The 144,179-nt window shown below is 42.9% G+C and overlaps 1 long non-coding RNA gene across 2 annotated transcripts; it reads right to left on the bottom strand.

The window, feature by feature from the left end:
- Positions 1–42,016: 42,016 nt before the first annotated feature.
- Positions 42,017–97,404, bottom strand: LOC120408365. Of its 2 annotated transcripts, none has more exons than XR_005600642.1 (5): positions 97,327–97,404; positions 81,289–81,317; positions 70,158–70,288; positions 45,691–45,741; positions 42,017–42,169 (listed from the first exon to the last, which is right to left on the bottom strand). It is a non-coding gene; the product is annotated as an uncharacterized LOC120408365 (long non-coding RNA). The 2 variants fall into 2 exon arrangements; XR_005600641.1 differs by lacking the exons at positions 42,017–42,169; positions 45,691–45,741 and adding exons at positions 63,656–63,716; positions 65,264–65,484.
- Positions 97,405–144,179: the final 46,775 nt, after the last annotated feature.

The raw sequence follows: 144,179 nt of genomic DNA on the forward strand, positions 1-144,179 counted from the left end.
AGGTTTTGGTTTTGTGCCTCATGGCTGACACCTCCTGAAGTTTCACAGCATGAGGGGGATTATCTCAGTGCCAAGTCCCTCCAGGGCCAATGCAGGTGGAGGAAGGCCCAGGGCTCCCTATTTCTCTCAGCTCTCTTTGGAGTGGCTAGTACCCGAGGGGTTAATAAAAGGGAGCAGACCCTATGCTCAGGAGTTCACCTGAAGAACAGCTCTGTGTAAGCTTGGAAGTTTGTCTCTCTCACCAACAGAAGCTGGTCCAATACAAGGTATTACAGTAACCTCACTCACCTTGTCTCTAATATCCTGGGACCAACACAGCTACAATAACACTTAATTCACAGAAACATCTTAGCTGCACTCAGAGGATGGAAGACAAGGGATGACCTCCTGGTGTGGGAAAACAAGTTGCAAAAGGCTTCGGGGAAGATGTCCATATGATAAAATGATTGGAACTGCAGCAGATGGAGCTGCTGGTGCAAACAGAGCAGAGGACAATGCATACTAATTCTCACCATGGCTTCGTATTTTAGGTGAACCAACAAGGCAGTTCTTTTCAGCAGGCCAACACAAGTAAGGCCCAGGTCTGGTAGGCTTTGTACAGACCAGGACCTAGAGACAATGCAAATATTATTATGAATGACATCTGTCATATTCACATAGCAGTTTTCATTCCAGGATTTCACAGTGATTTAAAAATCACTTTATTGAGCTTTGGAGAACACTAGTGTGGTAGATATGTGGTATTATGGTATAGTCCATATTACAGAGTGATAAACCGAGGCAGAAAGAGATTAAGTGTCACAAGGGGAGCAACTGGCAAATGCGGGATTTAAAGTTAGGAGTACGGATTTCCCCATCCTCTGTTCTAATCACTAGACAGCCCACCTTCCAACCCTCATCCCATACAGCTAAATCAAGAACTACTTTTGATCTATCAGTAATACAGAGGGTCCCCGGTATACGTCGGGGTTGTGTTCTTGAAAAGGGCCATGGATACTGAAACGATGTATACTGGGGACCCACTGGTACAACAGTGGCGTCCCCAGGAGGGGACACTTGGATGTGCCCCGGTGGGTGGGCTATGATGTGGGGGGGGGCAGAGGGCTAGTAACGGTCGTAGTTATTATTTAACATTTACATTGTGTAGTGCCTAAGCCACGTTAAGATCCATTGTGCTAGGAGCTGTACAAACACATAATAAGTGACAGTCCTTTCCCCAAAGATCTTATAATCTTCAAGTGTGTCTACATGGTGAGGTAATGCACACTACAGGTTGTGATTTCCAAAGTTCATTGATGTGTGCTGCACAGTCAGTGGCACGCATAAACCCAACTGTGCAAAGTAAAAAGTTCCCTAGTGCACTTTAATGTTGTGCACAGTACTACTTTAAATGGCACTAAGGAACTTTTAGCATGGACCAGCAGGATCTACATGGATCAATTAAAGTGCAACATGTTAGGGCACTTTAGAAACCACATCCCCATAGTGTGCATTACCCTACCATGTAGACATACTCTAAATTGTATGGAATATATTCAGTGTACACCTGTTGCAATTAAATAGCCAGCCTCTAGTCACCACTCACTTAGTGACTCAGTTTTCCCATCTGTAAACTGGAATAAATGATACTGACCTCCTTTGTACAGCATTGTGACCTACTGATAAAAATGCTGTATAAGAGCTAAGTATTATTATCATCAAAGATTATCACACTGTGGTATCTGAGATTTTGCCATATAATAACTGTTGATAAACATTTTTAATGGCAGTATTTTAAAAAAACGTGCATTAGTTTAGTGGGGTAAGCACTGCAAATCCAGAATTATTTTGATGTACACATTGCTACAGGAGCCAAATTCTCTGCCAACATAACTTCATTCAGCAGAGAATTTAGCCCAAAGTACAGAAAATCTGCTAAATCATGATGTCCTGTTGGATAGTCTTTTATCCCAATTAAACTTCTGACTTAACAGAAGATGAAATTATTTTTATAGCGTTGCTGGGGAGCTGCAGAGATCCTGTCACATCACGGTAGATTGTAGAGGAAGCACTATCTGCTCTTGGGCCTGGTCTACACTGGGGGGGGGGGGGTGTCGAACTAAGGTACGCAAGTTCACGTGAACTCGAACTACCTTAGTTCGAAGTACTCACCCGTCCAGACGCCGCGGGATCGAAGTCCGCGGCTCCCCCATCGACTCCGCCACTGCCGTTCGCAGTGGTGGAGTTTCGGAGTCGACGGGAGCACGTTCGGAGTTCGATATATCACGTCTAGATTAGACGCGATATATCGAACTCCGAGAAGTCGAACGCTAGCCGCCGACCCGGACGGTAAGTATAGACGTACCCTTGGATAAGGACTCAACCTGCTGCCTAAGGGCCAGCTGTAAGAGACCCAGAACAGCAGTATACGAGTATGCGACATGGAAGGAGCAAACTGACAGTCACATGAAGCAATAGCAAAGCATTCCATCACTTACATATACTTTCCTCAGGTATCTAAGGTAAAGAAGAACTGACAAGTGTTGTCCTACAAGCATACAGAACCAGGAAGAGACTGAGACATGAAGATCTAAGTACCAGTAAATCACCTGAAGGCATCATCACAATTAAGCATAATTACTGTCCCCAGTAGGCAGCAGTTATTACCATTAAGTGTCACTGGGCTTAAAATAGAGATGGCAAAACTGGGGATGGCTTTGTTTTTGCAAACCTCTTTTGGTCAGGTTTTGTTTTGGATCTGAATCCAGATCCCATTTTATCTAGATCCCAAGACTATGGAGAATGATTTGGTTGAAATAAATATTCCATTTTGGGTTTCATGGGAAACCCATGAAAAAAGTTTACACCAATTAAGGCTCGGTATTTAAGCATTAATCAGTGAGATTACTCACATGCTTAAAGTTAAGCACGTGATTCAGTACCTTGGTATATGTGGACTTTTATGGTTTATGCTGTAATCAAATAGTTACTAAAACTGCCTCGTTGCACTTTATTTATGGTTACATAGAAATATACCACATGTTCAGTAAAACTGGGGAAATCACCTGGCCTGGATTTCTTTAATAGACTCAGTTGTCTAGTCACCCTGCCAAAACAACATAGCCAAAGGAATGTTAATGTCTCTGACCTAACTATTTTCATGGTTGCAACACGTTACTACTGAAATAATTCCAATGATATTTTCAAAGGAGTGGGGTGGTGCTATTTCAAAATCTCCCTGACCATATTCCTACCTTCAGTCATACCTCTGGGAAAACTGCAGTGCTAACTTCTGGAACCCCACCCCAGAGTACTTACACCTAGATATAATAATAATAATTAAAGTATAAAAATGGCTTTTCAACACTGACACATGATGCATTACAAGCTATGCAAGTTTCTTTTATTTCTTAATAATGGAAGTCTCCTAGCCTGTGTAATAGGTTAAAAGGAGCCTGGGACCAGGTGATAGCAAACACTGGAAATGCTGGTTGCTCGCCTTCGGTACTAATGTGTACTCAGATCAGGTGGCATTCGTGCAACATAAAAGCAAAATACTAAGTCATCTCGGGAATGTTGAAAGATTTACGAGGGGGTGTAATTTGCTATGCTAATTCTCTAGGATCTCTTCTGCTGCTGCAAAGGTATCATCTATTTCAGTGGTTTTCAACCCTTTTTTGTTTGTGGACCCCTAACAAATTTCAAATGGAGGTGCAGACCCCTTTGGAAATCTTAGACATAATCTGTGGCCCTCCAGGGGTCCCTAGACCAGAGATTGAAAACCATTGATTGACCTGAAGCATAGAGAAGCCAGGAGAATAAATGGATCTACCTCCCAGATCACTGACTGGTTTGCAGCTGGAATTTATTTATTTATTTATGTGTTTGGTGAACGGAAGCCAGTTTAACTTTGAAACCAGCCTAACAGAGGTTCCTATTAAGGTGTCTTCCATAAATGGTCTATAAAGGGTTAATAAATGACCCCAAATTGTTATAAGGATGTTACAGACATGAGCAGTATGTGCTAGAGATGATTTAAACACACCAGGAACAGGTGTTATGGAGGGTTATAAGCTATGGTTATAAACAAACTGTTGACATGTGGGACTCTATGACAATTGAATACCTGTTTATTAAAACATCTATTAACCATTTATTAGCCCTTTATAAAAACTGTTTATAAATGGAGACCATATAATATGTCACCAAAGTGGGATAAATATAGCAAGGTCTGCACCAGGGAAGAAAGGTTGCACTTTCTTCACCAACTGTAGATGAAAAAAGTCAGTTGGAGACTCCTGTAGGACACCTTAGGACATTGCAAAACAAATGGGGAATGCAGGTGCTCAGAGCCTGTTAGCATTTGGCACCATATTTGAAAAGGGTAAGGATAAAACCAATAAGCTGTGGACACAACTTCTTCTAATAACACTGCACAGTTTATAATTTATTATGGAAGCGCTACTGATGACTTGCAAGGCTGTGTGCATTATTTCAATGCTTATTCCCTTTATTTTTTAACTGGGAATGCTATAATTGGGCAGGCAGTTTCAACTAAAATGTCATCCAGCGTTTTAGCATATATACTTGTTTATGACACACAGAAAATGTCTTGTTGACTTCTTCTCAATACTCAAATGAAGAAATATTTACCAAACAGCATAATAGAGGTTTGATTGAGAGGCTAAACCACCCTATTAGTTCTGAGAGGTGGTGGTGAGGAGAGATTAAGCCCACTCAAGCAGACATTTGATGATCTCCAAGGTTACTGACAGTTTTCTAAAAAGTTCCTTACAAATTACCTTTCAGATTTATTACCGTCCAAGTAAATAATGCAAGGTGGGGTTTTGGTTTTTAACGTGAGTGCATTTACCAAAATAGATTCTTATCCAAGGGAGAAAAATTATTTCAACTTATCAGATAAATATGAACTCAACACCAAAATGCATACACTGTAATGTATAAGCACTGGGTGATATTCTTCCCTGTGCAGAGCATTACACAAGGCCATGCACCACTTAAGTCCTCAAAACGGATCTTAAGTGAGACTTGAGTTGTGCAAGTGCCTTGACTTTTGCCCTCTTAACTTGGGGGTGTTTCAGCCTTTAAGAATGCTGAAATATGCATGCAGAGATTTTTAAATATTTGCCTTACTTATATGAGTCTGTTTTTTATGCTGTTGCTCAAAAATAATGTTTAGACAATGGTATGATCACTGTTACACAATAAAAGCCGACAAACGCCAGGAAACTCAAAGGCTGCGAACCAGTCTGTAAACATCAGGGGCCTGAGTTAAGGAAAGTCTGTCTGAACTTTGACTTTTTGTCAGTTCCTGTGTGTGTGTGTTCGCCCTTCAATAAAGCATAGGTGGTTGTGACATGCAGCTTTTGTCTGGGAATAGATTCCCTCCCCAGCAACTGTTTGTCTGTCTTTCCTGTGCCACCATCTGCCACTACACCCATTGTTATGGACATGGTGACTCTGAAACCCTAAAGTTGCACGACTGAGGGTATGTCTACACTACGGGATTATTCCGAATTTGCATAAACCGGTTTTGTAAAACAGAATTTATAAAATCGGGTGGAGCGCGGCCATACTAAGCACATTAAATCGGTGGTGTGCGTCCATGGTCCGTGGCTAGCGTCGATTTCTGGAGCGTTGCACTGTGGGTAGCTATTCCCTAGCTATCCCATAGTTCCCGCAGCCTCCCCCGCCCCTTGGAACTTCCGGGTTGAGATCCCAGTGCCTGATGGGGCAAAAATCATTGTCGCGGGTGGTTCTGGGTAAATGTCGTCAGTCACTCCTTCGTCTGGGAAAGCAACGGCAGACAAGCATTTCGTGCCTTTTTCCCCTGGATTGCCCTGGCAGATGCCATAGCATGGCAATCATGGAGCTTGTTTTGCCGTTTGTGACTCTCACCGTATGTGTACTAGATGCCGCTCACAGAGGCAATTCAGCAGCGCTACACAGAAGCATGCTTTTGCATGACAGCAGAGATGGTTACTAGCCATATTGCACCATCCAAACCCTTCCATAAATTGGAACTGAGGATGATCATGGCTACCAGTCCTTTTGTACCATTTGCTGCTAGTGCCCCTGGCCGATCAGCCAGGGGCGCAAAAGCCAAGATTGGTTACTAGCCATATTGCACCTTCCATCGTTTTGTACCATTAGCTGCTGTCATAAGTGCCCCTGGCCGATCAGCCAGGGGCGCAAAAGCAAAAATTGGGAATGACTCCCTGAGTCAATCCCTCCTTTTTGGTATCTAAAAATAGAATCAGTGCTGCCTAATATAGGCAAGTGTACTAGAGAACCACCGTATCATAGAACCAGAGAGCACAGCTGCTCTGTGCAGGGCCAGCAGAAATTATGATCTGTATGCTATTCACAGGGGGTGCTCCTGTAACAACCCCACCTGTTGATTCCGTTCTTCCCCCAGCCTTTCTTGGCTACCATAGCATTGTCCCCCCACTTGTGTGATGAATTAATAAAGAATGCAGGAATAAGACACACTGACTTGTTAGTGAGAAATGAGTGGAAGGCAGCCTCCAGCTGCTATGATAGTCCAGACAGGACATTAAGCAGTGTGTAGGAGAGAAGCCCAGCATCCCACTGCTAGTCCAGGGGCAACTGAATCTTTTCTTTACACATGAAGGGTGGGGGCTGATGGAGCTCAGCCCCCTGTTGCTATGATGAGGATGGTTACCAGCCATATTGCACCATCCATCCACCAGAAAAAATTAGGGCCAATAGGCTGATGACGAGGACGGTTACCAGTCCTTTTGTCCCATCAGCTGAGGCTGATGATGAGGATGGATTTCCATCTTTTTGTACCATCAGCCGCCCATGGCGGGGGGGGGGGAGCAAGGATGTTAGTGTTGAGTGCTGCACTATCGCGTCTATCTGCAGCATTCAGTAAAGATAGGGTGACATGTAAAAGAGTCAGAGGATTGTTTTACCTTTCGCTTCTGGGGGTGGGTGGGGGGTGGGTGGGTGACAGGGGCGGCTCTAGAGCCCAGCGGGGCAAGCACCCGCCTGGGGCGGCCCTTTCCCAGGGGGCGGCAGGCTGGGCCGGTGGACCTGCCGCAGTCATGCCTGCGGGAGGTCCACCGGAGCCCCGGGACGACCGGACCTGCCGCAGGCATGACTGCGGACGGTTCGCTGGTCCCGCGGCTCAGCTGAACCTCCCGCAGGCATGACTGCGGCAGCTCAACCGGAGCCGCCGGATCAGCGAACCGTCCGCAGCTGCGGGAGGTCCTGCTGAGCCGCGCGACCAGCGGACCCTCCGCAGTCATGCCCGCGGCAGGTCCGCTGCTCCCGCGGCTCGGGGGCGCCTCCCGGGCATGATTGCTTGGGGCGGCCAAATTTGTAGAGCCGCCCCTGGTGGGTGAGTAGATTGCCAAGCTATGCCCTGACCCGCGGACACTGTGTTTGACCCTAGAAGCATTTGGAGCTCAGCCAAGAATGCAAATACTTTTCGGAGGCTGCAGGAACTGTGGGATAGCTTCAGTCCTCCAGTCCATGAGCATCCATTTGATTCTTTGGCTTTCCGTTACGCTTGTCACGCTGCAGTGCGCTGAGTCCCTGCTATGGCGTCTGTCTGGAGATTTTTAAAAAAGGATTCTGAATTTCATCTTCTGTAACGGAGCGCTGATAGAACGGATTTGCCTGCCCTTACAGCGATCACATCCGCATGGTCCATGCGGGAGCTCTTTTTTTATTTTGATTTCGGACTGCATCGCCACCCGTGCTGATCGGAGCTCCACGCTGGGCAAACAGGAAATATTCAAAAGTTCGTGGGGCTTTACCTGACCACTGCATCCGAGTTCAGATTGCGGTCCAGAGCGGTCACTGGTGCACTGTGGGATAGCTCCCGGAGGCCAATACCGTCGATCAGCGTCCACACTAACCCTAATCCGATATGTTAATACCGATACTAGCGTTACTCCTCTCGTTAGGGAGGAGTACAGAAACCGGTTTAAAGAGCCATTAAAATCGATATAAGGTGCCTCCTAGTGTGGACGGTTTTGGCGTTAAATCGGTTTTACGCTCCTAAAACCGATTTAAACGCCTAGTGTAGACCAGGCTTGACAGGAGCTGCTGCTTTTGGGAGCACTGAATTAGGCATTGATTATGTCAAGGGCTACATACCTCCTGCAAGACACTGAGCACCCTCAATTCCCAGGGGACTTGAGGGTCTCAGCCCCTTGTAGGGTCAGGTCTTCAAAGTAATAGGAGAGAAGCAGGAAGGATTGGGCTTTTAATCAACTGCCCCATTCCTCTAAATCTACAGCAATTACTCCATAAATAAGGTAAAAAGGAAGGGAAAAGAGGAACAGGAAAAGGAAGATAATGACAGCAGACAACAAAGTGATACCAGATACTTGCTTTCTCTCTTGAACTAAAGACTATAATGCAACCCTGAGGGGTTTTAAAAATTCAGTAGCAAAAGAATAGTTGTATTATTTACCTGGATGCAAATTATGCTCACCTGCTTACAAACTGTTGTCATTTGTGTTTATGTGATTCAGAGTTCCTGGTTAATGATTCTAATTAGTATCAAGAGCAAAACAATTTCCTGTCTCCATGGTTATTATTTACATATCTGAATGTAAGGAAGGAATGTTTCATGTAGGTGCATGCACAGCAACTTCAGCATGCGTAATGCCTGGGAACTAACAAACCTTAAGCTTCATGTTGGATTAAACTAAGTGGTTCTTCCAGGCTGAGATAATGACATAGTTGTTTATAAATATAGGGTGACCAGACAGCAAATGTGAAAAATCAGCACAGGGGGTGGGGGATAATAGGAGCCTATATAAGAAAAAGACCCAGAAATTGGGACTTTCCCTATAAAATTGGGACATCTGGTCACCCTATATAAATAGAACAATGGATTCATATAAGAAAAATGTTTGGTGTTTTCTACTTAATTGTTCTCAGTCAGCTATTCTTGCAGTTAGTAACAGGCACACTTGCAAAAATCTTGTCCAGACCAGCATTAAACTAACCTGTTGTGATAGCTTTTGATGGAGAACAGATAAATACAACTAAACTGGTATATTTACTTGGAATCATTCTGTCTTGTTTCTTTCTTTGCCTTCCTTTTGATTTTGTGGGTGAATTTTCTGATCGTGGGAGACAGACTACAGAGCACTGGCTGGAGTGAGGCACAGCCTAGGCACGTACTATGCAAATTGCTCAACACAGTTCTAACAATGCAGCTAATTCCGAGCCTGCCACACCCGTGTGATTCCGATCCCGGTTGTCCTTTGAACAGAGACTTCAAAATTGTGTGGTGGTTTTGCAATCTGACTGCTGGCCAAAAAGACACCAGCATGAGATTAGACTCTTGACTTTGTCTGAAGCATGATTTGGTCTCAGACCTCCACAGATGCACTAAGATACTATGCAATCCCGCTCTTCATGCTGGTTGTTTCTTTGGACAGGGGATGAGGGCAGAAGACAGGAGCTTAATTAAGCTTTTTAGGTTGGAAAGGAGATCTAAGTTTTCCATGTGGGTGTGAGTCTCTGGATGATTCTGACTTGGGAATGGGATATGTAGCTTTCACTTCTAGATCACTGGCTCATATTGAACTGAGTCAGCTGTGATTAGAAGATGATACAGTGAGAAGGCTGATGGAAAATGGGTTGAAGTTGTCAGTAGATTTGGCCTATCACTACTTAGAAAGTATGATTAAAAATAAAACACATGTGACCACTGGCAGCCATTGTGGAGCTGCACTGATGTTAGGCCAACAGTGGGAGAACTCCTTAGAATTCTCAATATATATTTATATAGAAGGATAAAAGCACAGTGTTTAGTATAAGTTTTTGGTAAGCAAAGACAAGAAGGAATGATAGAGACACCACTGTGGAAAATTATATTTCATATACAGAGAGCAACACAATATACAAAAATCAAGAACTGTTTCAGTGCCAATTGTTTTGTTTGTCAGGAAAGGTCTGGGCAGCTTAAAAAAGCTCTTTAGATCCTGCACTTGGATAAACACAGGAAGATTCTTGCATCCCCCAGTACTGAAGCTTTAGAATGGAAACCTCCTCTCAACTTTAATTACTATAAAATGTTTCCTGCCAAACTAGAACAATATTTTAAAACATTCTTCCTGGCTTTGAATTCTAGAACACACCAATCTGAAAAGTGTTCTAGGTTCTGTTCTACTCCCATCCTATGTGCCATAACATTTATTATCCTGTCAAGCACCCATGGAAATTAGGCACATTATTTAGATCTCGTTTAGATTTTCATGGTTGTTGTAAAGAAAGAAATAGTCTGCAGGCAAAAGGGATAAAGGAGAAAGTCCCCTCCCACTTCCACACTTACCATGACTCATGAGGCTACTATATTTTAATATGTTTCATTTTCTAGCTTCTATTTGACTATAAGACTAGTGACATCAATTATTTCATAAAACATTTCAAAGCCTAATTTCTATCAATTAACTGAACCACACAAAAAACACCTTAATTAAATTATAGGTTGATGAATATTATTACTAACTACTTCAGTGTTGCTTCATGTACCTCGTAGCAAAATGCACTGCCAGTCCTGCCCCATATACCAAGCACATCACTCTTGAACTGGCAACACCCCACTTCAAAGACTGTAGCCACTTTTCACTGCACCAGAAGCCAGCAGAGAAAGGGTTAATATTCCACATGATGCTTTGGTTTTGTAGGCCTTTCCAAGTATTTGGTAACCATGCTGTGGGATGACTGGTAGAGATGGAACTTTTGCTGCATCTACTGCTGCAATATTATTATTTCTCTGAGACTTTTTATCTTTGGTTTGTGACATATTCACCACCTAAATTGCACTGCTGGGGTCTCCTACATCTTATTGATGACAAACATAAGGGAAAATTCAAAAAGGATCAAATCCAAAATGATACAATTCGATTTAAAACAAATTTCCAACTAAGAACTCATGTTGGGCAAAGGGAAAGAGGCAGGTTGCATGCAGTCATTTTCCAGACTTGCCCTCTAACCCCAGAATAATAAGCATGACTAAATGCAGATGATCTATTATTCAAAGGTGGAGAAGGAAAGGGGCTAGTCTGCCCAACAAATATCTCCTTTGAAGAGATACTGGAAGCATGGTAGCTGCACAACTGAATCTCCAACAGCAGGGAGAAACTGACACTGTGAGAGTTAGGGAGGAGCTTTGGGATCTCACCTCTGTGGGCGTTACACCTCAAAAAAGCTTTTATTTTGAAGGAACACTGGTGCTTGGCTTGCTTTAGCGCTCTCTTTTCTGCTGCCAGCGAGAGTCAGAGAGGCTGGAACTAATACTGCAATGGCTTAGAGTGTGTGCAGCCTCACTGGGACAAATTCTGCTTAGCCTGCTCCTTTCCTGGATTTGTCCCAGTCAAGCTAATATCCTGATGGCCTCTGAACTTCACTATCTGTGGCTGCTCTGCAATAATAATAATAAAAAAGGAAGTCACTTGAAAACGTACAGCTCCCTGTGCTTCTAATCAATGCCTCCCAGCTGTGTGTTGACTAAGGCTAGGCTGCAGTCCAACAACTGCGGGGTGACCATCACTGGTTTGAAGGTCTTCAATGAATTGCCAGAAAAGAGGCATATATATATATATATATATATATATATATATATATATATATATATATATATATATATATATATATATATATAATTTACATGTGATTCTAAGCTTATTTGTGGAGTTTTTGGTGTTTTAACCCAGCTGTTGGAAGTATTTTCTGCTACTTACCTAATTCATGGCATCGTTACGAGGATTAATTAAAAGGGACACTTAGATTTGGTGTTAACATCTAAACTCCGCCGTTGCTTGGTCCCAAGCCCAAGATGTGAAAGGAGGAGGGTTGTGCGTTGGGTTGGCAACCCACCACGTAAAAAAAACAAACAAGTGCCACAGAAACGTCAATCAAATCTCCAGAAATTCACAAAATCATGGGTAGCCAGCCAGAGATGCCAAATATGACAAACAGGGATCAAAGCCGAAAGTAAGTCCCTGTTTCGATGGAGTCTCTGGTTAAACCCAAAAAACAAATAAAGATAGCGGTATGGAATGTTCGAACAATGTATGAAACAGGGAGAACAGCATTAGTAACAAAGGGAATGAGAAAATATGGTATTAACATCCTTGGGATCAGTGAGATGAGGTGGACGGACACTGGTATGTTAACACTGGACTCTGGTGAGACAATTTTTTATTCAGGACGCACAGATGGATATCACCATGAAGGGGTGGGCATCCTTGTCGACAAACAGACGAGAAAGAGTTTGTTAGGATGGAGTCCTGTTACCTCCAGAATAATAAGAGCGAGATTCTTCTCCAGATATGCGAAGACCACCATCATCCAATGTTATGCACCTACTGAACAAGTCGAGGAAGAGGAAAAAGACTTGTTCTATATCAGACTTCAGGAAGAGATACTTAAGACCCCATGCCACGACATCCTGATTTTGATGGGCGACTTCAACGCTAAAGTCGGTTCCAATAACGACGGGTATGAAGCATGTATGGGGCGGGAAGGAGTTGGAGAGAGAAATGATAATGGTCAACGATTTGTAGATTTATGTCTTGAGAATGGACTGGTGATAGGTGGAACAATTTTCCAACACAAGACAATACACAAGTTGATGTGGATATCACCGGATGGGAAAACCAGGAACCAAATTGATCACATTGCGATCAATCGAAAGTGGAGAGGGTCATTGTTGGACACCAGAGTATCAAGAAGTGCAGATGTAGGTGGCGATCATCACCTTGTATTGAGTAAGTTTCAGATAAAACTGAGAAAGATGAAGAAAGTTTATGGGCAACAAATTTTCGACTCAAGGAAGTTGAAAGAACCGTCGGTAAAGGCACAGTTCATACTGGAGCTCTCGAAAAAGTTTCAACTTCTAAATGATTTGTGAACTGGTAATATAAACACTATTTGTGACAACGCTGAGAAGGTATATGCGGAGGCCAGCAAGACAGTGCTTGGCTATAAGAGAAGAGAGCGGAAAGTATGGATTTCAGATCATACATACAAACTCATTGAGGAGAGGAAGATAGCAAAATTACGTATGCTGACTGGAAGTGGTGAACAACAGAAAGCTGCGAATGAAGAATACAGGGAGAAAAACAAGGCTGTGAAGAGAAGTGTTCGAAAAGATAAAAGGGATTATATTACCAGTCTGTCAAGAGAGGCATAGTCAGCAGCCGTGCAGGGCGACACAAGAACTGTGTATAGAATCACGAGGACTTTGACAGGAGGGTTCAGCAATAGGTCAACAGCGGTTAGAGGAAAGGATGGGAGAATATTGATAGAAGAGAAAGAACAAATTAATTGATGGGCAGAGCATTTTAGAGAGACTCTAAATAGACCAAATCCTGAAGAGGTAGTTGAAATAGAGGAAACGAGTTTTCAGATGGAGGTAGAACAAGGGCCTATCACAGAGCGAGAGATAGAAGAGGCCATTAGACAGACAAAAGAAAATAGGGCACCAGGTGAAGATAGAATAACCGCAGAAATGCTAAACGCCGACCTGAATATGAGTGCCGGGATTCTAGAGGAGCTATTCAACAAGGCATGGGAAGAAGAGAAAGTACCTGAAGCATGGAAGAAAGGTATCATTGTGAAATTACCAAAGAAGGGTGATTTGTCTTTGTGGGATAATTGGAGAGGTATAAACCTGTTATCAGTGCTCGGGAAGATTTTCTGCAGAGTCCTGTTACAGAGAATAAGACAAGCAGTAGAAGAGATCCTGAGGGAAGAACAACCAGGATTTAGGAGTGGGAGAGGATGCGTTGATCAGATATTTGTATTACGTATGATAATGGAATAATCCCTTGAATGGAACTCGCCACTGTTCATTAACTACCTTGATTTCGAGAAGGCATTTGATAGCGTCCACCATCCATCTCTCTGGAATATCCTAAAAACATATGGATTCCCTCCGAAAGTTATTAACATCCTCAAAGATATGTATGCCGATAATAAGTGTTGTGTTCGCCATGAAGGACAGCGGAGCGAGTGGTTCCATGTGAGAACGGGAGTTAGACAAGGATGTGTTATTTCGCCCATCCTATTTCTTGTGGTTATAGACTGGGTGATGCGGAAAGCCACCGAAGATAGGCCAAGAGGGATCGCATGGGGACCCTCTGGTCATATTGAAGATTGTGACTTTGCGGATGACATCGCCCTGATTTCAAGCTCTCAGATGGACCTCCAAGAGAAGACTGATAGAGTAGGTAGAGCAGCAAGGTGCGTGGGACTTAATATCCATGCCGGTAAGAGCAAAACAATGAAAGTAAAAACAGCCAGCTCGACGACGACAGTAGTATGTGACGTAGAATTGGAGGAGGTGAACGATTTTAAATATCTTGGTAGTTACATATTGGCTGATGGTAATATTCAGAAGGAGATATCTACCAGAATCGGTCTTGCAGCAACTGCATTCTATAGACTTCAGAACATTTGGAGGTCGGCCATCTTGCAAATGAAAACCAAGGTAGAGATCTACAGGTCGAACGTCCGCTCTGTGTTGCTTTATGCAGCGGAAACATGGAGGACCAACAAGAAGATAGAAAGTCGGCTTCGGGGTTTTGAAGGAAGGTGTCTTAGGCGAATTCTTAACATACACTGGCCGCAGCATATCACCAATGTTGAAGTGAGCCGATTAACGGGCATTAACAACATAGTGGATGAAGCCAAACAACGAAGATGGAGATGGTTGGGGCATGTGTTGAGAATGGGTGCTGATAGACACCCTCATATTGCCCTACGATGGACACCACAAGGAAGAAGGAGGAGAGGTAGACCATTGGGGACGTGGTGAAGGACCATTGAAGAGGAAATGAAAGGCATGGGAATGAAGTGGGATGAAATTTGCTGCCTCGCTCAAGAACGAAATGAATGGAGGAGAATGGTTGACGCCTTATGCTCCACTGGGAGTGAATAAGAGGAAGAAGTTAACATCTAAACTCTCACCGTACAAACCCCAACCTCAATATAAATATTTCCAGGAATGCATTTCTAAAGCTTCATACGTATATGCAAACATTCCTCCTGTACCATTTGCAACCTCAGACACAATCAGCATTGTACTAGTAGAGCAGCTCTCAAACAGTGACCCTCAGACCTTTCGTGGCCCTCAGTTCACGTGTGGGTTCACAAACAACTGGGCTGGGCAACTGGTGTGGCTCTTCCCCCTTCTTTCATGCTGCTAAAGTGTATGAAGAGAAGCTAAAAATATAAATACGTTCCTAATGTTATCTTTTCCATGTAAGCAATATCTGTGGTTTGCACAGGGATATTAGGTGATTGTGAACAGAAGATGCACAGAAGATAAATCTTTCTATTATGATATGGGACAAACTAGGAGGGGCATGCACAAGGAGGGGCAAGCAGAGGTACGCCCCCAGTCAGTGGGGGCACTGAATAACTATAGGGCAGGGAGAGCGAGATCCTCCAGCCCTTGGGCCATGGAGGGAGATCCAGATCCTTCGGCTGCTGGGGAAAGCCAGCTCCACTGCCCCCGGGGCTGAGGTGGGGAGAATCAATTCCTCCAGCTGCAGAGGGCACAGAAAGTGCCCCTCCAAAAGTGGCAAATTTGTATTCCTGTGCACACACCTGCACTGTAAACTTCTATGATCACTGTACTAGTGCATGAAAACTAGAGTTAAAGGCCAGGGACTCCCCAGCAATGGAAAGAGCAACTCTGATCTAAAGCCAGCTCCCTTTGTGAATGGGAATTCTCCAGTGGCATAGATCCCTCTGACCACCAGTGCTGGGGGAAAGGGAATGATGCTTGGGGGCCATGGGCAGCTGGTGTAGATTAAAGCCTCCTTCAGGCAGTTCTAATCTGTGTCTGGGAGGGCCCAGAGCACCACTCTAGCCCTAGGACTGGGGAAGCACAAAGGTGGCTTACGGCAATCTCTGAAACCCTCCCCCATGCCATGTTGCACAAGAATCCCTTGCTTGCAACTCAAGATCCAGTCATCATTATCCAAGCTGGGTGAAATGCAAAAAGTAAACAAACAGCATCAATTGTGAAAAGTAAATTACTTTCTTACAATATTCCTTTTCAAATTAATAATCTAAGATGTTATACCAGTAACAGGTAGAAAATTTGTTTCATTTAAAATAGTTATGGTTTATCTTTAATAGATTAAAGCCCTTTGAAGATTAAGGGTGCTATATAACTGAGGAGTAGTACTATTGCAGATAATCATTGTATAGTAAGGTCTTTATCACCTTTGACTCAGAGCTAAAGGGCATAGTCTCATTTCTTGTATGTGAATTCCGGCCCTCTTATATGATCACCTTTCTGCTATAGGAGGATGTTTCTAATTACAAGGGCAAAAATGAAATTTGAAACTGTTAAATACTTAATATCTTTTACCACTTAACAGCCAAATGGCATTATTTTCAAACCCAAATTTCAATCCAGTTCAACCTCTCACGATTGAACTATGAAATCCTTAAAAAAAAGTGTTTATAAGAAGTTGGTCTGGCCCTGGCAAGCATTTATTGAGCTCATAATGCAGTTTTGCTTTTCTTTCTTGAATAACAGATATGCAGCACAATCAGTTATTATCTATTCTAAAGTAAACATCTCCTACAAAAGGTGATTGATGTGACTGTATCACTGTATATCATAAACCTTCAGAGACAAATCCCGTGTATCTGATAATAAGGTTGTGACGAAAATAACTATTGCATTTCTGACATTCTGAGAGCGTCCAGCATATTTGATCAAGTCAGTTTCACGCACCCTCTTTAATGGCCCTCTCTCTAAGTCATCCTTAAGAACACAAGTCTCCACATACCAAAAGAAAGAGAACTGAAAAGTACTGCATTATGTTTGCCTTTGATCCTAAAGGATTCTCTATGTTCCACTCCAATGCTGGGATCAGATATTTCTTCTGTAGTGGGAACACAATGTCTGCTTTCCTTAATTATCCTCAGAATAGTACTTCAATCAAAGCAGACAGGGGCACGCACACACATAAGGAAGCAAGCTCTGGACATATGATCCATATGAACTAAATGAGAAGAGAAATGTTTGTTTCCTTATACTATTCCCCATACCAGTGTGGACCCCAGGAAGGGGACACAGAAGTCAGAGCACAGTTGAATCCCATCTGAAACCATGTGAGTAGTGTCACTCCAATGTGGGCCCACGTTCCAGGTTATTAATAGTGGGGGGGTTGAGAATCTACCACGAACCTGTCCAAAATTGGGCCATAATTGGATTTGGTAACAAAACTGTGCACATTCTATATGGTTGCATGTATCACAAAAGTTTTGCATTTCTGCACATGCATCCTGAGAGCTGGAATATAAACTCAGGTTTATGTAGGTGAAATATTAGTGCCACCTAGCCCCCCAGTGGTCACATTCATGAAGGGGACACTGAAATGAATTGGACTTATGAAATAAGTGGCACCTAATCCTGACTTCAAATTAATTGTTTGATTAAAATATAAATATAATTAATTTAGTGAATGATGTTTGTCCTCCAGAAAGCTCAGTTGGTGGATGTTCTAGATTGAAAAGAATCATTCCATAAATGAATTATATAGTTATAGTTTAGGGTAGAGGAGACAGAAGAGTTTGGTTTCTTTGTTTTAAAACTGGAATTATTATCAGCCTTGTATTAAGACCCAACTCTGCAAGCAATTACAACCAATAACAGTGCTTACTACAAGTGAAGCAGTCTTTAATGCACTGGATTACCTCAGTGAGAAGCAGTAAGTGGGCACTAGTAAGTGCTTTCAGGGTTGGTTCTTTAGACTGGGGTCTCCAAGAAAGCCTAAGAGTCATGGCTGCTTAACTTCAGTGGGACTGGGGTTCTGACTCAGGCATCTTTGAAAATGGTGGCCTTTGTTAACTGTATTTAGGTTACCACCTTTCCTTCTTAAAATATTCTTCTTAGAAGTAAGAAGTGGCATGCAGGCGAGTGCACAAGAAGAAAATATTTTCATATGCAGTGGCTACAAGATCAATTTCCTTAATGGAGATGGTGCACATTGAGACTGGTTTTTTTTCTGTTATTATTATTTATTTTAACTGTACTAAATGGCACCCCAGAGGAATACTGTATGGTTCTGTAGTATAAAGAATTGTACTAATCTCTAAATGTAATGCTGTTCATTTGGCACCAATTCAACTTTGACTGAGGTTTGTGAAAATATCTTTCCATGATTTACATTTAACAGAGTTCATCCTTGATCTACCAAGGTATACATGCTCTTATTGAAAATATAAATGGTACCTACATCTTTTAGAAACGTCAATGACTGTATTCTTTGCCTAATTAAAAATCATAATTGTGAACCTCCATTGTATGCACGTGTTCCCTCTCCACTCTGAATTCTGGGGTACAGATGTGGGGACCTGCATGAAAGACCCCCTAAGCTTATTTCTACCAGCTTAGGTTAAAAATTCCCCAAAGCACAAATCCTTTCCTTGTAGTTGGATGGTATTGCTGCCACCACCAAGTGATTTAGACAAAAATTCAGGGAAAAGGGCTACTTGGAGTCCCTGTTTCCCCCAAATATTCCCCCAAGCCTCTTCATCCCCTTTCCTGGGGAGGCTTGAGAATAATACACTAACCAATTGGATACAATGTGAGCACAAACCAAACCCCTTGGTTTTTAGGACACTGAAAATCAATCAGGTCCTTAAAAAGAAGAATCATATTTTTTTTTAAAAAAAGTAAAAGAATCACACCTGCAAAATCAGGATGGAAAGTAACTTTACACGGTAAATAAAAAGATTTAAAACACAGAGGATTCCCTTCTGACTCTGCTTTCCACTTACAAAACAGGAATGAAATTACCTCTTAGCATAGGGAAAATTCAGAAGCTAAAACAAAAGATAATCTAACACATTTCCTTGCCTTACTTACAATTTTTGTAATCTTAGATGCTCATTTTAGGTATGTTTCCAGGAGATGTTTTTCCTGCCTGGACCCTCTCTCCGTTCAGAGAGGGAACAAACAAAGAGAGCACAAACAACACCTCCCCCCCCCAGATTTGAAAGTATCTTGTTTCCCCATTGGTCCTTCTGGTCAAGTGCCAACTAGGTTAACTGAACTGATTAACCCCTTACAGGTAAGGCAATTCAGTACAGCTGCCCTGTGTATATTTATGACAGCACGTAAACTACCTTCAAGGCATACTGGTGCTTTTCAGTTTGTTCAGTTGGGTTTTTTTTGGTTTTTGTTTTTGTTTAATTTATATATGAATACAATGGAAAAATACAAGAACTAAGAAGTGAATGATAGCACTCCAATTATAAGAGAACACAACACTGCAAACAGTGTATAGGGTGAGAAGCAGGGCTCATAAAATTCATGTGATGGAAATCAATTCTATCTTTTAAGCAGAAAATCCGGTACAAGGTAACAAATTCTATCATTTATCTTCAGGTTTTATATAATGCCCATTATTAAGTGCTTATCAAGTGTCTTGCCAGCAAGCAATAAGGATTACCCTCAACAGGAGGTAAAAAATAAATTAATCCAAAGCCACATGACCAAAGAAACCGTTGGCAAGGTTGGTGAACTAAGACAGCATAAAGTCATGGAAAGGGAAGGGAGGAGGACCTAGGAGGAGCAGGTTGTTACTTTGGTGAGTGTCTTGGAAGGTGGCAAAAGCCAGACAGGAGGGGATCAACTATGAGGATGGAAGAGAGGAATTGGAGTAAGGATAAGTTTTAAGAGTTTAAAAAAATCTGGCTGAGGAGCTCACTGGATCATTAATGATGATTTTCAATACGTTTTAGGACATTGGGGTAGTTGTAGAACACTGGAAGAAAGCAAATGTTGTGCCAGTGTTTAAAAAGGGGAGATAAGATGACCCAGGTAATTATACGCCTGTCAGTCTGACATAGACCCCAAGCAAGATAACGGAGCAGCTGATACAGGACTTGAGTAATAAAGAATTAATGAAAACAATATAATTAATGCCAATCAATATGGGTTTATAGAAAATAGATCCTACCAAAATAATGATTATTATGAGTTTACAAGTTTGGTTGATAAAGGTAATACTGTTGATGTAATATACTTGAACTTTCGTAAAGCATTTGATTTGGTACTGCATAATATTTTGATTAAAAAACTAGAATGAGATAAAATTAACACAGCACATATTAAATGGATTAAAATAAAACTCAAAATGTAATTGTAAATGAGGAATCATCAAGCAAGTGTTTTTCTAGTGGGATTTTTTCTTTGTCCTGTGCAATTTAACATTAGCAATGACTTAGAAGTCATCACTGATAAAGTCTGCATATTACACAAAAATTAGGGGACTGGTAAATAAGAAAGAGGACAAGACACTGATTCAGAGCGATCTAGTTAGCTTGGTAAACTGGCTGCAAATAAGAAATATGCATTTAATATGGCTAAATGTAAATGTATACATCTGTGAACAAAGACTGTAGGGGGGACTCGATCCTGTGAAGCAGTGACTCCGAAAAAGATATGAGGTGGGCGGTGGAGTGGATGATCAGCTAAACATAAGCTCCCAGTGCAATGTTGTGGCCAGAAGACTAAGGTGATCCTTGGATGCCTAAACAGGGAAATCTCAAATAGGAGTAGAGAGGTTATTTTACCTGTGTATTTGGCACTGGTGCGATCGCTGCTGGAAACTGTGTCCAGTTCTTGTGTCCACAATTCAAGTAGTATGTTGATTAAATTGGAGAGACGTCACGAGAATGATTAAAGGATGATTAAAGAAAACATGCCTTACAGTGACAAAGTTGAGGAGCTCAATCTATTTAGCTTAACAAAGGGAAGGTTAAGGGGTGACTAGATTAAAGTCTAGAAGTACCTACATGGGGAACAAATACTTGATAATGGGCCCTTCAGTCAAGTGGAGAAAGATGCAACAAGAGCCAATGGCTAGAAATTGAAGCTAGACAAATTCAGACTGAAAATAAGGCAGACATTTTTAAAAGTGAGAGTAATTAGCCATTGAAACAATTTACCAAGGGTCATGGTGGATTCTCTGTCACTGGAAGTTTTAAAATCAAGATTAGTTGTTTTTCTAAAAGTTGTGCTCTAGGAATTATTTTGGGGAAGTTCTATGGTATGTGTTACACATGAGGCCAGACCAGACGATCACAATGGTCCGTTTTAGCCTTGGAATCTATGAATCTACAGCAAATGAAAAATAAGATTATATAAAGAATGAAGAGTCAGTTACTCCAGTTTGAACCAAGATGCTTTCTCACCAAGAGGTTTACTTTGAACGAGGTCAGAGCTGGCATAAACTCTTAGGCATAAGCAGACTAAGGAATTGCTTAGGGTCCTGAGCAGCTCAAGGGGGCCCCCTATTAATTATTAGTATGTGCTGTGGGGGGGCAAAATATTCTTATTTAGTGCCCCCAATGGGTGAGCACCACTGAATGAACTGCTGAAATTACACTGCCAAAGATGGCAATGCATGCTCTGAAGCACACTAGGTCACTCAAGCTTTAATATAAATTTATAACATACACAGTGAGGAAGGACAGAAAATACAGAACAAAAAATTCTAGTTCACATGCAGCCTATTCTATTTTATATCGATCTCTGACCCCAACTATCTAGTGCTTCACAGAATGCACTCTCATAATCGGCACATCATGCTAAGGTTGTAAAATGAGGAATGTGCGGGTTTTGCACTTCACTGGAGACACTTTGTTAGATGCTACGTGTCTGAGCCACATTCACCCTGCGTGAAACTCATCCCTGTGCAGAAAGCCAGCGCAAACCCTCTGCACCATATTAAGTCCCAATTAAGCACTTCAAGATTTAAGAGGGACTTAAGCAATGCATAGGCCTTTTGCTTGCCTTCTGCACATGGTCAGTTTTCACCCCTGGTAACTACTAAACCAAAAGATTCTTGGCTTGGCACTTCAGCGATCATTTCCCTCAAGCACTTCTGTGTTACTAGAGATAGGCCTGTATCTGCCCCACCACAATCTGAACTGCGGGGAAGTTTGAATCTGGATATAGATCTGGAATTGCAGCTTGAAAGTACTTATGCAGAGCACTTGCAATTGTAATTGAAACGGTAATGTTTCATTGGCTTTCTAGATTGGCAGCACTGGACTGGCATGTATCAGTATGGCCTACCTGTACTTTCTAGTACCACACCCTTCTTACCACTGAGTTTTCTCTCTCCTCCCATTGCACAGGCTACACATGGTCATCCGTGCTAGACTGCTCCACCATAGGGGCAAGCTTCCTCAGGGTGGTGGGTGGGCAGCTACCCCATCAACTCACATGGCTGCTCACCTCCTCCTGAACATGAAGCTGTGGCTGCATGAGTGACAGAGGCATTTAGAGAACAGTTCCTCCATGTGAAGAGCTTTCAGGTATTAAGGAAAGAGAAGACAGAGATAGACAAGGAAGGGACAAGGGTTGCTCGTGAGAGTTGGGATTAGATTGAGGTGTGCTGGAGATGGACAAAGAAACCAGGAACTGTGTATGGTGTAAAGGGGAAAGAGGAGGCTGAAGCAGTAAAAGATGAGGCAGCCATGACCCCCCAGGGAGAAAGAGGTGGCCAAAAGAAGGGGAGGAAAAATTAGTCAGACGATAGAAGAAGGAACAAAGCAATGAGGATGAGAGGAGGGACAAGAGAGAACTGGAGATAGTAGTGGAACCAGGGAAGCATGCATGTCAAAGGGAGAAGAGTTACTTTTATAAAGAATAAAGAACCACAAGGGAGAAGAGATGGATACGAGCAGTGCACTAGAACAGGAACATAGAGGGAAACCACGTGAAAATGGGATGGAAAGAAAAGAATGAAGAAAAGGAAAGAAGAGGAGAAAAGGCAAAAGGGAAGCAGTTTATCTTTCTTTAGTCACATTTCTACAATTAATTGCATCGCCCTGGCTCTAAAAGGGACTGTAAGGAAGGGGGCATTCTAGTTGCCTTTTGGGTTAGGATGAGTTTGAGACTTTCCAAGCTGATTGTGGTCCTGGGGAGCATCAGTCATTTTTCCATTCAGAGTACTGCAGCCCTGCTCCTCCCCAGGACTAATACAGCAAAGCATCTGAATGGTTGGGAGGCTGAGCCATAGGAGCACTGTGTTAAATATAAAAAGGTAAGACTAAATCACACAATGCCAGCAAACTGAGAAAGAGCAGATGTAGATTGAGAGTTTCAAAAGAGACTGAGGCAATTAGGTGCCCAGCTCCCATTCTAATTCATTAGGATTTGGACAACTAACTCCCTTAGGAAAGCCAAACCACAAAGTATAAAGCACCATTTGTTGTTACAATCACCAAGAAGGTGAAAAAAACTGATAGCCAAATTACATATTTTCCTTTGCTATTATTGGCGCAAACGTTGCTGTTTGACAAAACATTGCTGAGTGACTAGATTATCCACTAGCACTTCTAGCTGAAACCTGGATCGATTTAAATCTTAGGGTCATAACCAGAATTCCGGTAATATACAGATATGACGGTTTGTAATCAGTAATCTTTACTTTCCCTTTGAAGGTACCTCACCCATCAGGTTATACTGAGCAAAGTAGTTTTCCTTCTGATAACTTCAGAGAGGAAAGAGAAGTTGTTATTCAGTGTAAAGTCTAACTAGCCGGTGCTTTGTATTCTACTGAGCACTCATCTCTTGAAACACAAAGCTGTAGGAGCTCATGGGAAGAAAAATGAGAGCCTCAGCTGATCTTTTCAAACATTTCCAAGAAAAATAATTAGCTTAATCTCTGCTGCATTAATGGCACTTTTCCTAAATCTTTAAAATGTTCAAGAGGAAATGCTCTGAAAGCTTTAGCTTCGCTTTCACAAAATCTGAAAAGTAAGCTAGCCATAATCAGTACATGTCCAAATAGTATGTATCAGATTCAAGTCTGCCACTTTCTTTGGAGCAAGAGTCCCTGTATTGATGCTAGGGACAGGCGAACCAGTTCAGATAAAATGTGAATCAGCCAAAATCTTCTCACCACTTTTAAACTGATCTGTTCCAGGTGCTAAAGTGCAAAGAACTGTGCTCTGAACAAAATTGTCTTTGATATTTCCCTGGTCCTACTATAAATTAGAAGTAGTAGAGATCTCATGAGAAAATCTGTTCCTGTGTGATTCCGAGCACAAGTCTGCTTCTATCCAGATATGGATAGCTTGCAGCAAGTTCCACTGCCAACAAAAGCCATCACCCCTGATTTCACATATGTTCTGCAAAATGCAGCAGGCACGTGTTATAATCACTGCAGTAGGCACTAAACATCATTGTGAGTCAACATTTAGCTTTCAAAGCACACTGCATCACCACTTGCTAAGTGTCTAGCTGAATCAGGGTCTGTCTACATTGCAATTAAAAACCCACTGCTGGACCATGCCAACTGATTCAGGATCACAGGGCTCAGGCTGAGGATTCTAGGACCCTGCGAGGTGGAAGGCTCCGGAGCATAGGCTGCACTACAATTAAACAGCCCTGCAGCCCGAGCCCAAGTCAGCTGGCATAGGCCAGCCATGAGTGTCTAACTGCAGTGTACACGTATCCTCAATGTCTCTCAGATTTGTGTAATTAAGGTTTGATTTAATTAACTGTGGTAAAAAGTGAGTATGGAAAGTATGGGCCTAGAAATCCAGTGGGGATAGGGACACCCTTAATGTCAATACTATTCAGTAGAGAGATTCCCCCTTTGTTCACTCCTGAAAAACCTAGAATTTGTGACAACTCTTTCATCATATGTATTGCTTGGCCCCCTTGTGTGCACATTCTGGAATCAGCCACATGATCCACTAAGATCAACACCACTACTAAGCAGCGTCTCTTGTTAGATAGGCTTGGGAGGAGGAGATAGAATGGACACAGAGGCCCAGCAAGATAAAGAGAGGCCCAGCCCAGGTTTCCTGGCCCCAAACACATGTCCACCTGAGCAGTAGGTATCTGGAGTAGCCAGCCTCCACAGGGCAATCACCACAGGTGCCACTGAGGACACCATTGAAAGACAATGAGGTTTCATATGTGCAATTCAAGAACTCATTGGCTTTGCAGAACCCACAATAGTTTTGCAAGGCTGATAGTCAATGAGCACATCTTTTTGTCAGCTGAGCACATTAGAAATGGAAATCAGGGAAAGATGATAAGCAAGGAACCCCTCAAGGCCATTTTTAGACTTGCCTTTAAGATTAAAGCATTAGGGACTATCCATTAATAACTCAGACTTCAGCAGAATTAGCAGAAAGGCCCTTTCAACAGATTCCATCAATCTACAGTTTTCTACGAGAAATGGTAGGAATGTGTTTGGGATGGGGTGGGGAGGGGAGGGGTTTGAGCCCTGCAATCAAACATGTAAAGCCATATTATACCCTCAGTCTCCATGCACACCTCCTTTTCATGTCAATGGGAGTCCTGCTCTGCTCAAGGGCAAAGGATTCAATAGATAGAGTCCTGGATGATTGTAGTTGGAGAATCAAAGACAATGGCCTTCACCTTCTTCTCCAGGCAAAGCCAGATGGACCAACAAAAATTTTCTCTCATTCTCCTACTCTTAAGTTTTTGACCCTTCTGTACTGAACAATCTTGCCAAGAAAGCTATATGCCTCAAGCATGGAAGCTGCCTCAATGATTCATTCAGACTTAACGTGGATTTCTGTGTATTGAGTGACATAATAAATTATTTTAGGGGTGCCACTTTAGCTTAATTTAAATGCTCTATTAGGGCTAGTACACGGGTTTTCAGTCTGAAGCCACAAATTCTCTTTCTCTCTAACCCTCTCTTTATGGTTAGATAGAAAGGTAGTCCTAAACTTTTTGTTGTAACATGGAACATGATATGGAAAAGGTCAAGAACCTCCAAGCCAGCAGAAGCCAGGATGAGCTTCAGCAAGACACCAGTCAAAATACATGCTAAATCAAAGCTGGGAGAGATTGTATAACTAGGGTGAAAAGTGTACAAGATTAGTAGGAAAAATATGAGAACCAGTCTAGATATAATGAGGAGGCCGGTGGCACCTTGAAGACTAACAGATTTATTTGGGCATAAGCTTTTGTGGGTAGATGTTCCTCGTTGTTTTTGTGGATACAGACTAACTTGGCTACCCCTCTGAGTCTAGATATAATCTGGGTTAATTTGAAGATTGTGAAGTTACTCTCTCTTTCACAGCTTCCGAACTTGCGTATTTCTGCAGCAAGAGGAAAAAATAACCCAGATAAACAGCTATTTTGAATGAGGCACTTCCCTCAATGAAAGCAAATGCACAACAATGGAGCTCTCTACTATGGATATGGGTAAATGGAAGGATAATGAGTTTTTAAGTCAATTTATAAAATAGTCACAATGCACTAACTCAGAGAGGTAATTTTATGAGCCAGTCTCATGTTTATTAGAGGCTCATTCACAATTCAGAAATCAATTAAGTGCTTTGAGGCCACAGCAGCAATGAAAATCCCACATATATTTGACACTGTAAATCTGAGCTTTGACCTGAAATCAATTGCCTCCGTCCACATTTTATTTCTACACATTCTGGATTCCCATCTAACTGTTGGTATAGCGTACATCTGAATAAGACTCAAGTTTTTTGCTGTGAAACAAACAGTATTAATTGTACATCATAACAAATTAATTCTGAGCCTTGAGAGGTAGTGTGTGTGTTTCAGATATGTTAGAAATGGGTCCACATTGCAAAGTTAAACACTGGATATGAATATGTAATATACTGGGGACATATGCATGAATTTATATATATTATTTACATATGTTTTGTTTATATTGGAAAGTAAGCATGCATGAATGTGTGCATGTGTGTGTGTTTAGAAGTATTTCTTGTTTTGAATCAAATGAGAAGAAGAAATGTTAAATGGCTCAGGAGCATTTACTCCTGATGACAAATGTTTCCAATTCTCAGTTTATGATGATATTTACAAGGCTACAGTGTAGTACATATTTCTGATCTCAATTACAGGAATGGAATGTTTATGATACCATATCTTTCTTTCTTTAATTAAAAAACAGGCAACTCATATACAATAAAAATAAAGAGAGTTAGCTTTCTTCCTTTTCTTTTTAAATAAAGCAGGAATTTCTAAAACCCTTGCTTGAGTTACTTCAATCCAAAAAATGGTTGAAGTCTGGTACACAGGATATTTGCTCACCACTACCAGCTAGAAATACTGCTACACTCATTGGTATGCAATGTGAGACTACAAAACCAGTATTTCCTTAAACCACAGAGAGAAGATTTTAAGCAAATACTGTAAACAAAGAGGAAGTTTCTAAAACTTGAAGTTAATAGTTTCTTTTTCTGATAAATTAAATGCAAGACGTTTGTATCAGTATATCTGGAATGAAACTGGAACGTGCCTAATCATATCAAATGATCAGATATGCAGGGCATTCACTTCGCTAGAGGCCATTGTCGGCAGCCCAATCTAGGCTACTCAGCCTAAAACCAGAAGGAAACTTTGATCTGCATGGTAGCTGTTTACTTTTAGCGGCAGATAGCATTACAAAGTTCTGACGCAGCTTGCACTACTGTGAACTGGAAGTGAAGTGAGTGACAACACATTTTCCAGATACAGCAGTTTTGCAGGTTTGGAACCTTTTGATTAACCCATGCTGCTTTACTAGCTGAAATCTAATTCCAGTACATACAAACAGTGTCAAGAGCGCTGAAGTTTTGCTTTGCCCAGGATAAATGACCTCATCTGAAATATTCAGATACTGCATGGAGCCCTTGAGGTCCAATTTTTTACAGACAGACAAGTAAATTGTGCCCACAAAATTTGCACATTCACTTTTTATGCCCCCAAAACAGCCTTTGAACAGGCTATGTGGGTAACTTGGCATATTGCTGCTCAGTTGGGCAGTAATGCAGGATTCGCAGATAGAATTTAGACACTCACCTTTGAAAATTTTATCCAAAGTTTTGCTAATGCCTTTCCTAGAGATGGGTCAGAAAAGAAATAATTTTGCTATAACCCAAGTACTAAATACCAGACTCTTGTGGGAATTAATTGGAGCCACCAATTCCACACAGAAGGGCATGTGTCCTTCACCTCCTGAATGCAATGGAGGCACTGTGGTTCTTGCACAGCAGACAAGACAAGATACAGAGATGTCTTGTGTGCCACACCACCAGGATCTGCAGGAACTTCCACCAACCCAATGGATCCACGATCACATGGATACACTGCAGTAGTCTTGACAAATGGTCTCTAAAGTGCCACATGAATGCTACAACCTATCAACGTGTCAACTGAAAAGTTTGACCAAAAAATACAAAAGTGAAAATTTGGAGAAAACCATGGATTTTAAGAGTTGGGGGGGAATTATCTTAAAAAAAACCAATATCCAAAGAGAAAGAGTTCCCCTTTTGGAGAAATGACTATTTCCATTTTTCCCTCTATCTGCACGTACACAGGAAACAATTCCTGTTTCTAGCCTTAATGTCTAAAAGTTATGATAGCAACGGCAATTAATGAAGCGGTCATGTACCAAAAATAACCTACTTGTCCCAAGGTCAGAAGGAAACAGTAAACTGTTTTTTCGGCAGGGGTATTTGGCTAAGTGATATGAAGATATAAATTTATTCCCTTGTTGGGAAGGATATTGAGACGGTTGGATACAGAAATTGCTCTGACTTCCTGCATTCCCTATTGGTCTGGTTTTAGATCTCTATGCATAATATAGAGACAGCACTGGTATATTTGGTAAACCATATCCTTTAGATGAATAACAGAGATCCAAGTTGAATGTATTAGACCTATGACAGACTTTGATTCACCTGATCACAGTATATTGCTGATAACCCTGCAGAATTTGGCAAATTTAGGTAGGACAGGTATTCAATGGTTCCATTTCTGAGGTCTCAGAGGATATTGTTCGGTAGCTTCTTATTGGTGCACGGAGTCCTCCGATGTAGGGAACACAGGGATCCATTCTGTTACTTCTATGCAACAAGAATAAGGCTACTAGGGGAGATTTAAAAAGCTAAGTAGGTAGGGCAAAATTCTTTCCCCACTGAATTCAATGGCAAAGTTCCCACTGATTTCAGTGGGGTCAGAATTTCACCCATATAGGCTGCCTAAGAGACAAGAAAGGGAGGGAACATGGCACCAGTCTAGCTGAAATGGAAACACCCAGGAAAGAGAGAAATGAGGGTGGCGCACCCAGAGTATAACTGGGAGAGTGGGATAAAAATACAAAAAGGGAAAGTTTAGTTCAAATATCAGGAAAGATTTAATGATGGTGCATTGTGCACTCACAAAGGTAATGATGGACCCTCGATCACTTGGGACATTAGAAACTAGATTGGCCAACATACTAGAAAATGTACTGTTGTGAGCAATGCTGCATTGGGAGGGGTATGGACTGGATGATCAATAGGCATTTTCCACCTCTAACTTTAGGTACTTATCATAACCACACCTGCAACTCAAGAGCCATCAATCGCTAATGAGAATGTCAACAAGCTAATTGTGACTAACTGTGGAACCATTGAGGCTACAGAGGGAAAACTGCTGGTCAACTACACCACATCTTTGACAAGGCAGCAATATAAATGTTGTCACAAGAAGGAGCATTCCCTGTTGTTTAAAGCACTGGGTTGGCTACTGGAGGACATGGGTTCTGCTCCTGGTATTACTTGTGGCTCCCTATCTGACCATGGACAAGTCACTTAACTTTTCTTTGCCTGTGCTTGACCATCTGTAAAATGAGTATAATGCTCCTAATGGGGCTGTGAAGTTTAACAGATTAAATTGCTAAAGTCCTTTGAGATTTCCAGGTGGACGTTGCCACAAATGCAAAATACACCTTTACCTCGATATAACGCTGTCCTCCGGAGCCAAAAAATCTTACTGCGTTATAGGTGAAACCGCGTTATATCAAACTTGCTTTGATCCACCAGAGTGCACAGCCCCATCCCCCCGGAGTACTGATTTACCATGTTATATCCGAATTCGTGTTATATCGGGTTGCCTTATATCGGGGTAGAGGTGTATTATCAACTATTATTATTATGCCCCAGCAGTCCCACTGGTGGGATGAGCAATGGGGGTTAGCCTGTGCAACGTTTGCATGTGATATATGGGACCCAATTTGCTACTTGCTTTAAGCCAGCCCTGAAGCCTTTGGGATGTTCATCTCACACTTTCAAAGGATCCATACAATAGAGAAAGCAGGTTGGAAGATTTCCATATGTAGTCTATGAATTGTTTCTAATTTCTTTGTTTGTTCATTTCTTTGCTTACCATTTCCATCACCATTCTTTGGTGTTTTAAGCACAGTAATCAGGTAAGGTGAATGTTAATATTTGAAAGTGTCAGCACAAAAAGACCTTATCCTTAAATGACTGATTTTATTTTCATTTAATTTCAGTGGGAAAAATGCTTCTAGCCTGTTTAATAATTTGACAATACTTTAACTGGTTGAATTAGATGCAATGAAGCAGGTACTTTGAATTAATTAAATATATCAGTTGATCCTTAAAAACTAGTTATTGCACTGAGCTTTAGCTTTGTAAGAGCTGACAGGACAAAAAAGTCAGATGCAAAAGGAAACTTCACCTATCATATTGATGATTCTTATTAATGTAATTCTACACACTTGGTTTACTGATCTCATTTTATCCTTGCAGACGACATGGCAATGTCATTATAATAAAATATTGTTCCTGGACATTTTCTAAGAGCTTCATTTTTAGAAAAAGATATTATAGAGATTTTATCTTAAGGACAGGAATGAGTAGGGTACCATCTTTGCAATTTTCCATTACATTTTACTAGCATTGCATCGTATTAGCCGAATAAAAATGTTTTCATGAATATAGGGTAGCTCTTAATCCTGTTTTATTTGCACTGTATTGTAGTCAGCTGATATGATAGAGTGGTAATGTAGAAAATGAAAAAAGTTTGTCATATTTTCTTGGGAGCCTCGTTGTTTTGAGTCATTTTAAACAGAGTCATTTGGACAAAGCTCCCCAAAATATACTATTTGGGCAGGGGGGAATCTTGCATTGACAGAGAGATCAGGAAGACCTAGTATGTCTTTTCCATTTCTATTTTTTCTGATTCTATTGAAATCTTTTTTTTTTTTTAAAGACAAATGCCTAAAGAAAATTTACAAGGAGTGTATATACTTTTTGCTTCCTTACAGAAAAGCATGGGTAGTTTGAGGGGCACATTGGTATAGCGCCATCAAAATCAATAGCATTAAAGCAATTTATGCCATCTTTGAATCTATGAATTCCTTCCATCCACATTTAATTTGTTATACTGGTTCTAACAATTAAAGATGTCCATGGGACGAAGGCTTCAGCAGGTATGTATATTTCAGTATATTAGTAATCAGACACTGCTGTGGTTGGTTACAATATCTTAGGGCATGGCTGCACTTGCAGATGTAGAGTGCTTTGAGTTAAACCAGCCTTCGTAGAGCACAGTAGGGAAAGTGCTGCAATCTGTCCACACTGACACCTACCAGCACACTGGCATGGCCACATTAGCAGCTCTTGCAATGGCCACAGAGAGCAGTGCATTTTGGTAGCTATCCCAGCATGCAAGTGGCTGCAACATGCTTTTCAAATGGTGGGAGTGGGTTGGAGTGTGACAGGGAGTATGTTGTGTGTATGTGGGGGGAGAGAGAGTCGGTTCTGGGGGGGGGGAAGCTGAAAGCATGTCAGCATGCTGTCTTTTAAGTTCAGAAAGCAGCAGACTCCCCTCCCCCCAGCCTCTCTCTCTCTCTCACACACACACACACAGCATTCCACCGTAATGGTTGCTTGTTCTCGAAGCAGATAAGCAGCCAGCTGTCAAACGGAGCTGTCAAAGGACACATCCAAAACAATGACAAGAGTGGCCACTTGACTTAAGGGGATTATGGGACGTTTCCAGAGGCTGATCAGAGCACAGTAATGCAACACCTCATTCACACTGACGCTGGGGTGCTCCAGCGGGGGCGCATCAAACGTTATTCCACTTGCCGAGGTGGAGTACCAGGAGCGCTCTAGCCGTGGAGTCAGAGTGCTCTGTGTGCCTTGCCAGTGTGGACAGGGAATGAGCTAGGGCGCCTGGGGCTCCTTTAATGCACTGTAACTCGCAAGTGTAGCCAAGCCCTTAGGTCAGAAATGGGCCCAATCTGTGAAGTCCAGTTCTGAATCTTGGCAATTTTGGAAGAAGATTGGATCGTGGTTATGTTTCTGGCCCATCTCTCTCTCCATGACAGTCAGGTATAATCTTTACACAGAAACACAATTAATTTTCAAAAGATTTTTTAGAACTACCTATCACTGTTTCACTGTCTCCACAATTGAGATTTGTCTTTATGTTCTCTCAGTGGAAACAGTTCTTGTAACACTACTAATACATCAGCAAAAGGGAGCTCATGCTAGAAAGCAAGGCCCAAGTCTTGTAATAAGATTTACAAAGGCCTTGTGTCCTGAGCAAGCTGAATTGAACTCAGTGGGAGCTGCATTTCCATTATTATTAAACATTTCTATTATACTTGCACCAAGAGGCATTCTCAAAGTTGTAATCCAGACTTTCAAGATGGTAGCATTCTATATAATTACTATGAATTCACTTTAATCATTTAGAAATACACTTTAAAAGGAGTTTTTAATGATGTACTCATCTCTGTAATTTGATGTAGTAACTGAAGTCCTGTATGTTACAGGTTTCCCTTTGAAGATCTAGTCTTCTATCAATATATGTCCTGAGGGAAGTGGGGGGCGGGATGTTTGTATGTATAACTCCTGTTAATACTAATTCTATCAGTGTACATAAATCTTCATTTATCAACAGGATCATAATGAGCAATGGTGTATTTGAAATAGTCATTCAACTGAGTGAAAAATAAAGTACAATAAATTTGCTACTGCATCACTCAAAATACTTGCTGAGTATGTGGCATCTGGAAAACACCCATCTATTAAATGAAGACACTGCAATAGAGCAAAACATTTGTGGGACCTTGAGCGTTTAAAGGTTTAACTCTGCCAAAGTCACATTAAATGGGATAATGTGTATCCCAGGATTTTTCTTTCAGAAGCTTAAGACGTCAAAGCTTACTAAGGCATATATGAGAAAAAGCATGTAAAATATGTATTGTATCTTATTTGTATGCAACTATAAACCTGAATTTAGGAATAGTGGGTCCAAATGTTTAGTTTCAAGTTTTTACACTGAGCATTCTAGTAGTGGGTGGTATGTTTTGTTACTAAAGTACAATTAAATGTTGCACTTTTAACTAATTAAAATGGCAATAAATCAAACATACCCATTGCTCTTTGAACTGCACAGTAATAAGCGTGTATGCAAGGATGAGCTTTCAGATTAAGGGAAAACAAAAATAAAGCTACACTCTTTAGTATAATAATATGTCCATTCAGGTGACAGTGCTGTGCTCGTAAGAAACAGACTAGCAGCAGGTGGTTTTAGATGAGATACAGAAGGAAACAAGCTACCATACATAATCGTAGTGCAGTCAGTTGAGCCGGACAAAATTAAACTTTGGAAGAATCCCACCATTTGAGGTTACATTTGTCTGTAGACTCCGAGGGCTGATTCAGTATGTATAGTTATACCAGAGCTGGGTTATACCTTCCTAAATTTCACTTTGAGTTTAGGATTCCAACAACCCTAAAATTACAAAATGAAACTCAGTTGAAACTCACCAGCTTTCATGTCCAAACCATTGAGTCTGTTATTCTGATGCAGTCATTCCAGTCTGGCTCTAGGTTTGCTCAAAGTGTCTGTGAACCTTAAGCTTTTCAGCAAACACAATCTGAGTTTAGCATTGTAACAATACTTCAAACCAAGATGGGTTCACGTGGTTTTGGATTTCATATGGTTCTAGACTCCACAGGTGCTTGTGAACCAATTACTACATTTTTTTCCAGGGGAAAGAACTTAACACACAATGAGGCTACATTGCTTCCTTATTTATACCTGTGCAACCCTTTTGACATCAGTGAGAGTAGAATCTGGCAATCACTGATTTTAACTAGAAATTGTAATTTCAATTTTTTCATTATGCCAAGTAACAGAGGAAAGCCCCTAAAATAGCATTGCAGTTTCCAGAGGACATGAATTCAGTAAATAATTCAGATGGTTGAAAAAATGTCATTTATTTTTATGAAAAATGCCTTTTCAACAAAATGAAATTTTCACGAGAGAAGTTCCATTTATTGAATTGTTCCAAGTTTTCATCAAATACCTGAAAACCAATTCTTTGCCATTTTAACAACCAAAAAGACAAAACCAAAACATTTTCATTTTCATCAGTGGGGGTAGGGGAGGGGAACCCTCCATGAATAGCTCTAGTAAATAAAGATGTATGTAGCTATTAGATACAAAACGAAGAACAGGGAACCATGGGCCACATTCATGATGGGTAACTTGGTCCTCACCTATTCAGGGACTGGGTGAAGGAATTTGATGTCCCTCCTTCAGTAGCTTCTATGGGCCATTTCAGGACATAGGATTGCCAGGGCTCAGATCTGCCCCAGCCATGTTCCCTTCCTTCCTCCAGCCTGACCCCATTCTGTCCCATCCCATTCTGCAATGCCTCCTTAGGGTGCAGGTGTTGCTATGGGAGCTACATAAAGGCTACTGAGCAGGTTTAATGCCAAGTGGGGACCTCTGTTGCACTGGGGATATTCTCTGGGGGAGGAGTGCATATCTGCCCTATGACCCCACTGCACCAGCCTAGCTTCTGCAAATTGGCTTCAGGGCAATACTGAACTGGGCTCTATGGCATCTAATCCATCCTAGAACAACAGGAATGAAGTGAGTTCACCCCATGTCCTTTTCTACAGTAGCTAACATATTCCAGAATGCTCCTCAGCAAGTAACCTCTGAACAGTCATAAGAAAGAGAGGAGAGACTGACTTTCTCTCTGCATTCTCAGATTCACCATAGGATGCCATATTGGAGCCCAAAGTCATAAGGCAAATCCTGAGTTTTCCCATGTTTCCAGGGCTCAGGAACCACTAGAAAATATCAGGTGGCGACACTCCCCTTGGCAGTGTAAACACAAGCAATTTCCAAATGTATTTTGCAATGCAAATGTTTGCTGATTTCCATACATTACATCCTGTAGTGCTGAAAAAGGCACAAACATTTAAATAATAATGTTTATTTTTCCCTCCTCTCTGTCATAGTCCTGAACTTCACAGTGCTGGTTGGATGAATTAAATGTGTTTTTTGAATAGCTCTACAATTATCTGATAAGCAGCCACATGTAAGTATGCACAAAACAAATTGAACCAGTGGAATATTATTATAAAAGTGGCTGAATTTATTTGCTTCCTTCTTTATATTTAGCACATTTAAGGAGGAGGCAAAAATGCTACAAGAAACAGACTCATAAAAAAGAGGAGCAAAAAACCTCCTAGTGAGGGAACACTGATGCAGCCTGCAATTTTAACTCTAGGAGTCTCCCGCAATGCAGCCAATGGCCTTTCCAGCAATCGACCTCAGCTGGAAGTGAACATGTAATTTTGAATAATATGACAATAACCATAGCACCTCATTCATCTTCAGTGCTTTCCATTCAAGTTTTTTTTTAAAAGCAAATATTAGTCAGACAAGGCTTCACATATTCCCCTGCCTTACAGGGGTTATCGTCCTAATTTTCAAAAAAGGGAAACCAAGGCACCAACAGGTTAAATGGCCTGTCTCAAGTTGCACAGTAACTCTATGGCAGCTCCAAGACTGGAATCTGCAGCTCCTGACACCAGTGCTTAATTTGTGCCAGGGCTGAGCACCAGCACCTCTAGGCTTGGCAGTTCATAGCCCTGGCACCTCTAGGCTTGCTGCATCAGTTATTAATGTAAAAAAATTGCTTGAGCCCTGGCACCTGTTTCATGACAAATTAAGCACTGCCTGACACCCAGTCCAGGGTGTCTGTATATGGGTAGAAGTGTGTGTGTGCATGCTGGTGGGGAGTGGGAGAGAGGATGGATAGAAAAGAATGGCACCATGAGAGCCTGACATGGGGGGAAGGAAGAGTATGGCTGTGTTCCTGCAAGTGGGGAGGGTGCAAATGCACCAGTATGAAGGGATGAGAGCCTGGCAGAAGCCTCTACATGTGTGCACAAGTGAGAGCGTGACAGAAAAAGTGGCTGTGGAGAGGAGAAGACTGTGGCAGGGCAAGTGCCTCTGTGGGATGTATGGGAATGGCAGAGTGCGCATCCAAGTAGGAGGGTAAGGAAGGAGACACTAAGGAGGAGAGATAGCAAACACTGTGGAAGGAGAGAGAGAGAGAGAGAGAGAGAGGCGCAAAGGAAATGTTAAGCATAAAAATGGAGGGAGAGAGGACATGGGGGAAGAAGCAGGGAGGAACTGGGATCATGGGGATTAGGGGGAAGAGAGAATATAACCCAGGAGAAGGGGCTGAAAGGCAAGGAGGGTGGAAAGAAATCCAGGGTTAATGCTACAGAGAAATCAGACTGAAAGAAAGACGGCTAACTAAAGGAGGGGGAGATGCACAGATGTGTCATGGTAGAAGGGAAAACAGAAGACTGGAGTGAAGGAAAAGAAAGGACCAAAGAGAATAAAAACAGGGAAGCAGATGTTACTAAATTACAGACATCTAGTGCCAACATACTCAGAATTAACATATGCCTGGATTTATATGAATACACAAGATCCTAGAAAACTGGAAGGGGCCTACTCTGTGGGCTGCTAGAAGGTATTCCAGAAGCTGCTTTCCCCTCTATGTCCAGGCCTGTTCGGCCACCCTTACTCCCTGTAAACTGTCCCACCCTCGCTCCCTACCAGCCTCAGTCCTGCTGCTATTCCCCACTGCTTAGTAAAAACCTGCAGCGCTGAGTTCCAGACCCCGCTATTTATCTGATGGGCGCCCTAATCCTTAAATCCCATTTTGTGTTTAGAAGGGAGATACATGGATTATAAGACCTTCATAAATCTCTCTCTTTCTCTGAGTTTCCAAGCAGCAAAGCACTGGAAAAATAAAGCCTAAAAGGTGGAGGAAAAGGGACATTTTTCTTGCTCTTCTCTGCAAAGAAGATGATATGCTCTTTGGCACAGGGACTTTTTTCTTTTTTGTTATGTGTTTACAGTGTTTTGCACAAACCCTAAACCCCAACTGAGGCCTCTAGGTTGTTTCTTCAATACAAATAATCACTAATAAATTATAGTTATTAGGTATTTCATTTTTACAAAAGAGTGACTGTTCTCCCAACAGAGCTATGCAGAATTTCTGAGGTTTGTGTGATGAAAGCAGGAAAATTGCTTGAAATGTTCTTTGCTTCATCAACTTCTTTTGGAGTAGGACATTTTAAATTCTTATATCATTTGGGGAAAAATTTCATTCTCTCTATGGTAATAAGTTGCCAACTGTGTCACCTGTGCAAAGCACTTGGTGTGTGGTGATTTCAGTGGAGACAATGACAAGATGTGTCACACTCTCTGCAGAATTGCTAGACACAGGGCTTGTCTACATTATGCAGCTTTTAGAGACAAGGCTATGTCAACACAGCCTTGTCACTAAAAGTCAGCGTGTGTGGATGCTCTCTGTCAGTATTCTGTTGGCACTTTTGCCGACAAAATACTTCTAGCCCCGCGAGTGGTGTTAGCTTTGTTGGCTGGAAAGCACGCCTGCCAACAAAGCCGTTTTCATGCGGCCACTTGTGTCGACAAAACTTTTTTTTTTCGCGGGGGACTTTAAGTACCTGTGAAAGACAAGTTTTGTCAACAATGTCGCAGTGTAGACAAGCCCCGAGGATCTGACAATGCAATGCTCTCTCAACCCCTTTCTCCTACATGCCAATAATACAGATAGAATTCTAAAAGCATACAGCTGTTAAATGAGGACCCAGTCTTTTAGAGACCAAGGTTTCTGACATCTTCCTATCCCACCATAGAGAAACTGCATCTTGAAGTCTTTAAACCATGATTTGAGGACTTCAATGGCTCAGACACAGGTTTGATACAGGAGTGGGTGGGTGAGATTCTGTGGCCTGCGTTGTGCAGTAGGTCAGACTAGATGATCATAACGGTCCCTTCTAACCTTAAAGTCTATGATTCTATGAACTGCTGATCTATGCAATCTACCACCAAGAATAAATCCCAGGTTTGCACCCCTAGGGATATGCTGAGTGCTCTTGCCTCCTCCATTAAATGCCTCCTGGCCTGGCTGATTCTGCTCTTGTTGACTAATATGTTGGAACTCTTGGAAAAAATCAGTCTGAGCTTACTGCTTCGGATCTAGTCGTCTCCTTACTCACAGGTGTCCAATATGACACTATCTGAAGCACAGAAGAAGAGTCTATTCTAAGGGCAATTTAGCAAGTACCTGGTTAACAGCATGAGTTTAATACAGTATAATTCCAGTTATCTGAATTCCCTTTATCTGAAAATCCTACTAATCCAAATCCACAGTGCATCCTCCATGTAGCCCTATTAGTTAATAGCATTTCTGTTGATCCAAAAGCCCAGTTATCCAAAAGTTTCAGATGTCCACCAGGCCATTTGGATAGCTGGAATTATTCTGTAATTTTAAAAAATCTCTGCTGTTCGATGTAAAGAGGTTTTTGTTTTTTGGTTCTTCTTTGGGGGGAGCGGGGGCTTTTCTTGTGGATCTGTGTTTAGTATGTTTGGTTTTAGTAAGGGAGCTGGGCAGATTTCTCCCAGGAGACTTGAAAGGCCTTTCTGTGTGACATGTGATATTTCAGAGAGATTAAGCAGTCACTTGAAATCACATTTCTCCTTATGGCATGTAATGAATTGGATCTGCTGATTCAGTCCCAGAAGATTGCTGCATTCAGCTACTCTCTTCTCCTGCATTTCAAGAGATGCCAGCGGCAAGAGCAGAATGCTATATCTTGCTGATGAATGTTTCCAAAGGGAAAACATTAGTACAGCAGTTTCAGATTCCTGGGACTTGATATGGGAAGGAAAGCGCACTGTAATCAGTGGTCTTGCAACGTTGTACTTAGCAGGCACTCAAAGGCTTAAGCCTGGACGTGGTACACACTGTTAACATAGCGACACTAGGGCTAAAAACAACTTTAAGAGCAAGTATAGAAGAGGCAAAACCATTCAAAACAGTTTTCAATACCATTTCAGAAGACTTGCTTCCAGCAGGTCTCAAACACACTTTCTGAAGTGGTTTTGTCTAGTCTATGGTAGCACTGAAATCATTTTGGACACTGATGCTGCTTCACTTGATGTTACTAATTTGTACCTCATTTTCTAGGTCACAACAGAAGCACTTTTACTGAACAATTTGAGTGATTTTACACATTACTGGATTTTTAATGCAAGTGATTGAAGGCAGAGTCTCAAGGATAAAGCAGGATTAGACTCAATTAAGTATCACTTGGGATTGCTATTTGTAAACAGAGCAAGTATAATAGTTCCGTTTAGTCTCAGACTCCAGGCTTTAACAATTGTTTCAGTTTCTGGAAGAACACAATTGTAACCTTTCCAGAGGAAAGATGCAATGTTCCCATATTGCTGTCATCATAATCTTCATCCTCATCATATTAATGGCAGTTGCATGGGTAAGGCACTGCAAATGGAGATAAGAATATAGCCCTGGAGCTATATGACAACATCTGTATTGTTTTCTTCTAATAACTATAGCATGTGCTCTTTTTAAAAATCAGCCGTAAATTGAAATGTTTTAATTAACCTCATTTTATCTACATCTCCATCTCAAAACTCAAGCCTTGGCATTCAGGTTGGAGACTCAGGTAGTAATATTATAAAGGTGACTCCCCAAGACTTTTCTTGTACATACATGAAGTCTCTCTCTCTCTTTTGGGGGGAGGAGGGGAGAGAGGAATCTGGACCTTAAAAAAAATACCCAAAAAGCTATAGCACAGGCTTAAAGTATTTTGGGATTTGACACAATTAGAGTGATGGCAAGCATATTTTTATGCTGAGGCACTATATAAGTTCTCAGACACTCATAACTTTTGCCTGATTCTGTTCTGCTTTGAGTCCTTTTTGCTGTTCCACAGTTTGATAGTGACCAAACCCCTTATCCTGAAACTCTGCCTTGTCTGGTGGGAGAGAGCGCAAGAAGCCTCTTCCTCACAAAAGGCATAGGCGCTGACTCCGTGAGTGCTCTGCGGCTGGAGCACCCATGGAAAACAAATAGCGGGTGCTCAGCACACACCAGCCACAGTTGTTCGTTTGCCCCATCAGCTGACGGGAGGCACAGTTTGGTGAGCTGAGCTGTTTGGTGGCTCAGGGAGAGCTTAGGGGAGGTGGAGAGAAGTAGATTGGGGCCTCATGGAAGGAGTAGAGTGGGGGTGGGAAGAGGTGGAGCAAGGGCAGGGCCTCAGGAGAAGTGGCAGAGCAAGGGCGGGGCCTCAGGAGAAGTTGCAGAGTGGGAGTGGGGCCATAGGGCAGAGCAGGTGTGGAGCACCCCCAGGGAAAAGGAAAAGTAGGCGCCTGTGGTTGTGGGCATGGCGTTTCCTGGAGCAGTAGGCTGGTGGCTCATCTAATGTGCTCCATAGAGTCCCTTGAGTAGTAGATGCTAAGAGAACCAGGCACAGACAGCCCCATTTTTGAAGCAGCTGTAAGGAGGTCAGAGGTCCTCTCCTTCCTCTACATAACCCACTTTAGCAACGGCAGAAAGATTTGTCTTTATTGAATATATAAAATTGCTTTTTAAAGTTGCACCTTATGTTTCCAGCATCTGCTTGCCAGGGCCAGCTCTAGGCACCAGCTAAGGAAGCAGGTGCCTAGGGCGGCAAATCTGAAGGGGCGGCACTCCGTCCATTCTTGGGGCAGCACTCCGACCTTTTTTGTTTTCCCCCCTTCTTCGGCAGAACTTCAGCAGCAGCTTTTTCTTTTTTTCTTCCTCGGTGGCAGTTCGGCGGCAGCTTCTTCTTTTTCTCCTTCGGTGGCAGTTCAGCGTCAGCTTTTTCTTTTCTTCTTCTTCGGCGGCAGTTTGGTGGAAGCTTTTTCTTTTTTTTTTCCTTCTTCGGCGGCACTGCTGCGGCCGCTTTTTTTTTTCTCCTTTGCTATGCCACTTGGGGCGGCAAAAAAGGTAGAGCCAGCCCTGCTGCTTGCCCACTCCAGCTTCACATCAGGGTAACTCAATGAAGATATGCCAGTTATAAACCAGGGTAATCCCACTGAGTTATAATGACATACAGTTGGAGTAACAGGGTGATGAAGCAGGCCTTCGGGGTTTAGGGCACAACTTTAGGCCTGAGCTAAATTACATTGTGCCATTCTGTGTGTAGGGTAACCAGATAGCAAGGGTGAAAAATCGGGAGATAATAGGCACCTTATAAGACAAAGCCTCAAATATTGAGACTGTCCATATAAAAATTGGGACATTTGGTCACCCTAGCTATGTATCATGTTAGACTAGATAGTATCATAGGCCAACCCAAAACCTGATGTGAAACCAGACTTGCTAGAAACTACTGTAAAATCTTCTCAGTGATTTGCACAACTCTGCTTAGCAATACAAAAACTCTTTACTTTTCTCCTCCATTCTTCAGGTCCCTTTCTGTCTCTTTCCTCCTAACAGCCACATTTTCAAAGGAAGGAAGCATTTGTTGCTCCCACAGTGCCCACATTTGTGCTCATAAATTGGACAATTGCGCACAGACGTGTGCTTTGCTGCCGGGTTTCTAGTATTTTTAAAGTGATTCTCTAAAGTGAAGAGGGTTTTGAAAAATGTTATCAGTACTAAATGATGAGTCAGTAGTAGATAAATTACATTCAGACCCACATTATGTGATCAACAGTCCTAAAACCTTTCTGACCCTAATCTTCGTCCTCCAGGCTTCATGTTTACTCTGGCTATCAGCCTCTGGACAGCGTTTGTGTGGTTTGAAAATGTACAACAGTTGAAATTATTATGCTTCAGGTTGCAGCATGAATGCGTATCGGCTGCTGGCGTTTGACTGCACATGCTCAGAGTGGTCTTTGGTTAAATGGTTATAATGAATTATGTCTCTCACATTGGATAGGTGACTGAGACAAAAGAAGTGAAAGATTATAGTAATATTGTAATGCTGCTTTGAAGCCCAGGGAGAGTTTTCCTTCTTTAGTTCTGGGTTGGACATGCAGGAGGAAGCATACCAGAAATAACAGGAGCTTTATTTAGCGCAAGGGGCGAGGGACACATTGACATATCTGGACTTCGTCAGATTTCATTTCCTTCTTCTTTCATATGGAAACGGTCATTTTGAATCCCGTCTTAGACCAGAGATTTCCAGCTCCCTTGTGCAAAAACAAAATAAGAATTGTTTTCATCATATTATTTTAGCGATTAAAGCACAGATTCTTTTAAAAAAATAATGATATTGATGATGCCAAGTTAAATTTGAGAGACAGACAGGAAAGACTGGTGTACTACTAGGAATCAAACTATCAGTTTTTAGGGTCAAGGATTCTATTGTAGTTTTGGATCTGATATAAACTGCACACCAAATCATGCCACCCCAAAGCTCTGCATACCCTTGACATACTTTACAAACACAAGAACTTAGGAGACATAAATGAACGAAAAAAAATCAAAAAAATCAAAGCAGCAGCACTTATTCCTATTACACATTGGCTGGACACAAGTCATGTGACCAATGCAGCTTAAAACCCCCACAACACCTTTCCATGGAAGTCTCACATTCACCCTTTCACCAATGCCCACATTTCAAAAGGCTGACTTTGCAAAATAACTGGAAGATCAACAAATTCAACCTATTTTGAACCTTGGAAGGCCAAACATTCCAAAGAAAAGGGACTCATAGGGAATGCTCTGCCAGCAGTTCCCTCACTTATCTGGAGGGCGAGTTAGATTAAGGGCCTCTGCCAATCACTGCAGTGGCAGTATGACACAGGGAAAAAGGCTGTCTTTATACTTGTATATAAAGTGCCCTGCATCTGTCTATCTAGGGTGCTTAAATGGCCCTGTAAACAGGCCAACTCACCCCTGCGGCGCCTCCTGCTGGTGACTCCTGAGAATTAGCTCCGTTCCAGCTCTGGAGCACCCTCTGCAGGCTGGTGATCTGCCTGTCCTCTGGCCCCGAGTCCCTCCCTGGACCCTGGTGCCCTTTTACCTGGGGTGCTGCACCCCCAGCAGTAACCCCTTTCTCTCAGGGTTTCCCCTCTCAGGGAACCCCCACCTCTATCCCCACCTTGCCTCAGTGTACGGCTACTGCCAGTCATTGTCTAGCCCCACACCCTGGGGCAGACTGCAGTATCAGCCTACTCATCACTGGCAAGGTTGGGTTTGGACCTGCTGCCTTGGCCTACCCCTGGGCTGCTGTCTGCAACCCCCCGTACCTATTAGCCCAGCGCTAGGCCACAGCCTGGGGCTTTCCAGGCTAGAGCTCCCCAGCTCTCCTCTACCTTTCCCCAGCCCTGCTTCACCCAGGTACCTTATGTCCAGCTCCCTGCAGCCAGGCCCATCTCCCTCTACAACCAGAGAGAGACTGTTTGGGCTTCTGGCTCACAGCCTCTTATAGGGGCCAGCTGGGCCTGATTGGAGCATGACCCCAGCTGAGCCTACTTTCCCCAATCAGCCCAGGCTTCTTGCCCCAGTCTAAAGGCTGCTTTCTCCAGCCACAGCCCCTTCTCAGGGCGGTTTTTAACCCCTTCAGGGCAGGAGCAGAGGTCCACCCTGCTACAGGCCCCAATCACCATAGTATCGGATCACCTCACAAGCTTTAATTACTACATTCCTGTGAGGAAGGGAAGTACTGTTATCCCCACCATACACATGGAGAGCCAAAGTGCAGAGAGGCTAAGTGATTGCCCAAAGTCACACAAGAAGTCTGTGGCAGAGAAGGAAATTGAACATGGCTCCAGGACAGTGCCCTAAGCAGTGGGCAAATTCTTCTCAAAATAGATATTACACAGCTAGGTAACAACAACAGAAAGGCAGATGGCAAGTACTGTGTGGTACACTATATAGCGCTTTTATCCAAGGAAACATTTCCTTTTTGTCCTTTATCACATGTCTTTGGCCTGCACCACTGACCGCTCTGACAGCATTCTCAAACTCGGATGCACTGGGCAGGGTAGGAAAAAAAACCCCGGAACTTTTGTCCTGAGAATCGAAAAAGCCCCAGCATATTTCTAAGGCTATGACTGCTAAAGGCCACAGCAGGGACTCCGTGAACATGCCGCTTCTATGCTGAAGCAACTATTGCAGAGAATGACGCCCTGGAAGAGCTCTGGTGAGTGTACCTTTGCAAAGCAAACAGTTTTTTTTTAGCGCCTTTTCCGGGATTTGAGAGAATCCTCCAGGGACATCTCGATGAAGCGCTCCTGTAGGTACTCCAGAAGCCTTTGCAGAAGGTTTCTGGGCAAGGCATGCCTTGTTCTGCCCACCGTGGTTTACCATGCTGCACCATGCCATGTCAAGTTCAAGAAGCATCCGCTTTTATCTTGTTTCTGTATCCCTCAGCAAAAGTGATATCGCAGATAATAACCTGGTAAAATCAGGTGGGGAGGGGAAGGTTTTTGATAGCAGGGAGCTAGCGTGGTATTAGCATGCGTGGCTTACCATGGCCGCATGCAAGCTGAATCTGATGCCTGGGACCTGTGTCTGTGAGATCTGTACCCAGAAAATCACATGTGCTATGTAAGGTGAATAGTGCTTTTCACTGTGAGAAAGTAACCATTGCATCCCAAAGGCTAGCACAGATAAGGCGGAGAAAAAGAGCTCATCTGAATGAGTGGAAGGGCGTGGTTTCAAATTACAGGGAGAGGCCAGTGTGAACGTGAGGAGGAGGGGATGAACGTGAGGACAGGGAGAGGAACGAGAGATGAGAGGGCGGCAGGAAGGAAGGCGGCAAAAAAAAAAAGCGGGCGGTGGAGATCAGAAGGAGGCGGGATGGGCGGATGCAACTGGGGGTGATCATCAAACATCACAGAGATTGTGGAGAATACAGCAAGCAGCAATAACATAGGGACATTGGTTTTTGAGGCCCAGGATAACGACAGGCATTTCAACATCCCCAACTGTTAGTTTCGGTCTTTTTGCCCCATCAGGCACTGATCTCAACTTTGTCACACATGCTGATAAGCAGGTGAGGAGAGAGAAGGAAACACTGAACACAAAGGGAATAAGGGAAAAGTAACAGACTAGTTCATTCTTTGTGTTGTCTGTTAGCAGTCATTGGGGTCATGCAAAATATCTGCAAAGAAATTTGAAACCCCTGAATTAGATTTCACATTGTGTTTTGAACTACTGTAAATGATTTGGTTTTACACTGTGAAATTGTGCAGGGAGTTTCTTTAAAAGGGGATCTTGTGAATTCCCACCTCAAACAATGCAAAAATATTGCAATTTTGCCTGGCTTCATAGCGCAATTGTGAAAATGTAAAAAAATGGGACATTTTTGGGCTGTGAAAGCCTAGAAAGAACTCTGGAATACTTTTTGCAAAATGTAGTGAAACAATTGTCACCATTTTCTAACAACTAGTGTTGATAATGGATGAGATCTCTCAGGCCTTTATATGCCAGATAAAAGGGGTCACAACAATGTAAAGAGGCTCTAAAAATCACAGCATTAATCCATGGAGGATATTCCGCAACACAGGGACTAAGGAGGCAGACACAAGCTGTCTTCTGAGGACCGCCTCACAAGCCCTGCCATAGGGGACATGACAGGACTTGTATGTGTTGCAAAAAACACAGATCAGACTTAGCAGAAACAATACAAAGAAGGAATTGTTCAGACTAGAATAGATGGCATAGAGAAAATTATGTTCTTAGCCTCTTTAGTGCTGCCTACCAGGCATCCAGGACAGGTATTCCTCTGGAGATGTTGAATGCTGACCTCGGTCTGATGATACAAACACGCATATACTTAAATTTACTAATGGGAGCAATTTCATTTGACTACTTACATGTGTAAAGTTAAGAACATGCATAAGTGTTTACAACATCAAGGCCCTTACTTAACAAATATGATATTAGAATAGACGCGTGCACTGACAGACTTACCAAAATCTTCCTCTTTCTGATAAACAAAAACAAACACTCAAAGCTTTCACTCCATCTTTCTGCTTGGGCCACCTTAACTTATTCTTCCTTTCAGCCCTGCCAAGAGTTGAGTGAAAGCCTCAACCAAGATTCTCCTTATTTGGTAGCTTTTAGTTTACAATGTCAATTTCATGTTGGTTTGGTTTTAATTTACTTTTAATAAAAAAGAGTAAAGTAAAAAACAAAACACAAAAATGCAAAACAATCTGCATTTTGCCATGGTTGTTTCAAAACAATGCTTTCGCTGGGTCACAGCTCCCCATGCCTGAATTCACGTCAATGAATCCTCAGCGCAGAAAAGCAGAAACTGAATCTAAATGTCTGAGTGCATTAGCAAAATATGAAGATTTCCACAAATTAAGCAGTAAAATAAAGCTGTGCCCAAACCAGAACACTGTATCCAAATGCCTTCACATTATAGGAAAGTTTAGAGTCCTGATCCAAAGTCTGCAGCCTGGACTTTCGTCTACTGCCCATACTAAGACACAACAGATCAGGAGTGTTGCTTAATGCACAGTGCATGTGCTGGGTGGGGAGCAAAGGGATAAATTAAGTAGTTTGCCCAGGAATTGCTTTATTCAGTGCTAACATACATCTTGAAATGCTCAGCTATGATTAGAAAAATTAACTGTAACAATGGGGGGGGAATTTTCTGCGTTTCAGGTGATTGTTAGGTGTTCTGTTGCCATATAAAAGCTTATGGGATTTTTTTAAAAAATAGATTTCTCATCTTGACAAAAGCTTTTTCCACACTCTAAGGCACCAGTTCAGTGAGCTGAACTTTAAGCAGAAGTAGTGTTACTGAAGTCAGACTGCTCATGGGCTGAAAGTTAGGCCTCTGCTTAAAATATCTTAACCTCAATTCAGTGTTAAGTAACAACAGGGTTCTCATCACCTAAAATTCTATTAATATTACATTAAGACTTTTAAATTTCTATAATCTGTACAGATTTTACCTTGACTTCCTGATAGCGTCCCTTTATCTGACCAAAAGCATAAATCAGAAGATTGAAAATTAAAGGGGAAATAGGGATAACACATTGCTAAGAATTAATCTCTGATTTTGCACGAAAAGGGGCCATCCCAGCTAGCACACCCTAATGGAAATGGCATCCAAATTGGACATTGCCCCATTCCAGACAGACAGAGCTGAACTACCCTCAAATCTAGAGCAATGTGGACAGAGCAGCGATAGCTCATTCTGCAACTAAAATTCCTAAGTGAAACATGGTGACAATGCTGAATTGAAGAAACATGCATCAACAGTTTGAAAATGGCAGTGGGCAGGAGGAAATATCAGAAGAATGATGGATTACAGCAGCAGGATAGGTTGGGCATCACAAGTTGGAGTGTGTGAAAGAGTATTTTTCACACAACTCACAGTCAACCTCTGGAATGCCTTGCCAGAGGATGTTCTGAAGGCCAAGACTAACAGGATTCAAAAAAGAACTAGATAAATTCATGGAGGATAGGTCCATCAATGGCTATTAGCCAGAATGGGCAGGGAATTTTCTGTTTGCCAGAAGCTGGGAATGGGCAACAGGGGATTGATCACTTGATGATTACCTGTTCTGTTCATTCCCTCTGAGGCACCTGCATTGGCCACTGTCGGAAGACAGGATACTGGGCTAGATGGACCTTTGGTCTGACCCAGTATGGCCGTTCTTAAGTTCTTAATACTTAACAGGGAGAAAAACAAAAATTGACATCCTCAAGAGCAGAATAGACGGCATGGATCTGGAGATAGATCTGTTTCTATGTTGCTAGGAGCCCTGCATGGGAAAGAGGAAGTTGTTACCAGACAGTCATATAACGGGAAGCTGCAACACCTACTGCTGTGACTGTATCCACTGCACAAGAATACAAAATCCTTGGCTATCCTGCACCTGTTTAGATTGCAGAGGAGATGGGTTGTTGAAAAAGACACCTCTCAAGCAAATCCTTATGTAATTCTTGTTCTTCACACACCAGGCATATTTTTAAAATGGTGCATAGGGGTTTTAGCTGCATGACTCGCTAAGATCAGTACAAGTCACTGAGCTAAACCCATTCTCAAAACCAGGACTGGCTCCAGGCACCAGCGAAGGAAGCAGGTGTCTGGGGTGGCCAATAGACAGGGGCAGCACTCCGTCTGTTATTGGGGCGGCACATCCAGGTCTGCGGTGGCAATTCGGTGGGAGGTCCTTCGGGCGGCACTTCCTTTGCAACTTGAGCACTCTGCCTCAGTCTTCAGCGGCAATTCGGCAGCAGCTCGATCGGGTTTTTCTTTTTCCTCTTTTTTTTCCCCTGCTGCTTGGGGCGGCAAAAAAGCTGGAGCCGTCCCTGCTCAAAACTTTAGAAGTGCATCCATATGTTTGCTCTCAGTCAATGCAGCGTAACACCACAGCCTGATCCAAATTGAATCAGCCTCTCATTGAAGTCAGTGGGGCTGCACAGGTGTCGTGGAGAAAAGATGTTGGGACTAAGTCTCAATTTTTTACTTTCTAAACATAGCCTTGCTTTGTTACTAAAGCATGGCAAAGAGTCCTGGCGGTTTAGGGAGCAGAATTCATTTAAATCAGCGTCTTTCAATGTAAAGGAGTGACATGAGCAATTCTGCATGGGGGGTCCAAGAGCAACCCTGGGTGCAGGGAACCTGAAGTCACTGAGTCTGCCACATGCAGCAGCAGTTGGCAGAGAAGGGAACTGTGCTCTTGGAGCACCCTGGAACATAGGAAGGAGGAGTTTGAGTTCAGTGAATGTTGTGGACAGTAGAACCCCAACCTGAGCTTTTTGTTGTTCCCCAACCCAGGCAAGATTTAACACTCACTGAAATCAATGGGTTTTTTTTCCAGTTATGTCAATGAGCTTTGGATTAGCTCAAGACTTCCAGTAGGACTTAAAAATAAGGGGTGGAAATGCTGGCCTCATTGGAGTTTTGCCATTGACTTCAATTTGCTTCATTAGGGCCAGGATTTCACCCAAGGTCTTTTCATAGATCCCAAGGCCAGCAGGGACCTCTGTGATCATTCAGTCTGATCTCCAGTATAATACAGGCCATAGAACTTTCCCCAAAATAATTCCTTCCGAACTAGAACATCTCTTAAAAAAAAATCCAACCTTGATTTTAAAAATGGCCAGCGATGAAGACTCCACCATGACCCTTAGTAAAATTGGTCCAATGGTTAACTACGCTCACTTAAAATTTACTCCTTATTTCTAGTCTGAATGTATCTAATTTCCATCTACTGGATCTTGTTATATCTTTGTTGGCTAGATTAAAAAGCCCATTATCAAGCATTTATTCCCCTAGTAGGTACTTACAGATTGTAATCAAGTCATCCTTTCATCTTCTCCTTATTAAGATAAATAGATTGAGCTCTTTGAGTCTATCACCACAAGGCATGTATTCTAATCCTTTAGATCATTCTCCTGGCTCTTTTCTGAACCCTTTCCAATTTATCAACATCCTTCTTGGATTGTGGACAACTGAACAGCACACAGTATTCCAGCAGTAGTTGCACCACTGCCAGATACAGATGCAGGCCCGCTGACCGGGGGTGGGGGAAGGGGATAATTGCCCAGGGGCCTGGGTGATTTAAAAGGGCCTGAGAGCCTGCCACCGCCGCACCCAGGCAGGCCGCAGGGCTCAGAGACAATACCGGGTGGGGGTCAGACACCCATTCTCCCAAGACGCCTGCTCAGGGTACTCAACCCAGCAGCCGGCCCTGGGTGGGGAGAGGAAGGGGGCAGGGCCAGAGCTGGTAGGGAAGAGGGGGCCAGAGCCTCTCCTCTTCTGGCCACACTACCCGGTGCAGCGCAAAGGCTGCCCTGGGGGCAGGGCTCAGCTTCTCTAGGGACAGTGGCCGAGTGAGCAGGAGCCTTCCCCGGCATGCTCAGAGTCAGCTCCTGTCCCCAGAAGCTGAGCCTGGGCAAGGCAGAGAGCAGCAAAGGCAGCTGGGCGGGCATGTGGAAGCCCTGGCTGTGACAGAAGGGCGTGCCCAGAAGTGCAGGCAGCAGCCCTCTGGGTACCAGCAGCACAGCTGGCAGCATCTCACTGGGCACCAGCCAGCGCAGGAGGAGCACCGCCCAAATGTCAGGCGGACTGCATCCACGCAGGCTGGGGGCCCATTGACTATTCTGCCCTGGGGCACAGAATTGCTGTTGGTGGGCCTGTACAGAGGTAAAATAGCCGCTCTACTCCTACTTAAGATTCCCCTGTTTAGGCATCCAAGGGTCACATTAACCCTTTTGGCAACATTGTCACAGTGTTAACACATGTTCAGCTGATTATCCACCATGACACCCCAAATCTTTTTCAGAGCCGCTGCTTTCCAGGTTAGAGTCCCCCATCCTCTAAGCATGGCCTACATTTTGTTCCTAGAGGTATACACTTACATTCAGCCATATTACAACACACAGTGTTTGCTTGCACCCAGCTTACTAAGTGATTCAGATCACACTGTATCAATGACCTGTTCTCTTCATTATTTACCATTCCCTATTTAATCTTCTCTTTCAGGTCAAATAGCATAGGACCAAGAATCAGCCCCTGTGAGAAACCCACTAGAAACACATTGCTTGATGAGAATTCCCTGTTTACAGTTACATTTTGAGACCTATCAGCTAGTCAGTTTTTAAATCGATATAACTTGTGTCATATCACTTTTGTATCATTCTAGTTTTTTAATCAAAATGGCATGCAGTAGCAAGTCAAATGCCTTACAGAAGTCTAAGTATCTCATTGTAATCTTGTAATCTCATTAAGAAACATATCAAGTTAATTTGACAGGACCTATTCTCCATAAACCCATGTTAACTGGCAATTACCCTCCTTTAATTCTTTATTAATTAAGTGCCTTATCAGCTATTCCATTATCTTGCCTGGGAGCAATATCAGACCGACAGGTCTATAATTACCCAAATTATGCCGTTTCCCCTTTTAAAATATTGGCACATTAGCTTTCTTCCAATCTTTAACTTTGGTGAGAGTTGAGTCATACTGATGCCGCAAAATTCCAGCAACACTATGAGCAAATTTTGAAAAAAATTATATATACAACACAAAATCCCTTTGCTTAAGTGAAGATTGGTTTGATACCATTAGTTCTCAATGCCAGTGTCACTTTAGAAATCACGGGGCATGTGATCAAGCCAGAGTTTTATTAAGGGTTATAATACCAATACCACATTATAGAGTTACAGTATACTGTATACTATATAGATATAGTATATAGTTATAGTATAGAATAAGTATTGTTTGAGAGAGAGGCGATTAAACTAATTTTTGCCAGATTGTACCTAGTTCCACTAGAGCAATTAAAAACACTCATTACATCTTACCTGACAAAACAGATATTGAGATAGCTCAGATCTATGCAGGGTTGAATAAGTTGTACAATATTAGCCCATCAGATACTTTCCTGAAACATATCACACTAGAAACATGCTGATCCAGTGATTTCTGGATAAGCAAGTTCTATACTGCTCATGAGGTTCAAAACACAAATGAATTCACCAATCAGAACTCAGGTTCTCTGACTAGAAAAGAACAGTCTGAATTATAGATAGGCTATGCTGGAAATATACACACAGACTAAATGGTGAGTAGTCTTATAAATTGTTGCTAATCCTTGCAGGTAAAGGAGGAGAATACTCATTGGGTAGACTTTGCATGACTTTCTGTTAGCAGAATACATGATACCTCCCCTGTTATCTCATTGTCAAGGGACTAGAGGCTTTTAAGAACATAAGACAGCCATACTGGGTCAGACCAATGGTCCATCTAACCCAGTATCATGCCTTCTGACAGTAGCCAATGCCAGGTGCTTCAGAGAGAATGAACAGTACAGGCAGTCATCGAGTGATCCATCCCATGTCGTCCACTCCCAGCTTCTGGCAATCAGAGGTGAGGGACAACCAGAACATGTGGTAGAATAGCCATTCACAGACCTATCTTCCATGAACTTATCTTATTCTTTTTTGAATCCCGTTATAATTTTGGCCATCACAACATTCCCTGGAAATGAGTTCCACAGGTTGACCATGCAATGTGTGAAGAAGTACTGCCTTATGTTTGTTTTAAAACCTGCTGCCTATTCATTTCATTGGGTGACCTCTGCTTCTTGTGTTATGTGAAGGAGTAAATAACACTTCCTTATTCATTTTCTCCATACCAGTGACAATTTTATAGACATCAATCATATCCTTTCTTAATCATCTCTTTTCTACTGAAGAGTCCCAGTTTTTTTAATCTCTCCTCAGATGGAAGCTGTTCAATATCCTTAATCACTTTTTGTTGCCTCTCTCTGTACCTTTTCCAATTCTAATATATCTTTTTTGAGATGAGGTGACTAGAACTGCATGCAGTGTTCAAGGTGTGGGCATACCACATTTTGGGAAATGAGGATGCAAGGAGTGGTGAGGAAGACAAGCACCAATTACTGGATTAAAAAATAAACTAAAGAAGTTTATGTATAACACTTATGTCTACATGATTGTTCATAATTGACATTGCTCTCTAAAGCCTCATATAGAAAACACTATCTAAAAACCTTGCAATTACAAATTTGATTTTGTTAAAGAATGAACTGCCCCAAACCGCTGCCATTTTTCATGGTAGATCCGATTTGCACAAGCTTCCCTTCCTCCATCAAAACACCTTTCCAGCCCCAAGAAGCCTCCTCCTCTCCACTCAATCTTGGCAACCTCTAACAAGCCTCTTGTGACCTTCAACTGACCTTATCCCCTCCATCTCTATGGCCTCACAACAGTGCGCCAGCCCGAACTCTCAGGGATTCCAGGCTCCCTACTCATCTGGGAACCATGGCTGAGACAGGAACCTTGGAACTTGGGCTGTAATCTGTAAAAAACCATGTTTGTAAAATCCCATCAGTACACTGGGATTCTATTTTCCATTGAATTCTACATATGCTATACTATATTCAGCACTGACAAAAGGATGAATATTTATAATTCAGTGAAACATTTCAAAACTGGCCACCTAAATTACACCCACCAAAGGTGGCCGTGTCTGTACCTTTGTCTGTAAAATTAATACTTCCATACACAAAATATTTAAAACATGTAATTATTGGGTTTATTCATGCAAATGTTGATTTTGCTGGCAGTTAATGGGGACACAAATTTTGCTGGCTATTAGAGGGGCAATTCTGGAAAAGCGGTCTCAAAATCTCCAGTTAAGAACCATTGTTTTAATCAATTCTCAAAGCAACAAGAGGGAGACACATTAAATTACTATGTCTCTGCTCAGAGCTCTTGGCAGTGAGGGTTTATTTTATTTTGGTTTGATTGGGTTTTGTTGCTTTTTTGTTTTGTTTTGGTGGTAACTGGGTTTTGTTGTTTTTGTAAGACTCAACGTGTGCTTTTTTGGGAAAGACATCAAATTACATTTGCCAACCGATACTGTATAAAATAATAGTTTCTTAATAAACTTTTAACTTAACTGTGTACATTTGAGGCTGAAACTCTGTCCATCATTAGTCCCACTGTATCTAGGTATTTGAGATCTCAGAACAGTTCTGTAGTAGCTTTCTTGCTGTATATGCTGGAATGCATATAGCAGTCATAACAGCATAGACTAAAGACAAGGTGGGCGAGGTAACATCTTTTATGGGACCAACTTCTGTTGGGGAAAGAGGAAAGCTTTCCAGCTTGCACAGAGGTCTTCTTCAGGTCTGGGCCTCCCTTCCCCCAGCAAAGACAATCTACTTTAATCCAGAATAGTCTGCTCCTTAACACCATTTGAATTTATTTCTGTTAGAATACAACATAGAACAACTACACCAGATGCCACTGCAGCTGCTTAAAATTTGCTCCTATAGTCTATAACCACCATTCTATGTAAGAGTCTCCTAGCCAAAGCTACTACAGTGTGGTGCATGAACATCCATAAAGTCCAATAGAGTAACATATGTAGTATTATAATATAAACAATTCCCTTAGATCCAAATAACTGTGGAGACAGGGTCCTTTGCATTGTATGTAGCATCAGATGTACCTCAATGAAGACTCAGGTTCAAATAACAGCCATATAATGGCATGGAAATAGCAGTGTACAGGGGCTCCAAAGTAACAGAATACAAACTTGCTAAAGCCATTGTTCTGACATGTTCAGGCAACATTATTAGCATCACTTCACGAAAAGATAAAAACAGGATGAGCTGCAAAGTCAGTTGTCAGCTTCCTTTCATCAGTTTGAAGCTCCAGCTTCCTACACCAGAAAGTGACAACAGTTAAGGGAAAGGCAGAGGAAGAAAGTCAAAAGGCAAGCAAGAAGGGTTTGGAATTAATTATTACATTATGCTTATGTTGTACCTTTTCATGGCTTACTCACTACAAATACACACATGACTATCAGCCCTGGCTAACAAGGTGGAACCATCACAGAGGCAACTGCATGAGAGCTTCACTGCCCTTGGTGGGTTTGGTTTGTGGAAAGCTCCAGTGGTGACTATTGGAAAGAAGAATGATTTTGTAGTTGGCGCACAGGACAGAGTAAGAGCTGGGCACTACTTTTAGCTATGCCATGTACTTCCTGTATGAGTTTGGATAAGTCACAAACTCTCTGTGCCTTAAAAAAAACAGGAGTACTTGTGGCACCTTAAAGACTAACAAATTTATTTTAGCATGAGCTTTCGTGAGCTAAAGCTCACTTCATCCGAAGAAGTGAGCTTTAGCTCACGAAAGCTCATGCTAAAATAAATTTGTTAGTCTTTAAGGTGCCAATAGTACTCCTGTTTTTTTTTGCGGATACAGACTAACACGGCTGCTTCTCTGTGCCTTAGTTTCCCAACTATAAAATGAAGATCCATGTAAGGAAGACTTCCCTACCGCAAAGGATTATGATGAGGTTTAATTCATAAAGGGCTTGGCTACACACACATTTGCAGCGGTGGGGGAGGCTTCAGCTGCAATTACAATTATCCACCACACTTGCAGGCAGCGCTGCAACCTGCAACTCCCTGGCTGGCTGAATGGCTGCCCCGGCCCCGTATAGGGTGCAGTGGCTGAGTGGCGCTGGTGGATCCAGCTCATGCAGACACTGCACTCACTTACCTGCTCTACCTGAATCTCCAGGGAATAAGGATTCCTGTTCAATTCCTGTTCAGCCACTCTGCACATCAGTGCTCTTGCCTCACTCTTGCCCCTCACGACCAGCCCTTTAAATGCCTTAAAATTTTAAAAATCTCCCAGGTGTGGAGTGCATGCAGTGCAATGGTGTGTGTGGTTCAGCCTTTTCCAGGTGACATGCATCCAGCACATGGCAGAGCGCATGGCATGGAGCAATGGCGAGCTGTTGGGAGTGGAGGCACAGGAGGAATCAGTGAAGCAGCGCGGCCCTTGCCTGCCAGAGCAGGTATCATAGTTATAGCAGATATCAAGGTCCTTGATGGGGCTGCAATGCCGCAGGGTGAGATGGTGCAGGGTGAAAGTTGAGTTAAGGAGGAGTGTGTCGCCTATTACCGCCCCCCGAGCGTAATCGACCCGAGCGCCCCCCCGGACACCCGGGGCCGAGAATGGGGGAGGGGGCCGGATAAGATACTTGGGGGGAATGACTAACTGAGCCAGGATAACGATGGAGGAGGAGGAGGCGGCGGAGGACGGGAGGAGGAGGCGAGGGGCGCGCAAGGGAGGAACTGGGAGAGGAAAGACAACCCAGAGTGGGCATGCAGCCAGGATCTCTTCTCAAGCCAGGCAGCAAGGAGCTCTTGCAGCCAGGAAGAGAGCAGGGGGCGCAGCAGCAGCGGCGTTAAGAGTAGCAAGGGCTTTTTATTTCTGGGTGGAAATGTTTCTTTTGGGGGTGGGGTGTGCATGCTGATGCGGAGGGGCTGGGTGATGCGCCAGCCAGCGTTGCCATGGTCTATCGTGCCGCTTAATCTGTCTCAGCTCACGCCAAATTAAATTTCAGCAGTTAGCAAAGCAAAACAGCAGCAGTTTGAGAGAGAGCCACTGTGGCGTATGTCCCAGCAGGCGCCACTTTTCAGCAGTGGGGGTGTTGTTTCTGTGGGGCCTGATCAACGCGACTGGTAGGGGTAGGGAAAACATTTAGGAAGCCGCCCCTCCCGGAGTCCCCTAGTGGAGCTAGCTTGAGAGAGATCTTGCCCGATTGACTCCTGTGAAAAATGTTGGAGACTCTTTAGTGAGGGAGATGAGAGAAAGATGAAGATCACCCCTGCAGCTGCAGATATCTCCATCACCTCTATCACACACCCAGCCAAAAGCAACCCTCCCCCAATCAAGCCCAGCCCCCCTTCTCCACCCCCCCCACCATCACAATTTACCTTCTTCTGGCTTTTGTCCCTGTTCAATGTGTTGTTGTTAATGTGCAGTGCAAAGTGTAACAGTGCAACTCTGGAGACAATTAGATCATCAATGGATGTAGTGTTAAATGTTCTGCCCTTCAACAGTGACCTTGACTGGAGGATGCAGATGTTCCACAGCACAGAGATCCAAGTGAGCAAAGAAGAGAAGAAAGGAAAGAGGAGAAGAGAAAGAGCAAAGACTGCTCTTCAGCAAGACTTGAGAGAGAGAAAGGAACTGAAGGAGAGAGAGAAAAGAATGATCCAGAGAGACATTAGCGCGAGCACAGAGAGATTGGAAGAAAAAACAAACCAGCTGCTAGAGACCAACGGACTGCCGCAGCTCAAAAAGCAAATCTTCGGCAATCTCAGGGAGCAAGGCAGCATGCGTGCAGCCCTGCCCACCCCCAGCCCCCCTTCCCCTTGCTGCCTTGTCTTCCCCAAAAGCCCCTTTCCCAACCCTTCTTCCCATTCCAACCAGCTGCCTCAAACAGCCTTTCACACCCACCACTTTTCCACTACCCACCCCCCCACCCTCATACCCCAACCCCCATGCAACCAACCCCCCCGCACCCCTGAGTGCAGGAACCCTGAAAACAGCACTCCAGACAGGACACATCACCTCTTGTGACTGTACAGTTCCTAAACAACCCCTTCCCTCTTGTGTTCATGAAATGTGTGTGTGTCTGTTGTCTGTCAATAATTTTTTCTTTACAAGTGTGTGTCTTTCTTGGCTTTAAAACAGTTTTTATTTAAGCAGATAGTGAAGATAACATAGAGCCCAGTAAGAGGATAATTATAGCAGTTAAGAAAGAGGCCATGCAAACCATTTACAGTGCATAGAATAACAGTGTAAAAGTCAGCACAACACTGTGTTGGCTTTCAGCATCCCATTCCTCCAATTGAATCCTAATCCCTCCAGCCTGTGCTGTGCCTCTAAGCCTGCCTAATCCTGGCTCTCTCTGGCCAGCCTCCTCCTCCCCTGTTCTCGGTGCTCTCAGCCTGCCTGCCTCTCTTCCCTTGCCTTTACAAATGTTATGGATTATGCTTCACAAGCGGATATAACCGGCAATGGGATATACTTTCCCAAGTCCAATACAGCAGCTTTACAACGCCAAGCGGCCCCAGCAGCAACACAAAACAGTCCAGCACAAATGGGCCTGGCTCAGCCCCTTCGGCACCGTCTCTATCTCAGTTGAGCCGGTCTGTGCTCGGTCACCGGCTCCAAGGCAGCGTGTAATAGGCTCTCATCAAGGCAGGCATGGCATCGCCTCGTCCCCTGAAAGTCTCTCCTGTCTTCCGAAAAACCTGCATCTTGATGTTCCTGAAAAGGCCACTGTTCCCTTCTCATCCCTGCACCTTCCAGGCACCTTCTGGGCCAGCCTGTGTAAATGTCAATGCGGTGATCCACAGCGCCTGGAGGCGCCTGGAAATACCCCTTGAAATGCCACCATTGAATACCGGGGGTTTCGAGACAAATATTGATGCCATAACGTGCCCTCCCGCCCAGTGGCCCCATGCCCATTTGTGCAGGCCACCCATTCCCATCCCCCGCAGCCACATCCTCCCCATTTTTGCAAGCTCCAGAATTTTGCACCAGTTTGCGACCCAGCAATGCAAACTCCTTTGAAACACGATCCCATCAAAACGGTTCTTGCGGTCCCTCCCTGGCCCACATGGCTTCCAGATCACACTCCAGCACGCCTTTCCGATTTCCAGTCCAGCTCACATCTTGCTGTGTTCCCGCCACAATAGCTCAATTTCCACTCACAGTCAGTCCCTCGCCCTCAGCATTCAGCCTGTGAAAGCCAGGCGCACTGTCCGTCATCCCAGACTTCCACATGTCTCCCCACCACTCATCATCCACTGTCTGCAAGCCAGCGGCGTTCAAGGGTGCTGAGCATTTCTGTGAATGCTACAAACACTTTGGTGTCACCTGGGCAGTCCTCTGCGAATGCCTTCTATGCTGAGTGAAACAGCTCGCACTTGGAACTGAGGTGGAAGCGGAAGCTCTCACTGCCCTGCGTGTCATTGCCGCTACACTCAGCACAGCACAGAGCGGAAGGAAAGGCTCATTTCCCTTCCCACAAACAAGCTCAGACAGACAGCGCACACCAGAGCAGAAAAGACAGAATGGTGGGATGCACGAAAAGACACCTCGGAACAATTGAAACACAAAGGGCTGAGATGTGACACACTGCCCGTTGGATGACCAATACTCCAGCGCCCACAGCAAACACGATCAGCACACGCTGTCCCCTTCCCACAACATCACACTGCCCAACGGAGCGCCAGAAAAGCCTGTGTGTTGCCACACACTGGTGCCTGTAGCTGTCACTGGAGCACCAGCAGCCAGCGCTGCACAGCGTACAGCCAGCCAGCCAGCTGGCCCCACGCAGGCCACACCCCCCCGCACTAAGGCTTTTAAAGTGCTGCAAGAACCTCTGCTGGAAGGCACTATAGAAATGCAAAGTATTAAGAACAAATTGCTTAAAGCGTTGCTTTGTGTTGCCTGTTCCTGGGTTTGTCTGGTGCATAGCCATTCCCCTTGGTTGTGTTAGAGGAGCCTGAGTTCTGCTCTAATTTAAGCCAACCTTTAATGGTCATATGGGGCTAAAAACACAGGTCTGGATCTGCCCAGCACAAGGGTGTCCTGAATGCAGCCGCATCCCCTTTTCCCTGCTACACTGGCAGCAAAGGAAGGCATGTGGTGTCTGAGTCCCTCCATCAGCTATATGCTACTGAATAGTTACCTATACGCTAGCTGGCAGTGTAGCAGAAAGCCAGCTGCATCACACTTGAGGATCTGGGTTTAATGTTATTTAAATGGAACCTGCTTTGTAATGCAGGCTAACCACGACAGCACTGACTCATATCCTCTCCAAAAACTGAAACCTAAGCAGTCCATACACTGCCCTCATTCTGTCTGCAAAATTCTCACTAGCATGAGCATGGCAATGGCAAGTGTGATTCCAACTTGTGTTCACTTCAGAAAACAAGAGCCGGCCATTTACATTTACAAGTCCTATATCGTACTCTGTTCTTGTTATTGGACTCCCCCAGTTTTCTAATCGGACTTGAATTTCTGGGAAACAATCAAGAAGTTGCCAGAGATTTGATGGGTACACAGGAGTGTGTATGTGGAGTGCTTTTCTTTTTGGTACAATGAGACTCCATAGATGCCTCATTCCAATGACGTATGACCTCCCCACACATGCATGTACTCCCTTAGTCCCAAAACTCAACCAGTTGTAGTGTAGTAACTAGCTGTGTTCTCTAGCCAGGAGCTATTAAATCTGACCATACTGCAGTTAGGAATACAACTAAGTGAAAAAAGACTTAGCAATGGTCCACCTATATAATGCACACAAATATACAGTCAGTGTATTTCACAATAGGAGACTGCAGATGTTCCAGGTCTCAATACAAATTGCAAGAATGACATCATGTTTCATTTGCATGTCCTGTTTAGGCTACTTTCCTCCAAATTCAGAAAGGTGTAAATCTTTTAAAAAAGAAAGATTTTGCTGTCCATTTGACTTTCCAGAATAGATACTAAATTCTTTCTGGAATACAGTCTTAAAATATGCAAAGCCAGTAGCAGCTTTAACTTCAACAGTGAATGGTCATGAAACTAACTAGATAAAATAAAGATTTGCAAATTATTATTTTGCAGCTTTCATGATTATGAATGGGATATACACAACTTGCAAATGTCAAGCAATTTCAGTCTCCCATACAGTCTCATGGTCTTTCCAATAATAAAAACACTCAACATTTTTTCATCAGTAGATCTCAAAGCTCTTTACAAAGGAAGCCAGATAATGATCCCCATTTACAAGTGAGGAAACTAAGGCACGAGGCAGTCAAGTGACTTACCCAAGGTAACCCAGTAACAAAGCCAAGAATAGAACCCATGTCTCCTGAGTTTGAGGGCTTGTCTTCACTACTGTGCTACATCAGCTGTAGAAGACTTGCTATGTCAACAGGAGAGCACTCTCCCATCAACATAATTACCCCACCTCAATGAGAGGAGGAAAACTATGTTGGCAGGAGAGCATCTCCCACCGACATAGTGTGGCATAGACACTGCTTTAAGTCAATGTAAATTATGTCGCTTAGGGATGTAGCTTTTTAACATCCCTGAGCGATGTAAGTTACATCGACTTAAGTGGTAGTGTAGACAAATCCCTAGTCCAGTGCTTTATCTGAGGCAGCACTGATAGAATGCCTCAGCATATTTGTGTGGACCAAAAAAAAAGATATTTGGGTTGTCTATTTTATTTTAACATGATACATTTTAAAATGTTATATATTACAAGAACGTACTTGTACTTTTTCCAACAACATAAGCCAAGGTAGTACAGGAACTCCTCTCTTAACATTGTAGTTATGTTCCTGAAAAATGCGATTTTAAGTGAAACGATGTTAAGCGAATCCAATTTCCCCAGAAGAATTAATGTAAACGGGTGGGTTAGGTTCCAGGGAATTTTTTTTGTTGCCAGACAAAAGGCATTATATACATTTTAAATAATTTTAAACAAGCAATTTAACACAGGTATTTAACAGGCTGGCAGCCCCTCCCCGCATCAGCTCCCCTACACCCCACTCCAGCGCCTCCCGCCTGCCGGCAGACCCCGTGGATCTATGCCTTCCCCCTGCTCCTCCCACCTGCTGCCCGTGGCAATCAGCTATCTTGCGGCATTCAGGAGGCTGGGGGAAGGAGCGAGGATGTGGTGCACAGCCTCCCCGCCCCACTGCCTCCTGAATGCCACAAACCAGCTGATTGCTGCAGGCAGGAGACGGGTGGAGCAAGGGGAAGGTGCTGATCTGCGGGGTTCCGCCGGCGGGCAGGAGGCGCTGGGGGGGGGAACATAGGGGAGCTGATGGGCGGGGGGCTGCCAGCTGTGCACAAAGCAGGCAGCCAAACGACGTAATAGCAGAGCATTGTACAACTTTAAAGGAGCATGTTCTGTGATGGAGCAGAGACATAACATCGAAACAACATTAAGCAAGAGGACGTTAAGTGGGGAGTTACTGTACTAACCTTCATACTATCACATGGATACAAAATCTTATAGTAGGGGAGATATTTATTTTGAAACAATTGATTACTGTTTCTCATTTCCTTTCCAACTGGTTTGTGTTGTTCTTGCTATGACTTGCTCCATTACAAGGTTGTCTCTGATCAGACTGAGCCCTGTGCGCCTCTGGCAGACTATCACTCAGATCTAAATTTCTACAGCAAGAACACAAAGTCATCTAGTCTACGCATGTATCCCCCAGGGGGCACCTGCTTACTTCCCAATGCAGCTTTCATGATACAGAAAATGGTAAATAAACAAGAGAACCAGCATTCTGGGGCAGTGACCCATAAGTACAAACATTGGGCCTGCTCCTACTGTCATTAAGTCAATAGAAAGACTTTTATTGCCTTCACTAGGAATTAGAATAAGCTGTTAAGGATTTCTGAAGTCCTTCCACTGACAATTAACTGATAAAACAGTAGGCAATAATATTCCTCCAGGGCAATCTAGGAGTTATAGACTCATAGACTAAGGTCAGAAGGGACCATTATGATCATCTAGTCTGATATCAGGGTGTGGTGGGTATCAAGTAAGATCATAGATATTTAGTGTACATCATATAAAAAACTTTTCCCCACTAGGTTATACTACAACTTCTCTTATCAACTTATTTCAAAGAGAGGAATAAAATGTTTTCTGAGAATTGTTACGTATGTGAAAAAATGAATATTTAAGTATTGGAAAAGCCAATAGCTGCTCACAGAAAGATACTTTATATGTCATAATACACTAAACAGCTATGATCCTCCAAGGAAATCACTCCTAGAACAATAATGTGAATAACTATGACAAGAGAACCAAAATAATAACAGAAGAATGATCCAACAAAAATAATCATTATAAACCCTATATACTTTATTCCCTTTTTGCATGATTCTGATCCGCTACATTCTACTCATATCAGACTTAGTGTACACTGAACTTACGCTCACATTAAGTGCCAAAAAACAACTGAATAATTAGTCTTTTTTTCCTTCTACATAATTTTTTTTTCATTACAGGTGTCAAAACATGCTTATCTTTGACAAGAAAAAAAATGTATCAGATAACTTGTAAACAAAACACAATGCAGATGTCTTTCAGCTGTTCTTCATTAAGAGGGCACTCACCCATTACAGACAAATGAACCTCTGACTCACAGGCACCCAATATATCTCGCTTTTATTGCTGTTAAATGACATCAGCCTAATAATCATACTTTGCACTTAGATAGCATCTCTCATCCTCAGATTGTAATTTTGTATGTAATTAGATTGTAATTATTTTAATATGTTATCATACTGAGATTGTAAACTCTTTGGGGCAGAGACTTTTTTTCTGTGTTTACACAGCACCTCACACAATGGGAGGGCAACAAAGAATCCTGTGGCACCTTATAGACTAACAGACGTTTTGCAGCATGAGCTTTCGTGGGTGAATACCCACTTCTTCGGATGCAAGTGGTGGAAATTTCCAGGGGCAGGTTTATATATGCAAGCAAGAAGCAAGCTAGAGATAACGAGGTTAGTTCAATCAGGGAGGATGAGGCCCTGTTCTAGCAGTTGAGGTGTGAAAACCAAGGGAGGAGAAACTGGTTCTGTAATTGGCAAGCCATTCACAGTCTTTGTTTAATCCTGAGCTGATGGTGTCAAATTTGCAGATGAACTGGAGCTCAGCAGTTTCTCTTTGAAGTCTGGTCCTGAAGTTTTTTTGCTGCAGAATGGCCACCTTAAGATCTGCTATTGTGTGGCCAGGGAGTCTATAAGGTGCCACAGGATTCTTTGTTGCTTTTACAGATCCAGACTAACACGGCTACCCCTCTGATACTTCACACAATGGGGTCCAGGTCCTTGACTGGACTCCTAGGTGCTACCATAATACAAATAATCACCATAATCCAACAACCTCAAGACAATTTATGAAGCGAGATGAGATGGACAACTTTTCTGAAGCAAACATCCATGCGAGTCTTTCTATGGGTGCTTATATCAGGGCACAAGTGGGACCTCCACGCATATGGAAATTTCAAAAGACGTGCCAAAGGATGCATGCACTCAAACGGGCTAGACCGTGAGAGTAGTCATTGGGGTAGGTGTCTGCAGCTGCTTCCAGAATTCCAGGGAACTGCACGGGCTAACTTAGATGCATGCCAATTAGTGGGGGTCCAAGCAGGCATAAACTGTGAGGCACATGAAATGAGCTGCCATTAGAACTCCTTTGCAAGCCTGACAAAAGAGTTCAAAAAAGGCAGCTGTTGAGGGGAAGGGGCCTGAGGAACAAGCAGTAGTGCTGAATGTATAGCTATAAACACCTACATAGTCCATGCAATGGCACAGTTCCCACTTGCCTTGTGTTTAGTTGACTCCGCCCACACGCCTGCGCGTTCCCAGGTAGCATAATGCAGCAGCCTACAAAAACAGGAAATCCACTTAGTCCTCAAAACATGCTGGCTGTCTGCAAAGCCAAGCAGATCTTCACTTGTGTGTTGGCCAAGTATGCAGGATCCTATCATGACACCTTTATTCTAAGGAACTCAGGCCTGTCAAGGCTCATTGAAAGCAGAACAGCACAATATAGGCAGGGTGGCTGCTGCAAAAAGCACTTTAAGCAAACCCTTATGCACCTTCAGTGTTTCCCTAGGACACACCCTGTCATTTATAGGAGACAGGCTTTCTACAGTCAGTCTGCAGATCCCAGCAAAGCAGAATGGCAGTCAGGCCTCTCTGTAGGTGGTCTGGTAAAGAGCCTTTGGCATGCTCAAGAGGTGGCTCAGATGTCCTGTTCAGTTTGGTGGGCAATTCATATAGCCTGGAGAATGTGAAAGCAGCAGATGAGGCCATCTGGAAGTTCTGCCAAACCCCACTTTATCCCCTTCCTAATTGAGATCAGACCCTGGCTCTTAGACACCTGAAGAGTTAGTGCTCAAGCTGTGGGACCTATTAAATTAGGTTGTCTGACGTACCTCCTTGCACAAAAGAATACTTCTTGGACAATGTGTAGGTTTGTATTTTTTTTTGTAATTGCAAAAGTGTTTCACTGAAACTAGACAGATCAAGTTCTAGCCTAGAATTTGAATCTGAGTTCTGAGCAATACAATTAATTGAAGATGATCTTTCTACATCATCCTATTTGATCCCAGTTGAAAGATATTTTCCACAAAAAGCTGAAAGGCTATTTTGTACTGCTCTTTGATTTGTATCTGCTGGCTCCCCTGTCTGGAAATTATTAGGGAAGAAAATTGGTGGCTTTTGTGTAGTTTATAATGCATTCGTTTACCTCCTACTCTTATTATCCAACAATATTTTCCCTTGTTTCTCAAGAGCTGTGATTAACAGAAATGATAACTTGTCAAAATACTGGTGAATGTTAATCAAAAGGGGAGTGTTTAATATTGATATTTTGCTTTCTCAAGCAAAATAACAAAACTAGCATTTAAAAAACAACAACAACAACAAATACACCACTTTAAGGGCATTCTCACCTTCAAGTAACTTGCTTTCTAAACAATAAATATCACTTGATTATTAATAGTAACATTGACTGGCTTGATTTTTCTGTCACAAGTAAGTCTGCATTTGTTTGTTCAAATACTGAAATTAAGAAAAACCAACAAACTTTTTGTATTGCAGTCTTAAGAGACAGAACAATGATCACAGGAAATGGTTCAAGCCATCTTCTATACATGAAATGCTACTATTTAGAATGTGAACCCCCCTCTCCCCCCCCCCGCACAATATTGTACACTAATTACTCCAGGAATAAAAGATAGAATAATATGTTCCTCTACTGGGGAAGGTTGCCGTAAGATTTTATGCTAACAGGTTTAGTAATACACATTTCTTACCTACCCCCATTTATGTTATAAAAATAGCTGGGACAATTTTAGATAGGGCAAGTTCTATACAAATAATAATTTATGGCTTTCTGCACATCTAAAGTCTGAAAGTTGACCCACCTGGATGTATACCTCTAACTGATTTCAGACTTGGGTACACCTTGGGTAGAACCTTGGGCCTGCTGAGGTCAACAGCAAAACGTCCACTGACTTCACAGGGTTTAGGGAGAGTTAGTGCTTATCCTGTGGGTCCTCAAGGAAAAAAAAGGCACTGTCTGGAACCCAGCCCTTGTGGACGGCTGCTCCTTCCATTAGTAACAGCCTTCAAAAGTTTGATGATTCTAGGGGGAAAACAGGAGTGTGAGACACCTTGTTACCCCCAGCCTTTAGTGAGAGGCAGCTTTGCCCAGGTGGCTGGGTGTCAGCTCCCTAATGCCCACAGCCTGTCAGCCACTCAAGAACTCTCCTCTGGGCTATACAAGCCCTGCCTTTGTCTTGCAGATTAACAATAGATGTACTCCAGCCCCCAAGTCTCTTTGAATCATTCCCCTATGACATCCAGCCCCCGACACTGGCTACTCCCAGAAATCCCAGATCCTCTGCCCCCCAGGGAGCAGTGCAGCACAGTGTACTAGTTTTACCCTGTCCTTTGAAGTCACACAGATCTGTGAGCACATTAATAAAACAAAAGTAGATTTATTTAAGTAAGAACAGAGTCAACTAAAGACAAGAGTGGTGGAAATAAATGGATACAATACAAAATCATAAAATGCAAACCTGGGTCCACGCTTAATAGTTACCATTCCTAACTAATAAAGTAGGTTTCCCTTTTATGTCCTTGGGATCCTGTAGGAGGTGGGAGCGGGCCACTGGCCCCACCAGGCAACCTGCTAGCTGCAAGATGAGGAGGTCACATGGCTCTGGATGGCTAGTACCCTGAGAATTGTGTTTTTTTCCCTATCAAAGCAGAAAAACTTGTATTCAGGAACAATACTGCTTAATATATAAAATGGCAGTGATGTCGGAAGCCATTCAAACAGACTTCAATGAGAAACTTCAGGGCTGGAATTAATTTGCAAACTTGACACCATCAAATTAGGCCTGAATAAAGACTGGGAGTGGCTGGGTCACTACAAAAAGTATTTTCCCCTCTGTTGATACTCACACTGTCTTATCAACTGTTGGGAATGGGCCACATCCACCCTGATTGAATTGGCCTCATTAGCACTGATCCTCCCGCACCCTCCCACCCCTCGGCAACTCCCATCTTTTCATGTGCTGTATATTTATACCTGCCTACAGTATTTTTCACTCCATGCATCTGATGAAGTGGGTTATAGCCCACGAAAGCTTATGCCCAAATAAATGTGTTAGTCTCTAAGGTGCCACAAGGACTCCTCATTGTTTTTGCTGATACAGACTAACACGCCTCTCCCTCTGAAACCTGTCAAACAGAAGATGATTTTATAAGCCACTGTGGAGGCTGCCTCACCTTTTATGAACTTCAAATGATAACATAAAACTGAATGATCCTTCCTGACTCCTCACACGAAAGCTGGATGATACCTGGTAATTTATATAGATTTGAAGTACTAGCCAACAAGTACCATTTCTCTGTTCCGCTCTGTTAGAGTGCAGCATTCATTTTTTCCTCTAGCATGACTACAGAGATGAAGAAAGATGCCTTTTCTCCACAGACCTTTGATTTTAGGACATTTTGTGCCAGTTTATATAGACCGTAAAATAGTCAAATTAATAAGGGTGTATTTTCAAAGTCCTACTTTATGGGTGTGGAAATGAAGCAACCATTTAGTTCTACTGTAAAAATCAGATTAACTGCAAAGTGCGATTAAAAATATTGACCTCAGAGTTCCACATTTCGACCTTGGAAGATTGAGAGCTCTGCGGTGCTCACTGGAACACAGTATGCTTTTCAAACATATGACAGCTAAACTTCACAGCCAGTCAGGAAGCTGAAGTGCAGCAGCATGCTACATGGCCTTTTCTGATGCTGTGATGGAATCTTGCCGTAACCCGGTTGTGCCCCCATTTGCAGAACAGCGATGGAGCCATTTACACTTAAACCACTAAACTTCAGGGAAAGATTTTTAAGAGAGGAAAAGCCATTCTGTCAGAATCAGTCAAATATGGAAAATTAACCTTTAATAAGGATCACAGATTTATGGCACGAAATACTTTAAAAATTTTCCTATCTATTTTAGAGTTTTATACTGCTATCTGTCAATGCAGCATTTAAGCACTTTCCACATAAATTCATGTCTGGTTTCTTTGTACATTCACCGGAGCAGTGGGTAAGGGCTGAGAAAGGAATGGATGTGAGTGCTATGGCTTTGAATGGGAAGTTTTCTGAATTACTAATAAATAGAAAACTTGATCGGGATTATTTTTTTAAGTCAACCGTCTCCATTTTCTCACACTGTATTGTTTCTCTGGTGCCCTAAGTAATAATGTCATAGGATGCAGGCTTCCTGACACATATTTGATATTAGCTAATGTTTGCTAACTTGCTTCTTCAACACAAGGATCTTCAAAAAAAACCCTAGACAACTGGATTAACCTCACCCCCACACCCACACCCCCCACATGCTTCCCTCCCTCCAGATGCAATTACTCTGAAGAGCAATTTTCTAGAATCATGGCTGTTTGCCAGTGGAATACTTGTGCAGTTTTTGCCTTCAGCTGAAAAATATGGTTCCAAACTCTCACACAAAGGTGCTGATTGTGACAGGGGCCTAAATCCAGCCTCCCATTTTGTACTCACAACTTTTCAAGTGCACATAAATGTAGTTTTGAGGAAATAATCATGTGTGGGTGCAACTGATGTCAAATTCCATGTCTGTGCGCTAATATACTGTTCTCTAATTCACCAGATATACCTGCACAGCCAGGTAATTAAATGTGTGAATGACATCATGTGCACCTCAATTTATTTGCATCCACAAAAATACAGACAAAAGCCACTTCTCAAAGTTAAGCTGACAGCCTAAAGTCAAAAAACAAAAAAAGGAAGTAAACCAGGTCTGTTTATTAATGTTTCGATAATTTCCTTGTATTCTGTCCTTTAACTGTTTTAATTAACAGTGAATGGAAGCAAGACAACTTGTGATAGACTTCACAATGTGAGAGCTACTTAAAGAGCAACAGGCCTTTCCCAGATTGCCAACCAGTGAATGTTTAAGAGCTATATAGGCCAACTGTGTCCAGAGCTTAAGTGGGATTTTGATGCTCGAGTCTGTTAGATAGTGTACAGTTCAGAAACCAAATATCCTACATCCCAAGTGGAATTTTTGCGTGAGTGGATGCACAGCAGTGTTAACAAGGGGTAAAATGTTACAGACCTGTCACTTCTCATAGTTTTACAGTGGGCTTTGCTGAAAGGTCAATAAACTTGCTATTTTTTTCTTCTAAAGAATGTCAACAAGTCAACTGTTTAAAATATACATTTTTTATGGTCAATGCATAATATTTATGGTCTGAAAACAATCATGAAATGCTTAGCTGTAACTTTTTATTGACACAGCCTTCCTGTTTCTATGACTAGCTTCCTCTGAGGAAAATGGGACGTGTTGGATGATTTCCCAGTTTCTATTTGTAGAGGAAGTATATGGACTAACCACCAATCAGCACAGCTACTAATCTGCAGTCATGGAGGGACACCTGCAATTGAACAGTTTCTTCTACTGTGAAAGATTTGCAACTATCAGAATAAAACTGTTCAGCATGGAATGAAGTTGACATTCAATCCTGCATGAATAGCCTCACTCCTATTATACATATAAAACTGCATAAGGAGAGACCAACTAGAATTCAAGTGTGGGTCTTTTTCATTCTAAATGGAGATGAGTAGTATCTTGGAAATGGAAAAGAAACTGTGGTTAACCTGGAAATACAAAAAGATACATTTTGCTCTTATGTGCGCATATGCCAATAAGGCTCTTATCATTGTAGTACACACTTGAAGGTAGCATTTTCCCCCTCTATTTTCTATGTTGCATATTTGACAGCACATTGTGTATAGTCAGTTTCATTGTTCTGTTGCATTAGATACTCAGTTTCTCCCTTGCTGAAAAGGCCCCTATAAACATCAATTGAGGAGCAGAAAAATCCTTAAAATTGTGGGGGGGTTGGGTTTTTTAGGACTTTCTTAAATTCAGGATATGATATTTAGGAGCTTCTCTTTCAGAAACCGGATTTTTTTTAAGTATTTGGATTAGTCAATATAAAGGGACTATTTTCAGTGGATGCATGGACAGGACCTAGCACAAGGAACCTTCAGCCCTCTATCATGGCCTCTACCACATCACCCGGCATAGCAAGGTTAGCAGAGCAGCACTGCCACCGGGCCTGGCCTTGCACTCCTCGCTCAGACAGAATTACCAGTGCAGGCACTAAAATTGTGTGACAATTAATTTCTCCTGCCCATCTGTCTTTGTAGGTAACATTGTGATTGGTAGCACTGGGTGTTGCTATCCTTGAATGACCCCTGCTGATGCAAGGTGAATGTTTATAGTCTTGTCTGTGCCAAATGAGGCTGCTGTGCTATAGGATGGATTCTCCCCTCAGGGGAGGGCAGTTTTAAGTTGCAAACAAGGTTTCATAGGATCCTTTGCTGGTGCATGCTTTCTGTGGGCTATGTGGAATCAATGCATTATTTGGGTACCTGAGCACTGAACCTTCTCTGGCCAGCACAATCCAGTTTGGGGGACTATGCCAGCCAGCTGCAGGTCACCATGTGGAGTGAGAATTGTTGTGAGACACCCCTCCACTCCCCTTTCTGAGCAAAGTTTCTGCTGTTGGTGGCCCTTCACTAGGCCTGCAGGGACCTCACAGGGAATGAAGATTCTTGTATGGTTTGCAGAGATAGAGCTTGCATAATAGCAGGGATAGCATGTAGCGTCCCCAGTCTATAGTCAAACTGGCCACCAGGCAAAGTTTCAAATATTAAAAAATTAAAGAGAATAATGCACTTTAATCATTATAGCATCATGCTCACCCTTCCCAGGCCGTTCAGATGAAGCTCTCTGTGGTCCATGAATGCTAGTTCCAGGGGTCTTAGGTTCCAAGGATCCAGTTATTCCTCTCTCTGTGTGGGGAACAAGGTATGACCCAGGATTCACTGTGATTCTGAAAGACAAAACACAGTTCATGCAGTGTGTTTGTTACCGAGGATACACAGAGAAGAACTGTGTCCTTTATGAACATATCCCCAGTGAATTTGAGCACTCACTAGGTGCTGACCCAGAATGTTATGAAATTCCTTTAAACCAATTAGAATGCTACAAAGGTTCAGTCCAAGAGTAAATTATCCCTTTTCTGCAAGCCTGAGTAAGCAGGTTAGGCACCTAGATTCAGTGACAGCTGGGGATGAGGAGTGGGAGAAACTGAATCTATCTTCTCAAGACTTGGAGCAAGAGTTGAGCTACTCTGTGACCTCAATTAGGGCTCCCATAATCTCTTCTGCAACATTGCCCTCCCTGCCCACTAGGAGAGTTTGGCTGGTGGATCTATACAAATAGTGGCTCTACTAGCTAAAGCACAACCAACCAGTCCCCCTCTTCCCCAAAACACCCCTCTATACAAGCATGTATGGTGCCCCCTCAGTTGCATAGTGTTTGGAGTGCTGATCTTCCGAGCTTTCTGCACCTCTCAACCTCAGCTCTCTCCCACAGCAGAACTGCTCTGTTTTCATTGTGTTTTAGGGCTATTGTGCTAGGAGAAGGCAGGGAGCAGAATTTGTTCCCAGCGTTCTATTTAACATTTTGTTCCATAGTTAATTAGCATGCTGATATAACAACATAGCCCTCAGAGGATCCAATTAAAGATAGGCACAGGGAACAGACACAGGTGCCTGGGAGTTCCCAGAAACACCTCCACAACAGATCTCACGCCACACAGGAGGCAGCATTCACATGTTCTGTAAGGTTTTCTGACAAGCAATTGCCATGCACAGAGCCATCAGGACAGCTGTACAGAATGAAAGCATGCCCATTTGTACAGTATATTTCATACCAGATGACTACACTCCAGGAAAGGAATGTGCCTGAACCACATTTACATTACTGCATATTCATCTCATATATGTGCAAGTCATGTTTATTTCTCATGCTTTTCCATCACCATCACATCCGATACCATCCACAGACTGGTTCTGTGTCATACTTTACTCAACAACAGATAGGCAGCTTATATGGTATTTTTCTTCTTCAGCATTGGCCTACACATTCCAGGTCATGACTTTATTATATCATGAGTTTTTAAATGATAGTATGTTATTCCTATGCAAAATAGCAGTGGTTTTATTTTGATTCGCTTGCTGCTGGAAATGTCTATCTCATGGAGCCACACTGGCTCACATGTTTTAGGACTGACCTAGGATACAATCCTTTGGCTAGAAGTACACAGGAGGATTAATAAGATAATGGATATCTCCTGAAAAGTTACTTCCCAGAACTGTGCTTTGGGATACATCTCATCAGCTTGGAAATTCCCCAGTCAAAGCTTGATACTCTAGAGCAGTGATTGTAGCCAAACAACTCCGATTGCTTAGGTGGAAGAGCAAAGTGCCTCCAGGGATAGAAGCTTGGCACAGTGATTTGGCTAACCTGGCAGCTAAAGAGCAGGCAACATTTCAGAGAAGAGGGACCTCTGAAAAAGTTGAAAAGATTCGGTCTGACCTTTTAGAAATTTTTGATTAATTCCTAGCAGATGCAAACTGTCCTTTACCCTCCCAGCCCCCTTTTCTTCCTTTCCTTTCCTTTTCCCCCCTTTCCATTCCTGTACTTTATTGTGTGTGCTCTTTGTGTCTTTGTTCTCCCCTTATTTGTGGAGAAAAAAAATCAATAAAACAGAAATTAAAAAAGGATAATGTGAATCATGTGCCCATTTTGTCAGCACTCTATACTTGTTTCATTGCGAATATTTCATGTTGACATCAGTGCTTGAAATAAGCTCTTGAAAGATCATTTGCACTGTTCACATGTCCACAACAACCAGGCTGGAAGTGGGGGAGAGCAGAAATTCCAGAGGGTTCAGAATGTCTGGTGGACCAAAGTAAGAGCGAGAGCACGCTAGATCAATAGTCTAATGAAATCAGATATACTGGGTTGGAAGCAAGATATGCACGCCTGATGTCATTATATAATCAAGTCAAAGAATTTAAAAATATATATTAACTATGTTAATATACTCTATGTTATATATGCATCCATTCTGTATTTTACGTCACATTTCTATTTTTAAATGCATGCAAATAAACGTTTCCCCTATATAACTCTGTGGTGGATACGTGCCTTATCAAATAAGGTGAAGGGAGTAGTAGGAAATTACCTTTATGGTGGCATTGAAGCCTATCAGTGTGGAATGTAGACCTGTCTGTTCAGAAAGGGTGTGTGGGATGGCCACAGGGCCTTCAGAGGGAAGCCTTTGACTGCTGGGTTACCAGACAGGATACAGCAGGGAGGAGGAGCATTCCAAGGTGGAGCTGTCCTCTGAATGCCTGCAAGCCAGCTGGCCATTTTGCAGGACTGTAGGGGCTGATAAGATGAAGAGGGCACATGCTGAGGGGGAAGTGGGGATTTTGGACATAGGGAAAGAGCTCCTGACTGAGGGCCGATTCTCATAGACAGACTCCATTTAAGAGATTGTGAACCTGGTCTGAAAAATGACCAAAAAAGGTGTAGAAGGCAGCATGCTACAGAGAACAGAGCATTGAACTGGGAGTCAGAGTGTCAATTCTTGTCTCTGCCTCTGACTCACTATGGGACATTGGGCATGTCCTTAGGTGCTCTGTGCCTCCATTGCCCCATCTGTAAAGGGAGGGTGATGTTTACCATCTTCATGAAGCACTGCACCATCATCAGATATACCGTAAGATGCTATTATCAAATACCACCCAGGTGGGCATCTGGAAATATTTGGTGGGTGTATGTGTGTGCTTGCTGCACCAATAAAGCACCCATTCACAACAAAAACTCTTCTTTCCTTAAAGACTCTTAACAATAGCCCCAGGAGTCAATCACAAGATCTTATATTCATCCCGGATTGGGATCTTTGAGTGCTGGTCTGAGTATTTGCTAAGGTTGCCTTTGCTTATTCTTTCTTAGGGTTTGTCTTCATGTCCAGCACTACAACTGTACTGGTGCAGCTGTGCCACTATAAGGCTTTAGTGAAAGTGCTGCTACACTAATGGGAGAGCTTTTCCCATCGGTGTAGTTAATCCACCTCCCCGAGAGGTGGTAGATGTGTTGATGGGAGAAGCTCTCCCATTGACATAGCACTGTCTACTAGGGTGACCAGACAGCAAATGTGAAAAATCAGGACAGCTGGTGAGGGGTAATAGGAGCCTATGTAAGAAAAAGACCCACAAATCAGGACTGTCCCTATATAATTGGGACATCTGGTCACCCTACTGTCTACACGGCAGGTCAGGTCAGTATAACAACATCACTCAGAGGTGTGGAATTTTCACATCCCTGAGCGACATAGTTATATAGTGATAGGTCTGTAGAGTAGACCTGGCCTTAGTCCCTATGGGTTTAGCTACCTGGCTGCCACAAGGGCTGTCTCAGGAATCAGCTCTTCAACTACAAACCAAACCGTGACACTTGCAGCCACCCACATCAGACCTGATGCTGCAAGGGGTTGTCTTCTTAAGAAGTGCTGAGCACCTTCTTCAAAATGCTAGCTTCAGTGGGAATTGAGGGCATTTGTACTTGCAGGAATTGAGCTCATTATCCTGGCCATCCGTCCACTTTATCTTAAGGAATCTGATACACTTTACAAAATGTACGTCCAGTTCTGAACCCGCCCCATCTCCCCCATGCACACTCAAGCAACACTACACCTGAGGTCAGTGGGAATTTTGCCTAAGGAGTGTAGAACCAGGCCCTTTTTGTATAGAATAAGAATATTTAGCTCTTATTAGACCATATATTGGGATTGATGACTGGGGGAGACTTTCAAAGATAAATGGAGTGAGGTGCCTGTCACAGATCTAGTCAAACACTCAAACCAGAGTGCTGTGAGGGGATCCAAATTCTGAATACCTCTGTGCTTTAAGCCTCTGGAGTCTGAACAGAGTCCATGCTCTGCCTTTGGTTTGGGGTCTTTAGACACACTCTCAGGTTACAGTTCCTCTACTGCCCCCGCTTGAGAGCTGAGACCTCATCGTTCAGCTGTCTAGCCCCTGAAACCAGTGCTGACCCCTCAGATTCCCCACACCCTCACCCAGAACTCCAGTCAAGTGGATGCTCTAGTTTCATTGGTTCACTCTTCAAAGGGCACACAATAGGTATAACACACCCTTTGCACAATGTTCTAAAAGCACCATTGTTCTTTACTGCACAACACACACACATATATACAAAAATAATAAACCCTATATGCATTTCTCTGTTTCAATTTCCTCACCACTCTGGAGCATTCTTTGGGCTAGGGTCAGAGTCCTCTAATGGTAACTAGGACCCTTCTGCTTCTGAACCATGGTGCCTCTCTCCCCATAAGCCAGTTTGTTCTCTCTGCCTTTGGTCCCGCAGCTAAACCAGCCACCCCCTGCTAGGAAAGCCTGCCTGACTCTTCTCTTGTCCAAACTTCCAGTGTGTCTCTCCCGAGCCTTCCCCCCATGAGTCCTTTCTAACCCCCTGCTTTGTCACCTCTGTGTCTTTGGGAGTTTTCCACATTCTCCACTTCTCCCTCCCTGCAGACAAGCCGGAGGAAATAGCTTCTTTCAGCCTCACCCAACCTCTTGTTATACAGGTGTTTCCACCTGAATAGACAACCATTTAAGGCCTAACAACCAACCACTGTCCCTGGTCTGGAAAAAACAGACTTACAGACACATCAGCAACAGTGATTTCCACATTTATATAGAAGCATTTAATGATACAGCAATTCTCATCGTAACTATTCCATAATGTCAACCACAATTCATAAGTGGTACAGAAAGATTCCCCAAATCATCCCAGGGCCAAACTCCCATTGACTACCAATAAGAACTCACTCAACTGCCTGCTAAAGTCTAGGCATCTAGGTATTTCACTAACTGTGCAGAACTGCTCTAAAGGGACTTGTCATCAATGACTACTGTCACTTGATATTTTTTGTTTAGTTGGAAGTTTAAAATAGAAAATTCTAAGACTAGAAAAGGCAACAGCTCCAGGAAACAATGGGCAACGTGGCGTGTAGGCAAACATGCCCAAGGCAGTATCCCCAAGACACCTCACAGGGAAAAGAGGATAAATCTACCAGCTGTTATAGTGGACCTTGTATTCTTGGGTTTTCTCTAGTAATGCTAGTGCAAATTATGCCTATTTTTCATTTAAAAAATTCTTTGTTTTTCTAGTCTTTATTGTATCCCTTTTGTAATCTTATCCATAATTATATATATGCCATTAAGCCCATTTCACTGAGACACCAACTAGTTATCTTTATGCAGAATGCAGCTCTGCTGTGTTTTATTAGGGATGGGATTAAACTGCAGAAGACGCTATTATCTTTAAATCTATAATATCATCAAATATTTGCACAGAAATCACTGGGATTGCTCAGGGTTTTACAGGGTTACAAAGCCTCAAAGTAACCCAGTGAGCAGTTTGTTTTTAAAGGGCATAAAAGGCCAGAATAAGGGCACAGGGTATTAACAAGCAATAATAATTTTTTTACCATGCTTTTGCTTTCTTATTCTTTCCACAATGCAGGATACCTTGGGCATGATTCTGCTCCCATTACAATGATTTTGCATTAGTGTAGTTCTATTGACTTCAATAGAGAATTCCTCCAGATTTACACTGGTATAGAGGAGAGCAGAATCAACCCCCTTTTCTCTCAATTGTACTTTAAAATGTTGATTTGTGTACAGCACTGGAGCATAATGCTGACAGTGGAGCTACAGATTCAAGACTCAAACACATGCAGCCTGATACCTGTGAATTTCTGGGGCCAGAATGTGGTATAACCATATTATTCACACCAGAAACCTGGTTGTAAAAGGAGTTCTATGCATCCAGTCAGCGAGCAGAAAGAATAGCACATGTAACTAATCATAACTAATGAACACAGCCTGGATTTGAGAGTTCAGATTTCATGAATGTTATTTACTCTGACCTAAAAAGGTTTGTAAAATGATTTCAAATAATGACCTTTGACTACAGCTCTGTCTGCTCAGCAGCAGCAAACAGCCAGAAAGCGACCCTTAGAGGCAGAAAAGCATTCTCCTTGACGGAGAAGAATCCTTTGGTAGCATAGAGCCACTTATCTCCAGCTGATGTATAGTGTCTTTCAGACCAGGCAGTCACCTCATCAGATCTCAGTCTCCCCCCCCACCCCCGCCACTTACTGGTTGCCAGTTACCATCCCTTTGCTCAGCCAATACCAGTCTCTGCCCCTCCTTCCAGTCCCACTTTCCCGTTCCCCTATTGCCAGCCTTCAGTCCATAGGCACGGGAACTAGCGCTGCAGGGGGTGCTCCAGCACCCCCAGTTTTTGTGCGGGTTCGTGCCCGCCACCCCACGCTGCCAGCACAGTGCCCAGGGCTCCGTTCCTGTCCCCTCACCTGGGGTCCCAACTCCTGGCTGCAGGATTCACGCCTGCGGCTCTGCTCCCGGCCCTGGCCATGGGTTCTGGCTGCTGCTGGACTTGAGCCCAGGGCTCTGTTCTCAGCCCCCCATGCGAGGTCCCAGCTGCCGCTGAACTTGAGCCTGGGGCATTTTTCCTGGCCCCACATGCAGGACCCCAGCTGCAGGACCCACACCCAGGGCTCTTTTCCTGGCCCCGCATGGAGGGTCCCAATTGCCGCTGGCCCTGCACTCCAGGGCTCTGCATACAGGATCCCAGCTTCTGCCAGCCCCACACCTGGGGCTCTGTTCATGGCCCCCATCTGGAGTCTGTGTAACCCACACACCTTCTGGGCATGGTGTTCTGTCCCATCTAGTGGCACTGAGACCACTTAAAGAGCAATTAATGAGTCTGCTCTACAGCCTTAGCTAACAGCCAGTTGGCTTTTAGCTCATGTGGTAGAGGCTCATGAGCTCCAGAGATCCCTGGTTCAACCCTTCCCACCGATGACTGGGGTCCTTCAGTATTATATCTGCACATGGGGTCCCAGCTGCCACTGGCTCCACACATGGGGTCCCAGCCTTGGCCTCCTTACCTCTGTCCGCACCCTTCCCCCACAGCCACAGTCCCACTCCTGACTCCAGCTCTGGAGGGTGGACGGGGGAGGGGCACAGACAGGTGTAAGGGGGGGATGAGGTAAAAAGTTGGGGTGGGGACTGGCTTTCAGCACCATCACTGTACAAATTGTTCTAGCACCACTGCTTCAATCCCAGTCTCCCTGCCCCAATCTACTCTCTACACACTCCAGACGCTCATGCCACCTCACCTGCAGATCCATCTCTTGTCCCTCCTATACTTGAATCAGGCATCTTCCTCCTCCAGACCGCCTGGGCCCAACAGGGTGGGGGGCTCATTGAAAGCAGGTGCCTTGGTCTTATTTCAGGTGCCTAGATCTAGCATAGCCTCAGCAGCCCAAAGCTGCAATGTCAGAGAAAGTCCCCGCCCTAGGCTGGAGCATGCTCAGTGCAGACAGAATCTTCAGGGAATTTAGCTACAATCTAAGCCCTGGTGTACACCACAGAGTTAGGTCAACGCAAAACAGCTTATGTAGACCTAACTCTGTAAGTGTCTACACTAAAACGTTGCTCCTGACAACGTAACTCACCCTCCCCACCAACTTAATGGCTTCACCTCTGCAAGACGCGTAGCACTTAGGTTGACATAGTTAGGCCAACACAATGTCAGTGTAGATGCTGCATTGCTTACATAGACTTGCTGGCTTTCAGAAGCTGTCCCACAATGCCCCACACTGACAGTTAAATTGATGCAAGCGCTCCTGGTTAGGACACACATCAGCGACACAAGGAATGTAGTGTGGACATACAAAAGTGATTTAATTACTGAGGTGGCTCTACATTGACATACCTTAGGTCAGCATAAGGTATGTTTACATCACAAAATTAAGTCTTTGCTGAGCATGTGCAAAGTGTGATTTTTCAAAGGCTTGTAACTTAGCCAAATTTGGATGGCCTGGGTGACACAGCACAAGACACATGCCTGATACAAAGGCCACCTCTGGCCAAATTTCAAATCCCTGATCTAAAACTTGGGGGTGACTAGGGCTTTTTTTTTAAAAAGGGTCATTAGAATTTTTTAACATCAGTAAAACATATATTCTCCCAGCCTTGTTCTTGGAAATCACTAACTATTTTGTCAGAAATTTTCCAAAAATATTCAGCCTCAGAAAAACACTTGGCATGGAAAATTTCAGCCCAAACAGTAAATTTGGCAAAATTATAAGCAAAGTAAACACATGGCCTTATAATGGGAAGGGTCAAGTAACCTTAATAAGTGGCGCTAATAGCCTTGCCTATAATTCAAACACAAAGTCCAAGAGATAGGGGCTCAAGGGGATGCACTGATCACTACTAGGTATTTTGCCTTTGATCTCTGTCCCCCATGGGTAACAGCTAAGCCTTGCAATCTCTCCAGCACCTCAGGCTAAGTTTAACTGTGATACTTGCATTTGCATCTGTCACACAAACTGGATAATTTTAAAGTAGAGAGGTAACCTGCATTCTCTGATTTTCTTGGTAAGCAGATATGCTTCTCTTGCCCTTGCACAGCACGATTTCTAGCAAAGGCTAAAGTGCTTGCTGTGTTTGTGAAGTGATGCTTGCTTCATATCTATGGTAATGGGGATTTGGCAGCTCTAGTTCTTGCATTAAATCTGTTAGTATTCGTTATCCTTTGGACAGGCTACTCTTAATTCATCAAGCCCATGATCTCTGGCATCAGTAAATGCCAATGGTAAAAATATGGCAAGGTGCTACCCTCAGACTTTGATTTCAGTGTTGCCATGGAAGCAACAGATCCATAAAAAAAGGAAACAAATATTTCAAATTATCCATTACTTCAATTTAAGCTCCTTAGCAACTGTTACAGATTTCATTGCACAATCGGACTTTGAAGCAACCCTAGCAAGGACTGTCGTAACGCTTGGCTAAAAAGCTCAGGACACTTCAAAGCTCTGCTGTTGGCGATCCTTTTGAAAACACAGCAATGGGTTTGACAAGAAAGATGTACTTCCCAACATCCATCTCTCCCAGGCAATGCCATGTGCTCTTACATGTCACAGGGAGTCCTGAAGAAGCAATTTTTCATTGCCCCACGCAGCAGCTTGTTGCCAACAAAGAAATTTGTTGGGGGATGAACACTCACCTCTATTTGACGGGCTGGCACATGACTGCATTGCCAATGACATCACGTACATGTGGTCACTTAGCAATGGACAAGTTTAAATAAGCCTTTTCCCCACCATGCCTTTCTGCTCACATCATGAGCAGCTTGCTTTCCAGCATCTTGAGCAGTGAAAGACTGATTACAGCCTTTGCAAGACAGATTAGTGCTTGATGGACTGGACTCTTCTAGAGTAAATATCCCATACAGAGCTGCTTAGAGAATAGTCAGCATTGTCTGAAAATTTTCAAAAGAAAAAAAAGTGGTGGGGTTTGTTTTTTTTAATTTTTCACAAAAATTTTAAAATTTTTAATGGAAACCCCAAGAATTAAAATTTTTGGGTTTCAAAAACTGTTTGGTTTTTTTAAAGCGACAATGTTTTTGGCTGCTGCAGCCAACAGAGCAGCCCAGAATCTCAATGGCAAAAAAAGTGACTTAAAAGCTACTTTCTGTGCTGCACTCTCCCCTCAAAACAGGAGAGGAGGCAAAAAGAAATAGCAGGAAAAAGAGGAAAATAGATTCACTGAATGTACAGAGAAAGCAAATTAAAGATAAGGAAGAATGCAACAGTTCACAAGGCACTTCATAAGGAGAGGTCGACGCTAGAATACTTTTTCCTCCTCCTGGATCCACATTTGAAAAAAGGATGTTGAAGAATGGGAGAGGCTGCAGGAAAGAGCCAATTATACAATTTCAAGGCTAGAGAAAAATACGTTAGTGTGAGAGACTTTCCAAGTGGATTAAGCTAAACAGGAACAAGACACCATTATCCCAGAATAAGAGTGTCCACACATGGCAATATTTGGGGAATAGCCGTTCCTAGATGGTTCCATGTGTAGACAAGCCCGTAAGGAGTTCAATCTGTTTAGCTTATCAGAAAGAAGATTGAGAGGGAACTTGATTATGTGATTGTATAAATACCTTCACAGGGAGAAAGTACTGGGTACTGAAAGGTTTTTTTATCAATCTAGCTGAGAAAGGCATAACAAGAACCAATGGCACAAAGCTGAAGCTAGACAAATTCAAATTAGAAATATGGCACACATTTTTAATTGTGAGGGTGTTTAACCATTGGAACAAACTACTATGGAAAGTAGTGGATTCTTGATGTCGTCAGATCAAGATTAGACTCCTTTCTAGAAAATACGCTTTAACCAAACATGAAATATGTTTTATTCAGACACAAATTATTGAGCTTAATACAGTGGTATCTGAGTGAAATTTAATGGCTAGTCATATACAGGAGAGCAGACTAGATGATCTATCATCTGTCCTTAAACTCTATGAATCTTTCACTAAAGCTGCCTCATTTAAAGTAAATGAACTAAAATTCACAAGAATCCACCAATCTACTTCCTTTTTTTTTTTTTTTTTTTTTTTTTTACCATTTCTCCCCCCAAGATTACATAGTACTGGAGTCATGCAAATCACATTTACTCCTTCCTTTGTAGTGTTGGCAAAAGCTGAAGACACAGTTGTGTGATTGCACTGCAAGGATCCAATCATTAAACACAGTTCACCCTCCTGAATGCTTTCACTAAAATAAACCAGAGATGAAACAGCAGGGGATAACTTTGGTGTTCTGATTCTTGTAACACAGCTACATTGGTTTCCATGGCAACAGGGCTATTTAAGACAAATTTAACACACAAAATCAAGAGACAAAAGGAAGGGAAAAGAAGAAAGATTGTAATGGGAAAGGTAAGGAGCAGAAGGGAAATTCCCTCTTTTGCTTGGAGTGCAGGTCTAACCTGAAAGAGCAGTATGTAAAAATAGCACTTTCTGGCTCAGTAGATCTGCTCCCTGTGAAATTCCAGTATCAAAAAAATGTCTTACCTCTCAGATCATTTCCAAAACCCAAGCACCTGAAAGCAAGAACAAGAATGATTATGGACAACATCTCCCTTCCACTGCTTGTGAAACAGACACTATCCTTAACAAGATAAAAGGATGCAGATTTCACCACACACACACAAAAGGACCACTTTGCAAACAATTCAAAAAAAGTCAGTTTAAAGTCTTCATCTCTAGAAGTACATACTCACTTTAGTCAAATTTTTTACAGTATGTTTTAGATATAAAATCGGAGAACACATGATTCCTCTTCCTTTTCGTGCGCGGGGGGGTGAGGAGGGAGGGACAGAAGTTACAAGCAAAATCAATATTGAGCTATGTCTCTACTAGGAGCACTTTATGGAATGCCAGGATATTATACCAGCAAAGCATTTCAACCATGGATGCAGCACGCCACGAGTGAAACCAGCTATACCAATAAAAGCGCAGTTTTGCCAGTATAACTGAATCTACACTAACGGCTTTTGCTGGCACGGCTATGTCTGTCCGGGATCACACCACTGACCAACATAGCTACAGCCAGTTGTAGGCTGTAGCCTAGACATAGTCTTTGTGTTATAACAGGATCCCAGATGCAGTCTAAGTATGAAGACCCTGCCATTTCTCTGTATGAAACCACACATGCCTACAGAACAGGTACTAGAACCCTGGATCGGCAGTTCTGTTAGTTTCAACTTCTTTATGAACCTTAATTTATTTCATAAGCTGCATGAGCCACAAGAGACTGAGAAGGAACTAGCCTTTGCAAAGTAGGCCAGGAGGAGCTGCTGTAATGGTTTTACTGGTCAAAATGTTTCAAATTTGGAAAAAACAATCCATAGTTGAATACTCAAAAACTTTTTTAAAAATAATTAAAATGTAGACAAAGCAGATTGAGAAAATTTCAAAATGTTGGACCCAGGCTGGCCCCAGGTTTTTTGCCACCACAAGCCAAAAAAAAAAAAAAGCTGGCATGCCGCCCCTTGAAAAGGGCCGCCCCAAGCACATGCTTGGAACACTGGTGCCTAGAGCTGGCCCTGGTTGGACCAACTCCAGAGGCACTAAATGAAATTTGAAATGACAGTGTAATTTTTTACCAACATTTCAACTAACTAAATGGTCGTGAAAACGTTACTTTATTTTTACCCCAGCTCTAGCCCCCACTCCAAGCCAGGCACCAAAGCAAAAGGGAGTGCATCTTCTCCAAGAGTGGTGTGTTCCCATCAGCTCACTGCCAGGGACAGCACAGAGGCATGCCACCCCCACACAGGGCTGTGGCTGTATCTCACAGTCTAGCCTATAGTACAGAGTATCTGGTTTTATTACTGATGTTAAGCTGCTGCAGCCAGGCTTTCATCTTCACAGAAGATGTAAAATTAAAAATAAAATCCTGACAGCCTACACAAACAGTGGCAGCAAAGGAACCCCCTTCAGGTCCTTGGCTGCCAAGAGCTTAGAGAAAAGAGAAAGGAAATAGACACTGTTTCCTAGCACAGGAAGCGAGTGTAAACCTATTAAACCAGTTTAATTAATTTGTCAGAAAAAAGTAGAGGCAAAAACTGTGAACTACTAACTAATGCATGTTTGTTAGGGAGCAAAAGGACTAAAAAGATTTCTGCCAACTGCCTTGGCCATTAATTCTGCTGTTCTTTGCCGAGTGATCTAATTAAGCAACTCCACCAAGTTTCCTCTACGTCACTCCTGAAGCCTGTTTCCTGGTCACCTTGGCCTCTGCTGGAACTTGGCAAACCTCCTCTCCATGTGGATGCTTGTGTGACACAACAAATCCCCCCTAACCTCTACCCACCTCACACCCATTTAACAAATGTGCAAAATTGACCCAGGATTTCCTCTGCAGGGAATGGACAGCAGGTTATATTGATTCTGGCACCTCTCTCTACATTTTAGTGACACATAGCATGGCCCACCTTCCCAAACAACCATTCCAGCTGTTATACCAGGGTCAGGAAAGACCCATTCAGTAGTTCAATTAGCAGTTGTATATAGATACCATATATAAAGGGATAGTACCCCATGCTCCCTTTCTTTCTCACATGGATGGGAGCCTGTATTCCTTGAACCAGGCTTGAGGGTGTGGAACAATGGGGTACCACCTCCAAGGCATAGTCTCCTTCACTCCTACATGGCCCCTCTGCAAGGGCTCTTCAGATTTGGATGGGACAGAGAGCTGGCTAAGTTGGATGCTTCCCTAGCAGATCCACTCCAAGGACCCATGGCCAAACCAATAGTGCCACAGAACCAAATCCTGAGGTTCTTACCCAGGAAAATCTCAAATGGACTTCAGTGGTAATTTAATTTAAGAGGACCTCCGTATTTGTCCCTATGGCACTAGTGCTAGCGACTGCTGTTCCCCAAACAGAAGCAGAGAAAGGGCAGAAAGAGAGCACAAGAACCTTAAATCAAAGCTCTGAAAAATGCCAAGGGGGACTCAAACTCACAGTGCATGGTTTCAAGTATCAGAGGGGTAGCTGTGTTAGTCTGGATCTGTAAAAGCAGCAGAGTCCTGTGGCACCTTATAGACTAACAGACGTTTTGGAGCATGAGCTTTCGTGGGTGAATACCCACTTCTTTAATGCATTGTTGTAGCTCAGGCTCAATAACCACAATATGTCACCTTGAGCCACCCAGTTAGAATGATAGGCTTCCTAGAAACCCTTTTCCTTTAACAGAGCTCTAGTCTTTGTGCACACACAGGTATTGCTTTTTTAGGCAGGACCGCCCATGGGGGGGGGCAGGGGGGCAAGTGGAGCAATCTCTCCCATGCCCCGGGCCCCACAGGGGCCCCCCACGAGAATTCTCCGGCCCTACCTCTGCCTTTCCCCATCCCCCGGCGCCTCAGCGCGCCGCGTCCAGGAGTGGCCCTGGACAGAGCTAAAGCAATGTAGCTCCAGCAGGGCCTGAGCTCCTCCCCACTCAGAGCCACATGGTAAGGGGGTGGGGCTGCGAGCTCCAGTCCCGCCGGAGCCATGCCACTGCAGCCCTGTCCAGGGGCCAGGGCAGCTCCTGGACATGGTGCGCTGAGGATCTGAGAGAGGGGAGAGGTGGGGGTAACCCAGGAGCATCCCTGGACAGAGCTAAAGCGTCGTGGCTCCAGCGGGGCCTGAGCTCCTCCCCGCTTGGAGCCGCGTGGTAAGGGGGCAGGGCTGCGGGCTCCGGGCCGACTAGTGGGAGCTCAGGCCCCGCTGGAGCCAGGTTGATGCAGTGCTGTCCAGGGCAGCTCCTGGACACAGCGTGCTGAGGCTCCAAGAGAGGGGAGAGGCAGGGGTAAGCAGCATGGCTAGGGGCCGGGGGGTTGGATAAAGGGCAGGAAGTCCCGGGGAAAGTCAGGGGACAGGGGTTCTGGGAGGGCGGTCAGGGGACAAGGAATGGGGAGTTGGATCGTGGGTGTTCCAGGGGACTGTCAGGACTCAGCAGCGGGGGTGGATAGGGGTCGGGGCAGTCAGGGGACAGAGAACGGGGGGAGTTGTGGGGGGTGGGGTCCCGGGGTGGTGGTTGGGGAGAGGGTCTCAGGGGGGCAGTAAGGGGACAAGGAGCAGGATGGGTCGGGGATTCTGAGGGGGACAGTCGGAGGGGCAGGAAGTGGATTGGGGTCAGATGGGGGCAGGGCCAGGTTGTTTGGGGAGGCACAGCCTTCCCTACCCTAAAGCTCATTCAGCAGTTTGAGGCAGCTATTTAACGCAAAGAGCCAAGCTGTTATCTTTTCCATGGGGGAGGGATCACATGAGAAGAGCAATATCCTACACCATCTACCTCCTTCCCAACCCTACCAAGGGAGACCTTCCTCCCCTGCATTCCCCGAGGCTCCAGAGGGGTTAATTCAGTGGTTCTCAAACTTTTGTACTGGTGACCCCTTTCACATAGCAAACCTCTGAGTGTGACCCCCTCCCCTTATAAATTAAAAACACTTTTTTATATATATTTAACACTACTATAAATGCTGGAGGCAAAGCGGGGTTTGGGGTGGAGGCTGACAGCTCGCAACCCCCAGTAATAACCTCATGACCTCCTGAGGGGTCCCGACCCCCAGTTAGAGAACCTCTGGGTTAATTTAATTTTAGCACCCTGTGTCCATTGACATGCATGTGTTTGAGCATGTCAGTTTTCACAACATAGGCTCATCCCAGATTCTGGAACAAGCTCAAATGCTCAGTTCGTGGAGTATGTACATAAGCTATACTAAAGACAAACCCACAGTAACCGTCTCCAGTTTGTGAGGGACCCCATGGAGCCGATCTCTAGGAAACAGATACATTCATGGAAGTTAAGTCCATTAATGGCGATTAGCCAGGATGGGTAAGGAATGGTGTCCCTAGCCTCTGTTAGTCAGAGGGTGGAGATAGATGGCAGGAGAGAGATCACTTGATCATTACCTGTTAGGTTTACTCCCTCTGGGGCACTTGGCATTGGCCACTGTCGGTTAGGGTGACCAGATGTCCTGATTTTATAGGGACAGTTCTGATATTTGGGGCTTTTTTTAATATGGACTCCTATTACACCCCACCCCCTACCCCGATTTTTCACACTTGCTATCTGGTCACCCTACTGTTGGCAGACAGGATACTGGGCTAGATGGACCTTTGGTCTGATCCAGTATGGCCATTCTTATGTTCTAAGCTAAATGAACCCAAAGTTATGGAGACAGATATGAGTCAAGGAAGCCAGCAGAGTATCAGAAACCTAGAAAAATCTCTGACTGGATGGGCTCAGGCATTTGGTCACAAGCTGAGGTGGTTCAAAAGTTTTGGATTTTTTTTAAGCAGAATTTTTGTTATTGTTTCTTTAAACAAACACAGCAAGCAGCAAATATTTGGCCACGCACTTCTGAAACCCCAAACCATGTTCAAGTTTTGGCAGACTAATTTCAGCTTTTCAATTAAAAAAACCACAACAAATTTTGAAGGAAAGCAGACATTGTCCGTGATTTTTTTCTGCTTTTTAAAACCCCCTAGTTTTTGATCCAAAAAAAGTTTTGACGGAAAATATTTGTCCAACCCTTTTAATGAGCTTCAGTGCCTTTTAGCAGTAGCTGATGCTGAGAACCAGTGATACCTTGTAAAGGTGACTTGAAAGAAGTTTTCTCAAAACTGGGTTTGTGCCGAGATGCAGAAGGTTTTTAAATGTTTATTTTTCCCAGGGTGGGGTGGGGGCAAGTGGGGCAATTTGCCCCAGGGCCACAGGGACCCCCACAATAATATAGTATTCTATAGTATTGCAACTTTTTTTATGGAAGGGGCCCCAGAAATTGCTCTGCCCCAGGCCCCCTGAATCCTCTGGGCGGCCCTGTTTTTAGGTGCCTCAGTTTGGCACTCAGGGACCTGAACTGCCAAACTTAGCCCCGAATAACTTCTTCAGACTAACCACTCTGAAAGGGCAGTGAGTGCTATGCACTAGCAGACATAAACCCCAAATGACTGAAACCAGTTTGAGAAGGGGAAGAGCCAGTTTGAGCCCCCCCCCCCCCCCCCCAGATATGCACAAAAAAACATTAGGAGATAATTTTGTAAATGTTGGGGTCTTTGCTGTGGCTGTATCTTGGGAATCCCTTGCTTAAATAATCCCCAAATTTGGACCACTAACACTACCCAGCATCCCCCTGAGGCACGATAGGATCTGAGAGCACTTAGAATAGTCCATCTTTAAACAAATTAATCCTTAACCTTAACTATAGTGAAGCTAGAGTTCTGCTATGATAAAAATTATGAAGGGGGCCTGCTATCAGGATTAGAAATGTTAAAACTAGGGAAGAGATGACCTGAAGAGATGCAGCAGGATAATTGATTTATTTTCCTTAAGTTTAAACCAATTTGTTTTTGTTGTATATAGTTCTAAATTTGATTTTAGAGCAGATTAATTTATGATTGGATACTTATATTTGAGGAATGAAGATCAGCACTCCGGATCTGAATAGTTAAGACTTGACTGGATGATATCCAAAACTATTCTGAACAGGGAAAGTATCACATCCCTCCTAGAGGCAGGTCCAAGCTACAAAGATCAGATTCATGGGCTGGCTCTTACAAAGTACTAAGTGCACTTAGATTTCATTAACTTAAGTGGGAGTTGAGGTCAGTCAAAAGATCAGGACCCAAAGGAGAAACTGAATTTGGTGGGATCTGGGGATTTTGTTTGGACCCCTCTCCAGTCCTCACTGATCTAAAGTTATTTACTGGATTGATATCCTTATGAGCATTGTATCTGCAATTTATTAGTCAATGATAAAAACAAACCCAATTTTGCATTCTTCTGCTGTTCTTTATCAAGTTTGACCATGCATGTCCTCCTACCCAAGAGACCTGCCTATGAAAATAGATGGTGACCCAGACTTGGCCTGAGAAAAACTACTGAAACCTGGCCCTACTAGGGATGTAAAAGTTTAACCAGTTAACTGATAAGCTTGATGCTTATCAGTTCCAGTTAATGATTAAACTCTGTTGCCCCCCCATGCGCCTGGGATCCAGCTGCTGCCCTGCACGTGCCCGGGGCTCTGCTACTGGCCCATGGACAGGGTCCCAGCTGTCGGCCCCGCACCCAAATGCCAGGCACCGGTGGCAGCAGAGCCCCAGGTGCAGGGCCAGTAGGTGGGACCCCAGACACGCAGGGGGAGCAGCTGAGACCCCAGGCGCATGGGGGGAGAGTGGCTGCGAGGATCCTGGGCATGCAGGTGGGGCAGCGGAGCCCTGTGTAAAACATGGGGGAGCTGCATCACCCCCACACCTCTAGTTCCCCCACTTAACCAATTGAATTTCAATAGGTTACAAGGTTACTTTTTTTTAACTGCTATTTACATCCTAGTCCTAGCATAACTTTATAACTTGCTAAAACATTTTCTTGTCCTACTCCTATTTGAAGGTAAAAACCACACTGCTTAAATTGCCTGAGAACAAAACTGCTGTGATTAAATTTTGCCAGACATCAAATTCTTATTGGATGGGGAGAGAAAGAAAATGCCAGTCAACTAAAGAGACTAATAAAACTGTGGCTGAGCAACATATGGATTCAATACATTCTGCAACAGAATATTTGCAGTCTCCGGGACTGAACAGCTGTTGGCAAAATAGTCATTCTGCAAAGAAATAATTTCAAAAAATGTTAGAAATTTATTCTGGCACCAGCAAAGCGTTATAGTCTATGGGTCTAAATAAATACATTAACTGCTGTGCTTTAGTTTTGCAGTGAATATTCATTCAAGGTTTGGAAATTTACATAATTTGAACATCCTTTGGAGCCAACCCCTCGAAGCCCTGAGACCCAGAAGGATTGAACTCAATACCCACTGCATGCATGAACTAATACTGTGTAAAGTTCAGTAGCCAACTCATCCAATCAGGCTTGGCTAGGCTGTTTCCTGTGGGGGGCCAGGTGTGGATTTTCTCTTCCAGCAAACATACAACAGAGGCCTCTGGAATCAAGCAGGAAATCTCACCCTAACAGACATTTTCATAATCAAAGGATTAGAGAGGCTGGCCCAGATCTGTGCTGGCTGTGCATGACCCAGGGACTCCCCTACAGAACTGCCTGGTATGCAAGGCGCTATGGAGTACTGCAAGAAGTGCAGCAGGGCTGACAGTCTGGCTCCTAGGTGCTATTCCTAGCTCATCCAGTCTTCTGCTACCTAAATTCAAGGGCTCCAGTCTGCTTCTGAGAGTGGGAGGGGAGTATAAATCCATAAATCCTGACAAGGTAGCCACTAGAGGGGAATCAGGTCCACACACTGTGCTGTCTCCATGGTTTCACAGAAGACCTTCCACTGGCTCTGAAAATTGAGTTCCAGAGATCTAGGGCACAAAGGGGCATGGCAAGTAGAGAGCCACTTTCTGCTCCATCAGCTTTTCCTCCCCATCTCACCCCAATTGCACAGTCCAAACCACCACAGGTTTGTAAGGATAATATGAATGGTTTACTCCTAAGTGCTGTGGGTCATGGTAGCCCAGGCTTGTGGGCAAGAAGCCATTCTCCATCGAGCGTGGGAGGTGGGCAGAAACAGCCAGGAAAAAAACCCTGGAAAAAGCTCCAGCTTAGGCCCTGCTTGAATTTTACTCAGTGGTTAGTTCAGTTTTAATTTTAGCCAAGCTGCTTCAACCCCTCTGTCCTAGAGATAATCAGGGCTTTAACCTCCTTCTTTATCATCCTTTGTTTAGGCTGGTTTATTGGCATTTGAAAGACAATGACAAAGTTAGAGTTCACTGAATTATATTGGTTTTTTTCTTCCAGTGAAGCAAGGGCAGTGTGGACTAATCCCTAGGCCTTGGGGTAATAGCTCCCTGCTTTATTTATTACAGGGTAGCTGGTAGGAAGCTCTTTGTTAGAGATCTTGGACTCTGGACCTCGCTTCCCACCTTGATTCACCAGTCTAGATTGGGTGGCCTTCCCAACAAGCTGAAAAACTCACCTCTTCTCTCAGGCTTTGCTTAGGGTGGGAGAAGCGAGGATGCTCAGCAACTCTGAGCACCAGTGTCTTTAATAGGTGTATATTCTCTACCTCTACTATTGAAAAATTTAACTTTTACTGGTTGCCAAGTCTTCTGAACTTGTACTCCCCCAATCCCATCTGGCTCAGGACTTCAGAAGCTACATTCTGCTCTCAGTTGAACCAGAGTGAATCCAGAGCAACTGCATTACTTCAGTAAAGCTGCTCCAGATTTACAGGAGTGTGCCAGAGTAGAATCCATCCCAACTGTGGTTTGCTATATAGTTCCAAGCTTGTATGGCTTGTAACCACCTCTTACTTTGGGGACCATTTGAGACTTCTCTATCACTGCCTCTCAGGGTTTCAATGTAAGGGAGCAATGCTCCAGTTGAGGTGAGTATGGGCCAGGTAATGGGATGAAATTAAATAAGGGACATTTAAGCAGTGTGGCCCTGTCATAAACAGATAAGGGTTAATGTCTCTTTTACCTGTAAAGGGTTAAGAAGCTCAGTAAACCTGGCTGACACCTGACCAGAGGACCAATAGGGGGACAAGATACTTTCAAATCTTGGGGGAGGGAAGTCTTTGTTTTGTGCTCTTTGTTTTGGGGGTTGTTTGTTCTCGGGACTGAGAGGGACCAGACGTCAATCCAGGCTCTCTAAATCTTTCTGAATCAGTCTCTCATGTTTCAAATTTGTAAGTAACTAGCCAGGAAAGGCGTGTTAGTCTTATGTCTGTTTTCTCAACCTGTAAATGTTTCTTTTGCTGGAAGGATTTTTACCTCTGTTTGCTGTAACTTTGAATCTAAGGCTGGGGGCGGTCCCTCTAGTCTCTATGAATCTGAGTACCCTGTAAATCATTTTCCATCCTGATTTTACAGAGATAATTTTTACCTTTTCTTTCTTTAATTAAAAGCTTTCTTTTCAATAACCTGATTGATTTTTCCTTGTTTTAAGACCCAAGGGGATTGGTGGGTGAAAAAAAGGAGGGGGGATGGTTAATTCCTCTTTGTTTTAAGATCCAAGGAGTTTGGATCTGTGTTCCCCAGGAAAGGTTTTGGGGAAACAGAAAGTGTGCCAGACACTAATCTCTGGCTGGTGGCAGGTTACCAGATCTAAGCTAGGAATTGAGCTTAGAAAGGTCCATGCAGGTCCCCACATTTGTACCCTAAAGTTCAGAGTGGGGGAGGAAACAGGCCCTAATCCTGAAAAGGATCATACCAGAATAACTTCCTGACAGGGAGGTCTCTTAGGCTATGGAATAATCTGCCCAGGGTAGTGACAGAAGTCTCATCTGTTGGGACATTTAAAAAGAGGCTAGACTAAACATTGGAAGATGTGGTATAGGAAACATTCTTGCATGGGGAATATACAGGATGACAAAACAAGTCTTCTCCATCTCTCATGTCTACGCTACAAGTACAATATTAGCATACCCTTAATGAAATGCCAGGTTTCACTTTTGAGGTGTTATAATAAAACAGAAATCTGAATGTTTTAAACAAAAGGCTAATGATACAGCCATTGCAACCATATTCTGTTGCATTTATATTGCCAGATCCTGTTTTTCATGTATCAACATGCTTGAACGTTAATTCTTGGCACACCTATTGCTGTTTCTGGAGTTTTTGTGTGTGTGTGTTTTTTTTCTTTAAATCACACAAGATCAATGATTGGAATAAGAGACAAAATAAATGTGAGTTTCATTTCTGGCAGCTATGCAAGTTTTAAGATGCACTTCAGCAGATTTCTGCCTGGAACATCTGCCTTAAGCTAGCAATACATTGAGTAAGATTGTCACCCTTCCGAACGGAATTCCTGTTTCCTTTCCTTTCACACACGTACAGGCTGCTTATCAGGCCATCTAGAGGGACACAAAGGTCTGTGTGATTAAAATAAAAAAGCTGTCACTTATATCCGTGAGCCTCAGCAGAAAGGAAATTCACTTTAGTATGCACTAAAATGCATTGAAACTGAACAATAGCCACCCCACAGCTGGGTTTCAAAGGTCTGACAAGAACAACACTAAACACATTTTTATCTCATACAAGACTTATCCAAAATATGGAGTGCTTGATTAAAAGTGACCAAAACAGGCTAATTCACCTAGAGGTATAAAAGTGGGAGAAGAATCAGTCCCTATGCATTTTTTTTGTACTTGTCAAACTTACTGGAATTATTCTCAAATATTAGCTGGTTGATAAATAACTGATACCGGTAAGTTTTGAAGGGAGTTAAATTTCCTTTCATTTATATCAGAATTAGGAGATTAATAGATTTTTTTAAAATCTATTAAATCTTGTCCCAATTATGCGCCATTTGATTTAATACGTAGGTTGGGACACTGTTACATTTAAAATGTCATCTGCATAAATGATTGTTCATCCTCTCTCTCTCTCTAGACTAATATACCAATCCATAAACCTTCTTTTACAATATTAATGCTCCTAAAGAAATTAATCACCTTTCCCAAGTGTTTCAGAAATGATCTTGCTATGGGTGAGTTCTAAAATAGTCATACTTGCTTAGTAACAGTCAGTATGATCTAAGTGCTTTTCATTTTTGCCACATGGGATCTTCCTGTTTACGTTTAACTCCCATACTATTCTTTTTTTCCTTCTACAAGAAGAAATCCAGTTGGCTAAAAGCTAGGGCCACCCATCGTCAGTGACTAATATGCTAATGTAGAGGACCTTATGCTGTCTGAAGGACAATGGGCAAGTAATAAGCAGTCAGGATACTGCTGATGCTGACCTTCCGAATAGAGAAGCTTCCAAAAGAGAAAGCTGAGAACCTCTTCACAACACCAAAACCCTGCCCCCATCTCATTCACAGTCTGCTGGAACTTCCTCAGGCCTTTCAATAAATGCAATTATTTCTTAACAGCATTATAAATGCTCCAGGTGGGAACGTCTAAGAAAAATTATACAATATACTGCCTTTGTGGGGTGACAGAGTTAACCCATATCACCATGAGGAAATTCTTCTCATAAAAATATGGAGATCTATGTGCATGTCTACACCAAAACGTGAGCCCAGGCTTAAGCCTACTCCTCCCCCCACTTGCATTTACACTGCAATTGCACTGCCCCAAGGCTCAGACCCAGGGTAAACACTCAACATGTGGGCGGTGAGTATTGCAGGCCAGGGGAAGCTAAACCTCCCCAGACAGCCAGGCACGGCCCCACCCACACTCCACCCTGAGGCCCCCTGCTGCTCTTCCCTAGTAGCCCCAGCTCAGGCTGCTGCTCTTCCCCGAAGCGGGTGGTGCCCTGGGGCTGGTGCTAGGATGGGCTAACCAGCGCACTGCGCAGGCCGGGTGACTCAGGACGGCTGAGGCTGGGCTCCTCTGGCCACGGTGGGGGTCTCAGGGCTCCAGCAGAGGGTGGGGGCTAGCCTCACTCAATGGGCAATTTACACGCTGCCTATCGCTCCAGTCCAGGGTTCCTTAACACAGGTCAGTTGACTCAAGTCCACTAAACCTGTGCTTACACTGACATGTAGACATACCCAGAATTGTATTTTTAACCCCATGTTAAGACTTTTCTTACCTGTACTTGAACCTAGGTCTCTGGTGTCCACACTGCAGTGCACAGACCTGAGTCAAAATAACCATATCCCAGAGTCCCTAGCACTCCCCTTCCCCAAAATGTGGTTGCTCTAGTCCTAGGACCATGGTGCGTTGTGGGAAAACTTTACTGCCTACCCTGCACGTTACCAGGAAGCAGCTTGCTATGCAAATGGCTTGATCAGTTCGCTTTCCATTGCAAACCCAGGAGATGCTCTGATATTGTGCTTGCAGATCAGTGATCAGAAGAGAATGGCTTAATGCTGACCTGAGCTGTTGCTGTTTGCAAAATTGGGGTGGCTTCGATTTTTAATAGAGTGGATTGTAGATTGTTGGGATAGAGAGGACTAAAGAAGTTGTCACATGGAATTGTGGGATACTTCCAAACTTTGCCGTCCCTAGCTATTCTGAGGGCCTACACAATCCCTCCATGGGGGGAGGGGTGTGGGGCCCCAGGCCTCCGTGAGGGTGGAGGGGGCTGGCCCCAGGCCTCCATGGTGGGGGGCTGGCTTAGGGGGCAGGGGAGAACCGCCCCCCACCACTGGCGGCACGGCTGGGGTCGGGTCCCTGCACTTCCCACTGCCAATGAGTGCAGGCCCAGCCCTGCTGCAGTCCTCAGGGGCGGGGCTGGAGCAGAGCAGGGACGGAAAGAGGCAGGGTGGAGCAGGGGCAGGGGCTTTGGGGAAGTGGTGGAGTGGGGACAGGGCTGGGGTGGAGCAGGGGTGGGAAGAGGCAGGGCTGGGGTGAGGAGCCTGGGGAAGAGGCAGGGCAGGGGCTGGAGCAGTACACAGCTGTGCAGAGCACCAGGAAGTTTGGTGCCCCACGTTTCCTGGTGCCCTACGGAGCTGCGTACTTTGCATATGGGACCCGAGTCAGCCGGGGTTGTGGTTACACTGCAAAGCAATAGGACTGAGACCCTGGGTCCTGGCTCGACTTAAGCTCAGACCCTCCGGCCTGCGTTAGTGCAATTGCAGTATAGACACAAGGGGGCTTAGGCTTGAGCCCGGGCTTACATTAGAGTGTAGTCAGACCCATAGGGAACCTTGGGCTTGAGTGCCTAGCACAGGTCAGCTGACTCAAGCCCCACTAACCCTGGGCTTACAGGGATGTCTACACTGCAATGTATGGCTCAGAGAGGGTTGGTAATGGGATGTTTTTATCGTTGCTCAAATCCAACCCAAGTCACTAGAGAATAGAAATTATCATCTGATGGTTCTTTAGTTGCTTATGTGAACTGAGTTGAGTCCTTTTGCCATGGAGTTTGGGGACGCGAACTTGGAAGCAGTGCAGAAGCACTGGGACTCTTCATGGAAGGCCCCTGTCTCTCTCAGATCTCAGAAGTCCCACATGTATCTAAAGAGGTTTGCAGGTTCTCTGGGCCAACCATTCTGTCTAATCTGCAGTAGAGAAAAGCTGCCCCCATTGAGGGAACACCTGTCAATCCAGATTTATGACGTAACCAATCTCTTAGGTAGGGGAAAAATTAGCTCATAGACCCCAGTCCTGTAAACACTTAAACATTTGTATAGAACTTTACACACTGAGTCACTCCATTGACTACCCAGGCTTTTTAAAGTTAAGCACATGCCTAAGTCTTTGCAGCATCATTCCTGGGTATTTTAATATGGTGAATTAAATTCTGAAGACACTGAAAGCTGAATCTATGAGTGTCCAAATGTATCCAATACTGTATCTGTTCTTTCACAAATTTACAAGTGCCTTAAGTCATGGCAAGGCATGTTTCAAAGGCCAATGAACTCAGTACATTGTGAAGCATGAGGCAGCAGCTTTTTGACTTCAACAATCTGAGGTGTGTGATAATGGAGTAAAATAAACGCCTTGGTGTGTCTTAATAATGTGGTTATTACATTTTCAAAACCTGCAAATTAAAAAGTTTACAAGCATAACCTTTCCTCCCATTTCTAGCATGTAGGTTCCATAGTAGAATGATACATGTAAATACATCTGCTTAGATGGCCAAGTGATGGTAATTGTGGGAACAAAGCTGTACCTACAATTTGTAGGTGCAAAAAGAAAGTACAGTTTCTGAAAATCTGTCCTTTGAAAGGTGCCCTCAAGCTAGCAGGGAAGTCTCTTGGGGGCAGGAAGAGGATGGCAGGAAAGTAATGAAAGCACTTATTAGTCATACAGCTGTCACTTCAGCTAGGTCAAATTTATATTTCGTGAATGCTAATGTTACAACAAGTAATAGCAGACAAAGCCAGCTTGCAACTCTGCTATGCTTCCACAGACAGTGTAAAATTGGTGACCATTAGCAGTAGACGCCACTGTAAATTGTTCAGTGGATTGACAATGTGTTGAAAGCAGCAGGGTTTAATCCAAAAGATAAAGAGATAAGAAAAATGGTGGCAATTAGTGCTTCAGCTGATGTTCTACCCTTTGAGAAAGTAACAAAAAGTCTTACCACGGGACATTGTAGGACTTATTTTTTTGTGATTAACTTTTACTTGTTCCCCACACTGAAGCACAGAACATTTCACTCTGACTAGAGACTAACTTTTTCCCAAATTACCAGCCCCTGTATGCCTGGTAGCATGTGCACAGTGTTCATGCAGAACTTTCAAAGGTTTATATTATAACTGAGAAGGAACACAAATATCTATTTTGTGACCTACTGCAAACACAATGTTCATGACTTTCCAAGTCCTATTATTCATATTAGTGAAAGTTTGCAATTTGCATATCACCTAGAAAATGAACAAGTTATTGTCTGTTAAAGAAAACATGACAAGACCTTTTTAATTGCTACATAATTATCCTTGAGCCTATGAAAAAATGAACTGCAATGATCCTAAATGTAAATCAGTAACCAAAGAAGCTTTTGAAGGGCAAAAATAGAACATGTTTATGGATGGCATGCGTGCTAGGAATGATATGCTATCATACGGAATAACAAACATTTTTCATCTGAGACCTTGTGACGTGTTCTATACCTGGAAGATTCAACCAGTGTGTTTAACAATTACCTCATGATGACAATGCACATCACCATGACAGTCAATATATACAGCCATAATTACCATTCTTTGCTATTACAGGATTAAAAGGAAGAAGAGGCTGCACTCGAAAGAACAGTGAGGAAACATATCAGACAGAAGAACAATCTCATGGAAGACTTGCTCCAGTCTGCCACCTCAGAGATCACTTTACATTTCAGTGGGCCATTCCTCAGCTCAACTCCAGCCACTTTGCAAAACAAAGCAGCCTTAAATCTAGCTTATCTGGCTCCTTAAGAATGCCTCTTGTATAGGAGAAGCCTCCCGTGGCATAGAGCCACAGTAGCAGCACGGTACACCTATATCATCTGCACATTTGGCACTGGTAGAGGAAATGTGTTCAGGACAAAGGGGGAATAGTTGAAGCATCTCTAGGTCTTGGAGATCCTTGGCCAATGGAATGACCTTTTGGGCACCCTGGAAAGCTGATATAAAGCTAGAACAGCCTAACAGAAACTCTAACTTGTACAGGGACCTTGGCTGGCATAAATCAGTCCAAGGATCTGGGAGCAGCTCAAGTAGGTTAAAGCCACCTTTGCCCCCTCCCACATGATCTACATTCTTGTTCCAAAATATTGGCAGATCTATCCCACACGTAAAAGCCAACATCACGCAAATCAGTCCAGCAGACTTGCACCCACCCAGACTATCAGCAAATACTTTCTCATTCCAAATGCTTACCAGACGTGAAAAACAATGAAAAGTAGACAACTTCAGGATTGGAATAGAAATAAAAATCCCACACTTTGCTGCGGGAGGTGCTATAGTGATCATTAGTCATAATTTTATCCTGTTTAACTGGGTTATTACTATTATTTTATTCCTTTATTTTTCCAGAGGCTCTCTAGAATCATGGCTGATGTCAGGTATTGTTTCCATTGTTGGTTTTATAACATATTGCCCTGAATGTCATATTGACCTTTTATATGCAATGAAAATAATCATTAAAAAAAAACGTGGAGAAAGGATCTGCCCACTATAACAAACAAACAACGTTCTTTTGGACTACCAATAGCATTTATATGGTACCTTTCATCCAGGGATCCCAGACTGCAGAAGTATTGCACACAGATTACAACCGCTATACATTTGTTAGGGCACCTTGAAGAAAAGCAAATGAAACATGAACAGTTTATGGCAACATTCATGACGATTATCTAAACTTTTATTATTAATAATACAGTACTTATTAATTAGGCTGTTTCACCTATCCTTGAAGTGTAGTTACTTCTGCAGTGGAATGCAGCAGCTGTTCAACAATGTACAGCAACACAGAAGGGTGAATTTCCACCTCACTGAGCTGCAGCTGCAAGGTTCAGCTTGACTCAATAGCTAGAGAGACCTAGTCAAATCCCTTAGGGGTGGTTGATGCAGATAAGAGCTGGGTAACGATATCAAGGAGGTCCCTACACTGCAATTTTAAAGCCCTGCAGCCTGAGCCCCATCAGCTGACACGGGCCAGCCATAGCTGTTTAATAGCAGGTATGTCTACATACACTGCAATGACAACCTAGGACCCAAGAGACTTACTAACATGGGACTTATTGCACACCAGGGACCTTTCAGGACAAACCCAAATGGACTCCAAAAACCACACCAGTGAAACTCAGTATTTAAGATCTTGCCAAACAGGATTGCTTCCAGGCCTGAAAATATTTCCAGCTAAACTTGGCTGGTTTGAGTGTATGCATGTGCTCACAACCAGGTGACCTTCATGTAGTTTGGAGTTTCACAATGAAGAGTTTTCACCTATGAACAAAGGTTTTCAACCTTAGGCTTCATGCCAAAACCTTTACATAGCAATGACCCTCTTGCGGGAAAAAGAGAAAACTAGGACGTGTAAAGGGCACAAACGACTCTAGCAGAAAGTGAATGGTGATCAGTACAACAAGAACAAGTTGTTCAAATCAGAGGTCTATGACACTACTGGCATGATAGTCTCTCCCCTCTTCCCCAGTGCAACAGGCCTCATCTTCACATATGGTTGTCACTGGAAAGTGATAAATATTCCCCTCTAAGTTTTGCAGGGGACCGTCTTTATGCTATTATTGTTGTTGTTGCCACTGCCCCTTTGGTCCAAGCAGTTAGCCAATATTCAGAACCCTGCAGAGGTGTTTCCATGAGAAGTAGAAATCGATGACCCTGGTGCATTCATTGATGTAGTCTTTATTTATATCAAATGTACACGAGGCCCTGTTTCCCTCAACACAGTAGAAACAAAGCAGCAGGCCGTTTGCTTGCTCAGAAATCTCCCAGTGTGCTCTTCTAGGGAGTTCAATGTCTCTTTTCTTCCTCTATCTCAGGCAGGGGTGAAAATAGGAATAGGGACTTACCGGTATGGGGCTGGGTTGGGGCTGTCTCTGGCCCCCGGAAGGGGGGGGGGGGGCTCGGGCGAAGGGGGGGAGATGGGGGGGTCAGAGCCAGCCCCGGCCCACCCTGTACCAGTAAGTGCCCTCCCCCGCTGGGGTAGCAGTGGCAGCTGGGGGCTCTGGCAGCAGTTTAAAGGGTCCAGGGATCGACCGCCACTACCCCCCCCGGGCCCTTTAAACCGCTGCTGGAGCCCCCAGCTGCTGCTGCTACCCCAGGGCTCTGGGGTCGGGGCTGTAAAGGCAGCAGGAGCCCCAGGCCCTTTAAATAGCCCCCAGAGTCACACCGCTACTCCAGGGCTCCGGGGGTTATTTAAAGGGCCCAGGACTCCCCTGCTTCTACCACCCTGGCCCTTTAAATAGCCCCCAGAGCCCTGCTGCCACTACCCTAAGGCTCCAGCAGCGAGGCTTTGGTGGCAATTTAAAGGACCTGGGGTGTACCACCATTAGCACTTTTCACCATGACAATACTAGTTATTTGTATGATGTCTAAAGGCCAACCCAGAACAGTGTCCCATTGTGCTTGATGCTATACAAATAGAACAAGAGGCAGTTCCAGCTTACAGTTGGAATAGACAAGATAGGTAGAGCACAGTGATAGAACATACAAGCAGAGTGAATGATATGAGGGTTCTGTAAATGGTGCATTAGTCCCACAAATGTATTGCTTGTCATTTTTTGGAGTGGCGTTCTGTAGTGAGGGGGTTAGCTGAAGAGACAAAGGAAGGCACCAGGGACATTGAAGAGAGAGGACAAGAGAAAAGGAGGGAAGAAGGGAGAATGGAGGGCACAGGGAGTGAGGAAAGGGAGCTGGAGCAAAGACCAGAAGGGAGAGAACGCCCAGAGGAAAACAGAAAAAAAACAAAGAAACAAAAAAAGCCATTGGAATTGGATCATGTCATCAGCATCTGACAGTCCCCGTTGAAGCTGCTTGTCTCTGCTCCTGCTGGCTGCTCCTCCTCTCAGCAGTTTCTCTCTTCCCCAAATGGACAAGTCCAGAGAAAAGGATGTGGCTGTATAGATACAGTTGCCCACACAACAATGTTGGGGGTGGAGGGTGGGGACTCTCCCTGCATAGTTCTGACTCCAGGAGGACACTGGGTAGAAGGAGGATTAAGACTGTCTGGGTCTCAATCTGCCCTTCCCACCATGATGTAGCTGTATTATATGTATGAAATGTATATATTTATGGGGCAATAATAAATTAAGCCCCACTGGGTGGGGGATCGATCTAAGTTACACAACTTCAGTTACATGAATAACGTAGCTGAAGTCAATGTACTTAGATCGACTTACCGCAGGGCTGCCCAGGGAGGGGGCAAGTGGGGCAATTTGCCCCAGGCTCTGGGCCCCACAGGGGCCCCCACGAGTGTTTTCAGCGGGTCCTTCAATGCCACCAAACACACCTGGAGCGAGTGAAGGACCTGCTGCCGAAGACCCGGAGCTTCTTCCATTCCAGGTCTTTGGTGGCAATTCAGCGAGGGCTCCTTCCGCTCCGGGTCTTTGGCGGCAGTTCAGCGGCAGGTCCTTCACTCACTCTGGGACCCGCTGCCGAAGTGTCCTGAAGACCTGGAGTAGAAGGACCCCCGCCGCTGAAGACCCCAGGCCCTCTGAATCCTCTGAGCCGCCCTGACTTACTGTGGTGTCTTCACCGCAGTGAGTTGACTGCTGCCACTCCCCCGTCAACTCTGCTTGCACCTCTCGCGGCACTGGGGAGAGCGCTCGGGAGTTGATTTATCGCGTCTAGACTAGACGCGATAAATCGATCTCCGCTGGATTGATTGCTACCCACCGATCCGGTGGGTAGTGAAGTCATACCCTAAGAGTCCTAATTCTGTGTCTCATATACCACACAGTGAGAAAAACAAGCCGTTTGTATTGAAATACAGCAGGAAACAGCATGTGCTATTTATGGGACACTGGCACTTTCCCACTCCTATCATGGAACTTTCCTGATAATGTGGCTTTTAACTGGATAAGGACTTGCAAAATGTATTCAGCTGCACCCCAAATACTGCCATGGGGAAATACCTGGTCAGTTGATGCCTATATTAGTATTGTCTTAATCATGAACACATACACACACTTATCAGTGGGTTCTCCGGGGGTATTCAGTTTCAGGGGCCTAAACCCTCTCAGGGTATGTCTGCACTGCAAATAGACACCTGCAGCTGGCCCCTGCCAGCTAACTCAGGCCTGTGGGGCTGTTTCATTGCAGTGTAAACTTCTAGGCTCAGGCTGGAGCCCAGGCTCGAGGACCCTGCAGCCCAAGCCCAGAAGTCTACACTACAATAAAGCAGCCCCAAGAGCCCGAGTCATGTTGGTTTTAAAAAAGTGTAGACATACCCTCAAAGTCTACTATAGGGAATGCCAGCTGTAATGCCAACTGTGCTTAAAAAAAGAAAAAAAATCCAGAGAGCCCTCTGTAACCTTTCACTTTGCAATGTTCTCAGCGCATAACCTCACAGCAAATCTTGAAACCGGATGGTGAACTCTGCTGTTTATTATCACACACAAGGACTTTCCCATCAGCAGCCTGGCCAGTGCTGTTATCACCAGGGCTGCCTGCTTATTGATTTTGCAAGATACTGCACATTACTTTGGAGAGCACCAATGAATGCTTTGCCCACTAAAACTCCTTATTTTGTAACAAGGAGAGGAAGAAAACCTCATTCACGATTTATCTGATGACTTTATGTAATTTCTGCGATAGTTTGACTAGTTATTTCCAGATGTTAAAAATCAGGTATTAAAGATTTCTGACATATCCAGGCAAATTACTTCAAGCTCAGATTAATTTTCTTTCACAGACTGTTGAGTCGTCTACTCCTGTGAGGAAATGAGCGAAGTCCTAAGAAAGTCATACATTGAGAGATTTGCATTGCACTGCTGCTACTTTTATTATCTATTTGATGAAGTAATGCAATTTTCTTCCTCCCTCCTGTTTTTCAATTGCAGACAACCATTAAGCATTTCAGGCTCTGGTGCATATCCTATTCATTAAAAACATGTAGGTTTATTAAGTACTGTGATCTTATGTATTCTCACATCCTAACTAACTATCCTTTCTCAAAGGAATTGTAAGTTCTTCCAATGCATTTCCATTAGGTGTATACACATTATGTGCACACCCACACACCCCATTGTAAGCTTTTGGGGGCAAGGGATGTCTTTTAGTTCTGTGTTTGTACAGCACCTAGCACAATGGGGTCTTGCGCCAAGACTGGGCTCGTAAGTACTACTGTAATGCAAATAATAATAAAGACATATGCAACTCCATAGTCAAAGAATAGGAACTGGAAGACATCCTCAGTTCTAATCCTGACTAACACCGATTTCTTCTATGGCCTTGGGCAAGTGACATGGGGAAAGATTGTTTCTTTTAAAAGTTAGGCCTGAATTTATGCATGCTGAATTGTGCACCTAGTTAGTGCAAGTGCACATGCAAACTGAGTATTTGAGTGGCAACGGCCAGTATAACTCTTTGAAATTAAGACTACCTCATAACACTGGACATTAGTGAGGACATCCTTACATTAGACAGGACTTCCTGATGAGGTTACCATTTAGAATATTGCATGGAAAGTTCTCCTATGGTCCAGGTTAACTGGGGCCAATGTCGACCTTTTCGTTTCCTGTTCATTTTGCCTTTCAGAAGCCCCAATGCCTGATTACACTTTCCAGCCCTGCAGTCGAGCTTACAGGTTTGTAGCTTCAGAATTCTAGGGTGGCTTCCATCAAATCCTAAAGTCTGGCCTATTTGTAGACACTCTAATTTCTTCCTCATCCCTTGTGCAAAATGAGTGAACCTCACATAGAACCATGACTGGACATTTGTTGTCCAAGGCCCATGAGCCAGGCCCTAAAGCCAGTACGACAAGGGCCACTTGAGTATGAAAAGCAATAAAGGGTTCCAAATTCAGCCCCACCTTTTTTTCTGAACCAAGGTCTATTTCAGTCATGCAGTCCTGAGCCCGATTTTCTTCACCGGAAGATGCACATCTTGCTTCATCTGTCTCCTCCTTTCCTTTGTGAACGTATAGATTAAAGAATTAATTGAGTTTTCTGTTAATGCCTCTCGTCTGTCTGCTGCTTGTACAAATAAATGCACCTTTTCAGCAGAGCTGCTTTGAGTTTGGTGGCACCCCATTCAAAGAGTTCAAGTGCCACCCCGGCACTGAACTATGCTGTAGTCAGCTCAGGCAGATCGCCAGCTCATAAAGACATTTCAGTTTCAAAGCAGGGAAACGGTTTTATATTTCTTTACTAAATAGAACTTGAGCCCACTAAATCTTCTATAAAATTGGAAGATTAAGAACAGAGCATGTTCTACTGGAAAGAAAGGAACAAGACAACTGTATTGCAGATGTAGAGAGCTTAGCACTCCTCCTCCCCCACACAGCCAGACCCCTGAACTCAGCCATACACCCCAGATCTGCATCAGTATACTAGTTGCTTCACAGGTGTGTTCTGTGTTGGCAGTCTTGGATCCCACCACCACAGGCTTAAATCTGAGGCCTCATTGCTGCATTCTATGCAGGTGCAGGGCCTAAATGGATAATACATGAATGGAGACAGGGGGATGGATTGGAATAAGAGGCAGAAGGATGGAGCAGTGTGGTTTTGTATGCATTAGATTAGTTTAATGATTTTTTAGGCTGGGATTTTCCAAGGAGTCTAAAGGTGTTGGGTACCTGAATCCCATAGAAATTCAATGCAGCTGGGAACCTAATTCCCTTAGGCTCTGTTGAAAATACCAGTCTTAGCATATTTGTTTTTATTAACAGTAGTTTCCTCTTTTATAGTGAAACCTCAGTAAAATAACGTAGCCATTTGTCTAGTATCTGCATTCACCTATAGTGTAAGGGAGTCATCTGGTAACTGGGCCATAAGTGCAGGGCCAGACTGTCATCACCAGCTCATCTTCCCAGGACTGCAGGGAAGGCTACACTGTCTGATGACATGCTGATAGGTGGCTAGGAAATAGGTCAGGTGGCCAGGAAGCAGCACAGAGGCATGTGACCAGATTGCACTACACTTCAGGCAGATCCCATGGACGCTGTAGAGACCCCAGGGAGTCTTTGGGCTTAATACCAAACCCTCTGCCAGTTCAGGACTGGATTAAGACCTTTAGAGGCCCTAAGCACTGAAAAGATTATGGTCCCCCCCCCATATGTAATTCAAAATAAAAACAATACTACACCATAAAATAAAATTTTATTTTTCGAAATTAGGGTGACCAGAGAGCAAGTGTGAAAAATCAGGATTGGGGTGGGAGGGTAATAGGCACCATAGAAGACAAAACCTCAAATATCGGGACTGTCCCTATAAAATTGGGACATCTCGTCACCCTATTCGAAATGACACAAAAAACGTACATGTATGCTGAAATTAAAATAGCTTCTTTCTAGATTTTCTGATTGCCAAATTCTGGATATGTTCATCGAAGCTGAATTGACGAAGCATGTCCACTTCCATACACAATAGGGACAGTGAATCAAGTCTGTCCTGACACATTGTTGTTCTCTGAGGGTTTTCTATTCTTTTCATCTGAGGGTATAATGCGGTAATTTATAAGAGAATTAGATTGAAACTCGGTATATGCATTCTTAGTCTTGAAGAGACAAATGTCATATCAAATGGATAGAGGCCTCCCATATGCGGTCTCTGCACACCATTATAGGGATCTGCTAGCAGGACAAAATTACCAACCTGGCGGTTCTCCAAAAGTCAAATGCCATAAGCATGGAGGCCATGCTGATAGAAGCCCAACTTCACTGGGATGGACACATCATTAGGATGCCTGAATATGGACTCCTCAGAAAAATTTTTTATGGAGAATTGGCACAAGGACACTGGAATTAAGGCCGCCCCATAAAGGACAGCTACAAGAACAGCATCAAAAAATCACACACTTTGGTGCAATAAAACCAAATGATCTTGAGAAGGCTGCATTAAATAGATCAGCATGGGAACACACAGCACTCAGAGCTTTTCAAGCCTTTGAAGAGTACAGAAATAATCAATTGTTAGCTGAAAGGGAAAAGCTACCAAGATGCTCACCAATGACTTTGTCTGCCCAATCTGCTCACAAGCATGCGTATCACACTTTGGACTTCAGAGTCACTCCAGAATCCACAAAAAGAGAGAGCATGAAAACATCATAATCCAACCAACGCGCTTATATACACACACATGCAGTTTCACAGTCAAAGTAGATTTTACATTATAGTCAGATACAGAGGGATTTAGCCATACAATGGTCCATCATTTTAAAATTAGGAGTCCAATCCTGCTCAAGTGAGACCCTTCAGAGGCTGGGACACGGAGGCTCCACAGCTGCAGAAGTTTTACTAGTCTGAGAGGACATTATGCTCGTTTCTCAGATGCAGATAATCAAACCAGAAAATCCTTCGGGGGCAAGTCCAACTCCACACACCCCAATTTCCTTCTAGTGTATGGCAATCAGGTTCCTAGGAATGTTATTTGGCCAGAGAAGGACACAACCCTGTGTTAGGATTCCGTCCGTGGACACTGAGCATCTGAAGAATGTCACTCCGTTGCATACAAACCCAGGCTTGGATGACAAAGTGGCTGAGATTGAATCCCCAGACTGAAACCTACACTGATTGAGGTAGATAATATCTTAACAGCTACACCAGGCATTTATTGCCTTCCATTTAAGGATCACAAAATGCCTGAAAACTTTACAGACTGATTAGAACACTGTAGAGGGAGAAATTATGCAAATACAGCCACATCTGGAATAGAAGCATTGGTAATGTGAATATAGAAATGCTACACAAGCAATCCTGATAGGAAGATGAGAAGAATGTCTAAAGCCTCCCAGGGCATCATCTCAGAAGACTGAAGTGTTTGAGAGTCTGAGTTGTTTTTGACCAGGGACTGATGTTAGAAAAACAGGTTACAGAAACAGTCAAGGCAGGTTTTACCATCTTAAGAATGTAATCAGAATCTAGCTCTCTTTCTCTCATATGCTGAGATGCATACCTTAGTGACACTGATACTATATTATCACTACGCTCTTTACTATAAACTAACACAAAGAGGGGCCCATTGTCAGGAGATCCTACAAACAGTGGAAGCTGAATTATTGTTGAGGATAGGCAGAATGGATTCTTGCTCCTTTACTCTTACATTGGCTGCCTGCAGAAAGTTTAAAATTTTAGCCACTTTTTTATGGCTGTCTATAAATATCCCTCCCTCAAAATGCAAATATATGCATTGGCACATAAAAATGGGTAATTCAGCCATGAACTTGCACCTACAATAAGTGAATTTACAGACAAAACTTGGAGATTCAGGGGAAGCATTTTCAGAGGCCAACTGAAAACTGGGCCTTCAAGCCTGCAGTGTACAGAATCCATGTACCTTAGGACCAGATCTAACTCCCACTGAGATCAATGGAAAGAGTTCTATTGAATTTAATGGAACCTGGGTCATTGATCATATGGTACCATGTCCAAAAATATATTTTCTCTTCCCCCATCCCTGTGACACTCTGTTCCTCGGGGGAACACCCTACATCCCCATGTTAATCCTTATAATATGATTGTGTGGTATCCAATGTAAAGTTTGTCATGTCGGATGTCTTTGGAAGGCTCATGATGCACTGAGCATTGTTATAGTAATGCTATAGGTTGTAATTTCATGCATATAGTTATGAGGCTGAAAATGTGTCCTTGTGACTTAAAACAAGCCCAGGCAAAAACTCTCCAAGAGTAGAGGGGCAGTTCACACCTCATCAGGGCACATATGGAACAAACCATCCCGATGTGTAGAAAGAATAATAAAAATGGCAGGCGACCAGCTTGGCTTAACAGTGAAATCCTTGCTGATCTTAAACACAAAAAAGAAGCTTACAAGAAGTGGAAGACTGGACAAATGACCACGGAGTATAAAAATATTGCTCAGGCATGCAGGAGTGAAATCAAGAAAGCCAAATCACAATTGGAGTTGCAGCTAGCAAGGGATGTTAAGAGTAACAAGAAGGGTTTCTACAGGTATGTTAGCAACAAGAAGGTGGTCAAGGAATGTGTGGACCCCTTGCTGAATGAGGGAGGGAACCTAGTGACAGAGGATGTGGAGAAAGCTAGTGTACTCAATGCTTTTTTTGCCTCTGTCTTCACTAACAAGGTCAGCTCCCAGACTACTGCACTGGGCAGCACAGTATGGGGTGGTGGTGACCAGCCCTCTGTGGAGAAAGATGTGGTTCAGGACTATTTAGAAAAGCTGGATGAGCACAAGTCCATGGGGCCGGATGCGCTGCATCCAAGGGTGCTAAAGGAGTTGGCGGATGTGATTGCAGAGCCATTGGCCATTATCTTTGAAAACTCATGGTGATCAGGGGAGGTCCTGGATGACTTGAAAAAGGCTAATGTAGTGCCCATCTTTAAAAAAGGGAAGGAGGAGGATCCAGAAAACTACAGACCAGTCAGCCTCACCTGAGTCCCTGGAAAAATCATGGAGCAGGTCCTCAAGGAATCAATTCTGAAGCACTTCAAGGAGAGAAAAGTGATCAAGAACAGTCAGCACAGATTCACCAAGAGCAAGTCATGCCTGACTAACCTAATTGCCTTCTATGATGAAATAACTGGGTCTGTGGATGAGGGGAAAGCAGTGAATGTGTTATTCCTTGACTTTAGCAAAGCTTTTGATACAGTCTCCGACGGTATTCTTGCCAGCAAGTTAAAGAAATATGGGCTGGATGAATGGATTATAAGATAGATAGAAAGCTGCCTAGATCATCAGGTTCAATGGGTAGTGATCAATAGCTCCATGTCTAGTTGGCAGCCGGTATCAAGTGGAGTGCCCCAAGGGTCAGTCCTGGGGTTTTGTTCAATATCTTCATTAATGATCTGGAGGATGGCATGGACTGCACCCTCAGCAAGTTTTCAGAAGGCACTAAACTAGGAGGAGTGGTTGATACGATGGAAGGTAGGGATAGGATATAGATGGACCTAGACAGATTAGAGGATTGGGCCAAAAGAAATCTGATGAGGCTCAACAAGGACAAGTGCAGAGTTCTGCACTTAGGACAGAAGAATCCCAGGCACTGCTACAGACTACGGACTGAGTGGCTAGGGAGCAATTCTACAGAAAAGGACCTAGGGGTTACAGTGGACAAGAAACTGGATATGAGTCAACAGTGTGCCCTTGTTGCCAAGGCAGCTAATGGCATTTTGGGCTGTATAAGTAGGAGCATTGCCAGCAGATCGAGGGACATGATCATTCCCCTCTATTGGCATTGGTGAGGCCTCATCTGGAGTACTGTGTCCAGTTTTGGGTCCCATACTACAAGAAAGATGTGGAAAAATTGGAAAGAATCCAGCGGAGAGAAACAAAAATGATTAGAGGACTGGAGCACATGACTTATGAGGAGAGTTGTGGGAACTAGGATTATTTATTCTGCAGAAGAGAAGAATGAGGGGGGATTTAATAGCTGCTTTCAACTACCTGAAAGGGGGTTCCAAAGAGGATGGATCTAGACTGTTCTCAGTGGTACCAGATGACAGAACAAGGAGTAACGGTCTCAAGTTGCAGTGGGGGAGGTTTAGGTTGGATATTAGGAGAAACTTTTTCACTAGGAGGGTGGTGAAGCACTAGAAGGGGTTACCTAGGAAGGTGTGGACTCTCCTTCCTTCGAGGTTTTTAAGGCCAGGTTTGAAAGGATTAAGATCTTAGAATGCATTTTGCTTTTATTTCATTTGACCAAATCTGACTTGTTGTGCTTTGACTTATAATCACTTAAAATCTCTTTGTAGTTAATAAATTTGTTTGTTTATTTTACCTGAAGCAGTGTGTTTGTTTTGAAGCATGTCAGAAACTCCCCTTGGGATAACAAGCTTGGTGCATATCAATTTCTGTGTTAAATTGACGAACTCATATAAGCTTGCAGTGTCCAGCAAGCATAACTGGACACCGCAAGATGGAGGTCATAGGGTTGTGTCTGGGACTCGAGATATTGGCTACTGTCATTTGGTTGCACACTCCAAGCAGCTTACATGCCAGAGGCTTTGTGAGAACAGCCCAGGAGTGGGGGTTCTCAAAGCAGAGCAGGTAAGGCTGGCTCCCAGAGTCAAGGATTGGAGTGACCTAGCAGATCACCAGTCCACATAAGACCAGGGGAACGTCACAGTCTGATCTCACCCTCCCAGAGGCTACAAGGAATCCATACCTGCCAAGATCAAGAGGTACCACTTGTATCTATCTGATTCAGGGTCTGTGGACTGCCCTCCATCTTGACCTTAGAAAATTCTCAGCTAGCCCCTCCTTCTGTAAGTGCCAGCTCTAGGCTCTCAAAAACCACAGTTGGAGACCCTATCATGAGATTTTAAAGAAATCAACAGATTAAAAAGTGTAAGGGGAGAACGGCGCCAACTTCCATCTCCCTGTAGACGGTTACTTTCTCACTAGCAAGGACTGTAGGTATGTTTTACAATTCCCATGCTGAAGGCTAGCCTTCCCCAAACTGTGAATATCTTTTACTTGACTGGAGAATTTCAGTTATGAAGCACATTTCAGACTGGCATTCCATGGGACAAGCTACGCCCTGCCTTCGATGCTTTGGATGATGCCCCTGATGCATTACATTACAAGCCAAACTCATTTATCAGTCCACACTGATCTTGTAGAGAGGACAGAAGGAAGAAAAAACCCCAGTGAAGATCCAGCATCAAATGCACCCAGTGTTTTCAAAAGTCATGTTTATGGCCCTGTGCAAAATTACTTGTTAATATGCAAATATTGAACCAAAAAAGTGCCACATGAAGCTGCACAGAAATGAGCAGTGATAGTGACTCATTAATTTTCCTCATATAAATGAAACTGCTTTGTCAAACCCATTGTCAACAGAAATGACAGCACCACTTGACAGTTTGTTTACATTTGCACAGCCGCCCGCAGCACCCAGTGACCACGGTTCACCGTTCCCGGACAATGGGAGCTGCGGGAAGTGGCGGCCAGCATGTCCTTGAGGCCTGCGCTGCTTCCTGCAGCTCCCATTGTCCCGGAACGATGAACCGCGGCCACTGGGTGCTGCGGGCGGCCATGCAAATGTAAACAAACTGTCTGGCGGCCCACCAGCAGATTACCCTCGCGGGCTGTGTATGGCCTGCAGGCCACCTGTTGCCCACCACTGTCCTACCTTGTTCCTGAAAACTATACAGAACTTATTGATAGTGGAGCAGTGTTCAACTTGGGTACTTTGAAGAGGGAGTAGGAATAAAAGCCACCCACAAGATATTTTTGGCAAATACTGGTCATTTGGTACAGCCTGATCCAAAAAGGCAACAAGTGTGCCTCTTAAGAGCTTCAGGACTAAGTCATTTCTGGCAGGTGAAGTTTAGCAGTATCCACAGGGGAATGAACTCCATCAAAGCAGAGAAATCATTCCAACCTGCCCTTCAGTTTGGTGGCAGAATTTTAATAAGGGGCTGGTAAGAATGCATGAGAGTATCTCAGGCCCACAACATCACAACGGATGTGAAGCTGAATATAGGATAACTTGCTATAAAAGCACAAACATCTTAGGAAGCAACAGTCTTCTAGAAGCCCGAATCTGCAAACTCTTACTTGTTTGAGTAATTTTATTGATGCACACAGTCTCATTCACAAGAACAGTACTAACCACACAAGTAAAGTTTCTCCAGTTTGTAAGTGTTTCCATGATTGGGTCCTGAATTTCTAACAAAGCAATGATGAAAATTATAGTATCCACAGATAAGGTAGTAAATCATGATCCATTTTTCCATCTTAAGTGTTTTTCAACAGTAGACCCAATACAGCAAAATACTCAGCACTTGCTTTCCTGAATTAGAGCCAATGCTGGATAAAGAGGGTGAAAGGAGAGAACTTTACATACATTCCCCACTGTGCCTGATCCAGAGGATATAGGTCTGCTCAAGAGTCTGATTCCCTCCCCCCCCACCCCCCAGCAGTAAATTTGGCTCTAGAAGTCCCCAGTCTAATCCTCAGGGCAAGCCACAATGGAAGCCACCACATTAATATTCCTTTTGGGAGCATGCAGGTAGATAATCACAGTATAAAGAAGGTGACCGTGTTTTCAAAATGGGACACTTTTTGGAGACATTTGTCAGGGTCACAGTCATACAAGAAACAAAATTACACTTAAAAAAATTGTTCTGGTCTTGCTACTGCTGGATTCTGACTCAGTGGCAACATCTGCACATTTCTTTAACTGGAAAAAACCTCCACTCTTTAATATTCAGAAAGAGTTTTTCATGAAACACTGAACAAGTGTCATTAATGTTCATGCTGAGCATAAGAACAGCTTTGATGATACCTGTACTCCTTTGAAGTCTCTTCGCTACAAACATCATTCATCACACCGAACACTTGGATTGTTGTAAACAGAGAGCAAATTCTACTTGGTGTAGCAATACATCTTGAACATTCCTTTTGTAGTTATAAAAACAAAATATTTTCACTGATGAAATGAAAAGATAGAACATAATATGAAAAACTGGCACTGTCCCAACAAAACCAGGGCTTATCACTTTATGTATACAGATGGTGAATAACATGTTCACCACTAAGACTGCATAAATAAATTTGCTTTGCCACAGTATCAGCAGCAGAGCTAATGCATGGCAACAGAGATTTCAGCCCCACGTGTCATAGTAAAGTAATTCTTAAACAGCCTTGGTGGCAAGATAATGAGAGTCTGATATGGGACTTGATGAATAAAGAATTAAAGGAGAGTAATGTAATTAATGCAAATCAACATGGCTTTATGGAAAATGGATCTTGTCAAACTAACTTGATATTTTTTTTGATGTGATTATAAGTTAGGTTGATAAAAGGTAATAGTGTTGATGTAATGGTGTTTGACATGGTACCACATGACATTTTGATTAAAAAACAAGAATATAAAACTAACATTGCACATGTTAAATGGATTGAAAACTGGATGATATATCTCAAAATGTAATGGTAAATGGAGAATTGTAATCAAGTGGACAGTTCCAGTAGTGTCCCTCAGGGATCGATTCTTGGCCCTAAGACAAGCTATTGAACATTTTTATCAATGACCTCGAAGAAAATATAAAATCATCACTGAAAAGATTTGCAGAGGACACAAAAATTGGGGGAGTGGCAAATAATGTGGGAGAGAGGGGGACAGGTCACTGATACAAAACAATCTGGATTGCTTGGTAAAATGGGCACAAGCAAATAATATGCAGTTTGATATGGCTAAATGTATACATCTAATAACAAAGAAAGGAACTCTGTACTGGGCAACAACTCTGAAAAAGATTTGGGGGTTGTGATGGATAAATCAGCTGAACATGAGCTCAGTGTCATGCTGTGGTAAAAAAAAATGCTATTGCAATCCTGGGATGCATAAACATGGGAATCTTGAATAAGAGTGGAGAGATTATTTTACTTCTGTATTTGGCACAGGTGCAGCTGCTGCTGGAATACTGTGTCCAGTTCTAGTGCCCACAACTCAAGAAGGATTTTGATAAACTGGAAAAGGCTCAGAGAAGAGCCCTGAGAACAACTAAAGGATTAGAAAACATACCTTACAGCGAGACTCAAGCAGCTCAATCTATTTCCCTTAAAGAGAAGGTTAAGGGGTGACTTGTCTACAGTCAAAAAGATCTACATGAGGAACAAGTATTTAATAATGTGCTCTTCAATCTAGCAGAGAAAGGTATAACACTAGCCAATGGCCAGAAGTCAAAGCTAGACAAATTCAGGCTGGAAATAAGGCATACATTTTTGACAGCGAGGGTAATTAACCACTGGAACAATTTACTAAGGTGCGTGGGGATTTTTCATCACTGGGATGTTTTCCTAAAAAGGATGTACTCTACGAGTTATTTTGGGGAAGTTTCATGGCCTGTGTAATACAGGTCAAGCTAGATGATCACAGGTGGCCCCATGCTGGCCTTAGAATCAATTAATCTATAAATGGTTGCTAGTCCTAAATTTATGTGCACAGATATGATGCACCATCTCCAAACCGCACTACATGATAGCCCCAGTATTGGAGCAAAACTGTACTATTACTTACATGCCAGGAAGGTAAAAGGAAAGGTGCTGATGCTCCTTTTCCAAAAAGTGACATTTCTCAGTTGAATTACTGTATCAACAACACCCACCACAAGGCAAAGTGGCACTTGTTAATGTTACAAAACTCTGTTTTCTATGGCACAAAATTCTGTACAAACAAAGCAAACAAATTACATGCATCAGTCTTTTTACATTTACCTACAATTATCATGGGTAACAGCAAAAAATATTGATAATTTCTTTGTGATTCATGTATTTTTAACATTTGCACCTGTGCTAGCAGGAAATCTGTGGTACTGTGCGTCAACATCAGTTCTGTTTACACACAGGCAAGTCACAGATACAGATTCACAAGTCTAACTGTCTTTATATACTTGCAACATTTCTTTTAATTGCAAACTGCCCTCTGTGCAACTAAAGAAAGTAAGTCAGCCATTATTTGAAGATCTGGGTGACCTTAAAATAGTTTCCCTTCAATGAGATCACTGTACTTTGGAATGTTTTTTCCCCGCAGTATTTATCTCCAAAAGGTATGAACTCTTAATCTAATAAGATTGTGATATCAGGGAAATTTCTATAGTGCCTTAAGGTTTGGTTTTTAAAGAAACATTTCTCAGTTCTCACTGACTGATTCATGTAGCTTCAAGAATGTGACAGCCAGAATTTGTTTTTTGTTTTTTAAAGTGTTAGTTCAACTATGTTTTAATGCCAATCTGGTATTGCAATCTTTCACAGGGATGCAAGGAATGGACTCTGGAGAATTTCAGAACTATTTGGAAATTATTGGTTTGCCTCAGGAAGAAAAGGTGAAGAGGCAGTGTGAGGAAAAATGACAGCAATTTTGAAGATATGGTTGAGTGAAGAACTTAGGTGGTAGTATTGACAGTATGCTGTAGCAAGCTACATAGAAGTTGGAGGGAGGAGCACAGGTTGCAGAAGGAAAAAGTTTGGAGAAGGCACCCAGAAGCTAGTCTTGAATGCTACAACTTGAATGCTAGTTGTAGTTGCAGCATCTCTGTAAACAGTGCTCTAATAAAAAGCCAATTTTTGTTTTACATGCAGTGCAGGAAACAGAGAAAGGAAAGATCCTGAAAGAAAATAGAGTGGTATGACCTACAGAAAGAGCTTTTTCCTCTCTATTTGCTTCAACGAATAGCAAGGTGATGGTGTCAAAAGAGAGAGAAAATAAAACAGACAGCTTTGCTATGGAAATTAAAAGAAAAGAAAGGTGGGGTGTCAAAGAGTAAGAATTTTAAGAACCGATTTCTTCCCTAAGAAGCAGGGGGGTGAAAATATTTCAAGCTATAACTCCCTTTCCCTTCTTCTCCTTGTTTGCACATACCTTCATGAGAGCCATTACAAAGGCAGGTCCCTTTGATTAGTTTTGGGTATCTCTCCTAGTGTGCTCATTCATCATCCATTAACAAAAAAAGTGGTTGTAGGTCAAGATGCTCCCTACCCATTCTAGATAATGGGAAGTCCAGGGGGAAAAAAAGCAAATAGACACACAGGTGAGATCCAGAACACATGCAGCAACTTCTAGTTCAATATCAAACACAAGAGCCAAAAGGTACCATTTACCTACTAAGTTGACTGGGTCCCTGATATTGTTGCAATATGGGAATGAGAAAGCCAATACTGCAGCTAAACAAGCTGCAATAGCCAGACTCATTTTGTGATCTCTTTGGCCAGCAGGAGGGAACCTGAGAGTATGTGTGGAGCTGCCTTTATATTCCCATTGGTACTGTCACAGATCTTTAATCTCTTTACCAGATTCTCTTTAAAATTAAATCCTACTATGCTAACTAGTCCCATGGGTTTTAGCAGCAGAGGCTCAAACTTTATTTTACAGGGTCTTGTTGCTCTCAATCAGTAATTCCTTACTTATTATAGGAAAACATGATTCAGGGCTTTGTTCTGGGTGTTCAGTCCCTGAAACAATAAAATACTTCTTTATAAAAAAGAAGATTTGAATTTAGAAGTCAGGAGGAAGCAAATGCTTAAAGTTTTTTCCTAAGTTTACCATTTACGTTTCACTTTTTAAGAAAACCATTAAAGGCATGTTATCATTAAGATTAACTTTATTAAAACATAAGGCATACTTTCTACTTCCAGACTTGGTAAATTGTCTCTGAAGGGTCCAGACTGCAGACATATGTAATCTATACATGCTTTTGAAATATTCATTGTGGGCAGTCTGAAAATTGCCAGTATGCATAGTAGTTCTCACTCTGCTTTGCCTTTTGTGTAGTCATAATGTCTGTGCAGAGCGTATAAAGTGGGTATAGAAATTCTCCACTCTTAAGCCCTGTCTACATAATCGAAACACACCAGTTTCACTAAAATCGCTTTTAAAACCAATTTTAGCTAAACTGTTGCAAATCCTTGTGTGAATAGCTTTAAATGGGTTTGCAACTGGCTTGTATCAATTTGGTTCATTTGGTAAATTTCCAAATTAAGCAAAATCAATTTAAACCAATTGTAAACTGATAAGCACATGCAGACAGAGGTTTGTACCACCTCAGCTGAACTTATTTTGAAATCCATTTTTGCTAAAATGGTGCAAGTTGCATGTATACCAGACCTGCTTTGGTGGTAGCATTTCATATCTATTTTGCATAAGCATATGAACTTGTCTTGACTGGGGAAAAGATGGTTTTTAAAAAATCAGTTAACTGATACTACTTGAAACACCATTTAGCACATAGCGTAGACACGGTATGACCCCTTTGAAGTCATGTTAATCAGTGTCTCCACCTTGATCTGTTACTGAATGTATTTTTATTGTTATTCAACCAAAACATCACATACTCAGGTTCATGTAGAAGAGTGAATTCCACCTAGAAGATGGTGAATACAAGGCCCTATACACCATGTAAACTCACGGTAAGATTTTGGAACAAACTGATAAATTAAACAGTAAAAATTGACCAAGACAAGATGGTATTCACTTGAGTGTTCTGACGGAACTCAAATATGAAATTGCAGAACCATTAACTGTGACGTGTAACCTAGCACTTAAATCAGCCTCTGTACCAGGTGACTGGAGGATAGCTAATGTAATGCTAATTTTTAAAAACTGCTCTAGGACGTGAGCCTAGCAATTACTGGCCAGTAAGTGTAACTTCAGTATCAGGCAAATTGGTTGAAACTATAGTAAAGAACAGAATTATCTGCCATATAGATGAACATGATATGTTGGGGAAGAGTCAGTCAACACAGCTTTTGTAAAGGGAAATCATGCCTCACCAATCTATTAGAATTTTTTGAGTGAGTAAACAAGCAAGTGGACAAGGGTGATCCAGTGGATATAGTGTACTTGGACTTTCAGAAAGCCTTTGACAAGGTCCCTCACCAAAGACTATTAAGCAAAGTAAGTTGTCATGGGATAAGAAGGAAAGTCCTCTCATGAGTCAGTAACTGGTTAGAGATAGGAGACAAAAGGTAGGAATAAACGGTCAGTTTTCACAGTGGAGAGAGGTTCCCAAGGTTCCCCAATAGCAGGGTTCCCCAAGGATCTGTACTGGGACCAGTGTTGTTCAATATATTCATAAAATGACCTAGAAAAAGGGGTGAATAGTGAGGTGGCAAAGTTTGCCAACAATACAAAAATACTCAAGATAGTTAAGTCCAAAGTTGACTGCAAAGAGTAAGAAAGAGATCTCACTAAACTGGATGACTAGGCAAGAAAATGGCAGATGAAATTCAATGCTGATAAGTGCAAAGTAATGCATGTTAGAAAACAATCCCAACTATACGTACAAAATGATGGGTTCTAGTTTAGTTGTTACCACTCAAGAAAGATCTTGGAGTCATTGCAAATAGTTCTCGCAAAACATCTGCTCAATGTGCAGCATCAGTCAAAAAAGCCAACAGAATGTTAGGAACCATTAGGAAAGGGACAGATAAGATAGAAAGTATCATAATGCCACTATATAAATCCATGATATACCCACACCTTGAATACTGCATGCAGTTCTGGTTACCCTTTCTCAAAAAAGGTATACACCTCTACCCTGATATAGTGCGACCTGATATAACACGAATTCAGATATAACGCGGTAAAGCAGTGCTCCGGGGGGGGCGGGGCTGCGCACTCCGGTGGATCAAAGCAAGTTCGATATAACGTGGTTTCACCTATAATGCAGTAAGAATTTTTGGCTCCCAAGGACAGCGTTATATAAGGGTAGAGGTGTACTATAATTGGAAAAGACACAGAGAAGAGCAACAAAAATTATTAGGGTATGGACCAGCTTCCATATGAGGAGAAATTAGCTTAGAAAAGAGATGACTGAGGGAAGATAGGAGAGAGGGCTATAAAATCTTAAGTGGTGTGGAGAAAAAGTGTTATTTATTTACCCCTTCATACAACACAAGACCCAGGGGTTACCCAATGAAATTAATAGGCAGCAGATTTAAAAACATACATAAGGAAGTACTTCTTCACACAATGCACAGCGAGTCAGCACGTGGAACTCATTGCCAGGGGATGTTTGAAGAGCAAAACTATAAATGGATTAAAAAAGGAATTAGATAAATTCATGGGGATATTAGCCAACATGGTCAGAGACAGCTCCATGTTCCGGGTGTCCCTAAGCCTCTGACTACCAGAAGCTAGGACGGGATGAATCACTCAATAATTGCCCTGTTCTGTTCATCACCCCTGAGGCATCTGGCACTGGCCACTGTCAGAAGTTGGGATACTTAACTAGATGGACCATTGGCCTGACCCTCTATGGCTATTCTTATGTGCCAGTCTCAGTACTATAAAGGTAGCACTTTGCTAAATATGAAGACTGATCTGATCTCAGAAGTCCTGTAAGATACTTTAATAAATGGAACCTATGATGTGAAAGCAGATTGCCTCCCTGATGATCCCTTCCTTGTATGTATATTTTGGGGTAGTCCCACTCCCACACAGGATATGATCCTGTTCCTATTGACTTCCACAGGAGCATGTCCATAGTTTCTGACGTTCCAGAATAATCATTTCAATTCCTTGATTTTATATATTAGTGGGGATTACTGCAGTTCCAAAGGAAACCGGTTAACAGCTTTTGTTGTGCCTATGAGAGCCATGCTACTGAGGCCCTCATACAAGATATAATACTTTTTAGGATTAGGAAGCCTAGTTAATATTTTTAATGTTCTCTTTTTCTTGCATCTAAAGCCTATCATGGGGTTGGTAGGGAGAAATCACAGAATATTTGCTCATCTGCTGTCTTGTCAGTTGAGATCTTTGTGCTTTGATTCGGTAGTTAATTCTATCCTCAGAGAATTTCACCCAGTTACTGCATCTTTGGGACAAAAAACAATCAACTCAAAACAACCCACCAACCAAAAACCACTTTTTGCCTCAAGAGAGGACTTTTTCCTTGTAGCTAAAAGATTGTTCATTTTGGAACAAATCCTAGTGTCTGCCCCCCGCCCCACCCAATGGGTGAAGACACAGGATCAGTGCAATTCTGCTGTGCCTGAGAAGTGCTGGCTTGTGGCTGGGAGTAGAACAGGGACAGATAGAAGAAGTTCAGGAGCAGGGATCAGCAGCAGGGATATGCCAATTTTCTCCATTTCCCTCTCCACACCTATGCTTTTCTGTGTGGAAGGCATTTTAAGGCCCAGTTCAGCAAGGTACATAAGTTCATGGTGAAGTACCTTGCTGCATCAGGAGCCAAGGCCACCACTCGGTGGCCTAGGGAGAGGGCCTTCCTTCCCATCCTTCTAGCAGCTGTGCAGGAGATGCTCAAATCCAAGACTAACTTCTAGGTTTTTATCGTGAAGCATATTCTATAAGTTTGCTGTACTTCAGAAACAGGATCATGGTCTTTTCAATTGAGCTCAGGACGAGGCAGGAACTACTGAATTCTAGTCCCAGTCTAGTCACTAAATCCCTTCATTGGCCTTGTGAAAGTCATTTAGCATTTGTTTCAGTTTATCCTGTCCTGTAGGTATTTACCTATCAGAGTGCTGCGTCTCCAGCAGATTTAAATTTGTACTGCATTTAGAAAACCCTCTCTCATTTGGATCAGACAACACCCTCTGCCTGCTGTTCAGACTGCAGACTCAGCTACACTTACTGGGGTGTTACGCTTTTGCAAAGTACATTTTGGAACATCTTTTCCATACAATTTAGGATTCTGTCATTCGTTTGTATAAAGTGTCAAATTCTGATATATTTCCCCCACCCAACCTGTCCAGCCTCTCCATTCACAAGGAAACACTGACAGTACTGTTTGACTATAACTACCAACAAAAGCCAAATTACATCAGATATCAAATTAGAGAGCTTTCCATGTACAGCAGAACTGGGTTCTCTACATGAAGACTCCACAGGGCACTTTAGATTCTGTTAACAAATATGTACAAAATTCATGAAATCAGAAAGAGTAAATCAATTAAAAAACAGGATTTCTGGTTTAAGTCATAACATTTTTGATACCAGGAATGGCTCCAGCATATGCTATATTTTACTTACACACACGTTGCAAAGTCAAGCAATCAAACTTTAGAAAATGCTTGAATTCAGAATTTCCCCGTGCTAGTTAAAGTTACAAACCACTGAGAACAGGGTCTTGTAAAGGAAACTGTTAAGAAACCCCAACTTTAGATGGCATTGCCAGCTCCCCCTCTAATTTATGAGGCATGGCAGCCTCTTAAGTGTTTGAAAATAAGTATTGTTAACTAAATAACATTAACTATTTAGAGTCAATCCTGCAGTCTTTGGTCAAAGGTCCTATTAACTGTAAAGGGATTTAATGCAGCTTTAATAGGAATGAAGTCCCCAACAACTGCAGGATTTGCCCTTTAAAGAGCCTGTTGTAGATGAATGTTGATCCTGAATCAGTATTCATCTAAATGTATTAGTCAGCATCAGAAAAACAGAGAGAGATGAAGATTTTTTCTGAGGCCTGGGGGGTACTTCATCTAGGATTTTAAGGATACTCTGACATTTGATGTAAACTAGCTCATTCCAAGGGCAAAAGGGAAAAAAATTGCTCTTTTTCTGAGCTTCAGGGATGAGCTGTCTGACAGGGATGATTTAGCAGCATCTAGAGGAGGGTGAATTCCATCAGAGGCAGGGAAATCCCTGCAGCCCTCCCTTCATTTTTAATTTTGATAAGGGGGTCTGAGCGCCCCTGCAGCATACCACTGTGGTTCCTTTGGCTTGCAGAGCATGCGTCTTGAGGGTTAACATTAACCGTTAGCTTTTTCTTTCCTGGCCTTTTGGATACAGATACTTAAATGCCTATTTTTCATTTGTAGTTTTACAGATGAACACAGTACATGGGCTACAGATTCACAGAAGCACGTCAACACCATGCCCTATAGACACAGGGGCCAAGACTTAGACCCTGTGCAAACTCCTATAGTTAAGAGAGTTTTCATGGAGAGTGTGAGGGCAGGATTTGGTCCAGAGTCATCATCACAAATCCATTTTCACCTCATCAAAACTCCATTTCAACAAGATTTTTGCTTATATTAGAATAATAAAAAATTAGCCAACTACCCAAGTCCATGTGGGGTAGATGAGCAGGTAACAAAATACTACAGTAAGACTGGGTCTCCCCAGGCCTGAAGATTTCTAAACAAGTTACTGTCTTTTCCACCCAGAATTCACTGATAACAAATCTATTTAAGTAACCTCACAAATCCCATGAAATTGGAGCAGACGAATTAATGAAGTGCTCGGATGTCAGGCAGGCATTATTTCTGAGTATCAAGGCTTGGGCATGCCCTAAAGTAGCCAGAAATCCTGCTTAGTATAATGCCATAAAACACGACAGGCTACGATGGACTTGCATTTGGGAAGCTCCAGTAAGCGGAAGACTTAAAGCATTTGAACTGCCTTAAGGTTGGCTACTGTAAACTTATTTTTGCCCTGTAAGAAAGAAATCAATTGCGACAGCTACAGTTTTCCATCATGGGCAACTTTATACCCACAAAGTGAATGACTGTAACTGAATGCTATGGTACCTATAAGCTCTTATAGAGAAGATTGCTGTTTGGGACATAAAGCATTTTTTAGAGTTTATTATATTCTGCATCATGTTTTACGAATGAAGTAGCCCAATTAAAGGCCTTTTATTTAGTTAATGTGAGCCCCTCTAGTGTTACAAAGATGATTGGGAGTGAAATCCTATAGCATCTAACTCTTAAATTGAACAAAATTTGAGAATTTGCTGACCCCGGCACTTAACTGTTAGTAAATGGAATAGTAAGCAGCATAAAAAAGGTCATACCCAGTGTGTAACAGGAAAGGAAGTTATTTTTCTCTGTGTAGGTGCACAGTGTTAGACCTTGTCTACATTATAAAATTTGCTCCATTACCGACAATAGGAGTTGTGAACGAGTGCAGCTGAATAGGATTTAGTTGCAAATGAAGGCACAGCCAAAATATGTCCAGTGGTTCCCTCGTGGTTATCAGCAAGAGCTGAAGCTGAACCAGTGCTGAAATGTAGATAGGACAAGCCCATGTTCAACGCTGCTTCAGAAAATGTGGTTGAGTTCTGCTCAGCTACATCCACACTGGCACAGAACATGCTTTGGTCCCATCTACAATTTGCAATATTTGTATTCAGAGATGCAAGGGCTTTCCTTCTTCAAGTCAATTGAAACTATCACAAAAGCAAGTAAGCCAAGGTCAAATTCTACCTTTGCTGTGGGGGAGGGGGCGTGGGGAGAGGGGAAGTGGCACTTGCGAGTGTGGGTCTCCTACTGAATTCAGTGTAAAGAATGCAAGTGTCTGAGGGCAGATTTTAGCCCTTAGTTTAGAAAACCCAGATGAATATATTTCTCAGCTATTTTCACAGCTCAGAATATGCATAATGAAATACCAGTCTGATTCAAGTGAACTACCTTGTACATTCGTCTGACGAAGTGGGTATTCACCCACGAAAGCTTATGCTGCAATAAGTCTGTTAGTCTATAACGTGCCACAGGACTCTGTTGCTTTTTACAGATCCAGACTAACATGACTAGTGGAGCAGCGTCATGTTGGTAGAAGAATTACTGATACACATCTATAGGACAGAACCCTGGGATGTTTATATTCTGTCATACTTTACCCAGCTCTGCATGCTTTACTTTCACTGGTGATTTGGGATGTATGCAACCTGTCAGCTATGGCATGCAGAGATTTCATTAACCTTAACTGGTTAGTTCCATTCAGCCAGGTTTGCAGCCTATGGAGGTTTGCTTGGAATTTGGGGTCTTTTAGGTTTGCTTAGTGTTTCTGGGATTGTACTGTGTTTACTCTGCAATCTGCCAGGTTAATTAAGACAGAACTGGTGAATTTTGCCACTTCCTTCCTGAAGGAACTTTTTCTTCCTTTGAACAGGGCCTGAGAGTCATGTTCTTGCCCACAGTCATGTTCTTGTGAGTGGGTGTATGGACAATGATATGAAACCCTCCCTCTCCAATTTCTGAGGCCTGGCCAGCTGGCCCCCTCTCCTGTTCCAGGGGCATCATGCTACCTTGTTCCTTCCATATTTAGGCTTTAGCCTATTGTCTCCACAATTCATAGAAAAGATAGTTATGACAGTCTGCTTTCCAATTTCTGCTGAGCAGGAGTCTCACCTCTGATGCTGGTCCCACTTAAGCCTGGACAGGAAATGGTTTTTCTGTTCTGCAAAATTTGAGATTTCAAAAAGTTTCCCTTCCCAAATCAGGATAAGAGGTCAAAATCTCAAATTTTTGTGAATAAATAAAAACACGATTAGTTCAGGGTCCAATGAAATGTTTAAATAACTTTGAAAAATTTTGTTTTGATTAACTTTACCATTATAATTAGTTTACATTTCTAAATAAAAAAAACTTGATTCAAACTGGAAAACTGGAATTTTTAGTTCTGAAAACATTGAAATGAAATGGTTTTAGCAATTTCAAAAATTTGAGTCAAGAAATTAGTCAAAATTACCACTTTGTTGCAAAAAAAAGTTTCAGTTTTGAAGAATCTGCATTTTCAAACCAAAAACAGTTGAAAAATTCCTGATCTGCTCTGGCCCTCTGCCACCTGCCCTTAACTCATTCTTGGGCCTGAGGCACCCAGCACAGGAAATCATGGATTAAGGTGTCATCATAAATGTTTCACAGGACTGTCTTGCAGATCCTTGGTCTCCCTACTCTAGGACACATGCTTAAACAAATCCTTTATAACTTCCCAGACTTCATGTACAAGTGTAGAGCTAGCAAAGATGTGAATTGCTTGGAATAATAAATCCAGACAACAAAAGCAATAAAGAATACGTTTTCTGGTATACTAGACAAGATCATACATGGCAAAGATATTTGGACACCAATTTATTTTATGTCTAGGTTAGATAACTTGACTAACAAAAATACCAGATGTGAACAGACTTGTACATCTAATAGTTGCGGGGAAATGTCAACAAACCCAAAACAAAACTGCCAACAAATTGTTGGATTGTAAAGGCCAAATACATGATTTACAGACATACGTCAAACAGGCCACTGTAAATTAACACTTTCAGTCTTTTTAATTTTCCCTAATGTTTTTGTCATTATCCACTTGGCAAACTTTTATTTTCCCCACTCTTTTGAATGTAGTGAAAATTAACATGGGGGCAAGTTTCGTCAGCAACAACTTCAACTTGTACAGCCCCTTAATGATACCCATTGATAAAAGGATACAGATGTGCACGCATTGCTTGTGCATGTTACGCTGTCCGTGTGCCACTATCATGGATGGTGACAGTGCTATGAATACCTCCTGCCCCTCCCCCCATTTTCTGCTGTTGGAGGCAGAACTATAAATAACATCGTTTTAATAAGCCTTACAAAGTTAGTAGCTCTTGTATGTGGTGGGGAGGGGAGGAGACTGTTAGTGGGGAATTAAAATCAGCACTAGAGGCCTGGTTCTGATCACAACCTGGTTTCACACCAGTAACTTCACTGAAGCATTTGGAATGTTTCCGGCTTTACAAGAGCAGAATCTAGGCTAATATGTTCAGCATTCAGAAACTGTCGTCTGCTTCTGTGTCTACCAGGTTTTGAGGGATATCACAGATTTGAGACCTTAAAACTTCACAGTACTGCATTAATTTCAGTATCTTTGTTGTAACTTCTGGTAGACATACTGTAATATATTCAGTGCAATTATTATTTCATAAGTAGTGATCCTACCTGACATTTTTCATTAGTGGACTTTTTATTGCCTGGTATTCCACAATATTCCTCAAAGATGATAAAACTAAACAGAATGCAGAGGTCCTTAGATCCACTCTGTAGTTTCAAGGCTATTTCAATCGATGCAGAGCAGATGAAATGTAGTGCAATTATGGGAAAAGTGGCATTTGCATGGCCCTTTGCACACTTAAAGTGCAACTGCAGATTAGAGAATACACCGTGGATTAACTCCTTAGACAACCTGTTCTCCCTACAGAGATGGTACATTTCCTAGGCATGACTGGTTGGGAACCCACTGACTCTGCATTCCAACTCTGTTCCTTAGAGATGGAATAGTCTCTGATGGGGGTGTGCTTTTGTCTTTCTGCATTACAGTTGCTACATATTGTGCTGTTTAAAATTTAGGTGCACAGTGTGTATGAATGCTCTTTGATTGTAAAGACTAAAACTTAATAAGAATTTTTATTATTTATGTAAAAGACTGCAGTACTCCGAGGCCCCAGTCAAGATCACTAGATTAGGGAGAGCAAGGCCTCCGGCACTGAGAGCCTAAAAAGTTCCCTTCCAATTCAGTATACATGTTGCCTTTCAATTTATTTGAATGTCCTCTTGTTATTGTATTGTGATGAAAAAGAGTAAACAAGAGGGATGGGTGAAAGGGCTGGATGTGGCCCACTATGCAGCACCTCTCCCTCATTTTTGCCCTCCAGTGTTTTTTGCCCTCTAAGTGTTTGCACAGTCGGGCCCTATTCCACAAGATGTCAAAAGGCTTTAGAAAATTTATATCAGGTGTGGGGGGCGGGGGAAAGAAAAGGATCAGATTATGAGACAAAGGTGCTCTTGAGAGGTTTGAGACTCTTGGCACCTCTTCAAATGTAGTATCAGTCCAGGAAACCAATCAAGAAAAAAGCTTAGAGGTGCATGAAGAATATAAAGGGCAAGAAACACTGACTGTTATGGCACTATATCACAGCAAGATGAAGATAGTAGCAGCCACACTCAGAAGACATTCCATTAATTCTAGCGTCCTTTTTAAAATGTCAGTGAGCCTTCAACATGGCCCAAAATTCATAGCAAAGCAACAATAACCATAATGTAACAGGCACTGTTGCAAGAGAAGGGTAAAAGTTTTCCCAGTCACAACAAAAGAAAACTGAAAAACAAAAGGGAGAAAATGTACAACATGGGTTCATATTCTGGTAAAGTGGATGCAGTCATAGTGGGGTGGCTACCCCACTCCTGCCATGAAGGTGTTAAAAGCAGTCCTGGAGAGGGCTGCAGCAGGAAAAGGGATTAAGAACAGCTGGGGATACGCTGTGGCCAGATTAATCAGGGCCCAGCTGGCCCTTATAAGACGGCTGTGGGCCAGAAGGAACACATACCCTCTCTAGCTTCTTGAGAGAGAAGAACCTGGCTGCCTGGGAGAGAAGGATACCTGAGGTAGAGCAGTGCTGGGGAAGGGCAGAGGGAGCTGGGGAGCTCCAGCTTAGAAAAACCCCAGGCTGCAGGCCTTGAAAAGGGTCTATGAAAGGGTATTGGGGCTGCAGAGGGGCAGTCCAGAGATAGGCAAAGGCAGCCAATGATGAGTGGTTTACAGACTGCAGTCTGCCCCAGTAAGCGGCGGCTAGATGATGACTGGCAGCCACTGAGGCAAGGTGGGGATAGAGGGTTGGGGGTTCCCCTGGGTGGGGAGACCCAGATTGTGGGTTACTGCTGGGGGCAGAACCCTGATGTAAAAGGGCACTGGGAGGGAAACAAGGGCCAGTGGCAGATGAGCCACCGGCCTGCAGAGGGCAGTCTGGCCTGGAAGTGCTAATTCACAGGATGACCAGCAGGAGGCGCTGGGCCAGTGAGTCCTCGCCTCACTACGGCTGTGTTCTGATTTTGTACCACATTATTTAGCGTCAGTAAGTGCAGTCTCATTGATGGTGGTTTTCACATATGGCAATGCATCCACACACAAAAAAGCCCCTCAAACCTCATGAGAAAAGCCACATATTTCTGATTGTGCACAGGAAGTGGAGAGAATTGGAACTACAACTGAAAACTGAATCTGCCATTGAGCAGACTTCACAATCATTGCTCAAAAAAATTGAGAGACAACACTTGTGAGCTGTATTTGAAAGAACTATGGCCATCTTTCTTCACTTATTTGAAGGAAACCTAGCATTTTATAGATTCGTGGAAAAACTTAATGAGTGTGGAAATGGAAATTTTAGGCCAAGTTGAGATAACGGCTAAATCTGAGCCTGTGATTAACATGTAAGACAGTTCTTTACTAAAGGTGATGCCATTACTTAAGCCATACAATACAAAATTATATCTTTTGAGAACTTCAAAATAGGTACAAATATTAAAAGCCTAAATAAGATAATGTATTACTCCATTATTTTGGATTAGACATTGGAGATCAGTCAACAAGGAACAAATGTCTGTCATTTTGAGGTATGTTAAGATGCAAGAGACGGAAGTCAGCACTGAAGAACACTTCCTATAATTTTGAATGTGCAGGAAATTACCAAAAAGGCTCTGTCAGAGGAGCTACTTCAGGAGTTATCCAGCCATATGGTATAACATTTGATAATTACAGGGAACTGGCTATAATAATGGCATTAACATGAGGATAGCCTCAAGATCTGCAAGCAAATTCAATTCAAAAGAATAAAAAGGCTTTTTTCCCTTCCTGGTGGATGCCATTCCTTAAATCTAGCATTGAGTGATGAAGCAAATTCTTCAAATTGGTCAAAACCTTTTTTTGGTTTTCAGCAAACATACACTATAGTTGAAGCTTCAACAAGTAGGTGGACAGTTTTGAAATCCTGTGTGAAAACATTAAAGCCTCTCTCTGACGAAAGATGGGAGAGCAAAATTGAAAGTGCCAAAACTCTGCAGTTTCAGACATGGGAATGTGCCATCAGCACTGTTGAAATTGAGAGAAACAACAGAAGGTAATGAGGTATATGCGGAAGCCAGATCACTGGCGGATGAACTCTTCATTTGATTCATTGTCAGTTGTGGCTGGGCACATTACTGTTATCAGGGCCGGCTCCAGACCCCAGCGCGCCAAGGAGGCGCATGGGGCGGCCCATTGGGCAGCAGGCGCATTGCTCTCCGCGCGACTTTTCTGCAGTCGGAGGTCCGGAGAGTCCACGGAGCCCCGCGACGACGCACGCGCAGCAGGCATGACAGCGGCGCGCTGGTCCGTCTCCTCGCTCGCTCCTCGCAGGCATGTCGCACCGGAATGCGGCACCAGCGCACCGAGCGCCCGCCGAGCGCACGGCGCGCGAAGCGCCGCACCCGCCCCTTCCGGCCGGCCGCTGGGCGAGGGGCGCGAGCACGCTGCCTGCTTTTGGGCGGCGCTATTTCGCGCCCTGACTGTTATAAAATCAATATCGTGAGCAAAAAAATTGCAGAGCTAAACACTTGGTCTGGATGTCAGCAAACTGAAGCTACTCAGACAAATACAGAATTATCGTGAAAATGGATTTGTAGAGATGTTGTCTATGTGGAGTGCCTACAATGGAGTCCCTATGCACTTCTGCAATATAAATAAATAAGGGAGTCTGGAAGTTTGATGTTGCAATGTATTTGTGGAGTTATGCATGAGCACTGACATTTATTGGATATTTCAATACCATCCCATCTGTAATATTAAGTCAAGTGCTAATGTCATCTTTCACACTTTTTGGTGGTAGGGTAGGGAGAGTTGGTTTTAAAGATCATGACTATAAACAGGATTCAGTTTCCTTTATTTAAAGGAAACTAATAAAGTAGTTTTTATTTCTTCTGATGCCACTTGCAGTTGTAACCTGCCTATCAATCCAGAGGCTTTCCTTTTAGGGAAGAGGAAGAAAGGGAATACAGCAATTAAAAACACCCCGACCTCCCGTCCCTCCACCCCACACACACTGCTAGTGTACATTAGGAGGAAGGATTGTGGTTAGAGTACTGAGAATCTGAAGTTCCAGTTTTGTAACTATGCCACAGATTTCCTGCGTGACATTGAGCAAGTAACCTATACCTTGCAGCAAAATTTTTAAAAGGTATTTCAGCACTTAATACCTTCAAGGATTGTGCCCTGAATTCCTTAATTTCCTAACTTGTAAAATGGTGATAATACTTTCCTACGCTACATGGGAGCTTAACTCATTAAAAATTGTAAAATGCTTTGATAGTCCAACATGAAGAGCTTGAGAGAGATACAAAGAGTAGTATTCTTGTTTGCATTTTCTCATGTGCAACACTCATAGAGAAGCCAAGTGTTAAAGTAATTACCAAGTTGTGCACCAAAACATTGAAACCAAAATGACTTAAGACAAATCCTATTTAATAATTAAGTACCTCAACCAAATGACTAAAAACCAGAGATTGTTTTTATTGCAGATATAAGTATTAGTATTCTGGAAAATATGTACTGCCTCTACATCAGAAATAATGCCTCAATGAAGCCAGATAGTTTATTTACCGCTTTTCAGAAAATACTCATCTCTGCAGTACCCTCAAACTATTTGTTACATTGTGAGACAATGAGACTTTTGTAGCATGTGGTGTTTTCCCCATCTGTATTACTTATTTGGATTTATAATACCAGCTCTATGTTCTAGCCACAATTATGCAGCAATTTTAAGATAACCCACTACACATACCTTCAATTAATTCTCCCTTTTCGCTTTAAGTGTACCCTGAAGTTCATCAGATTCAGGCTACATTGGACAGGGAAGAGGAGCAGGGAGTGAATTCCAGAGCTATGGGTTCTTCACAGAACTCCTGGGCAGCAGCCCCTACCAATGAAATATGAGGAGATTAAAAAAAAAGGGGGGGGAAAGAAAAAAAAGAACACACCTATCTGCCTATTAAGACAGCTCAGAATTCTCTGGTGAAAGATGCTATAAAGTCTGTTGTATGTTATGTACATACTGCTATGTATAGCTGTCATGCTACTAAGACATTCCCTTCCTGGTCTCAAGTTCTCAAGCAGGAGGGCTTGGGAAAGAATAGCAAAGGAAGGATATGGCCTGGGTAACTACATTCTGTTTCCTAACAATTTATGAAGTCATTCAGTATTCATCACACCAACAGTCATCATAATGACTTGAGTGGGAATACATTTGGAGAACTGGAAAAAATATTTATTCCTTGTGGTTTCTATTCTTTACATACTTTCAATTTCATACTATCTCACAATCACTCCAAAACAAACACCTCCTCTGGCTTTGAGAACTCACATTCTCTAATTTCATGATTAGGATATTTTCCATTTGTTTAAATATAACCTCAGTATTAAGGACCTGAGTTTCCAGTCCTAGCAAATAGAGAAGGATGCACCTGACACTAGCTTCTCCTTGTTATTAAAAGTCATAATCCACTCTGCATTGACTAAGAAATTAATTTAGGATTTCAGACAATGGCAGAAAAGCTGTTAATTATTTTCCTGTGATGCAGCTACATAAACTGTCATACCAGCACACAAGATAACTTGTCCAATAATTATGCTCCTGTGTGATCAGGCTCAAGACTACAAAACTGCTGCTGGTGAACTCACATGTGTTCCTGCTACAGACAGGATTAGCCCTGGGTCCTTTAAAAGCTGTAATTTGGAGGGACTTCCCAAGCCTTTTGTTCATGCTGATCTTTTTCTGGCTCCCATTGTATTATTTAGTTGATAAATATTGCTCATTCTCCATGCTGTGGCTAGAATTCTGGAACATTCTGTTTGGTTTTCATTAGCAGATTTTGCCAGAGTTGCAGCCTAATCAAATTTGACTTCCATTATTCTCTATTGTTCCCTAAAACAATGTCCCACACAACAAGATGTTAACAAAATATAATAAAAGTAGACTTTAAAAGGAGGAAAGCAAAAAAGTGATATGATAATGCTTCAAAAGTATAATGAATTGAGAAACTGATAATCCCAGAGTGTGGAGGGAGTATCCGGTATATCAAAAACTGTCATATACAGGCGATGAAAATAACCAGCAAAATAGCACCCAGGAATGTACCTTGGCTCTATATGGAAAGATCAGAAGGCTAAAAAGAAAAACTTCCCTTGTTAAGGTTAAGAGAAAGATCCTTTTCCAGAAAAAACCCACAAACAAAGCCTTAAGCTTTTTGACTTTACAGTTGAGGGTCATTCTGAGGTAAAAAGTGATTACATCAAGATACCAGTGGAAGCTACCACATGTGGACATGTAAGTAAATACCCAAGAAACCGAGAAGAAACGTCAAGATGTTCCATAGATAAAGCATACATCACATTAATTCAAACCTTTCATGCTGCTCCTCAGCTCTACTCCTTAAGGGAAAACTAACTGGATCAAGTGGATTTAGCAGTTAGGGAATCCAAAGAGGAGACTCATTGCTGGGCCTCTTCTGCTCCCGATAGTTGCACAAAAACATCTCAACTGTGGTAAAAATCTCAGGAGAAAACTCTTCTCCTCAGATTCCATCATAGACGAGATTTTCCTCCTGAGGTAGCCATGGGGATCACCATGTCACACGCTGTACTTTCAGATCAGGAATACAATAGTCATGTTATTTTTAGGTATTTTAAAATTAAATGCTTCCTAGGTGCTGGGGCATGTATTTGCTCTAGAAGTGCAGCTTTCCATGAGAGGGATGGGAGGATGGAATTACTAAGACCAGACACATGCAGCTGCACTAAGCAACATGTTTAATTAGGGCACCTAATTAGTTGAAATCAGTTTAAGAGTCAGTTGCTTTTATGTGCTAATTTTCTGAAGTTTCAGACACAGAAGCCTACAGGAGCATGAAAACAAATTGCTCAGAGTTCTGACAGATGCATTTATGACATCATATAAACTCTGGCAGTCAAATATTTCCTAACAGTTCAATGAGCTTTTTCCACTATCTCAATTCAGTCTCCTGCTTTGACCCAAGATTTTTAGTTTTTATTGTTACACTTAATCCACATACAGTACTTAGCATTGCCTTAGCTTCCCGACCCCAGTCAGTCACCACCCCATCGGTACCACATACCAATGGGACTCTGAATTGAAGCCTCGCTATACATGTGGAGTGGCTATTGGTTACTTCGCTAGATGGACCGAAGGGGGCAATACTGCTAATTGCTAGATCCTTTCCCATTTAGCAGACTAAACACACACACACACACACACACAAAGGTGTTCATTCAGCATTATTTAAATAGTCAGCTCCACCAACACAAAACAGCCAGAAGCCAGCTGCACTTGCTACCCAATGTAGGCAGAGTTCCTAACAGGTGTAGGATTGTATAGCTGGATCTATGCCGCTTCCCAGAGGAATCCAGAGTACAAGAGGATGTTGAGGGAAAGAGGTAGTGTAACAGTCATTTCTAACCCCTGGCTATTCCCAGCTGGCACATCAGCCCACCATTGTTGTTGGCTACTGGCCACAAGTTAAGGGAGCTCTCAGGCTACTCTAACCTACACTGGAGACTTGGTCTCCGCTAACAGTCCCAACATATGGGAGTCACAAAGGTAGCATAAAGCATCATGTCTCAGTGCTGAACTCCCCTTTGGAGGGGGAGATGAATTTGGTCCTATGAGAGGAGAAAAAAGCAAACCAAAACACACAACGCACAGGCCTTCAGACCTACTTAGACTCCTTATGGATGAGAAATGAACATACAGGTTTAATGGTTTAATTTACACTGAGGAGTCAAAGGTGCAAGAAAACTGACATTAAAGTAGGTCAACTCCTACTTTAAATTTACACATTTAGTTGCTTTTCTAGCTACACCCTCCCAATATTAGATTCACCAAATTAGAGCCCCAGTGACTCATTTCTTAATTTGGCCCTAAGACTGGATATCAAACCTAACGGAAGTACAGATTCCTACCATAGGCCCTTGACTATTTTCTCATCGTTTGTTATATTTGAAGTCTGAATTATGCTATCACAAAGCAGTATTCCCATAATCCCATTTTGTTTGAGTGATCCCATTATTCAGTTTACCATTTCTGTTTCAGCTAAGTTCTAGTTCTGAATTGAGTTTCCATTTCTACTTTCATTGACATAATTACATTTGTGCAGTTTTCCATTACCAGTCCTTGAATAGTGGATTAGTTTGAATGTAGTTTATTTTCCAGGATTAGCAGAAGAAATACTTTCTAGTGGTCTAGCAGTTCAAAGTAAACCCAATTTCCTTTGGAATGTTGCACATTGATTTATAAAGAATGAGAAGTCTTTCAGACCCTTAAAGATATTGTGATAATCCTATAATGAATGCAGAGAGCAATGGTGGCTGGTAAGAAAAATTAAACACTAGCCTTTCACCTTGGGAGACCTGTGCTTTACTTCTGTTTTACAGTAGGTAAAAGAAGAAGGAGTTTAGTGCTGTTATCCAATTTACTCGTGCCATATGTTCACTTCAGAGAGTCAGATCATCCAGTACAATTGGCGCTCTCCTTAATAGAGACCCAGTACTCAAGGGTGCAAGATGTCAGTGAGGCAAGTGGCAGAACTGGGTGAGACTGTTCATTGCGCACCATTATAGGTATTGGAATAAATGACATGCATCCGACAAAGTGGGTATTCACCCACGAAAGCTCATGCTCCAAAACGTCTGTTAGTCTATAAGGTGCCACAAGACTTTTTGCTGCTTTTACAGATCCAGACTAACACGGCTACCCCTCTGATACTAAAATAAATGAGTAATTCCTATGCTCAGCCCAGTAGACTATACCACCTCCCCCACTCAAGTTTTTTTGTTTAAGAATTTTGCAGTAGTCTGTAGAGACTGGCCCCTTTAAGAGGGAGTTAGGTGCAGCACACTTGTGATTCATCAGCTTCCTCCCAATGGGGCTTAAGAGAAGGGGGGAGGAGTCAGGTGAGAGCTACATGAGAACAGAGGAGAGAGAAGCAGTAGAGAGAGTTGCCAGGGAGCAAGAGTTGCAGGAGACCCAAAGGAGGGTAGTAACTGAGCTGCTGGTGATGCATTTGTGGAAAGTTATTGGGAGGACTGGCTAGATCTGGGAAACCCTACCAAGTTGCAGAAGCTCCTAGGAATGAAGGAAAGCATCAGTGTGGTCGATGTAAGCCAGGCCCAGAAGAAAGGAATTGGTTCTGGATGGGACTTCCCCTAAGAAGCAGTAGGACCCACCAGACTTGTGAGCAAGCCTGGGGGCAGTGAGACACTACAGAGAGCCCTCTCAGGAGGCCAAATTTGAGTCTATGGGAGAAGACTCATGGGCATCTTGGTATTCTCAGGTAGGAGGCCTGGAGAGTTGGGCCCTGGAACAGGGGCTAAAGGAATTGTTACTGAGTAGTTAATGACTCTTGGGTGGGTGTGCTAGGAATGGTGACCTTTGAATGGTATTGAAGAGCTGCTGTGTTGCAAGCTTGTTTTAATTTGGGAGGACCTGCAGACTGTGGCATTTAACATGAATAAAACTATTTGAATTTGCTGCTGACACAATATTTCTTTGCACAGGTGATGAAGAAGGGAATTGAAGCAGGCCACTCCTGCAGCTGACCTCTGCAGTGCAGGTGGACACTTGTGTTCAGGTCACCTTATAATAAAACACCTGATGGGTATTGGAATGACAGCCCTTGAGACTATAGCCCTCTGTTTAGGAACAGAACAGGTACAGCATAAACACCACCAGTACAAGCTTCTTCACCAAGACTACAAAACAGACACCAATTAGTGAGAGTGGCAGTAATGCCACAGCCTTAGTTGAGCTCCCCCTGCTGGACACGCACCATGCTGTTGTGTTTCGGTTCCACATGCTGAACCAGTGTGCTTTTAACTTCCTGAGTTTAAAACAAATAAAAGGAAGTTCTTCACACAGCACAGTGTCAACCTGTGGAACTCCTTGCCTGAGGAGGTTGTGAAGGCTAGCACCAGAACAGGGATTAAAAGAGAACTGGATAAATTCATGGAGGTTAAGTCCATTGATGGCTATTAGCCAGGATGGGTAAGGAATGGTGTCCCTAGCCTCTGTTTGTCAGAGGGTGAGATGGATGGCAGGAGAGAGATCACATGATCATTATCTGTTACATTCACTCCCTCTGGGACACCTGGCATTGGCCACTGTCAGTAGACAGGATAGTGGGCTGGATGGACCTTTGGTCTGACGCAGTATGGCCATTCTTATGTTCTTATGAGTTATCAGAGTGTAGAGATGCTGCGTCTGGATACAGATCCTTTCTAGCACTGCTTTCTGAAAGCAGAGACCCTGCAGTTCAAATGCCTAGCCCCTGAGGCTTGTGCCAGCTCCCCACTTGCATTTTTCCCAGAGCTCCTCACACCGTCCACGGGCCTTTAACTCAACAAGTACCGTAAGGGAAAGAACTTTGAAAGAGAGTTCAAGGCCCGTGGACGGTGTGAGGCTGGTTGCAGTTCCGGCGCGCCGGAACTGCATCTTCTTGGAGTTGGGTTACTTGGGAATGCAGCCCAAAGCTGGTGGTAAACTCCATCTAAGGCTAAAGACTTGCAAAATTAATCACTCTTTATACAGAAATACATACATCCAGACAAAACATAAAAGACCTATATGCCATTCCCTGCCTCCGTTTCCTTACCACTCTGGAGAATTCTCTGGGATTTGGTCAGAGATCTCTATTATGTCCAGGATCCTTCCTCTCCTCCACATCGCCTCTCCTCTGAAACATGGAATGTTCACTTGGCAGAATCAGTTTTCTTGGTTGGGCCACATCTAAGCATACCCATTGTATTGCCCAGGTAGATCTAGTCAAATATCAATGAGTCTTAATGGCCTGCTCACCCAACACACGCAGTGCTATGTGACATATACTAGTCCATTGATCACCTATTTCCAAAGCCCAGCAAAATTCTTTGGAAAAAGGTTAACTAGTTTAAGTCAGGTAACAAGCAGCACAAGATTAAACGGGTAAACCAAATCACATGTACTAGTTCATAAAAGTGATGTAGAAATCTCACATTCTCCACAGACACCAGCTAGTGAAAATGGCAATGGTGGATACAGCAAAGTGCACACTCATCCATTAACTGGATTGTGATCACCAGCTTATTTCCCAAACAGATACTACATTTCATCTCTATGAACTTGTGCTGGATATGAAAGCGAAAGACTCCATATCCCATTCACAGTCACCTTAGCCCATCCAGCCCTTCTGGTATTTGGTTTTCATTGTTTGAACAGCCTTTGGGGAACCACTCTTCCATGATCACAAATTATCAGCTGTTCTTGAAATGTATGTTCAGTTAACTTAATTGTTGCCCCTAACTTGAGTCCCATCCACCCACAAAACCCCTTATCTCAAGTGTGGTGGTGCATTTAACTCAAACCCAGCATGCCAGTGGGTTTAAGCTACAGATCAATTTAACACAACTCATCAGCTTCTAACACAACCATTCCGTATAGCCTGAGTGTTGTTTTGATGCACAGACACTGCCATTTAAACTAGATCAATGCACGTTAACCCCTGCAGTGAAGACACACCCTTAGACTGCCAGTTCCAGCATGGAGTCAGTGACCAGAACGTGATACCTCTAAACACAGAGAGATGCAGGAGCTGAAGGGGGGGGAAAAAAAGGCTTTTTTGAAAGTGAAATTCTCCACAAAATATTAGTGACATTTATCAAAATGGTTATCAACCTCTTTTGTTGACTAAAAGCTGGGTTTTCAGCAAATTAAATTGAAATTTTAAAACAAAAACATTACTGAAATAGAAAGTTGTGTTTTTAATGGGCCTATCATGTTTGTGATTCATCTTTCTTTAACTAGTGCTATATGAAAAAAATAATTCCCCAGTTTTCCACAATTGACTAACATTACCAGTCATCATGGGTAGTCCTGTGGTCTGGCTTTTTGGATGACATTGAACAGCTTGAATGTAGTGTCAGCAACTGCTGTGATGCACACTAGCTAGTTGACCAGAGAGAGTACTAACATCCTTTCTCAATTAAATTCGCTGTGGCTAAAACTGCATGCTATGTTATGTGAAGGGGAACTGTTCAGATTTCAGGAGTAGACAATTTATTCTTCTCCACTGTTAATTAACACACACAATAGCTTTGTTGAATCAGATTTGGCCTGCTCTATTGGTTCTGGGATTAGAAATGGAAGTCTTTGTTGGCAGCTGCAGGCAGCACATAAAAGGTTAGGACATAAAAGACTAATTTCAGTCTCATCGCATGGAAGTGCAATTACCCACTCTTTAAAATGAGCTCAACTGACTGAACTGCTTTCTAGCTCTAATACAGCTGCATAGTATATATGAAATAAGCCAACCTAGTGTGATAATTTCAGCATTCAAGAATCAGCAGCATGTGTGTATTGCCCAGTGAGGGCAAGGCAGTGAATGGAAGTGCCAGAGAAGCTGGCAATTTCAGTGGTTGCTACCTACCTCAAAGCTCAGCAGTTGGAGGTTTGTGTTCTTTGTCCAACACCTTACTTTGACACAGACAAATAGGGATATATTTTCAGATTGGAATCCAGGATGTTCTGCTTTCAACTTCTGTTATTGCTAACTGGCGTTACACCCAGGAAAATTCAGCATAGTAGCAGCACATTTGGAAACATGCACTTCCCTGTTTTTCTGGTATCCTTGTGCTACATTTTTGTACAGGTATCAACATAATTCCATTCCCTCAAATAGACCAGTGAAGACCACAGACAAAACAAAGTGTCACCAGTATTGAGCTGACTTAATTAACAAAGCTGCTCCCGTTGTGTTTATGCCCTTTCTGCCATTCACGATGTCTTAATGAGTTTACTGACCAGAATATTCACCGGAACCATGAATTTTAAGCAAATATAACTGTATAGTCACAGAAAGCAAATTTCAAATTAGCAATTAACATAGCATTAGTTTGCCAGTATGAATATTGTATTTTCATCCACACTGTATGATCTTTTTGAATATCAAACGTTCGCCACAGACAACCCTCAAATAAGCCAGTCAACCAAGAACTGGGAATAAATTTGAATATTAAAGGTCAGGAGCTCTTTGTGGACAGACCACAAACAAAGAAAGGAATTTATTTTAATTAGATAAGGAATTCATCCCCGATCCTAGTCCTCCCATCCTAGTCAAATAGATTCTAAATCTTCAGCATGAGGCCTGTTATCACATTTTTAAGAAGTTCTATGGAAGATTAACATTTTGGTCAACAAATTTTTTGGAAGGTGAATCAGTCATCTTTTTTCATTAACTTTTGCAACTAGTAAACACAGATATTAGCAATAGAAAAGACCTGTCCAATCAGCTTGTGAATCTCTGCTTTACCCCTGTGGGGCTTATATACCATCTCTAGGTGTCTACAGCTCATTGTAAAATGAGTCCAGTGATTGGACTTCCACCACTACTTTTGGGAGATTATTCCCTAGTGGAATAGTTGTGCATTTTAAAAGACATTTTCCACTATATTCAGACTATTTTTTCATGGAATGAATCATTTTAATCATGCAGAGCCCACTGCTGGATATGCTTCTAGGGGAGCAGCAACAATCGCTCCTATATTAACTGTATCTAAGTACAGTGGAATTCTTGAAACAAGAGCTTCAGAGCTCAACCCTCAAGCCTTACAAGTGCCATACAGTATAATAGTGAGTCTTTGTTGATTGAACACTTTACAAAGCTGGCACAGGCTACATATTTTAATTTGTGTCTGAACTTGCCTCAGCCTCAAAATGGAGAATTTCTAAGTAATGCAACAATTAGTTGAGGCACAAGGGTACAGATTTTTCTGTGTAGCTCTGAATGCTGTATGTTGTGAGACTTTGCATATTTCAGTCCACTTTCACCCCAACCTGAACTTTATGTTCAGCTGGAAAAAGCTGGGGGGAAAAAGAAATATTTAAAGATTATAGTCATTATAATTATAAAGATTATAAATGTGTAGATCATGCGTTTTAATATGAAATCTACAAGCTAAGGACAGTACGGAATTTGGCCTTTAGTTCTCCAAGACTCCATTAATAATTAACCTGTTAAAAATGAATCTGCTCTTATTTAGTGACTTTCATGTACTGAGGCACTTTAATGCACAAAATACACCACATGTGTAAAAGCCCTTTGAATTGGAGAAATAAAAAATGATACAAGAAAGTAAGTGTGTGTTAAATTTAGCCTTAAATCAGAGATGCTGCATAGATACCTCCTGGATATATAACAAGTATGTGATACACAGGTGTCTCAAGCATTCCTATTGTCTGTTCCTACTTACATCAATTATCTTACAGTAATACAGAGCAACCAACTGATGGGGGCCTATTGTGCTAGGAACACAGTAAGAGACAGCCCCTACCCCAAAGAGTTTACAATTTAAAGACAAGACAAATGGTAAAGGAAAGGGATATAACATGCAAGCAGAGTGAATACTGATGGTTTGCAAGTGTCATGTTAGTGCCATGATTTTGTCATTTGTGTGGGCTTTTGACAGGAGGGGGATAAGCTAAACAGAGACAAAGGGAGAGAGAGGGGACACTGAAGATGCAGGGTAGATGCAGAACTTGGATGGTAGGTGGAGTGAGTAAAGAGTAAAGAGACTGAGGAAGGGCATTAGAAACAAACAGCCAATCAGTAAAATGGGAGAGAACATTCAGAGTGAAAGTTTTAGAAAGCCACTGATATCTTCCTTACTGCATAATCCTGACAAGGCTGCCTGTGTGTTTGGTCCTGCCAACTTTAGCTGTCTTAGCTCTTCCTTGGAATTTCTTTCACCAAGCCCAGGCAGTTTAGGATAACCTGTATTCCCCCTTCATGGTCCAAGGGCACCCACTTAAAGATTTCAGGTTCCCAGCCATCACCTCTTTTGGATAAAGAGCCACATCTCTCACATGCCTGATGGAGGTTTTTCCAGACTGCACAGTTGCTGAGGATATCCCAATGTAGGCAGGGAAGCCAGACTACCTAAATAGGAATGCATCTGCACTTTGCTTTCTCTCCAGAGCCTATGAACACCATAATGGCCTGCAGTTGTAAGTTACCACACCGTTCTTTCTAAGCAAGCACATTTATTCTTAAAATGAAAGCATTACAGAGAAAACATGTCAAAATCATAAAAGAACCCCTCTCACCAACATAAGTTAGGCCAATAAAAGACATTCCTTCACCACTATGTCTCTAAACCTACTTATAAGCATTTCACAATCTAAGTAGAGAGGCAAAGAACCTTCCAACCTAACTCCCAGGGTTCTTCAGTCTATCTGATAATATGCAACTTGGATCTGCACCACTGCTGTTGATTTTGCAAATCCAGACTGATTTGCCATGGTTTCCCTGGGCCACTTCTCTCTCTCAGTCCCTTGTGCTGCTTCCATCCGAGGTCTCTGGTTTCTCCCCAGGTCCTTATCTCTCTGCTGAAAAACCCACCCTCCAGGATTGCACCTCTGTTCCTCCCCCACCCCCTTTCTAGGGCTCACCACAAAGATGAATTCTGTTCCGACGGCTTTCAGTCAGCCTTCCCCAGGCCCTTCCCAGACAGAAGCAACTCCCTACCTCCTCTCTCCTGGACCTCCTCTGTAGCTTTCACTTTCTTCTTTTATGCAGAAGAACCCAGGTCCTCCTCTGTTGGATCTAACAACAAATCAAGCCTAACACCATTCAAGTGCAGCAAGGGGAGTAAATTAAGTGATCAGTCTCCTGTTAATCCTTTGTTCACCTATGTGATATAGACACCCTATCACAGTCTGATTCTGTCTGGCCCTTTCACAGTGTGCATGATGTGAGATGCATTTCCATCCTTGTGTAGTCTTCAGAAGTGGCAGGCAAAAGGTGTCCCTGCATTCTGGATCCCTATTTTATTTTAGGGAGTGGGAGTTGAAGTAAAGAGAAGATAAGAGGAAGAATCTGAGTAACCCAGTAAACCCCATTGATGACCACTGCTTTCATTGCACTGTACATACTGATTCAGTGCACAAGGTGTTAGTGAGTAGGCTCTTCAGCATGAAAACCTTCTGGCACTTTGCTGTGCAAAATAACTAACTGCGGTCTTCACACCTTGCAGGGCCCTTGGTCCATGCACACAGCTTATGTTGTCAGGTCTTGAACAGAGGCTGGGTCATATGTGGATCTTCCTTAGTGCCATACAAGTTCCTACTTATCCAACTCTGTATGTGCTGTAGAAAGCAGACTAGCCAAGAGCATTCTTCCTCTGCAACAGGGCTTTAAAATTGATCTGAGAAAATATGAATAAATAAATCATTCTTCTTCATAGGAATGAGACAATTCAGAGCGGTAGGTTATCCGTAGCATGACAGAACACCAGACCCATTGACTGGCAGCAACAGCAAGAAGAAGCTTGACACATGACCAGTCAGAAAGTCTGTTAGATACAATTACAGAAGAAAAAAATACATTTAGTTGCTTGGCACCTGAGAGCCCAACACATGCCCCAGGCACCAGCTCCGATACTGGAGTACCTGAAGGCAATGCAGTTAAACCCCAGCATCACCATCAAGACTACACACTGCTGCCACTTTGAATTGCATTCAGTATTCATGTTTAGAAAGAAAAAAACTCCAGGTGGAGAAGTATCTCTTCGGTGAGACTACATTTGCTACAGATAGACATTGTGTGCAATTTATTACTTCATGCCAAATTATTTTGAGTTATGCCATGTAGAAGATTCTACTCCAAGCTTGACATTTCAGTAGTCTGGAGCATTGCAAGATGTAGATATTTGCCAAATTCATCCTTTGGTGTAAATCTAAGTAAGTATATTGGGGGGAGGAGGGCTACAAGGAATATTGGGGCAATCAGATTGAATTTTTTAATTTAACAATGGCACCAAAGAAAGCAGAAGCTGAAAGAGAAAATAAATGTTAAAGTGCAGTGACATCTCTCTTCCTTGCTGCTGCTGCCTGAGAGGAGTGTATGATCTTTAATGGAGCTTTTTAAACATACTTTAATATTTGCCCTTTTATTAAAGCACATGAGAGAGAAGAGGAGAAGCAAAGACCTAACTGTGTTCCCACATCCCGTCTACTTACAACACCTTTGCATGCATCATATTCTGGGGCTGTTCAGAAGCTACCTGGCCCCCACTATAAGTTACAATAGCTTTAGGGCTGCTCTAAGCTTTGTTCAGTTCCCTCTGGGCAATGAGCAGCAGAGAAGCAGCACTCTGCTGTGGCTATTCTACACCTCCTGACCTGCCTTCAGTATGCCCCCTGTGTTGGGGGTTGGGAGCAGGACCAGCACAGAGCCACTCTGGTAGCTTTCCACTGGTGACATAGCCTTTGCACAAGGAGTATTCCAAGGGGCTGTTTCCTCCCCTTTTACACCGTCAAAGCAGCGCGTAGGGGGCATTCCACAATGTAGACTCATCCCCTCACACTTCAATATGGGACACCAATTCCATATCTAGCCACTCTCCTCACTAGTTATAAAAAGTCCAAAAACATTTTATTTAAACATAAGATACCGAGGCAGCTGTCCTGTGGTTAGCACTCTAGGTTAGCAGATGGCAGACCTGGGCAACTCCCCCCTCCAAGCATGGCCTATAGCCCAAGGGGCAGTTCTCAGCTCCTGCAGAGCACCATAAGGCACTCTCTCTTTTCCAGGACTCCAGAGCTAGCCTAGGAACAGCTTTGATGGACTCACGAGGGGGGGACTCCCATCCAGCCCTCCTTGGTCAAAAGTCAACAAAACAGGGAACTGAGGAAAGGGATGATAAACCAAATAAGACTCAGGTATAAACAAGTCATTGGATGTGGTTTGTACCATATTTTTCTCCCATAAGTGTATGTTAACTCACATTTTGATGTCTTCACCTCCAGAAACATGAATAAGTCACACCGTATTGCTGTAAAGTGACTGTTTTGTTATCATTGCTGTTAATTGGTGGAGGCATCAAGTTTTCAAGAGCTTCTGAAGTTTTAGTTAGTTTTCTACCCAATATCATTAAGTCTAATAAACATGCTGAGGTGTTGTGCAAACCATGTGAGGGAAAGCTTAAGGCTTTGTCTACACACAAAAGTTGTACCACTGTAACTGCGCAGGAAGAGTTAAAGTGATATGAAGCCCTAGAGGAGATGCAACTAGGGGAGATGCAACTATAAAGGGGCTTTATACTGGCATAGCAATTCCTAGAAGGGAAGGGAAGGGGAATAAGCTATAGAGGTACAAAGACACCTTTATGCCAGTAAAACTGCAGGCCACAGTAGGGGTTGTACTGCTATACCTATAGCAGTGAAAAAACCTACCACACACTTACATTAGTACAAAACCTGTGTGTTGATCAGGCCTTAGAAGATGCAGATTTTCATCGTGCCATTGACCAGCTCATACCTCTGTGCTTGTTCTAAGAATGCAGGCTTGGTGCTGAGCCTGCTGATACTTCATGTTTTCATAAGTCTTGGTCTCTTCAGGTATCTATACTGAAGTGCACCCATCGCCATAGTATCTGGCCACAGAATGGAATGCTGATTCTAGCCAAACACAGAACCTGATCTATACCTCAGCAAAGATTCAGGTGACTGCATCACCATGTGCTCACAGTGCTTTGGAGGTTTTAGAATGCAGAGGGTGCACTTATGATGTGGTTCCAGTTTATGGCTTGTTCAGGCAGCATAAAGAAATTCATTCAGTGTTTAAGAGTGCATGCCTAAAACAGGAGTCAGAATGGCCATGAGTAAGCAAACATTTATGACTTGTTACTTCTGCATCTGCATTTTTAAGACACTCATCACAGCAGTTTCTGAGCAAATGGTCAATGACTTGGAAATACATCAAATTCACACAAAAAATAACCACTTCTCCACTCTCAGTCAAGGCTTCTTACTTAAAAGGGGAAAGGCTCATGTGGGGTCCACCCAGCGAGCGATTCCCAGCTGGTTCTCTAAGTCTGCTAGTAGAAGGCCTGCACAATTAGATATGGATTACCATGCACCCTAAAGATGGGAAGATTTGTGCTCAGTCAGGTCTCTAGTCCCATCAAGAGCTCTGCTCCAGCACCTGCATGGCAAACAGCTGTGATGTGACTATCTATGTTGGGCATGCCGAGACAAAGTCTCAGAGATAAATATGTTACAACTCAGCTAAGACCTTAAAAAGGAGGATCTTGACTATAACTTAGAATTCAACGTGTTCAAGTGAATTTTAAGGTATTAAATTAGAAGATATACAAGTATGCATTTATTCAGGAAAACTCCAGACAGCAAAGCTAACTGACATTTACAGAGTACAGTTACAATGACTTACTTCTCTTCTCAGACTGAGGATTCCTCCACATTCATTTGATCTGCACAGAAGTTGGCCAAGCAACGATTCCAGATCCTGACAAATGAGCCTGTGGGTGAAAATCTGCTCAGTTACCTCCAATTTGAGTTTGGAGTAAGTCACTGTGGGTGTTACCGGGCCAACTTCTGTTCTCTCTGTTTTTAAAAATGCATTACCATTTATTTACTGCCATGCTAATAGACAACTCTACTCTCAGACATCAGTGCCAGTTCAGCTATTGTAAACTTTCCGTGGTCTATACGTTCTTGGAACAGGGACTCTTATTATGTGTGTACCATGCCTAGCACAATAGGAGCAGGGCATAAATTTCAGTTCAAATGTTTTGTCTGTAGATAAACTCAGTGAGACCCAAAAGAGCTTATACAGTGCCTAGAACAAAGGGGCCCCAAGCTCAGGGGCCTCTAGCCACAGTCGTACATACTAATAGCTAGTTTTTAAAAAAGTGTACACAAAAATTCAGACAACCTATCTTCTGAGCTGCAATTTTAAAATCACTTAACTTACTGTTTCAGTAAGAAAGATGAAGTAATTGACACAGTTGGTTTCCACTGGTCTTCCCCTAAAACGCTGGACTCTTACTAGCACAGTGTTTTGTAGTGGATAGAGCACAGGACTGGAAACTGAGAACAAGGTTCTAATCTAATTCTGCTACTGTCTGAGTAATTTAATACTTCTACACCATTTTACTCATCTTTAAAATAAGCATAAATGACCACACAGAGGAGTCTTGAGTAAAAAGGGATAGATTTTTATTGTAAAACCTCTCTGCAAAAAAAATGAAAATGTCAAACTGTTTAAGTGTTCAAAATAGACCAATTTCTCATTTTTTTTTAAAAAGTGAATTTTCTTCAACTCTTCTCCCAAATATTTCATCAAAAACATTACTGGAAACAGTTAATAAAAAAGTATGTAACCATTTTGCAATGTTTGTGATAAAATGTTGAAATACAGATCTTAAAGTAGCACTATATTTTTCCAGGAAAAATGTAAAATTGATCATTTTACAGAAAAATGTTTTTTAAAAAAGGCTATTGACAAAAAATTGTTCAGAATTTTCAAGTAGCTCTAGTTGTGAGGCTTAATCAGTATTTGTAAAATGCTATACGTTGCCTTAATAAGGGTAAATGGGATGAC

The sequence above is a fragment of the Mauremys reevesii genome, linkage group 6 (assembly GCF_016161935.1).
Source record: "Mauremys reevesii isolate NIE-2019 linkage group 6, ASM1616193v1, whole genome shotgun sequence".
NCBI classification, from domain to species: domain Eukaryota; kingdom Metazoa; phylum Chordata; order Testudines; family Geoemydidae; genus Mauremys; species Mauremys reevesii.